Source organism: Zootoca vivipara, chromosome 2 (assembly GCF_965207765.1).
Source record: "Zootoca vivipara chromosome 2, rZooViv2.hap1.1, whole genome shotgun sequence".
NCBI classification, from domain to species: domain Eukaryota; kingdom Metazoa; phylum Chordata; class Lepidosauria; order Squamata; family Lacertidae; genus Zootoca; species Zootoca vivipara.
In genome coordinates this window covers 115,194,271-115,316,166 of record NC_142584.1, presented here as the reverse complement: position 1 = coordinate 115,316,166, position 121,896 = coordinate 115,194,271, and the positions used below count along the sequence as shown (strand labels likewise).

At 44.4% G+C, this 121,896-nt stretch overlaps 8 protein-coding genes across 8 annotated transcripts in view; 3 read left to right on the top strand and 5 right to left on the bottom strand.

Moving 5' to 3' along the window:
- Nucleotides 1-631: 631 nt before the first annotated feature.
- Nucleotides 632-22,591, bottom strand: LOC132591606 (vomeronasal type-2 receptor 26-like). The gene is made up of 9 exons (XM_060270897.2): nt 22,565-22,591; nt 19,367-19,612; nt 14,716-14,913; nt 13,679-13,765; nt 10,015-10,260; nt 6,799-7,620; nt 4,495-4,722; nt 2,934-3,060; nt 632-1,625 (listed from the first exon to the last, which is right to left on the bottom strand). The coding sequence occupies exons 1-9, from the start codon at nt 22,589-22,591 to the stop codon at nt 721-723; spliced, it is 2,886 nt and encodes a 961-aa protein (XP_060126880.2). The 3' UTR covers nt 632-720.
- A 19,097-nt stretch (nt 22,592-41,688) lies between these two features.
- LOC118080260 (vomeronasal type-2 receptor 26-like) lies at nt 41,689-50,460 on the top strand. Its single transcript, XM_088662511.1, has 7 exons — nt 41,689-41,695; nt 42,716-42,977; nt 44,461-44,752; nt 45,616-46,407; nt 46,828-47,058; nt 47,293-47,419; nt 48,758-50,460. Exons 1-7 carry the CDS (start codon nt 41,689-41,691, stop codon nt 49,654-49,656), a joined length of 2,610 nt encoding a protein of 869 aa, XP_088518637.1. The 3' UTR covers nt 49,657-50,460.
- A 1,374-nt stretch (nt 50,461-51,834) lies between these two features.
- Nucleotides 51,835-61,750, top strand: LOC148687133 (vomeronasal type-2 receptor 26-like). The gene is made up of 6 exons (XM_088663750.1): nt 51,835-52,075; nt 53,597-53,888; nt 54,162-54,977; nt 56,628-56,855; nt 58,063-58,189; nt 60,840-61,750. Exons 1-6 carry the CDS (start codon nt 51,849-51,851, stop codon nt 61,748-61,750), a joined length of 2,601 nt encoding a protein of 866 aa, XP_088519876.1. The 5' UTR covers nt 51,835-51,848.
- A 6,121-nt stretch (nt 61,751-67,871) lies between these two features.
- LOC118080261 (vomeronasal type-2 receptor 26-like) lies at nt 67,872-76,371 on the bottom strand. The gene is made up of 6 exons (XM_088663748.1): nt 76,133-76,371; nt 74,116-74,407; nt 72,880-73,698; nt 70,637-70,864; nt 69,717-69,843; nt 67,872-68,890 (listed from the first exon to the last, which is right to left on the bottom strand). The coding sequence occupies exons 1-6, from the start codon at nt 76,360-76,362 to the stop codon at nt 67,980-67,982; spliced, it is 2,607 nt and encodes an 868-aa protein (XP_088519874.1). The 5' UTR covers nt 76,363-76,371; the 3' UTR covers nt 67,872-67,979.
- Nucleotides 76,372-78,664: 2,293 nt separating this feature from the next.
- LOC118080262 (vomeronasal type-2 receptor 26-like) lies at nt 78,665-89,678 on the bottom strand. The gene is made up of 6 exons (XM_060270899.2): nt 89,464-89,678; nt 87,392-87,683; nt 86,164-86,973; nt 83,699-83,926; nt 81,822-81,948; nt 78,665-79,569 (listed from the first exon to the last, which is right to left on the bottom strand). The coding sequence occupies exons 1-6, from the start codon at nt 89,676-89,678 to the stop codon at nt 78,665-78,667; spliced, it is 2,577 nt and encodes an 858-aa protein (XP_060126882.2).
- Nucleotides 89,679-91,201: 1,523 nt separating this feature from the next.
- On the bottom strand, nt 91,202-102,826 carry LOC148687132 (vomeronasal type-2 receptor 26-like). The gene is made up of 6 exons (XM_088662510.1): nt 102,612-102,826; nt 100,019-100,310; nt 98,822-99,631; nt 97,112-97,339; nt 95,265-95,391; nt 91,202-92,106 (listed from the first exon to the last, which is right to left on the bottom strand). The coding sequence occupies exons 1-6, from the start codon at nt 102,824-102,826 to the stop codon at nt 91,202-91,204; spliced, it is 2,577 nt and encodes an 858-aa protein (XP_088518636.1).
- A 2,147-nt stretch (nt 102,827-104,973) lies between these two features.
- LOC118077701 (vomeronasal type-2 receptor 26-like) lies at nt 104,974-116,617 on the bottom strand. Its single transcript, XM_088662509.1, has 7 exons — nt 116,584-116,617; nt 114,428-114,770; nt 112,709-113,000; nt 110,520-111,314; nt 109,130-109,360; nt 107,806-107,932; nt 104,974-107,178 (listed from the first exon to the last, which is right to left on the bottom strand). Exons 1-7 carry the CDS (start codon nt 116,615-116,617, stop codon nt 106,265-106,267), a joined length of 2,736 nt encoding a protein of 911 aa, XP_088518635.1. The 3' UTR covers nt 104,974-106,264.
- Nucleotides 116,618-116,813: 196 nt separating this feature from the next.
- Nucleotides 116,814-121,896, top strand: part of LOC148687131 (uncharacterized) — a 6,422-nt gene continuing 1,339 nt past the window's right edge. The window contains exons 1-3 of the mRNA XM_088664209.1: nt 116,814-116,875; nt 120,996-121,091; nt 121,192-121,287. Coding sequence (XP_088520335.1) covers nt 121,023-121,091; nt 121,192-121,287 — 165 coding nt within the window. The 5' untranslated portion in view covers nt 116,814-116,875; nt 120,996-121,022. The remainder of the gene's footprint in view (nt 116,876-120,995; nt 121,092-121,191; nt 121,288-121,896) is intronic.

Sequence of the window (121,896 nt, the reverse complement as noted above, 5' to 3'; positions counted from 1 at the left end):
AAAGTTTAGTTAGCGGTGCTTATTGCGCATGCGTATTAAATATGAAATGAGGTAATGATGAATATTAAATATTAAAATGATGAAATGCTGTATGTGATTGGTTAAATCAAAATTCTTTGTTTGAAATGTTATAAATTCCTGCCCGACCTTTGGGCGGGGTTGCAGTTTTGCGAAAAGATTCGACTGTAACCTTATTGCTTTGCAATAAACATAATGGACTCCTAACTCCTCCTGTCTCTGAGTTTTATTGGCTAACTCAGAAGATAAGCCATTTTTGGGCTTACAACAATTTGTTTAAACTCTTAGTTCATCATCTTCTTTTCATATAACACAGACTTGTTAATACAGCTCCTGCATCCCTCTCTGACACTCTACTCCCCAACTGCCAACTGCCAACTGCCATTTTGAATGCTATCTAGCTCCGCCTCCCAGGGAACACCTGTCTATAATGGGAGTGATAGATTAACCCATGATGAACTGGAATCATCATCAGGCACTATTCCGCCACACAAGCAATATTTCAAAATTTTAAGAATTCACTCAACTTTCCAAATTAAAATAGCACAGTTAAAAATGAAATGTAAACATTCTTTAAGGTTTGAAAAGTAACCATCAGAAAAGGAGCCACAAACATGCCTTTAAATTTAAGAAGCTACATTTGCAAGGCAAGTAAGTCTTTCTCATCATTGTTGTACTGGAAATTTTGTAATATGTAGTAATTTAGGAGTCAGCTTTTGTTGTCAGATGCTCTTTTGTGTTCAGATCAGGCCTCAGTACAATAATGTAGCACTTGGGAATAAAGATGCAGCCCAGAAGCCCAGCACTGGAGGCCAAGATGGAGAAGATCTGTACAGCTACCATGTACTTCCCCTTTGTGCTCAAGTAGGTGGGTACAAACGAGACCCAAACGCTGCAGAAGACCAGCATGCTGAAGGTGATTAGCTTGGCTTCATTGAAATTTCCAGGCAGCTTCCTGGCTAAGAAAGCCACTGTGAAGCAGATGGCGGCCAGGAAGCCCATGTAGCTAAGGGAAGCATAAAACATGGCAATAGACCCTTCATTACATTGCAGGATGATCTCCCTAGGCTGGGAATGCATGTCAGACTCTGGGAAGGGTGGAGAGATTCCCAGCCAGATGATGCAGATGACAACTTGGACACTGGAACAGGAAATGACAATGGAGTTGGCCAGACTCTTTCCCAGCCATCTCCTCATAGTGTTTCCTGGCTTTGTGGCCAGAAAAGCCAGCACCACAGTGATGGTTTTTGACAACACAGAGGAGACAGCAACCGAAAAGATGATGCTGAAGGCCACTTGTCGGAGAAGGCAGGTCACTTTCCTTGGCCTTCCAATGAAGAGGAAGGAGGACAAAAAAGAAAGCAGGAGGGAGATGAGGAGGATATAGGAGAGGCTCCGGTTGTTGGCTTTGACTATGGGAGTTTCTTGGAATATAATGAATATTCCTAGCACAACACACGTGGTTAAGGATAAGAATAGGGCAAAGGAAGCTAGGAAGATCCCCAAAGGTTCTCCATAAGCCAGGAAGGTGACGATCTTGTAGAAACATTGATCTCTGTCCTTGTTTGGATGCTGATCTTCTGGACACCTGACGCAATGCTCTGCATCTGGAAAGAACACGAGGAATAACATCTTTACTGTACTGCTTTTCATTGACAAAAAGTAATACCAAAGTGATCTCCACTAAAAGAAATCATAACTATATTCAATAAAAATAATTGCATATAACCAGGGAGAGCATTTATTGGTATAAATATTAATATTACGGGACAGGGAAACCTGGGGCAACTGGTATGTCTTTGATTGGTGGTAAAAACAGTAGGGAGAGGATTCCACATATTAAGGGGACCACAATGCAGCGGCCCTCACTAATATTTCTGATAGGAATAAAACAACAGTAAGAAAAGATGTCAATGTTAGGATAAGGGTCCTGAGGCCAAAGGTTTCTACTATGACACTCAAAAGGGACCTTGTTGGACTCAACTATATGAAACATTGTGCATGACAATCATCTCGTAGTTGATAATAATAATAATAATAATAATAATAATAATAATAATAATAATTTATTATTTATACCCCGCCCATCTGGCCGGGTTCCCCCAGCCACTCTGGGCGGCTTCCAACAAAATATTAAAATACAGAATTCCATCAAACATTAAAAGCTTCCCTAAACAGGGCTGCCTTAAGATGCCTTCTAAAGGTCTGGTAATTGTTGTTCTTTTTGACCTCTGGTGGGAGGGCATTCCACAGGGTGGGTGCCAGTACTGAGAAGGCTCTCTGCCTGGTTCCCTGTAACTTGGCTTCTCGTAGCGAGGGAACCACCATAAGGCCCTCGGCGCTGGACCTCAGTGTCTGGGCAGAACGATGGGGGTGGAGTGCTTTTAGGTATAGTGCCTTTTGTGCCATGTTTGACAAACCGTCAAAGTACTGTCAAATTCCCACATCTCAGGATTTTCTCCCACTTTGTGTAGGCTTCCAATTGTCATTGAATGTGTCAACTTAGCACAGGGGTAGGCAACTTAAGGCCCGTGGGCCGGATGTGGCCCAATCGCCTTCTCAATCTGGCCCACAGATGGTCCGGGAATCAGCGTGTTTTTACATGAGTAGAATGTCTCCTTTTATTTAAAATGCATCTCTGGGTTATTTGTGGGGCATAGGAATTTGTTCTTTTTCTTCTTCTTCAAAATATAGTCCAGCCCACAACATGGACTGAGGGATGGTGGACCGGCCCACAGCTGAAAAAGGTTGCTGACCCCTGACTTAGCATGTATGAATATCCATGAGGAAACTGCCCAGTTGCGTTGTAGCAGGACATCAGTTCTAGAACTCCCCTTAAATGAACCCCGGACACTAGAAAGGTCCTTCCTTTGTCCTCTTCCCCCAGGGCAGGTCTTTCTGCTGGTGTCACCCACCTTCCTGAGTGGCAATGGTTCCTTCCGCACAGGGAACGCAGTCATAGCAGCAGAGCAGCATTCCTTCCTGAGATACCTTGAAGAATCCAGGCTGGCAACTTTCCACACACCTGGAAGCAGGCAGGGGCTAAGCATAAATTGGCATCAAGAAGAATGTATTAAGGCTGATGTGTTAAGGATGATAACAATGTATTACTTAATTAATTACCTTTAACCAAATTTATATACTGCTTGATTGCAGCAAAACCTCTCATGAGAATGTTTCCGTTTGATCAAAACCCTAGTTCTTTCCCATTCCCGTCCTCTTTTGTTCTGCTGTGTTTAAGTTTGGTTTGTTAAATCCTCAAAGATAGACCTCCCCTCTTGTACTTGATAGAGTGTCGTGATCACTGTGTAAACCAGAGGAAGCTAAAAAGTTCTTATTTGAGGGTCATAGTCACCCAAGTGGAACCTTCTGTTGGTTTGGCCCAAGTATCAAACAGGGGATGCCATCCAGTAGGTTTTCCAAGCAGCATTTTCCCATTACAGTCGTACCTTGGAACTCAAACAGAATCTGTTCCGGTAGTCTGTTCGAGTTCCGAAACATTCGGGTTCTGAGGTGCGGCTTCCGATTGGCTGCAGGAGCTTCCTACAGTCAATTGAAAGCCGTGGAAGCTGCTCCGGGCGTTCGGCTTCTGAAAATCTTTTGAGAACTGGAAGAATTATTTCCGGTTTTCGATCGTTCAGGAGCCAAAATGTTCGGCTTATGAGACTTTTGGTAGCCGAGGTACAACTGTATTCTAAATCATTTTTATATTTCATTTTAAGATTCAGTTTTGAAAAACATATTTCCACAAACATAAATGATCGCTGGGGGGGGGGGGGATCACAAAACCTTTTAGCCCCACAAAATTACAGCAGCAGACATACAGGAGCATAGTAAACCATTATCAGAAAATAATGCTTGTTTTTTAAATAAGGGGTGCTAGGTGCTACATAGAATTTGGGGGAGTGGGGTCCAGATATTAGCCACCCCTGGTAGAATTAACTGGTGAAGCGATTTCTCTCCCTGCAACCTGTGTTTGAAATGGAGCTGGGACAGTATTTTCTAACAATATTTTTTCAATCACTTAAAGGTTTGGAAGAGGAACTACCTGCAAATGTTGAGAGATGATCAAATTTCCTTGAAGGGTTCAAGTTAGGAGGCCATCTCTTTTTGCAAACAAATCTATTGCACCCTTTCCCCATAGAACATGGATTCATAGGAGCATTTCTGGAAATACTGCCAGCAATGAGGCTCTTAAAAGCCACTCTCTCCTACAGATTTAAGTTTTTTTGTGATTTAAATGTGACAGGGGAATGGGAAAACCATTGACCACCTCATCTAGTTACTAAAACAAGCAACCACCTTGAAATCACACACCCATAGCAGCTGAATCCTGTATATACAGTTTCCCAGGGACCGACTGTTAGATCTTCAAGAAATGCAGGAGGCATTTGAAGGCAGCATGGCACAAAACATGGTGGCATAATTTAAGCTTATCGGATGGGAAATCAAATAAAATGAAATTATTTCCCTCACCTGGTTGAGCCATATGGGGCACACAGTGGCATTCCGGTCGATGGTGCACTTTAGGTCGAGGGATCTCTGTCTATTGATGCTCCCAATCCTCTCCCTATGGCTGGACTTATTGGGAAACACCACCCAGCTCACAATGTCCAAGTCAGCTGCCAGTTCCCCGTTCTCATCCAAATACATGCCGTCCATTGAAGAATTGTAAAATTGGGCGTCTCCCAGGAAAGAGTGGAGCTAGAATGGCAGAGAAAAGGGCCGTATATAGAACAGGGAAAACACCACTGACTATTCATCTCTGCGCATTTCATTTGGGATTGGCTACGGAGTGTCAGGGACTGGTTGGGCAGTCTGAGGAATTGTGGGAAACACCAGCCAGGGGACCTTCAAGGGAACCCCCAGTTGAGGAAGGCTCAGAGCCAGGGCATTGGTGGTGGGACACTGAGGAGAGATCAGAGGAAGAAGATTGTGATGAGGGGCTGGATGCTGAAGAGGCAACAGGGTTTAGTGAGCATGGAGAGTCAGTGACAGGGAGCAGTTCAGACTCCAAGACTGAAGCAGAGGAAGAAAAAAAAAGAGTTTGGATTTGATATCCTGCTTTATCACTACCCAAAGGAGTCTCAAAGCGGCTAACAATCTCCTTTTCCCTTCCTCACCCACAACAAACACTCTGTGAGGTGAGTGGGGTTGAGAGACTTCAGAGAAGTGTAACTAGCCCAAGGTCGCCCAGCAGCTGCATGTGGAGGAGCGGAGACACGAACCCGGTTCCCCAGATTACGAGTCACTGGCTCCCAGTGTGGTCAAGGAGAGGGGTCAAGATAATGCTGGAGAATCCATGGACTTTCCCTCTCCTACTGAGACAGGCTTCCCTCCTCCCTGGTTTCAAAGAGCACACAGGAAAATGAGGAGGGCTGAACAGAGTCCAGATATGCACAAATGCAGTTTCAGATGCTTGGGAAACATCCAGGAGAGTGTTGGCGCCTTTGAAAGGGCGGAAGGCTGGGCCCTTCAGTTCTGGCAACCACTGGCAACTTTTGGAATTATAAAGACAGAACTACCTAAATTGTAGACAAATGTATTCATGTATGCGACCACAGCAGCAAGAATGCTACTCGTCTAAAAATGGAAAGCAGCAAAAGTCCCAGCAAAGGAAGAATGGATACAAAAACTAAAGGAATATGTAGAAATGGCAAAACTTACCAGAAGAATAAGGAATCAAGATAACAAACTTTTTAATATATAAAAGAATGGAAATGGTTTATTGAATATTTACTGATAAACTGCAAACAGATACAAACATTGGCAGGATTGTTGTAATAACCTGGAGTTTATATTTAAAGTATATATAGAGAGTATATATTTAAAGTATATGTAAGACGCTTAAGGACCAGCTGCTTTCAGAATTCCCTGATAACATCTAGGAACACTGGACCAAGCTAAAAACATCCATTATTGCAGCCTGTGAACAAACTACAGTGGAACCGTATTTTTCCGTGTCTAAGACACCCCCATATATAGGACACACCCTATTTTTGGGGACTCCAAATTATGAAAACACCCCTCAGCACTAACCGTGTATAAGACGAGCCCCAATTTTAAACCTAATTTTTTGGTGCCAGACAAACCTCCCAGGAGACAGCATTCTCCAAAGGGGGGCGGGGGGACTGCAGAAAAGGTGCATTCTCATGTTGCCACCCTCCAGACTTCTCATGAAGGAGGCACATGAAGATGGGCCTAAGATGATGATTACAGCTGTTATCTGCTCTGTATAAAAATATTCAAGATATTCTATATAAAATGGAAAATTTAGTTCAATGCATATTAATGGGATCAGAATATAAATACGCTAAAAATATGGCAAATGCCCATATATATTCAACTCTCTTGTAATGAGAAGATGAGTCACTCAGGCACTTAATACAGGCTCCAGCAAGACACACACCTTTGGACAAAGGATAGAGCTTCATGGAGCTCAGTAGGTGCCAAAATATCACCCTAAAGAGGAAGGAAGGCGGCTTAGGGAGAGAGAGCTTGTGCAATGCCATCTTCCCTGGCCAAGGGAATTCTTATGGAGGGGGTGGGGGTCAAGGCAAAGAAGAGTTTAAGCCAGTGGTAGGAACTGTTACCAAAGAGACTATCATCTGAGAGGAGATAAAAAGGATCCCATTCAGGGCACTTCACAAAGGGGTTTGCAAAATCTCCCCTCCCCACTACATTCCCTAAGTTCTCAGACAATATCCAAGATTACTATTCTGGAATTGTACAATTGATTGCCATGTTTGGCAGAGATGTCAGTGATGGGAAAGGAAATACCTGCCATGGCTGCAGCCTTTGAACTTCCAGACTGTCCTTCAACCTCCACTTTGATCTAGAGGAATACGCAGCATGTAAGGAACGCGCCACAGCATGGACAGTGTTATAAATCCTGTAGCTGTTTAGAGATAAGAGTCTTTCCAGGTGATCTTGGGGCAGCACCTCCAGTTCCTCTCTTTCTCGGCATCTTGTCCAGCTTTTCACGGACAATGTATTCTGTAAATAGGAACAATTAAAAGCTTCCTCCCGAAAGTGATGAATTGCAAAGTAAAAGGCATCAAAATCATCATATTTTGCCCATTTATTTGCCCCTATAGAGAAAGAAAGAAAACTGTGGAAGTGCTGTAAATCAAAACCCTGGTCGATGAAGCCGATGAAGTCTACACTGAAATCCCACATAGATGTTGTGATCAAGATTTTCCCTGCAGTGGGTGGGACCTGCTGGTCGAATATAATTATTACAAGTCGTATTCCCACCAAGAAATAAGTAGTTTCTACATAATAAAGGAATACATGGGCTTGTCCCCACTTTTCTAATGGAGCAATCTTGATCGTCATTACACCGTGACCTGTATTAAGTTGTGGAATGCTTAGTGAGACGGCAACACAAATGCCACTGTCTACGAGCCCAGGTGTCAATGTCTTCATGAACTTCTCTCCATTGTCGGTGTCTGGAGCAATGAGACCAATGAACGTCCATCTGAAGTGAAGGAGCAGCTTGACAATCGCTGGGTACAGGGCCTCTTCTTTGGGGACCGTCCGATAGAAAAAGGGGAACCGCCTCTTGTCATTCAGAACAAGGGAGCCAAAAGCATGGCTGACCTGGCAAGAAAAGAAGGACTGTAGCTTGCATTGTTTGGGATGGAAGCCGAAATAGTTCTTTGCCCAAATAACATATATCTGTTTTGTGAAGACATGTTGTTTCTTTGCCCAGATTTCTTGGGCACATAAGACTGGACCCCATTTTTATCTTTATGAATTACTCAGTTCCTGTTTTCAATTTACTGGTCTTCTTTCAACAATTTTGTTACTGTTTTACGTTGTGCAATGCTAAAAGATTTTTATTTATTGAATGGGTTATTAATGCTTTCAATCAATAAACAAAATATCACATTTTTAAGGTTATGGCAATGAATATGACAAAGGAGGAAAAGCAAGTTACAGCAAAAATATGGACTTGACGTGGCAAAAAAAGTACAATACCTGGGAATATGGATGACAGCAAAGAATATTAACCTATATAGTGACAACTATGAACCAGCATGGAGAGAAATAAAGAAAGATTTAGAAAGATGGACTAATATGAAAATGTCATTCTTGGGAAGAATAGCAGCAATAAAGATGAATGTGTTACCTAAGATGTTATTCCTATTTCAAACTATACCTATTGTGAAGGGTACAAGACAATTCCAAGAATGGCAGAAGATTTTGTCGAGATTTGTCTGGCAGGGGGAAAAGCCTAGAATAAAACATAAAATTTTGGTGGATAGAAAAGAAAGAGGCGGATTCTCCCTACCAGACTTGAGACTATATTATGAAGCGTCTTGTATGTGTTGGATAAAAGAGTGGATAACCTTAAAGAACACGGACTTGCTAGATTTGGAAGGTTTTAATAACAGATTTGGATGGCATGCATATTAATGGTATGATAAAAAAAAGTCTCATAAAGGGTTCACAAACCATGTGATAAGAAGATCTCTGTATGAGGTATGGGAAAGAAATAAAATGCTGTTAGAGACTAAAACACCATGGTGGGTATCTCCAGCAGAGGTATTAACAGTTAAGAAAGTGAACATGGAGGGGAGGAGGGCCACGTATGAGGAAATTTTGACAAAAACTGAGAAAGGCTGGAGACTGAAGCCTTATGAAGAAATTAAAGGGCTGCTAACAGGTTGGATACAATATCACCAAATAAATGATGTTCTTAGAGAAGATAGGAAAATAGGTTTTGAGGATAAAAGGTCCAAATTTCAAATAGAAGTGCTAGAAGGCAAAACAAAGCCTCTGTCAAAAATGTATGATTTGTTGTTAGAATGGTATACAAAAGATGAGTTGACAAAAGAGGTGATGATCAAATGGGCAAAGAATTTTGGGCATAATATTGAATATGACGTGTGGTTGAAATTATGGAATCAAACTTTAAGATTCTCAGCATGTACTGCATTGAAGGAAAATATATATAAGATGATGTATAGATGGTATTTAACACCAGCAAAATTAGCTAAAATGTATAGAATGAGTGATAAAGTATGCTGGAAGTGTAAAGAGAGAGATGGTGAATTTTATCATATGTGGTGGACATGTGATAAGGTAAAAAGATTTTGGGAGATGTTATATAACGAATTGAAAAAGATGTTTAAATATACCTTCCCAAAAAGACCGGAGGCATTCTTGTTAGGAATAATGGGAGGAGAGATTAGAATAATAATAATAATAATAATTTATTATTTATACCCCGCCCATCTGGCCGGGTTCCCCCAGCCACTCTGGGCGGCTTCCAAAAAAACAGAAATTCTAAAATACAGAAATCCAGAAAAGATGATCAAGTATTGTTTATATATGCGACAACCGCGGCTAGGACATTGTTAGCCCAAAAATGGAAGCTTCAGGAATTACCAACAATTGAAGAGTGGCAGATGAAAATGATGGATTATGCTGAACTAGCTAGACTGACTTGCAAGATCCGAGACCAAGGAGAGACGAGGTTTCAAAAGGACTGGAGTAAATATGTGGACTATATGGAGAAAAACTGTAGAAGTTTAAAAACACTTGCAGGATTGAAATAAATCCTACGAATTGACTAAAAAAAAGACAATAAGGAACTGCAAAAAATGGAGTTAACAAGAAACCCGCATGAAGGGGGGGGGGAAAGTACCAGCTCGGCAGAGCAAGGTGTAAGAGGAAAATATAAGATGTCTTGTATAAAAGATTGTTCTTTTTTATTTTATTTTATTCAATTGTTAATTGGAAAACTGAATAAAATTTATTTGAAAACAAAACAAAACAAAATATCACATTTTCATTCAGGGGGAACTTTTCTGCTTTATTCCATTTTTAGTGGCATGGCCACAAGTACGAGGGAAGTTCCCTTCCTTCCCATTTTATGCAAACACACACAGAGAGAGAAGAAGGCATTCTTCATTCTGAGTTGACACTACCCCAAAATTTTCATGCCTGAGAACCTTAGCCAGATAATCCCTCCATCTCCATTCCTACCTGTGGCATTTTATAGATCCCCAACATGCTTGAAATCTGGATGGAGTTTTGAGTGTCAGAGTCAGTTCCTTCAAGAACAGCAATCAAGTTATTCTGTCCTCCACAGTTGTAGTTTGGAACATTCACCTGTCTAGAAGAGAGCAGGTCTACCAAAGCTTCATACGTCACCCTTCCAAGAAAAAAGTTCTCATAGATATTGTAGCCCAGAGTGATGTTGGGCAAGAGCCGGGGATTCTGGTTGATATGCTGAATGGCAAAGAAGAAGGACAGGGGCAGCCAGTACCTTTCCGCTCCTTTCCTGCAAAAATGCACATATCACATCATATCCTCCAGGATTCAGTGAAGATATCACTTCCAACTCTTGCTTTTTCTGACAAGCTTCTTAGCATAATATAAAGTCCTGGATTCAATTTCTAGAATTTAGTCATGCTAATACTGATCCAGATTCAGAGGTTTGACAGCCGATCCCCAATTAATGATGGTGGGAAAGCCTTGTTCAATCAATACCCATTATCCCATGGAAAACAAAACTAAAACAGGGGGAATTTTCATGATGGAATTAGACGTGCAGAGACTTTCAAAGAACAATAGGAGACAAAAGGTTTTTAAAGGCTCATTAAATGACGTGGAACATCTCTCTCTCTCTCTCTCTCTCTCTCTCTCTCTCTCTCTCTCTCTCTCTCTCTCTGTCTCTCCCCAGCCTGTTATTTTTATTTGTTTGTTTTTAAAAAGAAGTGCAAACATTTTTAAAAAAGAATATAAAGAATTAAAAATTTATACCCCAAAGTATCACAGCCTGGAAGGTCTAAAGTACACAGATACACCACAGCTCCAAATGGATGATAAATAAAGATCAATATTGAACGAAGCAGCAATAACCAGATCACCATAAATGGACTTACATGATAAAGCTGATAGAGGGAGACTCATTGAAGTGCTGTGAATGAAATATCGCATCAGTGGCAGAGATGACTCCACTAATGAGGTGCTCTCCTGGCCTATAATAATTGAATGGCTCAATCCAGTCTCTCTCCAAAGTCGAGGGGCATTTTGCCTTCACTCCACAGTCTGCATGAGGCAGGAAGAGCAGGAGAAGCAGTACCATTATGTGCCTGCTTGGAAGAGCTTCCTTTCCTGTGACTGCTCCTCTGAACTAGACAATAATTAGATTATGTTGATGGAATCAAAGCAAGACTTCACACCCAGAAGGGATAGAAGTCAGCCTTGCACCCTTGTATTGCAACTCGCCTGTCCTAAATCTGACACCAAATTCTCAGCAGTACAGAAGGCATTTATGTACCAATCCTTCCCTGCTCTGATGAAATATCTTAATGACCTCATGTTGTTGTCAATTCTGAGATCTCCTTGAGTGGACTGAAAGGTGATCTCTGGAGCTTTGTTGAGAAGAAGATGAAAGAAAAACCCCTCTATGATTTTGATAATAATAAAGGGAACAAGCACGGCCTCCTAAATGCCCTGAACTCTTTACGTGGCTTCATGCGCAGGAGCAGGCTGGAGAAAAACATGTTTGCAAAAAAGGCCACATGTGCCTTTAGACTCTGAAATGAATAACAGAAGGGGCAGCTGAATATGTCCAACTTTAGTGAAAGCAGCGCGTTCCACACCCTCCAACATTCCTCTGATGTAAATCAGGATGCACATCTTTTGGTGCCGTGCTCTCATGGGAGCCTGCTGACTTGCTCGAGAGTGTGGCACCACTGCAAGCTGAGCAGGGTCATGTCTGGGATATGGAAAGCTGAAACTTGAGAAGGGCCTTGCAGGTCAAAAAGAGGCCGGCAAGACAGCGAGGTCTTCCCGGCTTGACTCCTTCAGCTTGAGAAGTTGCAGGAAATTGAGCTCCAGCCCTGCTTTCCCCCCTAGCTTCTCACTCTGGAGCCCTCCCCAACAAACAGAGACTGCGACATGGGGGTGAGCTCCTCCCCTGGGTCTGTCTGTCAACATGTAGGACTATTCTAGAGCAGGGTGTGAGAGGAAGAGAGCCAGGAGGACTGAGACTGTTCTGTTGCAGGACGGCAGGTGTACCCTCTGATTCCTCACTGTCTGTGTCTGTGCTCACATTGAGACACTCAGCCTCCAGCCTTGTCCTGGAAGGGGCTGCTTTTTCTGACCCCCCCTTGATTCCAGCACCTCCCAGCTCAACCCTCCCCCACTGTCCCACCACCAGGACCCAGGGTTTCAGTCCTCATCTTCCCTGTCTTCCTTGAGAAGAGCCACCTCTGCTATGTCTCCGGAGATTTAATCTTCCTCTTGATAATGATGGACGAGTGTCTCTTCAGAACTTCTGAGGCCTGCCTATCAATCTCTCACTGACCCTAGGAGATATTCTGACTGCCTTTTATCACTGAATAATTATCCATGCTGGCAGATGAACTAGCAATGGACTCTTTCCTGTTTGACATGCTCCACTGGGAGTCCAAATGAGCATCTCTTATGGTCCACTTGCAGGAGGGTGCCCAGGACAGTGTGACCTTGTTCTGACCCTTCACAATGCAGGTTGTCCCCCACCTGCTACCTATGAATTAAAAGTGTTTGTGTGTGTTTATTTTAACCGTTCTGCCCTGCCTCTTATGGGCCAAAGGGCCAGCTGGAGCTGATCTTGGGTCTATTCCCTTCCACTATGGCAAGTTCTGCCATATCTAAGAAGTCAGGAGACAGAACTTCAGCTACAGAGAATCTGAGGCATCCCAGATGAAGGGGGGAGAATCCCTCCACTAATCATGGGAGTGGAAAAGCAGCAGTAGCAGCAGCAGCAACAACTCCTGCCAGAGTAAAATAGGAGCTCATGCTGGAGATAGTCAAGCAATTTTTATTTCAAGGAGCTGACCGTGGCTTTGTGACTAGAGAGGCTGCACTTCCCATGTTGTTACCTCTGCTCAAAGAAGTTTTAGAATTTATGGAAAGCCTGAAAAATAGATGCAAAGCAGATGGGATGAGTGGATGTACCACGAGCAGTTATCTCAAGTCACTATCGAAGGGTCTCTGGAATAAATAATCTTCCTTTCTCCAGCCTCAAAGCTTGCCGAGATATTTCCCAAAGAAAAGAAGAAGAAAAAAACAGCACTCTTTCTCACTAGCTTGAGGCATCATAAAGAGGAACAAATTTATTAGGGTACAATTTTCTCAGTATGTTAAACATAATGTTTGTGAAGGAAAATACAGATATTAATTCTATCTACAATGAAGAACAAGCCATATCTCAAATTTTTAAGAAGTCACTCAACTTTCCAAATTAAAATAGCACAATTAAAAATAAAATGTAAACATTCTTTAAGGTTTGAAAAGTAACCATCAGAAAAGGAGCCTCAAACATGCCTTAAATCTAAGAAGCTACATTTGCAAGGCAAGTAAGTCTTTCTCATCATTATTGTACTGGAAATTTAGTAATATGTAGTAATTTAGGAGTCAGTTTTTGTTGTCAGATGCTCTTTTGTGTTCAGATCAGGCCTCAGTACAATAATGTAGCACTTGGGAATGAAGATGCAGCCCAGAAGCCCAGCACTGGAGGCCAAGATGGAGAAGACCTGTACAACTACCATGTACTTCCCCTTTGTGCTCAAGTAGGTGGGTACAAACGAGACCCAAACGCTGCAGAAGACCAGCATGCTGAAGGTGATCAGCTTGGCTTCATTGAAGGCCCAGGCACCTTCCTGGCTAGAAAAGCCACTGTGAAGCAGATGGAGGTCAGGAAGCCCATGTATCCAAGAACACCATAAAACATGGCAATATCACCCTAAAGAGGATGGAAGAAGGCTTAGGGAGAGAGAGCTTGTTCAATGTCATCTTCCCTGCCCAAGGGGATTCTTATGGATTGGGTGGGGGTCAAATGGGCTACTGCAAGGCAAAGAAGTATTTAAGCCACTGGTAGGAACTGTTACCAAAGAGACTATCATCTGAGAGGAGATAAAAAGGATCCCATTCAGGGCACTTCACAAAGGGGTTTGCAAAATCTCCCCTCTGCTCTACAATCCCCAAGTTCTCAGACAGTCTCCAAGACAACCATTCTGGAATTGTACAATTGATTGTCATGTTTGGCAGAGATGTCGGTGATGGGAAAGGAAATACCTGCCATGGCTGCAGCCTTTGAACTTCCAGACTGTCCTTCAGCCTCCACTTTGATCTAGAGGAATACGCAGCATTTAAGGAACGCGCCACAGCTTGGACAGTGTTGTAAATCCTGTAGCTGTTTAGAGATAAGAGTCTTTCCAGGTGATATTGGGGCAGCAACTCCAGTTGCTCTCTTTCTTGGCATCTGGTCCAGCTTTTCACTGAAAATGTATTCTGTAAATAGGAACAATTTAAAGCTTCCTCCCAAAACTGCTTGCTTGCAAAGACAAAGGCATCAAAATCATCGTATTTTGCCCATTTATTCGCCCCTATAGAGAAAGAAAGAATATTGTGGAAGTCCTGGAAATGTAAACCACCGTTCATTGAGCTGGATAAGTATACACTGGGATCCGACATAGATGTTGTGATCATGACTTTCCCTGCAGTGGGTTTGAACAGCATGTCAAGGAACATTTCTGCAAGTTGTATTCCCGCCAGGAAATAAGCATATTCTATGTAATAAAAAAATACATGGGCTTTTTGCCACATTTTAAATAGATAAACTTCGATGGGCACAACATATGTATTAAGTTTTGGAACGATTAGTAAGACGGCAACACAAATGCCACTCTCTACGAGCACAGGTGTCAATGTGTTAATGAACTTCTCTCCATTGTCGGTGTCTGGAGCAATGAGACCAATGAATGTCCATCTGAAGTGATGGAGCAGCTTGACAATTGCTGGGTACAGGGCCTCTTCTTTGGGGACCATCCGATAGAAAAAGGGGAACTGCCTCTTGTCATTCAGAACAAGGGAGCCAAAAGCATATTTGACCTGGCAAGAAAAGATCGACTGTTGGCTTGCATTGTTTGGGATCATAGCTGAAATATTTCTTACCCCAAATAACAGATATCGGCTTTGTAAAAACACATGTTGTTTTTTTGCCCAGACTTTCCTTGGCACATAAGACTGGACCCCATTTTTTATCTTTATGAATTCCCTCAGTTCCTGTTTTCAACATTTTAAATACGCTTTTATCCTTCTATATTACTGGTATTATAAAGTACATTAGTATTATACTGTACATTTCAACAATTTTGTTACTGTTTTATGTTGTGCACTCCTTAAATGCTTTTTTAAAAAATTATAATTTTTATTGATTCTACATATTAAAAATTATAATTTTTATTGATTCTACATATTAGATATTGCATATTACATTTTACATACACGTATTGTACAGTGGTACCTCGGTTTACAAACACAATTGGTTCCAGAAGTCTGTACTTAACCTGAAGCAAACTTTCCCATTGAAAGTAATGGAAAGTGGATTAATCCATTCCAGAGAGGTCCGCGGAGTACTTAAACTGAAAATACTCAAACTGAGGTGTACTTAAACCGAGGTATGACTGTACATAGTTACAGGTAGGTAGCTGTGTTGGTCTGCTGTAGTTGAAACAAAATAAAAATATTCCTTCCAACTTAGAGAGCAACTAAGTTTGTCATAGGTATCCATTGTATCCATTGTATACAGCCAGGCCCTACGTTACAGTCGCATCTGTTCCAACTCTACAGACAGAGACTCTCATCTAAGAGATCTACAGTTCCCAGAGAGAACTTGCTGCACAGCGCTGGCTCTAGGTAGAGTCCCGGTGGCATGGGGCGGCAGGGCGTGGGGCCGGTAGGTAGGGCACTGCGCGACAAAGCCGCGCGGAAGCCATGCTGAGCCCTGCGAGGGCGGGGGCGCCAGAGCGATCCCCGCCCCTCAGCGCCAGGGCGGCCGACCTGCTCAAGACTGCCCTGTTGCTGCAAGACAGACCCAAAAAAGAAAATAACAGAACACCACTAGTAATCACATACAGCTCCCAAGTTAAAATAGTACAGTGCATCATAGGAGATCTACAACCTCTCCTAGACAATGACAGTTCTCTTTTTCAAGCTCTGGGAGGAAGACCTTTCATTGCCTACAGACAGCCACCCAATCTTAAACAAAACTCCTCACCCACAATAATACAACCACCAGACTTAACATGGACACTGGTACCAGAGCCTGCCATAAACCCAGATGCCAACTTTGCTGCCACATACACCTGGACAACACCATCACTGGCCCCAACAACATCCAACATAGCATCTCAGGACTATTTAATTGCTCATCTTCTATCATTGTGTATGCCATCAAATGCCAACAGTGCCCTTCAGCTCTCTATATTGGACAAACAGGCCAAACCCTACACCAAAGGATAAATGGACATAAATCTGACATCAGGAATCACAAGACAGAGAAACCAATAGGAGAACACTTCAATCTCCCAGGCCATTCTATACAAGATCTCAAAGTAGCTGTCTTATTACAGAAAAATTTCAGAAACAGACTGGAAAGAGAAGTTGCTGAATTGCAACTCATTACCAAACTTAAAACCATGGAGAGACCTGGTCTTCTTATCTCATTATACATGATAAAGCTATTTTTAGCCATCTCACCCCTTGCTTTTTCCTGTAAGACCAATTGCAGTCGTTAACAGTCGTCAACAGGTTTACCACACCAATCAGCCAATCACCCATTCCCACTACCCTTCTGAGTAATACCTCTCCCCACCCTCTGACTATATATAAGGGTCTGGGGACTTCTGTTTCAGTGTATCTGAAGAAGTGTGCATGCATATGAAAGCTCAATACCAATGACCAATTGGTCTCTAAGGTGCTACTGGAAGGCATTTTTTATATTGTACATAAACATATTATACATACTTCATATACATATTATATATATCAACTTATATTTCATCTTCCTCCTGACTTCCCTTCTTTCTTCTTCTGCCTATTTTATTTAAATCCATTATGTTTCGCATTTTCTCTTCCATTTTTAGTGGAAGCTTTTTAAATTATTATTTTTTTTTTTAACATACTTTTTATTAATTTTACAAAATACAAAAAAACAAAAAAACGGTACATACTTAAACCCCTTTTCCACCTCCTTCCTACCCACCCACATGGGTCCTCCCCTGCCACAGAAGTATCCCATGTTTGTGAACAGTCAGAAATGGTCCATTTTATGCTTGGATTTCTGTCCTCCTCCCCCTCCCCTGACCCCAAAGCCCCCCCCTGCCACCAGGGAGCTCCAGCAAACCAGGGCAGTACGCAGGAGGACATCCATCCAACCATCTATTGTTATACCAAAAAAAGAGAAAAATAGAAATAGGAAAAAAAGGGGAAAAAGAAAGGGCGAAAAAAAAAGAAAAAGAAAAAAAACAATACAAAACAGAAAAATTTTTCTTGCATTCATAGTTGAAAAACCATATTTTATGGGCTTCCCCTCCCCCCCTTCCCCGGTTTTCATCCCTTTTTTATCATCTGCAACAGTTTCTTACTTTATAAAAATACACCTTTGTATCTTATACAACTTATAAATCAATTGTTAACATTTTCATCTAATATTCAAATCACTGAAAATTCAAACTCCCATTTTCTCTTCCCGTGCCTAATTTTTTTTTTCTCCCTCTATAAGCCTCCATATTTTCACATTTTCCAAAATCCATTCACTTTTAAAACTATAACTATTCTCAATTTAACCTTACATCCCCGATTACCGGCTCCACCCCCCCCAATCCAGCAAATTCCAAAATCAGCAGACCAGTTATAAACCTGTTAATCCATCCTTATAATCACAACATCACTTTCCCTTCACCCCACCCCCTGTTTACAGTCTCTTGCCATCCAGGCCACCATACAGGACCCCTGAATTTCTTCTCTTCTCTGCATATTTTTTCCTTCTTCCCTGTGGGCGTTCTGGAGTTCCAATAATACCAATCGTGCCCCCCTCAAAGGCAGGGCACTCCATCCAACTTTTTGTAGAGTAGAGTCATCATTTTTTTCATGGTGTGTTTCATTTTGTGTTGAATCATCACAGTCCTCATCTTCATCTTTTCCTTCCCCATCATTGTCATTCTCACATTCCTCTTTTTCAGTGTCAAAAGCTTCATCTCCTAGAAAATCATATTCCGCCATCACCTCCTGAAATTTCTGCTGTAACTCCTGTCGTCGTGTCTCCTCTTGACATAACTCTATTCTTGTTTCCCACATTAAGGTCAAAACAGACCGCTGGAACTCAGGGGAACACTTTTTTGTTGACATATTTCAGTCCTGCCAAGGTCAAAACTTATCACGTGGGGTGGAATATGATCACAGTTTATTTTCTCGACTCCATTTTAACAAGCTGGCTGCATTCTTCAAGTCTTGTTAACAATAAAGTTCGAACTCACATTTCACAAGCACTTAAGCCAAAAAAGAAATTCCACAAAGTCCAGAAATACAAAGTGAAGTAAAAATTGACTTATAAATCCTGATCAACTCACTGGATTGCCTGGGCTGCCGGCTCCCGAGGGAGAGAAAGGTTTTTCTTAGGCTTTACCTCATTGCTGCAGGGCAGTCATAAACCACAGTCTCTCTCCCCTTTTCACCCTGCATCAAAGGGGATATTCTCTTTGATGCCTTTGAGGGATCCTTTTGAATTACAAATCTTCTGTTTATGGCTTCGGGTTTCTATTTACTGTCTCTTTGTTGCCGTGGGGGGGGGGGTGGCTTCCTCTTTTCTCCCCTCTCTCCCAGACCAAATTGTTTTATAATCCAAATCGTGAGGTTACTTACAGTCTTTTCCAATCGTTTTATTTTCGGAAGAATCCAGCGCTCTCCGCCTTCGGCTTGAAGCTTCTCCCTGCTAGAATAACGTTGCCGCTCAAAATGGCCCCCGCGACTTCTACCCTCCTCGCTCCGGAGCTCTTATTAGAGCTAACCGAAGAGTTGGGGAGTCCGGATTGGGTCTGTGCCGAGCAAATTGCCCTCGGGACGCCCTTCCCGAGGTTCTAAGGGGCGCAGCGTTGCTCTCGCTGCCCTCCCCACTCCTAGCAGAGACGGGCCGTCTCGGAGACGAGACGAAACCCCGCCGATCGACGCTGGCGCTGAACCCGGAAGCCCGAAGCTTTTTAAATTATTGAGTGGGATATGAATGTTTTCGATTAATAAACAAGATTTCACAGTTTCACTCAGGGGAAACTTTCCTGCTTTATCCAATTTTTAGTGGCATGGGGACTAGTATGAGGGAAGTTCCCTTTCTTCCCGTTTAATCTGCACAGGCATACAAACACACAAACACAGAAATCTGATCATTCCTTATCTCCTTTTCTTCAATGCCTTGATGTCCTATGTCTTCCTCATTCTGAGTTGACACTACCCAAAATTTTCATGCCTGAGAAGGTCAGCCAGATAATCCCTCCATCTCCATTCCTACCTGTGGGATTTTATAGATACCCAACATGCTTGAAATCTGGGTGGAATTCTCAGCGTCAGAGTCGGTTCCTTCCAGAACAGCAATCAAGTTATTCTGTCCTCTGCAGTTGTAGTTTGGAACATTTGCCTGTCTAGAAGAGAGCAGGTCTACCAAAGCTTCATACGTCACCCTTTCATCAAAAAAGGTCTCATAGATATTGTAGCCCAGAGTGATGTTGGGCAAGAGCCGGGGATCCTGGTTGATATGCTGAATGGCAAAGAAGAAGGACAGGGGCAGCCAGTACCTTTTTCCTCCTTTCCTGCAAAAATGCACATATCACATCATATCCTCCAGGATTCAGTGAGTACATATATCAGTTTCAACACTTCCTTCTTTTTTTTGACAAGCTTCTAAGGGTAAGATAACGTCCTGGATTCAATTTCCAGAATTTAATCATGCTAATAGTGATCCAAATTCAGAAGTTTGACAGCCGATCCCCAATTAATGATGCCTGAGTGGTGGGAAAGGCTTGTTCAATCAATACTCATCCCTTGGAAAAGAAGAACTAAAGCAAAGTGAATTTCTCATGATGGAATTAGACATGCACAGACTTTCAAAGAACAATAGGAGATAAAAGGTTTTCAAAGGCTCATTAAATGAAATGGAACATCTATCGACCCTCTTCGTCCACCCCAGTCCCCTCCAATCCTGTTATTCTTATAATTTATTTTAATGATTTGTTTAAAAAAAGAAATGCAAACATTAAAAAGGAAAGAAAATGAAGGATTAAAATTTTAAATCTGAAAGCATCAAAGCCTGGAAGGGCCAAAGTACACAGATGCACCACAGCTCCAAAAGGACGATAAGTAAAAAATCGATATTGAATGGAGCAGCAGTAACCCCACCCCCATAAAGCGACTTACTGGTTAAAGCTGGTAGAGGGGGGCTCATTGAAGTGCTGTTGATTAAATAGAGAAAATGTGGCAGAGAGGACTCTACTAATGAGGTGGTCTCCTGGCCTGTAATAATTGAATGTCTCTGTCCAGTCTCTCTCCAAAGTCAAGGGGCATTTTGCCTTCACTCCGCAGTCTGCATGCGGCAGGAAGAGCAGGAGAAGCAGTACTAACCAAAGTTTATAGTCTTGTGGAGACATTGATCTCTGTCCTTGTTTGGATGTTGATCTTCCGGACACCTGGTGCAATGCTCTGCATCTGGAAAGAACAAGAGTAATACTAACTTTATATCCTTCTGTCTTGCTTTTCATTTGCAGACAGTGATATTAAAATAGTTCCCACTAGAGGAACATGTAACTCGATCCAGAAAAAATAATTGCATATGACCCAGGAAATTAGAAATCAGGAATCAGTATCAATACTGTAATATCAAGGATAATGGAGTTATAGGTAGGTAGCCGTGTTGGTCTGACATAGTCAAAACAAAATAAAAAAATTCCTTCCAGCAGCACCTTAGAGACCCACTAAGTTTGACCAACTAAGAATGAGCTTTTGTGTGCATGCACACTACTTGAAGCAGCAGGTATGCCATTCGTTGGTGGTGAAAACAATGGGGCGGAGCATGACTTATGGGTCATCTAGTTCCCCCCTTGCAATCTCAACTAAGGCATCCATGACAGGTGGCCGTCCAACCTCTGCTTAACAACCTCCAAGGAAGCAGAGTCCATCACATTCTGAGGGAGGCTGTTCCACTGTCAAACAGTTCTTACCATCAAAAAGTTCTTCCTGATGTTTAGTCAGAATCTCCTTTCTTGTAACTTGAAGACATTGCTTCAGGCCCTACTAACTGGAGCAAGAGAAAACAATGTGACGGCCCTTTAGATATTTGAAGATGGCTATAATATCTCCTTTCAGTTTCCTCTTATGCAGGTCGAACATACACGGCTCCTTCAACTATTGCTCATAAGGCTTCGTTTCAAGATCCTTTATGCTCTATATCAGGGGTGCCCAACCTTTTTCCAAAGAGGGCCATATTTAATGAAGTGAACATGCATGAGGGACGACCAAAGTTGTTGAACTGGCCGGGGGCGGGTGTGTGTGACAGGCCTGCTGTATATGCTTGGATTCATCAAAGCGTTAGTCACACCTAACCTCATCCTAGAATTTATATAGGTCAACAAAACTAAAATTAAAAGTTTAAAAAGCAAAAACGAAAAGAAAAGTCTCTTGTGCCGTGTCTGCTGTTTTCACAGCAGCCTTGTGTTTCTTAGCATTCATATTGTTGTTTAAGATGCACCCAAGTTTTTTTCACTGAAAGGAAGTTCCTGGAAGTTTGCAACATATTTGGGGGGTGGGGTGGGGCAAATGGTTTATTTATAAAGGCTTTGGTAGAAGCCTGGCAGCATTAGCATTCTGACTGCTGTTGCTGCTCCATCATTCGTTTTTGGAGGTAGGGCACCCAGGTCCTTCTGCACCCCCTTGAAATCCATCAGTTCTCTGACCGTTTCCTCAAATTATCCCCAGAAATACAACTTGCAGCTTCCTCATAGAAACCCTGATAGTGGCGGAGGAAATTGAGTGCTCATTCCCCTTCCGCAGGAGCCCATCCATGGACAGAGCTTTCCTTAGCAAAAGCAGCAGTGGTGGGTGAATCTGCCAGAGACATTTCTGTACTTTCTCAATTCTGGTGGATTGATATTTCTACTTCGTAGTGTCATAAATTTGGAGTGTTGCTTTGGAACATAACTCTAGGTTTCTTCCAAGACTGTGGTTTTGTATGTGAGAGATGAGAAGCTGTAATAGAAGGGAGTGCCCATAATTTAGGTAAAAGGTAAAGGTAAAGGGACCCCTGACCATTAGGTCCAGTCGTGACCGACTCTGGGGTTGCGCGCTCATCTCGCTTGATTGGTCGAGGGAGCCGGCGTATAGCTTCCAGGTCATGTGGCCAGCATGACAAAGCCGCTTCTGGCAAACCAGAGCAGCACACGGAAATGCCGTTTACCTTCCCGCTGTAGCGGTTCCTATTTATCTACTTGCATTTTGACGTGCTTTCAAACTGCTAGGTTGTCAGGAGCTGGGAAGGAGCAACGGGAGCTCACCCCGTCGTGGGGATTCGAACTGCTGACCTTCTGATCAGCAAGCCCTAGGCTCAGTGGTTTAACCCACAGCGCCACGTGGGTCCCTTAACTTTGTTATGTGCTATTAAATATCCATTTTAAATGCCTAAAGATGTAGTTATGCACAACCAGGTGATAATATGCCTTACCGTAGGAGAAGAATTGGCTGGGTACATACCGGTAGTTCCAAGAACTATGAGGGGAAATGCAATGGAAACTGCGGCATAACATTTGTTGGGTACAATGTCATACAAGTCAAAGAATGAGCATGAATGAATAGCTGGAAGGTTGCTGAAGTTCATAGCAGATTTGGTCACAATTTACTACAGAAAAGCTGCAATTGGAGAACATTTATTTATTTCATAAGCTGGCGTTTGTCCACAGACAGCTTTTCTGGGTCATGTGGCCAGCATGACTAAACTGCTTCTGGTGCAATGGGACACTGTAACGGAAGCCAGAGCATGTGGCAAAGTCATTTACCTTCCCGCCACAGCAGTTCCTATTTATCTACTTGCACTGGCATTCTTTTGAACTGCTAGGTTGGCAGAAGCTGGGGCAAACCCCATAGTCACCTTTGAGTGGACTTAACCACCCAGGGGTCCTTTACCTTTTAATAAGTAGGTGGGACAGGGGTTGGAGTGTGAGGAGCAGCAATACAGAAGGCGCCCTCGACTTTTCCAATTGCAAAACCAAGAACATATGGGAATGTTAGGGATGTGGATTAGGATATATTATTAGATAGATCCTATCCAAGCTTGTGTTAGCAAGCTTCCAATATCAGCAGAGTGACATTCCCCTTTTGTGCGCAGCAAAGCATGTGCGTTAGATTCGCTAGAATCTCTATAACAATATTACACTTTATAGTTCAATATTACACTTCCTGGCAAAGGTCCCCTTTGTCCCTCTTAAAAGAAATACACAACACAGTGTTTATAAAATAAGATAGAGTTTACTTACAGTTTCATCCTGAGTTACAGCATAATCTCAGAAAGGCAGGCTTGCTTAGAAAAGTTACAAGTATATATATATCTAGAGACTACTTAGTAAAGTAAGACTCCATTTGGTCTCACTCTTGGCTGCAGGCCTAGAGTGAGAACCATGCTGACTAGAGATTCTCTGAAGATGTGTTCCCATCGAAGGAGGAAGTAGCTAAGAGAGAGAGTGATTGCAGGCTAGGGCTTATCTAATCCAACTCATTTGCATGTCTGAGGGAACAGGAACTGACCTGTAGTCAGGTGTGCCTCCAGGTGAGTTCCTGTTAGTGGACACTCTAGGAACTGTTGTGACTTGTCTGCCCCAGTGTTCCATCCCACAAACCCCTTCTCAGGCAATTCACAACATTCATTACATACAAAACAAAACATAAGCAACTTTATTCAACCACCCAAGAGTCCCAGCTTGACACGCAGGTTCTGGAAACTCTGTCTTGGCAGGGGTTTCGTCAGGATGTCTGCTGTCATCTCCGATGTGCAGCAGTACGACAGTTCGACAAGTCCATCTTGTATCATCTGGCGAACGTAGTGGTACCTGACCCCAATGTGTTTTGAGCGTGCTAGGAACTTCTCATTCTGCGCCAGCTTTAGACAGCTTTGGTTGTCCTCCAGCAGGCTTATAGGTTCCTTTCTCTCCACGCCAAAGTCTGTTAGGAGTTGGTCCAGCCAGGAAATCTCTCTGCACGCTTCTGTAGCCGCAACATATTCCGATTCTGTAGACGATAAAGCTATACATTTCTGTTTATAACTGCCCCATGTGATAGCTCCGCCCCCATACATAAAGACATGCCCGCTTGTGGATTTATAATCAGAATTATCACCCGCCCAGTCAGCATCAGTGTACCCAATGAGCTTAGGGTCACTGACAGCTGGTAACTTTAATTTACAATCCATTGTACCCTTAAGATATCGAACCACCCTCTTCACACCAACCCAATCATGCTCAGTGGGACTACTCACTTTCCTGCTGAGAATCCCTACTGCATTGGCTAAATCAGGTCTGCATGTGGTAACTAAATACAAAAGTTTACCAATTGCTGAACGATACTCTGTGTTGTTTGGCAGCAGCTTCGAATCCTCTTGGTTCTTTAAGAAGTCTGTAGCCATCGGGGTGTCGACGGGTTTTGCATCCTGCAATTGCATACTCTCCAACAGTTCAATTATCTTTTGCTTCTGATTAAGTAGAAATGAACCATCCTGTTCTCTTTCCACTTGAATCCCAAGGTAATACTCAACTGGTCCTAATTCCTTCACTTGCACTTCCTTGTTGAGGTGCTGGACTACATTTTTATAATCCCTGTCATTTGACGTTGCGATTAAAAGGTCGTCAACGAAGGCAAGAATATAAGAAAATTGTCCATTACTCTGCTTAGTGTACAAACACTTGTCAGCTTCACCTTGCTTGTACCCAAGTTTCACCAGCATTCCATGCAATTTCAAGTTCCAGGCTCTGGCTGCTTGTTTTAAACCATACAGTCCCTTTTGAAGCTTGCAAACCAAATGTGCCTCATTTGGCTTTATAAAACCTTTAGGCTGCTTCATGTAAATTTCTTCAGAAATTTCCCCATGCAAAAACGCAGTAGCTATATCGATGTGTTTCACCTCCATCCCTTTTGATGCTGCGATGCTTAAAAGTAATCTTACGCTACTGTATCTTACTGTCGGAGCAAAGACTTGGTCATAGTCGTGGCCATATTGCTGTGAAAAACCTTGTGCCACTAGTCTTGCTTTATAACGTTGCACCTCCCCTTCTGAACCCCTTTTAACCTTGAACACCCATTTGCTCCCAATTGCTTTCTTACCAGCAGGTAATTCTGTGAGTGTCCAGGTCTTGTTCTTGTGCAGTGCGTCAATCTCCTCCTGCGCGGCTTTCCTCCAGAGACTGGCTTCGGTGGCTGGCATCTGCTCTACCTCTTCCCAAGTGGAAGGTTCTGGTGGAGACGCCGACCCTGCAAAGTAGGACAGTCGTAGTGGCGGAACGCCCTTGTTGGTTCTGGATGAGCATCTGACCTCTGGTTGTGCAACCGCATCAGCATCCTCATCCTCCTCCAACGCTGGCATGTCCACGTACAGCTCCTCCTCTTCGTCTCTGGTGCCGCCAGGGGTCTGGACCTCTGCGTCTTCTGGGGTGTCGCCTGTAGGGGGTGTTGTGACACTAGAAGGTATATTAGTTCCTTGTGCTAAAGGAAAACTTATAAACTCTTCATCTGGTGACTCTCTAGAACAGTCAATAACAGTGTTCTTTGTATCAAACTTTCCTAGTTCATCAAAATGAACCACATGGTATGGGTCTACTCTGCCACTCTTTGGATCTAGAACTCTATATCCCTTTCCTCCAGGAGCATATCCAACCAGGATACCTGCTTTTGCTCTGGAGTCAAGCTTGTGTCTGCGCTCTTTGGGCACGTGGTAATAACAGACACTTCCAAACATACGTATGTGCTGCAGACTTGGGACTCTCCCGTGCCAAAGTTCAAATGGTGTGCGTTCTGCACCCTTTGTAGGCAATCTGTTTTGCAAATAAATCGCCGTATTCGCCGCTTCACCCCATAGCTTCTGTGACAAGTTGGCCTCTTTTAACATGCACCTTGTCATCTCCATAATAGACCTAAACTTTCTCTCAGCAATGGAGTTCTGTTGAGGCGTGTAAGCAACTGTAGTTACATGTGCTATGCCTTCTTGTGCCATGATGGCCTTCATCTGCCGTGAGCAAAACTCTCCACCATTATCCGAAATTAAGGTGGAAGGAGCTCTCTGGAATTTGTTCTTCACCATGTTTAAGTACAGTTTGAACAATTCCGGTGTCTGACTCTTTTCCTCTAGAAAATATCCAACACAATATCTTGAGAAGTCATCTATAAATATCAGAATGTACTTATTGTTTCCTAGGGAAGGTACATTCAGCGGACCACATAGGTCAGTATGAACAGTGTCCATGACTTTTGTGCTTCTCTTCTCTGTACAACGTGGGAAGGAAGGCTTGACTGCCTTTTCAGTTATGCAAGTTGTACAGTTTGGCATTGGTGTACTGCAATTCTTTACCTGTAGACCTTTTACCAGATTTTCCTTCTGCATTTTCAGGATAAGGTTGGTATCCCTGTGTCCAAGCCTTTTGTGCCAGAGTTCCAGATCTGGTTGATCCTTTCTGCTGGGTTGTGCAACCCTTGCAGACTCATTCTCTGAAATATCAATCTCATACACATCATTGATTAGTTTGGCTTGAATAAACACTTCACCATCTTTTATCACATTGCATTGTCCATTTTTAAATATAATTTCAAAACCTTTCTTGTCCAAGCTAGACACACTTATTAGATTACAGTTCAGCTTTGGTGCATACTTAACATTACTCACTGTAGTATCAAAAGACTCATTGTTCACTTTGAAATTCAAGTTCAAAGATCCTGCACCTATTGACTTTATAACATTTCCATCAGCAATTTCAATCTCAGACTGTTTATTATTGTCTATTTCATTGAAATATTCCCTTTTATAACAGAAATGGCTGCTTGCTGCACTGTCCAGAAGCCATTTATTGCGCTTTCCTTCACAGCTCTGGAAAGCTACATTTCTTTCTTGCAATATCATTGCACGCCCACGACCCCCCTTCTTTTCGCCTTTTGGTGGAAAGGGGCGGGATTTATTCCTAGGTGCCCGGCATTCCTTCGCCATGTGCCCTTTTAAATTGCAGTTAAAGCAAATTATTTCCTTTGGCGTTTGTCTGGACCTTTGAAAATGCTTGGAAGCATAATTAGTGTCCTTTCTCCCTGTATTCCTTTCTAAAGAATCAAGGTAATCTCTGCATTCCTCTCTCAAATGATCAATCAGTTCTTCAAAAGTCAGGTCCTTTTTGTGATCCATGCAACTCTTGAATGAACTGAAGCTTGGTCCTAGAGATGCTATCAAAAATGAAACCTTTGTTTCTTCATCAAGGGCTTTAGGAGTAAGATCAATCCTCTGAACAATTTCACTAAATTTGCTGATATGGTCAGTGAATTCTTCTCTTGAATTCATCCTCAGCGCAGTTAATTTGCTCATCAAATTCCTGTAGGAGTTCTTAGTAGATGCTCCATACCTGCGCTCAATATCTTTTAAGATTTTAGCTGCATCATCTTTGCTATTAACTGATGTTAGATGCCTGTTGCGAAGTCCACTCAAAATTATGTATCTGGCCTCGCTGTTCATGCGTTTCCAAGTTGCTATCTTGGCTAAATCCTCTGCTGTTGTGCCAGTAGGCATAGGTTTTTCAATGGCATCCAAAACATTCCTTGCATCTAAAAATGCTATCAGGCGTTGTTTCCAAAATACATAATTGTCATCATCTAGAGCCATGAATCCTGGCTTAACTCCACTATCAAAATCTGCAAAAGCCATCTTGGAATCTCAAAATTCTAAAAATTTCTCAAAATTCAAAAATTTGCCAAAAATTCCAAAATTAAAATCTCTAAAAATATCTCAAAATGCAAAATAATCTTCACTGCCTCCGAGTTCTCAGTGCTGTAAACTCTGAGGGAGGGGAGGGGTAGCTAATCCCCTAGGCACACTGGAGAACAATAGACCATGTGCTTACCAGGAAGTTCTAACTGAAAAAATCCTACTCAGTTCAAAATCACAATCCAAAGCAATCCTTCAAAAATACACAAAAATACGCAGTCCTGGGCCGTAATAACCCTTTATGGGAATGTTAGGGATGTGGATTAGGATATATTATTAGATAGATCCTATCCAAGCTTGTGTTAGCAAGCTTCCAATATCAGCAGAGTGACATTCCCCTTTTGTGCGCAGCAAAGCATGTGCGTTAGATTCGCTAGAATCTCTATAACAATATTACACTTTATAGTTCAATATTACACTTCCTGGCAAAGGTCCCCTTTGTCCCTCTTAAAAGAAATACACAACACAGTGTTTATAAAATAAGATAGAGTTTACTTACAGTTTCATCCTGAGTTACAGCATAATCTCAGAAAGGCAGGCTTGCTTAGAAAAGTTACAAGTATATATATATCTAGAGACTACTTAGTAAAGTAAGACTCCATTTGGTCTCACTCTTGGCTGCAGGCCTAGAGTGAGAACCATGCTGACTAGAGATTCTCTGAAGATGTGTTCCCATCGAAGGAGGAAGTAGCTAAGAGAGAGAGTGATTGCAGGCTAGGGCTTATCTAATCCAACTCATTTGCATGTCTGAGGGAACAGGAACTGACCTGTAGTCAGGTGTGCCTCCAGGTGAGTTCCTGTTAGTGGACACTCTAGGAACTGTTGTGACTTGTCTGCCCCAGTGTTCCATCCCACAGAACAAACCCCTTTCACCACAAGCATGTGAGTTGTGGAGAATCTGGGTAACTGGGACTCATGAATTTGGTAGCTAAAGGAGCATCTGTAACCCCAAAAATGGACTTAATGGCGCAAGTTGGTAGAGGGGGACTTTTTGAAGGTGTGAGGCTTAAAAACAGCCCATGGGGTAGAGATGACCCCCACTAATGAGGTGGTCTCCTGGTCTGTAATAACTGAATGGGTCTGTCTCGTCTCTCTCCAGAGTCAAGGGACATTTCACCTTCACTCCACAATCCACATAAGGCAGACACATCAGTAGCAGCAGTGCCATTCTCTGTCTACTTTGAACAGCTCCCTTTGAACAGCTGCTCTCTACAGAACTATTAGAGGAAGCCAAACCCTTTTGCAACATTAAGGGACTTTCCTAATGTTGATGGAGCCCAGCCATGGCTTCACTTTTAAAGGGGATGGAAGTCAACCTCACACCTTCATTGTCCAACTCACCTGTCCAAAATTCCAACCCAAACTCTCATTGAAACAAGAGGCATTTATACACCAGATACACCAGTCTTTTCCACCTCAAATGCAAGATTCTCTCTTGGTTCTCATGCTTACATCAGAGCACTCAAATGCGATCTTTGGACAAGTCTCTGGAACTCTCTTGAGAAGATGCATGGAAATCACTGTGATTTTGATAATTACAAAGGGAAGAAACAGCAACTCTACAACATCTTCAAGAATTTATGGGTATTCATGTGCAGGTGTAATAGTGCGGGGGGGGGATGCTTGTGAAAACTCCCATATCTAGCTCCCAACTCTGAGATGCCCGACCCTCCGCACTTGAACTGCTAGTCATTTTGGGGCAGGCCAGGCCTAACTGCCTTACACATGACATTTTCTTGGAGGGAGGGCTGCCCTCTCACAGGGAAGCTGGAAAAAAATTCAATTCAGTATGTCTTCTGAGCAGACAAGACAATGCTCCCATTACTTCACTTCCTTATTCTCACTCAGCTGAGCAGCTCTCCTCCATGTAAATGCCACTTGAGAACCAGTTCCTCAAAGGCTTGGAGGAGAGAGGGGTTTGGCTGGTTAAAGGAACCCCCTTCAGGAGTGCTGAATTAATTTTGAATTCCAAACATGGCTGAAAGTGAAGCATTGCAAGGGGAATGTCACACTCCAAGTCTGCACTCTGGAAAGGGAATTTGGAAACCAATACAAACAACTTTTATTATTAACAAGGGAAGGAATAGCTCTTCTCCAGCGCAAGATTTGCATGTTTACTGCATTTCTCTACTACATCTCTGTCATGGCAACCATTATTAAAATGCTAAAAGAAATGATTGACAGAAGAACCAAAAGGACATTTCCAATGGCTTATCCATAGTAATATTTCCTCACTCGTTCTAGGCATGCTCCTGTCTTTAAAAGCTTTAAAGCAGGATGAGCCTGCATTGAATGGCTGCAGAAATTATCTAGTCACATTCTGAGATTCATGGTTGAGTGGATTCACACTGAATTGTGTATTGTGACCTGTCTACCCCACCATCAGATACCTCCCGACACCCCCAAAATGGTTTTGAGTCTCAAACTTCCATGCGGGGCCTTAAAGGGTGCAGGGGGAAAAATCCTTGAGATGCAAATCCTTGTGATGCAATGGTCACACGGAATGGTTACAACTGTAGGAATGTTATATATAATATAGCAGGGTTAAACCTTTCCTTATTGAATTTACACAGCAGCAAGCGGATTGCTGACTCGTTTGAGTCCTTCCTGCCTTCTTGGTTGTTAATCCCTTTTGTCCCTCTTAAAAGAAAAAATACACATGAATCGGAACGATAATAATATAAACTAGTTTACTGTCAGATTCATTGAGTACATACTTAGGTTACAATAGATATAAACTATATATAAGATATGAGCGAGTCCTAAAAAGACTCCATCAGAGCATTTACTTCTTAACACTTATATAAGAAGCAGCCTAACTGACCAACGGACCAAACTAACTGACACATAGTGGCAGTTGGTCCTCTCTTAGAATGTTGGATTTGACTGACATATCCCACAACAGCAAGCCCTAAAAACAGGGTGATTCAGCCCCTACATGGAAAGGGAAGTAGAAGGGGCCACACAGAAGGTCAGGGAAACTCTGAACTTTATGATCAAGGACGATGAGAGGGTGAGATAGAGGTATCACACAACCTACCCCAAATACAATCTTTGCATTCATTGGGATGTTAAACAAAAATAGGAGTTCAGGGGTCACATTTAATCCTTCAGTAGCACCTTAAAGACCAACTAAGTTTTTATTTTGGTATGAGCTTTCGTGTGCATGCACACTTCATCAGATACACTGGAACAGAAGTCACCAGACCCTTATGTATATTCAGAGGGTGGGGGTGATGGGAATGGGTGATGGGCTGATAGGAGTGTTAAACCTGTGGATGACTATTAATGACTGTTCTACTGAAGGATTCTTTTTATTTTGTTTCGACTCAGACCAACATGGCTACCTACCTGTAACTAGAATCTAATCCATTACTTAGGATTGTAGGGGGCTCATAGAATAATAGAATTATAGAATTGGAAGGGACTCCAAGTATCATCTAGTCCAGGTGTCGGCAAGGTTATCCGGCCATGGGCCGGTTCGTTCCCACAGACATCGTCCGTGGGCCCTATGGGCGCAGCGCGATGCCAGAATTGGCGTCTGCGCATGTCCATAGCTCTGGAAATCGCTTCTGCAGCTGCGCAGATGCCGAAAATCATGTCTGCGCAGAAGCGATTTTTGGCGTCTGGGCATGTGCAGACGTGATTTCTGGTGTATGTGCATGTCCAGATGCCACCATTTCCGGCGTCGCTCGGCGAGTCCCCACACTGCGCTGCACTGGTTTAGCGCAGCGCGCAGGGGACTCACCGAGCGAGCAGCTCGGTTCACGGGCAGCCCGTGGGCCAGATAAACGGCCTCCATGGGCTGTATCCGGCCCATGGGCCAGAGGTTGCCAACCTCTGATCTAGTCCAACCCCTGCAATGAAGGAATCTCAGCTAAAGCATCCACAAAAGATGGCCATGCAACCTCTGCTTAAAAACCTCCAAGGAAGGAGAGTCCACAACCTCCTGAGGGAGACCGTTTCAATTGCTTAGAGTGAAACTGTTGCTTAGAGTGGCCACAATCTGACCCCCCAAATGCTTGTTGTGAGACTCTAACATATTCAATTTGGGGGATCCTATAGCTAAACATGATCCAAAGTGTGGCCAGGGCTTCCAGTGAAAATGAAGACAGGAACCAATCACTTTTCATTTGTGGTGTAGGGTGTGTATTCTATGCTTCTTACCAGTTGAAACTGTTTGGGGCAATTTGGAAGAAAGGTCTTATGGGAATGGCCATGACTACTGTGCCACAGGGCCTGAAAGTTGGGCTTGTAGGAGAAGAAACTTAGATAAAGGCTCAAGGGGAATCAGAAGGAGAATAAAGAGAAGTCCTTGAAACAACAGCCTTTGTTATTGCATCAACAGCAAAGAGAGACCTGTTGATGCTCTAACAAAAGTTGGCTCACCCAGAAACAGCTGGAAAGGTATACTTAAAATTCCATGGCTGGACCTCAGGTGCTCTTATAATCTCATGATTAATCAGAGCCTTGAGGATTGGACAAGAAAAGCGGTCCATGGCACAGGGTATATTTTTTGCAAGAACCCATTCAGGCACAGTGTAATAAATTACCTCACTTTACTATTGATTCTGATGTTTGGCTGATTTGGCTGAATCCCTGGTGATTTGGCAAGAATAAGGATAATTATAAGGGGGAGATGCATCACCTGAGTCTCTGGGCGGCTCAAGGCGCAGGTGCAGCACTGGCGAGAAAAACATGATAACAACAATGTACAGAAATGCCTCTCTGGTTTTTACATGGGTCAGCTTCGGGGGGGGGGCAAAGGTTACCTTGACCTTTAAATGACAATATACTCTTTGAATGTTCCATAAATACCAGCAAAGTAGTGTGAACCTTGTTTTTTATATAATTATCAGAATCATAGTGATTTATTCTCCCCAAAATTCAAGCAGTATTTTTCGTAATTGTCCAAACCTATGAATAAATGGCAGCAGAGTGTCATTCATTGCATTGTGCTGGAGCCCTGGGGAGAGAAATCTGGTGCACAGAAGATCCTGTGTCAGAGAAATATTGAGTCAAGATTTAGAGGAACTGAAGTAGGCAGTAGTTTATTTCATTTTCATTTTCATTTTTTTAATAATCTTTATTAAATTTAAAATAAATATAAAACAAAACAACCATCTAAAATATAAGCCAAATCAGTACATAAATAAATGACCATACAATTTCAAACAAAACTTATTCTATCTTCTCAAATATTTTATCAGCTTATCTTAAAGGTAAAGGTAAAGGGACCCCTGACCATTAGGTCCAGTCGTGACCGACTCTGGGGTTGCGCGCTCATCTCACATTATTGGCCGAGGGAGCTGACGTATAGCTTCCAGGTCATGTGGCCAGCATGACAAAGCCACTTCTGACAAACCAGAGCAGCACATGGAAACGCCGTTTACCTTCCCACTATAGCGGTTCCTATTTATCTACTTGCATTTTGATGTGCTTTCGAACTGCTAGGTTGGCGGGAGCTGGGACCAAGCAATGGGAGCTCACCTCGTCACAGGGATTCGAACCGCCGACCTTCTGATCAGCAAGCCCTAGGCTCAGTGGTTTAGCCCACAGCGCCACCTGGGTCCCCTCAGCTTATCTTATACATCTTCAATTCTGTATTTGCATCCTCTTTTGTAAATCGACTTCCCCTTCTCTTCCATCCTGGCTTTAAAATTGCTTGCTTTCCTACTGCTTCCATTAACTTTCCTCCTGGGAATTCTACAAAATATTCACTTCAAACCCAAGTTCTTTTAAATATATTCCAAATTTTTCCCAATTATCATTAATTTTCATAGCAGCAGAGCGGCATTCCTTTCTGAGATACCTTGAAGAATCCAGGCTGGCAACTTTCCACACACCTGGTAGCAGGCAGGGGCTAAGCATGAACCACAAGCTTCGTGTTAGGAATCTTCATTAAATACAAGGAAACTCCTATAGTCAAAGCCAACAACACGGACCTCTCCTATATCCTCCTTGTCTCCCTTCTGCTGTCCTCTTTGTCCTCCTTCCTCTTCATTGGCCGTCCCACGAAAGTCACCTGCCTCCTTCGACAAACGGCCTTCAGCACCATCTTCTCGGTTGCTGTCTCTTCTTTGCCGTCAAAAACCATCATGGTGATGTTGGCCTTCCTGGCCACAAAGCCAGGGAACACAGTGAAGAAATGGTTGGGAAAGGGCTTCGCCTACTCCATTGTCATTTCCTGTTCCAGTGTCCAAATGGTCATTTGCATCATTTGGCTGGGGATGTCTCCCCCATTCCCAGACTCCGACAAGCATTCCCAGGCTGGAGAGATCACCCTGCAATGCAATGAAGGGTCTGTTGCTATGTTTTATGCTGCCCTCGGTTACATGGGCTTCCTGGCTGCCATCTGCTTCACAGTGGCTTTCCTGGCTAGGAAACTGCCTGGGGCCTTCAATGAAGCCAAGCTGATCACCTTCAGCATGCTGGTCTTCTGCAGTGTTTGGGTCTCCTTTGTGCCCTCCTACCTGAGCACAAAGGGGAAATACATGGTGGCCGTGCAGATCTTCTCTATCTTGGCCTCTAGTGCTGGGCTTCTGGGCTGCATCTTCATTCCCAAATGCTACATTATTGTCCTGAGGCCAGGACAAAAACTAAAGTTGCTGCCTGATTCTTAACATATTTATAACTGTTTTCCACTACAGTAGTAATGAAACACACATAGTTGCCATGATTGTATCTCCTTAGATATACTTTGGTCTTCATTTTTCATTCATCTTGAATGATGAAAGTGAATCATTGGATCACATGCCTAGAGTGTGTCTGGACTTACAACTTTTAGGGATAACCCTACCTGTAGAGTCACATGGAGTGCAGCCTCCCTCTTCACACATAATTATCCTTCTCTACCATATCCAGTTTGTCATTTGATATGACCCACCTTCCTTTCTTCCTGAGTTCACAACCTGAGCCTAAATAATAACTTAGTGTAACTTGAAATTCTGCTTCTAGTATTAAAAACAGCAACTGAAAAACGGAATCTCACTTGAGTGTATTAATGCTTGAGGGAACCTCCAGAAGGCCCTTGGAGCTGGACCTCAGTATCTGGTCTGGACAATGGGTGTGGAGACGCTCCTTTAGATATATAGGGCCGATGTCTTTTAGGGTTTTAAAGGTCAGCATCAACAAATGAATGTGTGCTGGGCCCAGGGATAACCTGAGCAGCACGGTCCAGATCTGGTCCAGAAGTCGAGGGTTCCGCAAAGAGCCAGTCCAACAGGGCTGAGCCAGGAAACCGGGTGAGGACAGGTATAGGATCACAGGCAGGATCTGGTGTACTGCAATGTTGCTCCCACAACCTGGGTGGGGTCCAACACCGTTTTATATTTGTCTGGGTAACGGCCGGTCCTGATCCCCCGGCAACTCACCTCCCTGTTTTGCCCGTAGGCAAGCACTCCTCCTGCGAGTACTCAGGTCTCTCCTTCTCTCAGCCCTTAGTCTCTGCAGCTCAGGAGACGCTGGTGGGTTACTAGACCCAGGGGCCGCCTCTGCCTCCCCTGACCAACCTGGTAGTGGAGCAGCTGTAAGTGATGGCCCAGCTGAAGGCATAGAGGTAATCCCTGCATCTGGAGCCAGGACAGGCTCAGGCCCCTGACTCGGCCCAGCTGGTGTTTGTTGCAGGGGAACCTGTGCAGACTGGAACTCTTCAGAATCAGACCCCAGGCTTGGTTCAGATGATGTCTGAGGCAAAAGATGTGGTGCGGACTGAGACTCCTCTGGTTCTGAGTCTGAGCCCGAGTCCCAGGCCATCACACCATTCCCAAGCCCCCCTTCGGCCGAGGGTCTGTGCCCGGCTTGCTGGGGCAAGCAGCGTAGAAGGCCCAGAGGCAGGCAGGTGCATGGACATTGTCCGCTGGTTCCCACGAATGGTCCTCGGCTCCATATACTTTCCAGTTGATGCGGTACTGGAACTTTCCCCTGTGGTACCGTGAATCGAGTATATGCTCCACCTCATATTCTGTTGTCCATGGAGTTTTCTTGGCAGGGATATTGGAGTGGCTTGCCAGTTCCTTCTCCAGGTGGATCACATTTAGTCAAAACTCTCCACTATGACCTGTCCATCTTGGGTGGCCCTGCATAGCATAGCTCATAGCTTCTCTGAGTTATTCAAGCCCCTTCGCCACAACAAGGCATTGATCCATGAAGGGAAGCGAAAAGGAAAGTCCGATGCTGTAAAGAAAAATATTGCATAGGAACCTGGAATGTAAGAACCATGAATGGAGGTAAGCTGGATGTGGTCAAAAATGAGATGACAAGAATAAATATCGACATCCTGGGCATCAGTGAACTAAAATGGAAGGGAATGGGCGAATTCAGTTCGGGTGACTATCATATCTACTACTGTGGGCAAGAATCCTGTAGAAGAAATGGAGTGGCCCTCATAGTCAACAAAAGAGTGGCAAAAGCTGTAATGGGATGCAATCTCAATAATGACAGAATGATCTCGATACGAATCCAAGGCAGACCTTTTAATATCACAGTAATCCAAGTTTATGCACCAACTACCGGTGCTGAAGAAAGTGAAATTGACCAATTCTATGAAGACCTACAACAACTTCTAGAAATGACACCAAAGAAGGATGTTCTTCTCATTACAGGGTTTTGGAATGCTAAAGTAGGGAATCAAGAGATAAAAGGAACAACTGGCAACTTTGGCCTTGGAGTTCAAAATGAAGCAGGGCAAAGGCTAATAGAGTTCTGTCAAGAGAACAAGCTGGTCATCACAAACACTCTCTTCCAACAACACAAGAGACGACTCTACACATGGATATCACCAAATGGGCAGCATCGAAATCAGATTGATTATATTCTCTGCAGCCAAAGATGGAGAAGCTCTATACAGTCAGCAAAAACAAGACCTGGAGCTGACTGTAACTCAGATCATCAGCTTCTTATAGCAAAATTCCAGCTTAAACTGAAGAAAGTAGGAAAAACCACTGGGCCAGTAAGATACAATCCGAATCAAATCCCTTATGAATGCACAGTGGAAGTGAGGAACAGGTTTAAGGATTTAGATTTGGTGGACAGAGTGCCTGAAGAACTATGGATGGAGGCTCGTAACATTATACAGGAGGCAGCAACGAAAACCATCCCAAGGAAAAGGAAATGCAAGAAAGCAAAATGGCTGTCCAACGAGGCCTTACAAATAGCGGAGGAGAGGAGGCAAGCAAAATGCAAGGGAGAAAGGGAAAGATACAGGAAACTGAATGCAGATTTCCAAAAAAACAGCAAGGAGAGACAAGAGGGTCTTCTTAAATGAGCAATGCAAAGAAATAGAGGAAAACAATAGAATGGGGAAAACCAGAGATCTGTTCAAGAAAATTGGAGATATGAAAGGAACATTTCGTACAAAGATTACCATAATAAAGGACAAAAGTGGTAAGGACCTAACAGAAGCAGAAGACATCAAGAAGAGGTGGCAAGAATACACAGAGGAATTATACCAGAAAGCTATGGAGGTCTCGTACACCCCAGGTAGTGTGGTTGCTGACCTTGAGCCAGACATCTTGGAGAGTGAAGTCAAATGGGCCTTAGAAAGCACTGCTAATAACAAGGCCAGTGGAAGTGATGATATTCCAGCTGAACTATTTAAAATTTTAAAAGATGATGCTGTTAAGGTGCTACACCCAATATGCCAGCAAGTTTGGAAAACTCAGCAATGGCCAGAGGATTGGAGAAGATCAGTCTACATCCCAATTCCAAAGAAGGGCAGTGCCAAAGAATGCTCCAACTACCGCACAATTGCGCTCATTTCACACGCTAGCAAGGTTATGCTTAAAATTCTACAAGGCAGGCTTAGGCAGTATGTGGACCGAGAACTCCCAGAAGTGCAAGCTGGATTTCGAAAGGGCAGAGGAACCAGAGACCAAATAGCAAACATGCACTGGATTATGGAGAAAGCTAGAGAGTTCCAGAAAAACGTCTACTTCTGCTTCATTGACTATGCAAAAGCCTTTGACTGTGTCAACCACAGCAACCTATGGCAAGTTCTTAAAGAAATGGGAGTGCCTGAGAAATCTCTATGTGGGACAAGAAGCTACAGTTAGAACTGGATATGGAACAACTGATTGGTTCAAAATTGGGAAAGGAGTACGACAAGGTTGTATATTGTCTCCCTGCTTATTTAACTTATATGCAGAATTCATCATGCGAAAGGCTGGACTAGATGAATCCCAAACCGGAATTAAGATTGCCGGAAGAAATATCAACAACCTCAGATATGCAGATGACACAACCTTGATGGCAGAAAGCGAGGAGGAATTAAAGAACCTTTTAATGAGGGTGAAAGAGGAGAGCGCAAAATATGGTCTGAAGCTCAACATCAAAAAAACCAAGATCATGGCCACTGGTCCCATCACCTCCTGGCAAATAGAAGGGGAAGAAATGGAGGCAGTGAGAGATTTTACTTTCTTGGGCTCCTTGATCACTGCAGATGGTGACAGCAGTCACGAAATTAAAAGACGCCTGCTTCTTGGGAGAAAAGCAATGACAAACCTAGACAGCATCTTAAAAAGCAGAGACATCACCTTGCTGACAAAGGTCCGTATAGTTAAAGCTATGGTTTTCCCAGTAGTGATGTATGGAAGTGAGAGCTGGACCATCAAGAAGGCTGATCGCCGAAGAATTGATGCTTTTGAATTATGGTGCTGGAGGAGACTCTTGAGAGTCCCATGGACTGCAAGAAGATCAAACCTATCCATTCTTAAGGAAATCAGCCCTGAGTGCTCCCTGGAAGGACAGATCGTGAAGCTGAGGCTCCAATACTTTGGCCACCTCATGAGAAGAGAAGAATCCTTGAAAAAGACCCTGATGTTGGGAAAGATTGAGGGCACTAGGAGAAGGGGACGACAGAGGACAAGATGGTTGGACAGTGTTCTCGAAGCTACAAACATGAGTTTGACCAAACTGCGGGAGGCAGTGGAAGACAGGAGTGCCTGGCGTGCTATGGTCCATGGGGTCATGAAGAGTCGGACACGACTAAACGACTAAACAACAACAACATATTCTGGCTCCCCCTGCACTGGCACTGGCCAAGGTCTCAGACGGTGCGGGTGAAACTCATCGGGAGGGGCAACCGGACGGAGCAGCGACCGCTGGAATACTGGGTGAACCTTGAGTGTTGGAGGAAACCCGGAGGCAGTACGCCACAGGTGACACCTGGGCAGTGATGGGGAACGGGCTGGTGAACCGGGCACCCAACTTCCATGAGGGCCAAGAGGGGTGCAGGTGATGGGTGGAGAACCACACCCGATCATGGTGGTGGACGGCCTGGATCATATAAGCATCCTTGGCCTAGGTCAGTTGCTCCATCAGAAATTGCTGCTGGGATTGGAGCTCCAGCAGCCAATCCGTCACTGCGGGAACTGAGGACGCCAGGAGCACGCTTGGGAACAAATGCAGGTGGTACCCATAGTTGGCCTGGAATGGGGTCTGTTGGGTGGAAGCGTTCACCGCATTGTTGTATGCAAACTCGGCCAGTGCCAGATGGTCAATCCAATCATCCTGGTGGAAACTGCAGTAGCACCGGAGGTATTGCTCCAATACCACGTTCGGCCGTTCGGTCTGTCCGTTGGTCTGCGGATGGTAGGCCACCAATAGCCAGAACTCTGTTCTGAGAGCCTGATGTAGGCCACGCCAGAAGCGGGAGGTGAACGGAGCGCCATGATCGGTAATCAAGCATTCCGGTAGGCCCTTGGCTGAGGGTACAGACGGGCACGGAGCGCAGTGCATCATCTTAGTGAAATGATCTGCGAATACCAGGAGGCAGGTACAATGACGAGACGGAGGTAAGTCCACCACAAAGTCCAACGAAACCATGTGCCATGGACGAGGTGGGACTGGCAGTGGCTGAAGCAGCCCAGCAGGTCTTCTGGTCGATCCCTTGGCCCCCGGCAGACGTCACAACCAGGGGCGGAGCAAGAGGGGGGTGGGGGCGGCAAGCCTCGGGTGAGGGCCCTGGGCAATGCCCTGGAGGGGTGTCAGTCGGGGCCGCTGGCCCACCCCTCAACTCCATCGAGAGAGCGCATTGGCCGAGGGAGGAAGCCGCGCCACAGGGAGAGCACACAGGGCATCAAACATGGCAGGCCAGTGACGGGCATCACGCCCACGTGTCATGATGTCACGATGCTGTGGCACAGCACCCCGCCCCCGGGGGTGCTGCTGCGTTTGATGCCCCGGGTGTCAAAGCGGCTAGCAACACCCCTGGTCACAACCCACAATGTACCACGCCACATTGGCCTTCAAGGCGGCCACCAGAATTCCCGGCTTACCAGGTGTGTGGTCTGATACCTCCCAAAGTGCCCCGCTGCCTGGGCGTCGTGAGCCATCCAGAGTACCTCGGCCCACAATGGTCCCAGTGGGATGTACAACCGACCTTGGTGCATCAGTAGGCCCTGGTGCAGAACCAGTTATGGAAAACGAGGGCATGTTCCACTGGTCAATTCCTGAATACGTCCCTGAGCCCATGCGTCCACTCGTTGCTGCTCCCGCACTCGATTAAGCAATGACTCAGTCTCCTGAGTAGCCAGGAACACTGCGGAAAGTACGATTGTCGTCAGCACCGCCTGCTGCACCATCTCTGCGACGACTTCTGGGTTTTGGGACAGGGCACCTGCCTTCTGGTTTGGGGAGCTCGGGAAGTAGCAGATCCGGAACTGGAACTGGGAGAAGAACAGCGCCCAACGGATCTGCCGCTGGTTCAACTTATGGGTGGTCTGAAGGTACTCCAAGTTCCGGTGGTCAGTTCTTACTTCCACCAGGTGTCGTGCACCTTCGAGGTGATGATGCCAAACCTCAAAAGCCACCTTAATGGCCAGCAGTTCCCGTTCTCAAATGGTGTAGTTACACTCCGCCGGAAGGAGCTGGCGAGAGTAGAAGGCACAGGGTAACAGTGGCGTGTCAGGATTGCACTGCTGGGACAATATGGTGCCGAGAGCCATACTGGACACGTCGGTCTCCACCACAAAAGGACGAAAGGGATCAGGATGCTACAGAATCGGCACCTTCTGGAAACAGGCCTTCAACCCCTGAAACGCCGCTTCGACCTCTTCGTCCCAAGTGAAGGGTGTCTTTGGGCGCAGCAGTCGGGTCGGCATAGCCTGTAATGAATGTCCGACAGTAATTTGTGAACCCAAGGAACTGCTGCAGATCCTTGCGATTCCGAGGGGCCACCCACTCTCGGACAGCGGACACCTTCCCAGGGTCCATCTGCACCCTGTCGGGGGAGAACCAGTGTCCGAGGAAGTCCACCGACTGCTGGTGAAATTCACACTTGCTGAGCTTGGCGTACAGGCGGGGCTCCCGCAAGTGTCCTTTTGTTTTTCAATCGTTACAGAGAGAAGCTATAGAACCCAGCCTCTTGGTTAATGGCATTGTCCTGAGTGAACCTCCACCCCCTGTCTCTCCCACTTCCTCATTTGTCATTCACATCGTCTCTTCTATGGATGCTGCTACGTGCCCTCTGTATTTGAGCTCTTTGCTGTCCTGCTTTCAAGGCTTGCCAGATTCTGGGAAATGGAGGGTGTGTAATGCTTTCTAATGACAACATGTCAGCTGGGGGGGGGGTTGTTCCAGCTGTCCCATGATTTCCCAGCTTTTCTCCTCATCTGCCTCTGAGCTGCTACCTCCCGCAAACCCCTGTTGTAAATCTATACTGCCTTCCTTTTCCTCCTCCCTGGAAGGGTCAGGATGGGGAGGCAGTCTCCACCATTCCTCCTCTGCACAGTCCCTGACAGCAGGTGTGCCAACAGGGCAACTAGGACTTTGTTGAACACTCTCAGTGCTGAAATGTGGGCAAAAGGCAACACTCCTTACTGCAGGTGGAGGTGTCTATAGCAGAACCTATGGACAGTAACTCCTCCCCAAGGAAGGATCCACATGTAACTCTACCTATCCAGTCAGAGGAGAGGAGCCATTCCAGCATAAGGGCTGTCATTCAGTAGCATCTGGGGAAACTTTCTGTTCATTTCTCGAGTGGGTCCTCCATTGCAAGGCATTCAAACTCATCTTTCTCCCTCCTTGATCCATGTCAGTCTATTCAGTAAACATGTTTTTCTCTTGCTCTGCACCTGCTCTTCTGAAGTTCCAAAGGAATCCTCTCTTCTTTTTGCACTTCTCTGAACCACCGTGATCTCTTCTGATCCCTATAAATAGAGTCCAAGGGATCCCCACACTTTCTACCCTCAAATATTGCATTTGGGAACAATGAGATAAACATCACAATTCAATTTTTTCACTGTATCTGAAGAAGTGTGCATGCACACGAAAGCTCATACCAAAATAAAAACTTAGTTGGTCTTTAAGGTGCTACTGAAGGAATTTTTTTATTTTACTTCGACCCAGACCAACACGGCTACCTACCTGTAATCACAATTCAGGGCAGCTGCTGGTTTATTGATTCCACTATGTCTGTTCCCTAGTCCCATGTGCCACAGATTCCTTGGGGCCAATATATAGGGCAGGGTGAAGAGGGGAGCTAAGTTTGTGTGAAGCTTAATCAGAACATAGGAAGCTGCCTTTTAGATCCTTACTGGCAGCAGCTTTCCAGGAAGGGGACATCCTCAGCCCTACCTGAAGAGCGGGTATCTGAAGAAGTGTGCATGCACATGAAAGCTCATACCAATGACAAACTTAGTTGGTCTCTAAGGTGCTACTGGAAGGAATTTTTTAAATTTTGTTTTGACTACCTGAAGAGGTGAGTCAGGATTGCACTTCACACCTCCTGGGTGCAAAACAGATGGTTGTCCACTGAATTTATGGCCCTTCTCCTCAATCCCCATTCAGCTCCGAGGCCAGAACCAGACACTTCCCTGTATTTGTAAAGCAGCTGCAGCTTCTGATTTGCAGGAATGTGGAGCTCCTTCTGAATAGCAGCTAGTGGGAGGAGGAACAGTCTCAAGCAAGGTGTAGCCGAGAGACCCAGAATGATAACACTGCTTCTATTGCTGCCTCTGGTAACTTACGGGATGCAGCAGAGGGTAAAGTGCCCACCGACTGGGATCACTGATATACTTTCTGCTGTGAATTATTACCGGCAAGCGGACCACCTCATTGGTGGAATCATATCTCCAAGATTCTTTGAAAATCCATATTCCTTCACCTTTTCCAGAAACCCCTTCATCAGAATTCATAGGTAAGTAATGATGTATTGATGTAAATTATTTCTACATCCTTCCTACTCTCCAATTCTCTTCAAGTACCTGGGTCACCCCTGTTTTCTGGTAGCCCTCATAAATCATTGGCTCCTCCTTTTTTTGTTGAGGAAGCATCTCATTCAGTGGGAGGCAATACAATTGGGAGATATGGGTAGGAATATAATGTTACACAAGAGCACCTTTTGCTTATAAACCTATAATATGTAACTAGTTGAAGTTGTCGTGGCTCTTTCCTCCAGCATGGCTGTTTCTATACTTTACTGTATTTTCAAAAATATTTTCGTATGCCTTTTTGCTTGGCGAAAAGCAGTGTTTCAAAGTATTTTATAATGCAATATAAGCAATTTGTAGTAGTTTTGATGTGTGCTGTTCTCCAAAGAACAACTTGTTCTCTGAAATGTAGGAAATGCTGTGGGATGTATTTGAGTTGCAGGTCTTCTGTAGTATGTGATGTTGGAACTGCACAATTATTTCACCCACACACAACAAAATCTATGCAGCTGCAAATTGTAAATGTCTACTGTGCTTAGTTGGGTGGCGCTGTGGGTTAAACCACAGAGCCTAGGGCTTGCTGATCAGAAGGTCGGTGGTTCGAATCCCTGCAACGGGGTGAGCTCCCGTTGCTCGGGCCCAGCTCCTGCCAACCTATCAGTTTGAAAGCACATCAAAGTGCAAGTAGATAAATAGGGACCGCTACATCAGGAAGGTGGACCCAGGTGGTGCTGTGGACCCAGGTGGCGCTGTGGTTAAACCACTGAGCCTAGGGCTTGCTGATGAGAAGGTCGGCGGTTCGAATCCCTGTGACGGGGTGAGCTCCCGTTGCTTGGTCCCAGCTCCTGCCAACCTAGCAGTTTGAAAGCACGTCAAAATGCAAGTAGATAAATAGGAACTGCTACAGCGGGAAGGTAAACGGCGTTTCCATGTGCTGCTCTGGTTTGCCAGAAGCGGCTTTGTCATGCTGACCACATAACCTGGAAGCTATACGCCGGCTCCCTCGGCCAATAATGTGAGATGAGCACCTCAACCCCAGAGTCGGTCACGTCTAGATCTAATGGTCAGGGGTCCCTTTACCTTTACCTTTTCTGTGCTTAGTTACATGGAAAGCAGCCTTTGGGCTCATTTTGGCTCCAGGACCTTTTTCTCTGGTGCCAAGCTCACAGCCCAACATGGCTAAGACTTCTTGGCTGCTCCTTCCATGCCCCAATTAGAAAGATGCAAACCATTATTTGGAAACCCGTTTTGTGAGACATTGCCTGGGAGGTCGTTTGATATAGTGATGGCTGCTAACCAGTGGACCGGGGGCTGGAGGGGCGGGGGGCGGCAGCCAAGATCAACAGAAAAGGGGCTGATTTGTGTTCTGGTTCCCCCCCTTTCTCCCCTTTGCTTTGATTATTACAAAAAAGAATGTGACTTTCATTTTCACAGAATTGAGGGTAACTGTGTGACACACTATTTTTGCAGCTGGGTGGATGGGAGGAGCACACATGTTCTTTCATCTGCCCTTGCTGTTCAGGAAATAAATGATGACCCCAGGCTCTTACCAAACACCACCCTCGGCTACAGCATTTATGATACCAGTTTTCAGGGAGGAATGACTTCCGATGCCCTGATAGACCTGCTTGCTGGTGGGGAAATCAATATTCCAAACTACAGGTGTGGAAGACAGAAAAAGCTGTTGGCTGTTCTTGAAGGGGGTGAATCCGACATCTCCACACACATTGCAAGCATGTTGGGCGTCTACAAGGTCCCACAGGTAAGAAGTGGGTTCAGGTCCTCCTCAGATGCCAACACTGCTACAACATACATTGTTGCCAGGTTCTTCATAGCAGCATTCAAAATTCGTTGGGTGATGACCTGTGCCATAAACTAGATTGAATGAACACCCATATTGGAGTGCTCTGTAAATTGATAGCCATAGCCAGTGCTTTTTTTCTGGGGGGATGCAGGGGTGCGCATACCCCTAAACATTTTGTGAATCTAAGTGTGGCCTCATTGAGGGGCAATATTTCAATATGAGTAGGAAAATGAGAGTACCCCTCAACATTTTTTTTATATATATAGCAAAAAAGCACTGGCCATAGCTGTTTTTATACTAACCTTTTATGCTCTTCCATGTCTGTTTAATACTCCTAACCGTTCTTTTACATTCTTTTAGCCTCTTTTAGATTCTTACAGTCTTTTTTTATATACCTTCTGTTTAAATAATTTTAGCTTTCCAAAACGTTTTACAGATTTTAAATGATGTTTCCCCACCCTACTTATGCTGGTCTATGACCGCAATAAAGATTGGATTGGGTTCACATCCAACACACCAGGCAACATATACCACCTAGTCAGACAGTATTGAAAACTTAGGGTGATGTAACTTATTTTATTGCTTAGTTTACATTGTATAGTGCTTTAAATCGTTGTCTTTCATGAAGTGAGGAACCATATTTAGAGACTGTTGCAATTAAGAGTTATAAAAATTGATTTATTTTTTAAAAAAATTATTTTATTTTTTTAAAAAAACCTGTGAAGTTTGCTCAAAGTAAATTTGCCCAACTCTTTCAGATAGAAGTATCCACTCTTAGTCCTGACAAAGTAACCACCAGTCTCTTTTCCTTTCCTCCCCAGCTCAGTCATGGCTTTGTTCTTAATGATAAAGCTCAGTTCCCTTTTGTCTACTGGATGACTCCAAAGCAAGAAACTCAGTACCAGGGGGTGGTCCAACTGCTCCTGCATTTCAGGTGGACGTGGGTCGGCCTCTTTGCTCCAGACAATGACAACGGAGAAAGGTCCCTGAGGACCTTGACGCCTCTGATGATCAAAAAGGAAATCTGTATTGCCTTCACCGAAAGAGTAGAACATAAAACTTGGCTCTGGATACCCCATGAACCTCCTGCCACGTGGAGAGAAGTCAATGTATTTGTTTACACTGCAGACTCTCAATATGGACTTTTTATCATCATAGAGGTGGAATCCTTACTTCAAAGGGTACAGAGCGGAGGGAAAGTCTGGATAACCACAGGTCTTCAGAACAAATTCTCCTTCTGTAATACTGGCTGCTTCCCGTATGTGCATGGCTCTTTGTCCTTTGTAATGAAGACCCAAAAAAAGACAAACAAGGATTACTATGGGCCAGTGACCTCACTTAATCTAAGGTGCTCAGAAAAAATATTTGATTGTTCATATTCAACGCAGGACTTGTCTATGAGGGGTTTGACAAAATGCAGGGAGCAGGAGAGTCTGAAGTTGCTGCCCCAAGAAGACATTGAGAGAATCCAGTCCCAAGACAGCTATGTCAATTACTTGAGTATCCAAACTATGGTTCGGGCCTTAAATGCAGCATATTTATCCAGATCCAAGCGGATTTTTATTGTGGGAGGAGGAGGCAGGTTGCAACGTCAAAGGATATGGTCATGGCAGGTATGTCCATTCAGTTTTACAGAATGCAGTTCATTGTCCCAGCTCTGGAATCACTATGCTAGGATCACAGGAACGGCCTTTCACTGAGCCAAACCATTGTTCTACCTAGCTTAGTATTGTCTGCTTTGACAGACCAGCAGTGGTTCTGCACAGTTTTTGGAAGGGAAACTTTCCCAGCTCTGTCTGGAGATGCAATTGGAGTTTGAATTTGGGACCTTCTGGGAGCAAAGCAGATAAGCCACCTTTCATCACATCAATGTGATCCCTGGGTGGTTTCCATAAAAATGCAATGAAGAGAAAATAGGAATGAAACATAAATTAATCCAATCACATTGTTTTCACCTGCTGGCAGAAATCCATCCCAGGTCCCAGTTGTGGTTTCATGTCCTCTCAATCCTGGAGTTTCCTCTGTCATTCCAGCTCCATCCTTTCTTGAAAGAAGTCCGCTTCTATACTAATACTTCAGCTGATGGACAGTACTTGGACGAGGATGGGGCAGTGGCCGCTGACTTCGAGATCGTGAATCTGGTGCTGTTTCCTAACAACTCTCTTGCTAGAGTGAAGATTGGGAGAATAGAGAGACAGGGGTCCTCAAATATGAAGTTCACCATTAACCCGGAATCAATTGTGTGGCCCAATCTATTTAAGGAGGTAGGAGAAATTATATTTGTCATTTGATTCACTATGACATTCATATGCTATGAATAAGAACATTTTGAATAGTACATATGAGGCTTGGACTGCAATCGTGTGGTCACTTCCCTGGAGCTAAGTCCCACTGAGATTAATGGAACCTGCTCTTGAGCAAACATGTATAAAAATTCCATCCAAAGTAACAACTTCTACTGACACTTTCTCCTTGGTGCTCAATCTCTTTATGTCTAGACAGTGCCTCATTCAAGATGCACAGAAAGCTGTCTCCCTGGATATGCCAAAAAGGTTCAGGAAGGGATGCCGCCATGCTGCTATGATTGTGCTCCCTGCGCAGAAGGGACCATCTCCACTCAGGAAGGTAGGTAGGGGAGGATCTCAGAGGAAAGGACCTTTGATAGGAGGATGGGGCTAATTTCTTTCTTCTTATAATAATAATATTTTTTATTAATTTTCTATTAAGAACATCCAATTAATAACAAATCAAATCACAATCCAATTCAAATAAAATAAAATACCAAACTACTATCTGAATGATTAATTATTAAATTTCACACCGTCTTCCCATATTCCGAACCTCTGAAGAACTAATCTCACATAAGTATGTTTCTGCCCTCTTCTTGGTGTTCTCATATTTTCCACATTCTGATCTTAAAATCTCAAAGTCCTCAGTCCCTCTCTAATCAATTCTCAATCATGTTAAACAATCATCTATTCTTTCATCTGTCAGGTATAGATTAATTTGTGTGTATTTTTTTTCCCCTTGTCAGTTTGCCAGCACAGCTTTTCCTGGCTCACTCTTATCTTCCAGTCCAGGCTGTTGTCCAAGCCTGCCATTTGAAGTTTTATGATGCAGTAAATTCCCAAGTTGTTGTGTTGTTAAGCATACTGTTCACAAATATATGTAGCAATTAAAGTGGAATGTATTCCACAGATACAAATCTGTGGGGCTAATTTCTGAGTCACTCCAAACATGATGCTAATAATGGCACCTCATGAATGAAATATCATCTTCAGGGTGTGTGTGGCTATCCTGTTGCCAACCTTCAATGTCCCTCCATCCAGCACCAGGAAATTGTATATGCCCATGTCCTCAAGCATGTAGAATTAATCTGTATTTAATGATGGTAAAGGTAAAGTAAAGGTACTCCTGACTGTTAGGTCCAGTTGCGGACGACTCTGAGGCTACAGTGCTCATCTCGCTCTATAGGCCGAGGGAGCCAGCATTTGTCATCAGGCAGCTTCTGGGTCATGTGGCCAGCATGACTAAGCTGCTTCTGGCAAACCAGAGCAGTGCAGGGAAACACCGTAGAACCTCTATAAAAATTTGATTTGTGGTTTTTATATTGTTCTTTTCTCATTTCTCATTTCGGCTTCTACTACATAACCCATACAGTTTTACAGATGAACAGGTGAAACATCTTTGAAATCCACCCCTTCATCAATAAAGATTAACTCATATGAAACCTCAAGGATATAAGAACTGCTCAATAAGATCAAAGCATCCTGTTCCGTGGGAATGAGTTGATTGATTGAGTCTTTTCAAGCAGTGAATGTTTCCCTCACTCCTTCCTAACAAAACAATGCTCTTTCCCAATTTCTCCCATATGCCCACTGTGCCTCAGAATTGAAACAGCATAAGACCATTGTAGGTGTGTGACTGATGTTAGGATACTGAAGTGTGTTTTCCTCTTTGCAGATGCCGATGAATGCACCAGTTGTCCAGAAGATCAGCATCCAAGTGAGGACCGAGATCGATGTGTCCCCAAAGTGATCACCTTCCTGTCCCATGAGGAATATTTGGGGAGCCTCCTAGCTTCCCTTTCTCTCTTCTTATCCTTAACCACAGGCTTTGTGTTAGGAATCTTCATTAAATACAAAGAAACTCCCATAGTCAAAGCCAACAACCGAGACCTCTCCTATATCCTCCTCATCTCCCTCCTGCTTTCCTTTTTCTCCTCCTTCCTCTTCATTGGAAGGCCAAGGAAAGCCACCTGCCTTCTTCGTCAAACAGCATTCAGCACCATCTTCTCAGTTGCTGTCTCTTCTTTGTTGGCAAAAACCATTATGGTGGTGCTGGCCTTTCTGGCCACAAAGCCAGGGAACAGGGTGAGGAGATGGCTGGGGAAGAGTTTGGCCAACTCCATTGTCATTTCCTGTTCCAGTGTCCAAGTTCTGATCTGCACTGTCTGGCTGGGGGCCTCTCCTCCATTCCCAGATTCTGACATGCATTCCCAGCTTGGAGAAATCATCCTGCAATGCAATGAAGGGTCTGTGTTCATGTTTTACGGCTCCCTCAGCTACATGGGCTTCCTGGCTGCCATCTGCTTCACAGTGGCTTTCCTAGCCAGGAAGCTGCCTGGAAATTTCAATGAAGCCAAGCTGATCACCTTCAGCATGCTGGTCTTCTGCAGTGTTTGGATCTCCTTTGTGCCCACTTACCTGAGCACAAAGGGGAAATACATGGTAGTCGTGCAGGTGTTCTCTATCTTGGCCTCCAGTGCTGGGCTTCTGGGCTGCACCTTCATTCCCAAGTGCTACATTATTATACTCAGGCCAGATCTGAACATGAGAAAGCACCTGACAAGAAAAAACTGAACATGGCATTTCATTCTTAGCTCTAAGGGTATCATAGAACTGTAGCATTTGAAGTTCCCACCAGAATATTGCCTGGAACCACAGCTTGTTGTTGGGATTAAGGATTGTTGTTGTTAAGGATGTAATAGAATCAAGGAAATAGTTTAAAAATCTCATGGGAATCTACACATTTATGAATAGTTTGTAGAAGAGAAATATTTTCCGCTAATGAGTCTTGATGACAAGACATGTAGCAAACCGCTAGAAGAGCAAACCATATCAAGTTAGTACAGTACATGGAAGGACATTTCTTGAAGTTTAGGTTTGGGACATTGATTTTTGGTAGTCAGGAAGGAGATGGGTGCTCTTCAGAGAAGTAAAGTTGTCAGACTCAGACAGGAAGAAAGGGGAACAGTTGGATACATGTGATGACCTCATGTAGGCAGGGGTTTTTTCCAGTTGGAACTCAGAGGAACTCAATTCCGGCACCTCTTAGGTGGGCGCCATTGCCATTCTAAAAGAAAGAAGGGTGAGTTCCAGCACCTCTCTTTCTAGAAAAATAGCACTGCATGTAGGCATGCCCTGGTATTTATGCTAACCAAAGGGAATGTGAACAATTTGACAACAGAAATGATCCTTGGCAAAAGCATATGGAAAGTATAGGAGCTGGTGTTTTTATGCCAAGAGGTTGTCTCCTCCTCAGAAATAGCTACAACTGGACAGAATCGACCTCTCTGGAATTGTATTTGCTGTTTTGCATGTGTCAGTTCATATTGATCTCTGTTGCTCTTACATTCTGATTTCTTGTCTGTATTAGCGATTCAGATTCCCAAAATAAAATCTCCTTTTATAACCTATTTCTGGTGCCTTCCTGTATGGTCCTAATAGCTGGCAAAATACGCACCAGTCTAGAACCAGTCTAGAATGTTTATAATCAGTGGAAGAAACTATCTGCAGTCAGACATCTCAGTCTGATGATCAGGGCCGTCTCTAGGCCTGGGCTGGGTGGTGCAATGCGCCAGGGCACCTGGCCACCAGGGGCGCTGCTGCGCCAGACAGCTGATGTTTTAGAAGGACCAGGGCCGTCTTAAGCATATCTGCCATGGAAAACGGAGAAGGTGGCTAGACCCAGCCTAGGGTGACTGGCAAGGCGGAGGAATAGCGGCGGCAAGAGATGACAAGCCATGGCCAAGACGGCAGGAGAAGGCGGCGGGGTTGTTTGGAAGCAAAGGGCTCCCCCTGTCCTTGGCTGGCCCAGCTGAGCCTGCCCCTTCCAGGGCCTCTCCCACCTTCCCCACCTGGCAAAGCGCAGCGGCCGCCAGCGGGCTAAAGTATCCTGGGAGGGACAGCAGAGTTATTTCCCTGCTCACCGCCTGCAGGTGCCAAAAACGCTCCGAGCCGGAGTTGTAGGGGGAGAGAAACTTTCCCGGCTCGATCTGGGTGCAGGTTTCGGTGCAAGTGGCACTGGAGAAACATAAGGGAGAGAGCGGGGCACCTCCATCCCCTCAAAGTGCATTTTATTAAGAGATTTTGTGAGGGACTGACTTTCCTCCCTTCCGGCGGGAAGTGATTGTGCGTGGGGCCCGCCTCCTGTGTCTGCAGGGGGGCGTGGTCGGCCCCCTGCACCAGCTGAGCAAATGTGCGCTGGCCGCAGGAAGGGAACACGGTAGTGCAAAGGGACAAAGGGCCCCTGGGAGCAGGGCGAGGAAAGGCTGGCGTGCGGGAGGGGCGCGGGAAGCCTCGCTGCCAGCCTCTCCGACGGGGCTTCCCCCTGCGTAGCCCCTGAACAGACCCATCCAAACCAGGCTTCCTTGGCAGGGCTCTCCTTAGGTTCTTGTGGGCAAAGGTCAGGCCAAACCTCCCATCCCTTGACTTTGGAAATGCATACAGAAAACATGTATGAGCCATGCAAAGACTCCAGGAAGTTGCAGAGACTAAACTTCTGCCACGTATAATTATCAAAATCATAGTGATTTATTCTCCAGGAAGCTCAAGAGATATTTCTGGAGATGACCTAAGCATCCGAATCAACAAGAGCAAGATGTTATTCACTGTACTCTGCCTGAAAAAACAATTTGGCGCAGATAATATTTCCTGTTTTAGAGTCAGACGGAGCCAAGATTCAGAGCAGGTAAAGGATTGGATGGGAGCAGGAGATGGCTGCATGACATTTAATTCTACCTTAGCTAAAAGATGTAGAAAACAGAGCCAGAATGAGATCCCTGTTGCTTCTGCTTCTGCTTCTGCTGCTAATGATGCCTCACGGAGTCTATGGGAACCTGAAAGCAAAATGCCCCTTGAATCTGATCAGGGATCAGAATAAAGCACGCAATTACTACCGGCCTGGAAACTTCCTTATTAGTGGGATCATACCTTCAAAATATATTCTTGAGCAACTTCCATATGTTTTTTCCCAGATCCCCTCCATCAAGATTGAGCAGTAAGTAATTAAATGCAGGTGGTTGTCATGTTTGTCCACCTCCACCCCAATAGCTCCTATTTATCAGGGCAATAGCCCCAGTTACAGGGGTTTGGAGCCTGTGGCAACACACTAGAATGGAAATGAAACCTAACCAGATATCCTACTGATGCATTAAATTATTTCATGTGTAGGAGGGAGGTGAGGATGTTGTGAGATCCAGGTGATTTCCAGGTGGCACTGTGGGTTAAACCACTGAGCCTAGGGCTTGCTGATCAGAAGGTCGGCGGTTCAAATCCCTGTGACGGGGTGAGCTCCCGTTGCTTGGTCCCAGCTCCTGCCACCCTAGCAGTTTGAAAGCACGTCAAAGTGCAAGTAGATAAATAGGAACCGCTACAGCGGGAAGATAAACACCGTTTCCATGTGCTGCTCTGGTTTGCCAGAAGCAGCTTAGTCATGCTGGCCACATGACCTGGAAGCTATACGCCGGCTCCCTTGGCCAATAATGCGAGATGAGCGCACAACCCCAGAGTCGGTCACGACTGAACCTAATGGTCAGGGGTCCATTTACCTTTATATATAGCTTAATTTAAATAACCTCTAAGGAATGCAGCAGTAAACCAACAGCGGCTTGTGTGGCTTCCTCCTTCAACCTAATCCACTTCCCTTTTGTGCCATATATTCTTGAATTATAAGCCTGAGGCTAGAGACTGTATTAAAAAAAGAAATGCTAAATTGCTCCGGGTGACTTTGGCTGAAGAGAAGTGGAGGGGAACACTTTAAATAAAATAAAACAGGTCAGAGGTCTTCCTGATTAGTGGATTCAGGTCTCCAAAATATTCCTATTTCTCTCTCTCTCTCTCTCTCTCTCTCTCTCTCTCTCACACACACACACACACACACACACACCCCTTCAACCCACCAGGGTTTTTTCGTAAGTGAAAATGATGCCAGTGGTCAGTCCTGGAGAAAGACTCTCCCACCTTGAACCCTGTATTGCCTTTTGAAAAAGAGTTGAACAATTTACACAGACCTTCCTTTGAAGCAAACCTTCTGAAGCTGCCATGACCACTGAAGGAACTCCAGCCTTTCCTGCAATTTCCCAACATTACACAAACTTTTCAGGGGAAATTGTTTTTACTTATACTTATTTGAAGATGAAATGCTTCTATACTCCTGCAATGGAGCATAAACCTTCCAGTATTTAAATACAATGGTACCTCTGGTTAAGAACTTAATTCGTTCTGGAGGTCCGTTCTTAACCTGAAACTGTTCTTAACCTGAGGTACCACTTTAGCTAATGGGGCCTCCTGCTGCCGCTGCGCCACCAGAGCACGATTTCTGTTCTCATCCTGAAGCAAAGTTCTTAACCTGGGGTACTTAGCAGAGTTTGTAACCTGAAGCGTTTGTAACCTGAAACGTTTGTAACCCAAGGTACCACTGTACATGTAATAATTTGTGGATCAAATAATGTTTTTGTTCATTTGTTAATAAATTGTGAATAGCAATTTAATTTTTTTTAATTGGCATATTTTTTTGCAGTGTCTCACCTATGTTCTACTGGCACATATTGTCCTACTTGTTCACCATCCAGGAGATAAACCAAGATCTCAGGCTCTTACCTAACATCACCCTGGGCTACAATATTTTTGAGAACCACTTTGATGCAATGTTGACTTCTGATGCCATGCTAGACCTTCTTGCAGGTGGGGGAAGCAATGTTCCAAACTATAACTGCAGGAAATGGAATAACCCGCCAGCTGTTCTTGAGCAAGCCAATTCTGTCATCTCAAAGGAGATTTCAGCTATGTCAAGAATCTACAAAATCCCACAGGTAGGAACGGTGGCTCCATGGAGGGACAGAGGAGAATTTCAGCCCCAGAGCAGTTGGGAAGGGGGAATAAAACATGAGAAAATCCTGAGCTATAATGGCTCCTTTTTCAAAGTTTAGCTTTAACCAACCTGTCACCCTCCCCTCGGACGTTTGAGACTGCAACTTCAATCAGCCACAGCCAGCACAAATATTGTTAGATATTTATCATTTCAGATTAATAAAAATCTGTTCCTGAGAGCAAAGCACACCACTTATATCTTTTTTCCTCAATAGGTCAGTTATGCCTTCATTGCCCAGGTTCCTGAAGATAAAATCCAGTTCCCTTTTGTCTATCGGATGGTCCCCAAAGAAGAATCTCAGCACCAGGGCATTCTCAAGTTGCTCCTGCATTTTGGATGGACGTGGATTGGCCTCCTTGTTCCAGACAATGACAGTGCAGAAAGATTTGTGAGTGCCTTGACACCCCTGCTGATCAGCAGTGGAATTTGCATTGCCTTGTCAAAAAGATTTCCAGAAAACGATGTACTTAAAATGAGCCTTTTGCCAAATGAGCCATATGGCACCTGGAGACAAGCCACAGTATTTGTTTGCTACATAACAACTCAAATAGGGTTTAGTATAATCTTTTCAGTACAAGAAGCATTTGAGAAACAAATTGGGCCAAAAATCTGGATCACAACGGCTTTTCAAGACATCAACTTTATCTTTTCTTTACATCCTTTTTTCTTCAAGTACATCCATGGTTCTTTGTCCTTTGTAATGAAGACCAAAATAAAGCGCACCAAACATATCTTCTATGAACCAAGGTCCCGTTTCCTTAACCACTTTTGGGAGGAAGCTTTTCATTGTTCCTATTCAAAGCATGTGTTGTCTATGAAAGGCCGGACAAGATGCAGAGAGGTGGAGAAACCGGAGCCTTTGCCCAGAGAAGAGCTGGAAAGAGTCCTGTCTCAAGACAGCTATGGCACTTACTTCAATGTCCAATCTGTGGCGCATGCCTTAAATGCTGCGTATTCATCTAGATCAAAGTGGATGATGATGGCAGGTGGAAAAAAGGAAGAGGAATTCCTGAGGCTGCAATCATGGCAGGTATTGTCTTTCCTTGCAAACTATCGACCCAGCTGTGGAATCCAATTTAGTAGCAAGACATGTTGTGGTGAATGTGAGCGTTCGTTCATTCAAGAACTAACTGTTTACTGGAACTTTGGCAGATGAACTATGTACAGTGGTTCCTTGGTACTCGAATGGCTTGGCTCCTGAACAAATCGGCTCCCAAACACCGCAAACCCGGAAGTGAGTTGTGGCGTTTCACCTCTAGAGGGCCAAGAAGGGGTTAAGTTGCCAGGAGGGAAACGACCAATGGGAGCTCTCCAGCCAGAAGCAGGGTGTATATAGGAAGAATGCAGGCAGGCAGGAGAGGGAGATGAGAGAGATGAGAGTTAGATGTGAGGGGAGAGAGAGATAGATGAGAGGAGCTGGTGTGAAGAATAGAGCTGGTTAATATTGTGGTGGCTGTTAAATAGTGAGATAGACAGGATATAGTGTTAGGAGTTTAGTGATAATTATTATTAGTATTATTTAGAGGTAATAGGCCGGTAAATCATATTTAGAGGTATTAGGCCGGTATAGGAACCCTCTGTGATTTTGAAACCGTTTAAGCTTTGTACAGTAACCAATACGCATAACCACATTCAATAAACCATCTTGTTTTATTTTACTATATCCTGGTCTGAAGTGTGTGAGTGATTGAGAGTATTTGTTTGTCGTTGGCACAACACCAATAGACCTTCAAACGTCCGGGGGTGTTGTGCAGGTCAGTGTGACCGCGACATGAGTGTCCTAGTTTGCGAATGTTTTTCGGAAGCCGAACGTCCAATGTGGCTTCTGCTTGAGTGCAGGAAGCTCCTGCAGCCAATCAGAAGCCACACCTTGGCTTTCGAATGGTTTCGGGAGTCGAATGGACTCCCAGAATAGATTAAGTTTGAGAACCAAGGTACCACTGTAAATGGAAACGGTTAAGCTTTTACAACCTGGCAGTAAAGCTGTCTGTCTGTACTTAATTGCCTCTGTGAGTTATTGCCTTCAGTGTCTGGGTCAGAGCTCCTGGATCGCTTTGAAGTTGAGTGTTGCTCTGCTGATTTACGGGCACTAAGGAAGCGTGCTGGGGCACCACAGAATGCACTCAAGAAGCTTGGCAAAGTGGTGTGTCCCAAACACATGCTGGTGTTCACTATGGATAGCCACGTGAAGGGCTTAACTGGATTGGCCTCCAGAATTGTAGAATAATCTTCACTAGAGATAGTGTGGATACATGTGGCAATGGTGTTCTGTCTGCTAGTTACAGTACAGCTATGCTTTAGATGAAATTCCTGCATTGTAGAGGGTTGGACTAGATGACCCTTGGGTCCCTTCCAACTCTAAGATTCTATTATTCTAAGGGCATTCCTGAGCACTGATTTTTAGGACTACCTTGGTTAAACACTTTGGATATCTATAGTCCTCGTGGGTTAAAAAATATATATTTTATTGTCTTTGTATTGATCTTATTCTGCTCATCTCATAGCTGTTTTATATGAAAGGTGGTCTATAAATGTTTCAATCAATAACATAGAATTCTCCAAGAGGGCTTATAGTCTACACAAGATGTTCACTGGCCGCAATTCATAAGAGCTCAACGGGAATAAGACTGAGATATCCAACATGGTTCCATGCTTCCTCCTGTTTCTCCTGTCATTCCAGCTTCACCCTTTCTTGAAAGAAATCCAATGCTTAAATACTTCTCTGGGCACACTGTGTTTGGATAAGAATGGAGAGCTGCCAACCGACATTCATATTGAGAACTGGGTGATGTTTCCTAATGAGTCTCGTGTTAGAGTGAAGATTGGGAGTCTAGAGAGAGAGGTGTCGACTGGCCTAAAGTTTAGCATTAACCCAGAAACCATTGAGTGGCCCAAGCCATTTAAGAAGGTAGGGGAATATAACAAAGGGTGGAGTCTAGGAGAGCCTGCTTACTCAACCTGAAACGTACGTAACCCGAGGTATGAGTGTAATTGGTTCCGAAAGTCTGTACTTAACCTGAAGCATACTTAACCTGAAGCAAAATTTCCCATTGAAAGTAATGGAAAGTGGATTAATCCGTTCCAGACGGGTCTGTAGAGTACTTAAATTGAAAATACTCAAACCAAGGCATACTTAAACCGAGGCATGAGTGTATCATGTTTTGGGGTGTCTGTGTGTGTTTGTGTGCCTGTGTGTGTGTGTCCCTGCTTTGCTGTTTCCAAGTGCTTCCCATAAAATAGAGAACTGAAAAAAATAGTTAAGTACTCCTTCAGGAAGGATCCAGAAATATTTTTTATTAGGAATGCTAAATGACGAAATCAAAGAAAAAGATAGGTGTATAAATGATGCACGCAACTGCAACCGCTAGACTCCTAATCGCGAAGAATTTGAAAACTGATAGAGTACCAAGTAAGGAAGATTGGCAAATCAAATTGATAATATATCAAAATTTGGCGGGAAAATTAAGGGGTTATCTGATCAAAAAATAGATAAAGATTGCAAAAGGTTTAAGGAATATTTAGCATATCTTGTAGAAAAAGTTGATCTTATAGCAGACATGTGAAGGAAAGGGAAAAAAATACGCATAGGTATGCACGAGAACTAAGATATATAAAGCACAATATAGAAAAGGCTGGAAGTCAACACAGGGTGGTAGCAGTGGGGAATTGGGACTTTTCCTTATATTTTGGTTTGTACTTATGTTCCCTTTTTTCTTTTTTGTAATGATTTTTGTAATTTGAAAGAAAAATAAAGTAGGGGGGGAAGAGAAGGTAGGGGATATAACAAAGGGTGGAGGCTAGGAGAGCCTGCTTAACACTTGCCCTTGTGAGAATGCTTCAAAACAGCAAGATCCTGAAACTAGAAACAATGTGTTTCTCAGACAACCCCCCCCCCCAGCTACTGCTACAGTTTTCTTATTGCTGTTATTATGTTTGTGGGGTGTTTTTGTGTGTGGGTGTGGGTGTGTCCCTGCTTTGCTGTTTCCAAGTGCTTCCCATAAAACAGTGGGTGGGATCAGCTGGACTAGGGATCCAGATTCTCTGAATGAATTCCATTGTCAAAAGTGCTACTAATACCCTCTCTCCTTAACGCACTTTCTTTTCTTAATGGTTAGGCTGTGCCTCGCTCCAAGTGCACCAAAAGCTGCCACCCTGGATATGCCAAAGTGGTTCAAGAAGGAAAGGTGGTTTGCTGCTATGTTTGCGCTCCCTGTGCAGAAGGGACAATCTCCACTCAGAGAGGTGGGTGACTCAAAGGGAGAAGAGATTCCTTGGGAGAATAAGGGCAGTGAGTTAATTTGGTTATGTTATAATGTGCTCTCAGTTATCAAAGAACAAGAACAATGCCTGTCAGGGGCTGGAGTTAGGAGGAATGGTGGGGACCGCCCCCCCTTCCCCCGAACCTTCCAGAGAAGAGGAGGACAGTATAGATTTAGAACGGTGGCTTGCAGAGGAGTCCTAGTAGACCACAAACTTGACATGAGTCAACAGTGTGATGCAACAGCTAAAAATGCCAATGCAATTCTGGGCTGCATCAATAGGAGTATAGCATCTAGATCAAGGGAGGTAATAGTTCCACTGTATTCCGCTCTGGTCAGACCTCACTTGGAATACTGTGTCCAGTTCTGGGTACCACAGTTCAAGAAGAATACTGACAAGCTGGAACGTGTCCCGAGGAGGGCAACCAAAATGGTCAAAGGCCTGGAAATGATGCCTTATGAGGAACGGCTTAGGGAACTGGGTATGTTTAGCCTGGAGAAGAGAAGGTTAAGGGGTGATATGATAGCCATGTTCAAATATATTAAAGGATGTCATTTGGGGGGGGGTGAAAGGTTGTTTTCTGCTGCTCCAGAGAAGCGGACACGGAGCAATGGATTCAAGCTACAAGAAAGAAGATTCCACCTAAACATTAGGAAGAACTTCCTGACAGTAAGAGCTGTTTGGCAGTGGAATTTGCTGCCAAGGAGTGTGGTGGAGTCTCCTTCTTTGGAGGTCTTTAAGCGGAGGCTTGGCAGCCATCTGTCAGGAATGCTTTGATGGTGTTTCCTGCTTGGCAGGGGGTTGGACTGGATGGCCCTTGTGGTCTCTTCCAACTCTATGATTCTATAGTTCAGAAGCTGCAGAGAGGAAAGCCTGGGAAATATTGGAAGAGGAACAGCAGGAAGAAGAAGCACTTGGAGGGAGACAGCTGACAGTCTCAGTGTCCTCGGAAAGCATTCATGACCCCCCACTAGGACCAGACATGCATTAAGGGTAGTAGAACAGAAAGCTCAGAGGCAGAAAGTTCAGATTAACCGACACAAGGGTGACATAGAATAGGAGAGACAGAAGGAGTGGAACTTTACTTGGAGCAACGTTATCCTAGATAGACTGCATCCCTTTGTCTCTCTCTGTGTGTAGTGCAGGGGTCTCCAAACTAAGGCCCAGGGGCTGGATGCGGCCCAATCATCTTCTCAATCCGGCCCCCGGACGGTCCAGGAACCAGCGTGTTTTTACATGAGTAGAATGTGTCCTTTTATTTAAAATGCATCTCTGGGTTATTTGTGGGGTCTGCCTGGTGTTTTAACATGAGTAGAATGTGTCTTTTTTTAGTTAAAATGCATCTCTGGGTTATTTGTGGGGCATAGGAGTTCGTTCATCCCCCCCCAAAATATAGTCTGGCCCCCCACAAGGTCTGAGGGACAGTGGACCGGCCCTCTGCTGAAAAAGTTTGCTGACCCTTGGCGTAGTGTATAAATTTCTTGGTAAGAACTGTTGTTGTTCTTTTGTGTGTGTTTATCTGCTTCTTTCCTGCCACCATGGGAGGGATTGAATTCCCTGGAGCCTGACAACGCCCAAAAGAAACAATCTTTTAAAATTTTAAAAAATGTTTAGAAAACCCTGAAAAATAGTGAGGAATAAAAATTTTTTTAAACACAATGAAAACACAGTATGAAATAAAGAATGGGAATAATGGGGAAATGATTACAATATAACATATGAATAATTTTTAGGGGAATAATATGAGCATTTCATGGAAGAAATTCGAAAGTATTTGGATTAGCTCTGAAAGGTATAACAAGAAATCATACATAAAAAGTGAAACATAAGAAGGCAATTACCTTTTTAACACTCTTCCACCGGTCCAGCTTACATCAAAGTTATCCAAGATGAAGGATAAATATATACCTCACAGGTTTGCTGTGAGGATGAAAAGGGATGCATGCCGTCTCCAGATCCTTGGCAGAAATGTGGGAGTGAAATGGAAGAAATAATCAATCAAATAAAAAACAAATTGTCAAAGGTCAAGTTGAAGAGAGGCATCTTCAGCATTAGCCCAAACTGGACAATGCAAGACGAAGATGCCAGAAATGCTTCTGTGGGGAGGTTGTTGCCCCTCAGCTTCAGAGGTCAGCAAACTTTTTCAGCAGGGGGCCAGTCCACTGTCCCTCAGACCTTGTGGGGGGCCGGACTATATTTTGATTTTTTTTTTTTACGAATTCCTATGCCCCACAAATAACCCAGAGATGCATTTTAAATAAAAGGACATATTCTACTCATGTAAAAACATGCTGATTCCTGGACCATCCGTGGGCCGGATTTAGAAGGTGATTGGGCCACATCCGGCCCCCGGGCCTTAGTTTGGGGACCCCTGCTCAGCTTTAACCTACAAGATTGTATTGGCAATAAAAAGTTGGGGGGGGGCATGTGTGCCACCTCCATCTCCTTGCAGGAAAGGCAGGATGCAAGTGTAAACATCAAATTAGCAAATGAAAAATTGTTTGCCTCTCTTTCCCTATTCCACATTCTTATTTCCTGACATCTCTCATGTTGCTATCTTTCTCCAAAACGCAACAGAGCAAAGGTGGCTGATGGAATTAAGTAGTGTTGAACTCTTTTTTCTCTTCCTCAGATGCAGAACGTTGCACCAAATGTCCAGAAGACCAATATCCAAACAAGAACCGAGATCACTGCATTCCCAAGATTATCACCTTCCTATCATATAAAAAACATTTGGGGATCCTCCTGGCTTCCCTTTCTCTCTTCTTATCCTTAACCACAAGCTTTGTGTTAGGAATCTTCATTAAATACAAAGAAACTCCCATAGTCAAAGCCAACAACAGGGACCTCTCCTACATCCTCCTCATCTCCCTCCTGCTTTCCTTTTTGTCCTCCTTCCTCTTCATTGGCCATCCCACGAAAGTCACCTGTCTCCTTCGACAAACAGCCTTCAGCACCATCTTCTCGGTTGCTGTCTCTTCTGTGTTGGCTAAAACCATCACGGTGGTGCTGGCCTTCCTGGCCACAAAGCCAGGAAACACGATGAGGAGATGGCTGGGGAAGAGTCTGGCCAACTCCATTGTCATTTCTTGTTCCAGTGTCCAAATGGTCATTTGCATTGCCTGGCTGGGGATCTCTCCCCCATTCCCAGACTCCAACAAGCATTCCCAGGCTGGAGAGATCACCCTGCAGTGCAATGAAGGGTCTGTTGGCATGTTTTATGGTTCCCTCAGCTACATGGGCTTCCTGGCTGCCATCTGCTTCACGGTGGCTTTCCTGGCAAGGAAGCTGCCTGGGGCCTTCAATGAAGCCAAGCTGATCACCTTCAGCATGCTGGTCTTCTGCAGCGTTTGGGTGTCCTTTGTGCCCACTTATCTGAGCACCAAAGGAAAATACATGGTAGCTGTGCAGATCTTCTCTATCTTAGCCTCCAGTGCTGGGCTTCTGGGATGCATCTTCATACCCAAGTGCTACATTATTGTGCTGAGGCCTGTTCTGAATACAAAGGAGAACCTGACAACAAAAACTAAAAATGGTATCTGATTCTTAAATTAATCAATGCTGACAATGTCCAGCACTGTAGAAATTAAACACACATAACTGTTTTGGGATTAAAGCTTCATAAACTCTGACTCTCTCTCTTCATCCTGCATAAATCTTGAATGATGGAAAGGAATGTTTGGACTTAATGTTTTATATTATTTCTTTATCACAGTCTGATTCCCACTAGAGACCTTCCAACCACTTTGGTCTTTACGCTGCTCATGTTCACCTGGCTCACCCTAGTTTTGCACAGTCTTGTTTTCTAAATAATATTGTGCATTGTTGGCATGTTTACGCCATCACTATTTCATCTTCCAGTTTTGCCGTGATTCCCACTTCAAAGCTTGCAAGCCGGGGCTCTTACTTGTAAGAACGAAATAGATCTTTATCCTGGCAGATGGTGGTACAGGCTCAACAGCAGAACCAACATTCAGGAGTCATGGCTTAGGAGCTCAAGAGCAGAGTAATAATAATAATAATAATAATAATAATAATAATAATAATAATTTATTATTTATACCCCGCCCATCTGGCTGGGTTTCCCCAGCCACTCTGGGCGGCTTCCAACAGAAAAATACAATACAATAATGGATTAAACATTAAAAGCCTCCCTAAACAGGGCTGCCTTCAGATGTCTTCTAAAAGTCTGGTAGTTGTTTTTCTCTTTGACATTTGATGGGAGGGCATTTGAGGTAATCGGGGTTCCCTGTTTCCGCTGTTCACTTCCCTCCTGGCTTGTATGCATTTTGCTCTGTGCCCCGTATTGCTTTGGGGCTCAGTTGTGACCTTTCATTGGGTAAGCTTCACTTTAATGCAATACTTTGGGAGAAGAAAAGCAGAGAGGGGGAAGAGAAGTGACTGGGGATTTAGCAGGGATGGGAGGAAGACTCCCCTGTGCTGTGGTGGCGCTGGGGGAAATGTTGTGGCACAGAAGGATGTTTCTATAATAATAATAATTTATTATTTGTACCCCACCCATCTGGCTGGGCGGCTTCCAAAAATTTTTTAAAATACATTAAAATGTCACACATTAAAAACTTACCTGAACAGGGCTGCCTTCGGATGTCTTCTAAATGTCAGGTAGTTGTTTTTCTCTTTGACATTTGATGGGAGGGCGTTCCACAGGGCGGGCGCCATTACCGAGAGGGCCCTCTGCCTAGTTCCCTGCAACTTGGCTTCTCGCAACGAGGGAACCGCCAGAAGGCCCTCGGTGCTGGACCTCAGTGTCCGGGCAAGTGAGAAGTTTGGAACTGTATAGAAACAATGAAGATGTCCCCACAAGTGCTTTCCCCTCCAAGCTTTCCAAGATGAGGCACTGAACATTCACTCAGTTGGAAACGGGAGATCACTCCTCTTGTAACTCTGGTTTCTAGCCTTGAGGCCCCCAAAATCAAAAATAAAATTAGATGGGCAAATAAAAATAATTAACTGAACAGCTTCCAATAATAAGCCCTAAATTGCCCGCTCCTAACGCTTTCAGCAGTCTAAACAAGTGGAAAGCTTAGTAAATTCCCTGCACCGTTAGTTAGGGAAAAACTAATGATTTATTGGTGTAGGAGAGATTTGCACCTCCCAGTCCATACAGGGTTCCAAGGAATTAGTTCCTGTGGATGAAGGGGGAAACCTGAGAAAGATGAATCCTTTATCCAAAAAGTTCCAAGCAAGAAGAAGAAGAAAAAGTGATGTAAAGATAGAGAGGAAATGTTCAAAATTGAAATAGCAAAGTCTGGGCTTCACAAGGGAATAAACAGAAATCAAGAAAATATATGTTACTCAGCATGGCCAAGGGCTTGCTGATCAGAACGTCAGCGGTTCGAATCCCCGTGACAGGGTGAGCTCCCATTGCTCGGTCCCAGCTCCTGCCAACCTAGCAGTTCGAAAGCACATCAAAGTGCAAGTAGATAAATAGGTACCACTTCAAGCGGGAAGGTAAACGGCATTTCCGTGTGCTGCTCTGGTTCGCCAGAAGCGGCTTTGTCATGCTGGCCACATGACCTGGAAGCTGTATGCCTGCTCCCTTGGCCAATAACACGAGATGAGCGCCGCAACGCCAGAGTTGGTCATGACTGGACCTAATGGTCAGGGGTCCCTTTACCTTTTTAAGTACCCTGTAACCAAACAAGAATGGGAGGTTTTGGAAGATCAATTAAGAATTTAGGAACTTTTGCGGAAATGCATACACACAGAAATGGTCAAATTTTAATTTTTATACACTAACTAGTTGGCCCTGCCACACGTTGCGGTGGCTCAGTTTGTTAAATGGAGCCTCAGAGTCCCACTTCAGACTCTCCTCACCTTCAGAGTCCCCCTGTTTTTCGTGTGTTATGTTTACATAGGCGCATCCCTGTGTCTTCCCCCACCCTGTTCTGTCCCTCCCCCCACCCCCTGGTTCATCCCTGTGATTGGGCCCACCCTGTCCCAACTTATGACCTATTTGCCCCCCCCATCCCACACCCAGGCAGGCCTCTACCTCCACATGGCCTAGTCTGGAAAGTGGCCTAGTCTGCAAAGCTGAGGCAAGATACTGTAGAGAGGGCAGGTTTCCTCCCTGTCTCCCTCCACCCTGTTCTGACCCATTACCTATCCCTGCCCCCTATTTGGCCCCCCCATGCCCCCAGACAGGCCCCTACCTCCACTTGGCCTAGTCTGGATAGTAGCCTATTCAGTCTGCTGGGCAATGTTGGGCCTTGTTGCTGCAAAAGGCCTGTTTTCAGTTGGTTGCTGTGGAATTTTGTGATGTCATCTGGTAGCGCGGCTTTGGAGGCAGCAGGGTGCGATCTGTCTTTCTATTGGATGCTGTTGGAGTTTTCAGACCTTCTGCTGGTGATGTATAATTTGGGCGCCACTTTTTGTGTTTAATCATTATTTTAGGTGTGAAAGGTGTGCTTTTTTGGGAAAAAATTACGTCAGATCCCTCCCTGTTGGGCAAGCTACGCTTTGTCCTAATTTGTTGGAATTCAGTTCAGCGGTTACGGTGAAAGGCTGGGACATCTGCGCATGCAGTGGGAATATATATATATATATATATATATATATATATATATATATATATATGCTTTACAAACACTCTCTAACCCACCCACCCCATCCAAGGATATGTTGCTCAATGTGTCAGTCAGGAACCGAAACTGAGGATACAAGAATGGGGCTAAATGCAGTCATGGCCAAACTTGTCCCTCCAGCTGTTTTGGGGCTACAATTCCCATCATCCCTGACCACTGGTCCTGTTAGCTAGGGATGATGGGAGTTGTAGTACAAAAACAGCTGGGGGGGGCAAGTTTGACCACCACTGGCTAGAGGGAGCTAGCTGGGGCAAGGAATACTATGAAGTTTGCCCAGTAACATACTTTTCTCCTCAGCCCATCACAAGGCTTCTAGGCTGTAACTTTCCAGAGTCTACTTTGAATGGTGGGTTTACCCTGACAACACATCTGAAAAACGCTACGACAATTAGTGGACTGGGAGGGTCCCGGCGCCTGCCTCCATGCGCTGCTGGAGCGGTTTGCCGCCATTGCCGCTGCGTAGTACACATGTATGGCGTCGCAGTGTTGCAAGCCAAAAAATGGCTTATCTTCTGAGTTAGGCCAATAAGACTCAGAGACAAGAGGAGTTAGGAGTCCATTATGTTTATTGCAAAGCAAAAAGGTTACAGTCGAATCTTTTCGCAAAACTGCAACCCCGCCCAAAGGTTGGGCAGGGGTATTTATAACATTTCAGACAAAGGATTTTTATTTAACCAATCACATAAATAATTACATCATTGCATATTTAATATTCATCATTACCTCATTTCATATTTAATACACATGCGCAATAAGCTTCGCTAACTAAACTTTGATTCTCTCCGTGATCTGTTACATATTGTTAGTTTACATGCATGGGAACCTGTGTTACGTGTGGATGTAACAATTTATGTTCTAGTTTATGAATTGCTTCTTTGTGATTGACATACAGTATTAGCTGACCTTCTATCCCAGTAGGGACAGCTTCTTGCTGAATCATCAGTTTCTTTAAAGCAACAGGTTACCATAACTCTTCTACTACAAGCGTATTCCCAGATTTATAAGGATTTACATTATCACCTTAATTGTGACCCTTTGGGCACCTGCTACAGCAGCACATGTGCTGTGAGGGATTCCCCGTTCCCACCCCTCACTGCTTTAAGAACAGAGGCTCTCCCTGTGCTTCTCTACAAACAGGAGTAAACCTCCAGTGTCCAAATTGGACTTGTCTCCAGGGTACCTCAGGGCTCTGCGTTCGAAACCTATTGCCACCAGTGGGGTCTCCCTCCCGTGGATCCCTACTGCTGCAATTTGCCTCTCCCTCAGGCAACTATGTGGGTCCTTTGGCTTCACTAACCAGCCCTTTGTATGACACGAGAAAAAGCCAACAGTTTCCTCTTCCACAGGAAAGCTTTGTTCTCACCTCTTAGTCACACCTCTGAAGGTACTGAGACACTGCCCGAGTCCACAAACGTTTAGGCACATTTAACTTTATTATTTAACTTGAAAACATGGATTTCTCTGGTTCTTAAAAGTGCGTATCTTCTTTTCGTATAACACAGACTTGTTAATACATCTCCTGCATCTTAATAATAACTGTTATAACCTTTCTTCCTATTCACCCAAACCTAACCTCCTGCTCCCTCTCTAACCCTCCACTCCCCAACTGCCAACCCCCAACTGCCTTTCAACGGTTGTTCCCCCTCCATTTAGAATGCTGTCTAGCCCCGCCTCCCAGGGAACACCTGCCTATCATGGGAGTGATAGGTTAACCCATGATGAACTGGAATCATCATCAGGCACTATTCCGCCACAGCAAGCCACTCCAGCGCCGTGCGGGGATGGTTCTGGGGCCCTCTGCTGCAGCTGCGAGCAGATGATCCTCCATTCATGGCTGCAGCAAGCTGCTCCAGCCCCAGCCCATTGATACACAATAACTAAGCAGGAAATAGGGAGATAAAACCAGGAGTGGGGGTGGGGAGGGTGGAATTCAGCCACCAGAGAAGTTCTACTGCATGGTGACAATCTCTTCTAGCCAATTTCTATTGTCAATATGACAATAATCTAGTATGGCTGGGGCAACCCAGTCAGATGGGCTGGGTGCAGATCTGTTGTTGTTGTTGTTGTTGTTGTTGTTGTTGTTGTTGTTGTTGTATCACTTTTGCCCAACTTAGTCTCGAGTTTTCAAACTCTACACATAGGGTGCCCCCATTTTTGTCCCCTGGGTCTGTTCTTCTCCAGCACATTGATACACAATAACTAAGCAGGAAATAGGGAGATAAAACCAGGGGGTGGGGGTGGAATTCAGCCACCAGAGAAGTTCTACTGCAGATTATTTGGAGGATGCGTCATTTTTTTAATCCCAACTACTGAACACAAGTGCATCATCTGGAAAATGATGAGGGTTTTACTACCATCCTGTTTTGTTCTGGTATAACTTCAGTTTAGCTTAAGTTACTAAAACATGCATTGTTTTGCACTATGTTTTTAGCTTAAACAAGTCACCCCCAAACTGCGGCCCTCCAGATGTTTTGGCCTACAACTCCCATGATCCCTAGCTAACAGGACCAGTGTTTGGGGAAGATGGGAATTGTAGTCCAAAACATCTGGAGGGCCGAAGTTTGGGGATGCCTGGCTTAAACTGTCAAATTTGTTTCCTCATTAATATTGCGATTTCTTCAATGCCTTAAACTTATGAGTAATATTGCGATTTCTTCTGGTTGTTTCTAATATGCGTTATTATTATTATTATTATTATTATTAGCCAATTGATATGTTGTGATCCACTCTGGGCGCAGTTTTATTGCAAGTTAGCCATATAAATAAACAGATGTGCCAAACCAGTCACAGTGACCCCCAGAGGACCATGAGGGTTATGAAGGCCAGAGGGTTGATCAAGAATCTGAGGGGAATCAGGGTGTGGTACAGCAAGGCATAGGAAATTATAATCCAGGCATGTCAAACCTGCGGCCCTCCAGATGTTTTGGCCTACAACTCCCTTGATCCCTAGCTAGCAGGACCAGTGGTTGGGGAAGATGGGAATTGTAGTCCAAAACATCTGGAGGGCCGCGGGTTTGACATGCCTGTTATAATCTCACAGGGCCTGTGGCCATTGCAGAGTCTTTAGGCATTCATTGTCATCACTCATAATTGATGCAAAATGAAAAGAGGTTTGTATCTAAGAAGATATTGCTGGGTATCAATTGTCAAAATTGAATATTTAAGGATCAGATGCCAGCTTTAGCTTTTGCAGTCAAATGTTCCTTTGTGTTCAGATCTGGCCTCAGCACAATAATGTAGCACTTGGGTATGAAGATGCAGCCCAGAAGCCCAGCACTGGAGGCTAAGATAGAGAAGATCTGCACAGCTACCATGTATTTTCCTTTGGTGCTCAGATAAGTGGGCACAAAGGAGACCCAAACACTGCAGAAGACCAGCATGCTGAAGGTGATCAGCTTGGCCTCATTGAAGGCCCCAGGCAGCTTCCTTGCCAGGAAAGCCACCGTGAAGCAGATGGCAGCCAGGAAGCCCATGTAGCTGAGGGAACCATAAAACATAGCAACAGACCCTTCATTGCACTGCAGGGTGATCTCTCCAGCCTGGGAATGCTTGTCGGAGTCTGGGAATGGGGGAGAGATCCCCAGCCAAATGATGCAAATGACCATTTGGACACTGGAACAGGAAATGACAATGGAGTTGGCCAGACTCTTCCCCAGCCATCTCCTCATCGTGTTCCCTGGCTTTGTGGCCAGGAAGGCCAGCACCACCGTGATGGTTTTAGCCAACACAGAGGAGACAGCAACCGAGAATATAATGCTAAAGGCTGCTTGTTGGAGAAGGCAGGTCACTTTCCCTGGCCGGCCGATGAAAAGGAAGGAGGACAAAAATGAAAGCAAGAGGGAGACGAGGAGGATATAGGAGAGGTCCCGGTTGTTGGCTTTGACTGTGGGAGTTTTCTTGTATTTAACGAAGATTCCTAAAATGAAGCTTGTGGTTAATGACAAGAAGAGGGCAAAGGAAACCAGAAGGATCCCCAAAGATTCTTCATAGGCCAGGAAGGTGATAATCTTGGGAATACATTGATCTTGGTCCTTGTTTGGATGGTGATCTTCTGGGCAATTAGTGCAATGGTCTGCATCTGAGGAGGAGGAAAAGTGTTTTCATCTCCATCACTTATATCTGTAACTCTCTGTGTCGTGCTGCATTTTGAGAGAAGATGATAATGTGGAGGAGGTAACAAAATCAGAATACAGTCGTACCTCCATTTACGACCACAATTCGTTCCAGGGAGCCAGTCGCTCCCCGAGCAGGTTGTAAACGGAGAGGCGCTTCTGCGCGTGCGTGAAGCACCGATAGAGCGCTTCTGCACATGCGCATGCTGCGCAGACTACTTCTGCGCATCCACACGCCACGGAACCCAGATGTAAACACTTCCAGGTCCGCGGTGGTCGCAAACTGATTGGTCAGAAACTGCAGCGGTCGCAATCCAAGGTATGACTGTATGCAACAAAGGAGGAAAATGTCAATTGATTTATTTAACCTTTACATGTGTATCCAAAAGAGACTGATGTGACACACAAGGCACTTTTCAATTTTTGTTTCCGAAATAACCTTGTGATGTAGGTAACATTGACAGGCAAAGACCTCCCCACAGAGGTGCATCTGGGGTCTTCATTGTACAGTTTTTGCTGTGCATGGAAGACACACCTGTTTACCTGGACTTTTGGATAATTGCTTTCAACTATTTTAGATATAATTGTTATATCCTAGGTAAAGTAAAGGTAAAGGGACCCCTGATCATTAGGTCCAGTCGTGACCGACTCTGGGGTTGCGGCGCTCATCTCGCATTATTAGCCGAGGGAGCCGGTTGGGTACAAATAATAAAGTATCATCACCATCATCATCATCATCAGTGGTTTAGACCACAGTGTCACCCTCATCACCCCGCCCTTGGAATCACCCACCTTCCTGAGTGGAGATTGTCCCTTCCGCACATGGCACACAAGAGTAGCAGCAAACTGGCTCTCCTTCTTGAACCACCTTGGCATATCCAGGGTGGCAGCTTTTGGTACACCTGGAGCGAGGCACAGTCTAATAACCAAGACAAGGTGTATCAAGCAGAAAGTGTTAGGAGCACCTGCACCTATGGAATTATTTCACAGAGTTTGCAAAGCATCCAGCAGGATCCCTAGTCCCCCTGACCCCGTCCATTTATTTCTGGGGAAGCACTTTTTTTTAAGAAAAGGGTATGGCAGGGGAAACCGTTTGGTGTGTTTGTTTCTTTGTCTCAATATTGTTATCTCTACCTTCTGTACAGAGGACTAAATATGACAAAAACAAATCCAGAATACTGTAACAGCGATAAGAAAATAGTGACAACAAACCACACTGATGCAATGCAGGAATTGTACATGCAATATCCTGAAGACAATAACGTTAAAAATGACTCCTGGATTATTATGTTTTAAAAGGTGCTTTGAGAACTGGCAATTTGGAGTCTGAAATGTGGATTTGCTAAATTTAAGGATTTGAGCCACCTGCCATGTTCCTAACTGCTGTGTGCAAAGTCCTGGGGATACAATTTGGGGTGTTAGAGAAAAGTGGGCTACTCTGTTCCCTGGGAGAAAGAAAGAGATAAATGCTGGTTTCCCTCCCCAAGTGAAGAGAGGGGAACCTGGCTAGGAAATGCTGCTTATCTTGTTTCAGGATCCCAGGGCTCCAGTATTTCCTTGAGCACCCCAGATTCCCCTCTGGTCTGTCTGGCAGCATTTACTGTGTTCTTAAGACATAGTTGGCCCACCTTACAAGGCTGTTGTGCAGCAGTTGCACTATGAAGAGTGTAATCCGTCTCTCCTAGCCTCATCCTTCTGTTATATCCTCATACCTTGTTAAACTGCTTGGGCCACTCAATGGCTTCTGGGTCAATGGCGAACTTTATGCCAGTAGAAGTCACTCTCTCCAGACTCCCAATTTTCACTCGAACACAGGACCCGTTAGGGAACATCACCCAATTATCAATATCAAAGTCGGCTGGCAGCTCCCCATTCTCATCCAAACATAGTCTGCCCATGGAAGTATTTGAACACTGGATTTCTCTTAGGAAAGGGTGAAGCTGGAATGACAGGGGGAACATCAGCCTCAAGAAAGCAATGTGGGAGACTGTGACGAGAAGATCTGTGTGCCCGCTCAGTCTGCATTCCAGGTGCTTAACTGTTGATGGGCAGCTTAAACACCCAGCGGACTGGGATATGAGATTTCACCCCCTTACCTTCCAAGTCCCGGACTGCAGAATCCGGGACCGGCAGCCGTGTGACACCGGATGTTGCGTTGACATAACTTCCGGTGTCGCTTTGTCCTTCTATGGGCACCAAAAATGGCCGCTGCCAACATGCGTAGATGTGACTTTTGAAGCCGGCAGCGGCCATTTTTTGTGCCCATAGAAGGGCAAATCAGAAAGGAAAAAAATGGCCACCGGCAGGAGAAAATAACAGATAAAAACGGGAGACGAAGGGATACGGGGGACCACCGGGAAAAGGTAAGTAAAAACGGGGGTTTCCCGGGGAAAAACGGGGTACTTGGCAGCTATGCACCCCTGATTAAGAAACCTGTATCTAACTCCATGTAGACTTGCTAAGATGTATAAGACCGAATCAGATAAGTGTTGGAGATGTAATGAGACTGGGGGTATGTTCTGTCATATGTGGTGGACCTGTAAAAGGGTAAAAGAGTATTGGGAAATAATTCATAATTAACTGGAAAAAAATGTTTAAAAGTACTTTTCTTAAATAAAAAAAAACCCACCAGAGTCCTTTTTGTTGGGGATAACTCAGGTGGAAATTCCCAGGTGTCAAAAAAGGTTATTTATGTATGCCACTATTGCGGACCGTGTTTTGTTAGCCCCCAAATGGAAAATGAGCGAGGTCTCAACTAAAGAAGACTGGCAACTTAAGTTGACAGAATATGCGCAGCTTGCAGAATTAACATATAGAATAAGAGAACAAGAAGAAACTTTAAAAAAGATTGGAAAATGTTCATTGAATATATGGAGGAAAATTGTGTATACAGTATTGGAAAACGTGGGCTGCATTAAGATAAATTCAGCAGTGTAAATAATTTTTGATGGATGTAATAATGGAATACCAAATGGTTTAGTTTATATAAAATATGCAGGGATTTATGTTGTGCAAAATGAACTTTGGAAAGAGAGGAGGGGAAGTCATTGATATTTTAAGGTTGTTTAAGTGGATTTTCTAAAATGTAAAACAGAAATTTAATAAAAATCATTATTAAAAAAGAAAAGAAATCTGTATCCCTCTAATGCAGGCATAGGCAAACTCTGGCCCTCCAGATGTTGGGACTACAATTCCCGTCATCCCTGACCACTGCTCCTGTTAGCTAGGGATGATGGGAATTGTAGTCCCAAACATCTGGAGGGCCGGAGTTTGCCTATGCCTGCTCTAATGGCACCAGAGAAGAACTACAGGATATGGAAGTGTCATCTGACATAAGCGTAGCTGCCAAGAACCTGATGGAGAAATCTGGGATCGGCAGCTGTGCGACACCGGAAGTTGTGTAGATGCAACGTCTGGTGTTGCTTTGCCCATCTATGGGCACCAGAAAATGGCCGGAGCCGGTGCTGGAAGTCGCGTCTACGCATGTCCGGAAGTGTGTAAACGCAACTTCCAGTGTCAGCGCCGGCTATTTTCATTGCCCCTAGACCCTAGATGGGCAAAGTGACACCGGATGTTTCGTCTACACACTTCCGGACATGCGTAGATGTGACTTCCTGCGCCAGCGCCGGCCATATTCTGGTGCCCATAGATGGGTAAAGCGGCACCAGAAAAATGGCCGCCAACAGGAACAAAAATAAGGGAAATTAACGGGAGAGGAGCTGGAACGGGAGACCTCCGGGAAACGGTAAGTAAAAACGGGGGTTTCCCGGGAAATATGGGGTACTTGGCTGCTATGCATAAGCAAAGCGAGCCAAAATGTTCACCTTAACCAGAACCCTTACAAATTGGATTTCCCTCAGAAACGGGCAAGGAAAAATCTCACTTCTAAATTTGATTCCATCATTGGGACAATTGATAGCTTGGAGGGTGGAGGGGGAGAGGTAGAAGGAAATACCTGCCATTGCCACAACCTTTGATGTTCCAATGTGTCTCCTCCTCCATTCACCATTAACATCCACCTGGATCTGGATGAATATGCTGCATTTAAGGCCTGAGCCACAGCTTGAATATTGAGGTAAGCGCTGTAGCTGTCTTGAGACAGGGCTCTTTGGAGCTCCTCTTGGGGCAGAGCCTGCAGTTTCTCCTCCTCTGCACATCTTGCCCAGCCTCTCACGGACAGCACATGTTTTGAATACGAACAATGAAAAGCTTCCTCCCAGAATTGCTGAAGAAGATGGGAGCCTGGTATGGAGTAACTAGCACTTCTGCTGCTCCTTATCTTGGTTTTCATTACAAAGGATAAAGAACCATGAAAGTGCTGGAAGATATCAGGAGGATAAGACAAATTCAAGTCGGTGTCCTGAAAAGCTGTCGTGATCCAGACTTTTGGCCCAATTAGTTTCCCACGCGCTGCTTGAATTGCAATAATGATATTTGATCCCATTTGAGTGGCTATGTAGCAAACACATACACCGACTTCTCTCCAGGTGCCATATGGTTCATTTGGGATGAACATTTTAAATAGATCCTTTTCTGGAAATCTTTTTGACAAGGCAATGCAGATCCCACTGCTCGTCAGCAGAGGTGTCAAGGCACTCACAAATCTTCCTCCAGCATCAGTGTCTGGAGCAAGAAGGCCAATCCACGTCCACCCAAAATGCTGGAGCAACTTCACAATGCCCCGATATTGAGCTTCTTCTTTGGGGACCATCCGGTAGACAAATGGGGACTGGCTTTTATCCTCAAGAACCTGGGCCATGAAGGCAAAACTGATCTAGTGAGAAGAGGAAGAATGAGAATAATAGAATTATAGATTTGGAAGGGACCCTGGGGGTCATCAAGTCCAACCCCCTGCGATGCAGGAATCATAATAGAAATTGATAGCAATTTGCTTTGCTTCCAGGAACATATCCTTATTAATCCCTGAAGGGATTAATATCTAAGAAAATTTGTACTGGCTGCGACTAGGATAGCTCAATAAATGAGACTCTTAATCTCAGGGCCGTGGGTTCGAGCTCCACGTTGGGCAAAAGATCCCTGCATTATAGGGGGTTGGGCTAAATTAGCTTTGTAGTACATTCCACCTCTCCAGTTTTCTCATTTTTAATGCCCTCTCTTGACTTCTCTGGAAAGAAAGGTGTCAAAAAAGTGGAATTTTATGCAGTTGGCATTCTCCTCGGTCCCTCCATACCTGTGGGATTTTGTAGATGCCTAACATGGATGAAATCTGCTTTGAGATTGCAGAATTTTCCCCTTCAAGAACAGCCAGCAGGTTATTCTGTTTTCCACAGTTATAGTTCGGAATATTGCTTTCCACACCTGCAAGCAGATCTATCGTGGCATCAGAAGTTATCCTTTCATCTAAATGGCTCTCATAGAGGTTGTAACCCAGGGTGATATTGGGTAAGATCCTGGGATCGCTGTTGATCTCCTGGATGGTGAACAAGAAGGACAAGATTCGCCAGTACCTGCTGGCAGACAAACTGCAATAAATCAATCAATTTTGAAGCGTTAAACTGCTATTCACCATTTAACAAAAACAAACATATTTGATCTGCAAATAATACGTTTGTACGTACGCACGCATTTTATTTCTTGAATTTACATCCCACATTTTTCTCCAAAGATCTCTGCATTCTCCAGTAATAATTGGGGGATATGTGCTCCATTGCAGGAGCTTAGAAGTGCACATTGTCTTCAAAGAACAAATCTGAGTAAAAATAAAGCCCCCAACTCAAAGTTTGTGAAAGACTGGGAAGTTGCAGCAAATGCTACTAGCATGGTTTGCGCTGTTTCAGAGAGTCTGCATAGATCCCCCAACTCTTTTTCAAAAGGCAACATAGGGGGCAAGACTCTTTGGAAAAGATCCTGATGTTGGGAAAGATTGAGGGCACTAGGAGAAGGGGGCGACAGAGGACGAGATGGTTGGACAGTGTTCTCGAAGCTGCGAACATGAGTTTGACCAAACTGCGGGAGGCAGTGGAAGACAGGAGTGCCTGGCGTGCTATGGTCATGAAGAGTCGGACATGACTAAACGACTAAACAACAACAACAAGTTGGGGACTAAGAAACAGGGTGTCTCCCTGGTCATTAGAAACCAAACACATTAACCAGTCTTTAGTTCTGAATGAAACCTGGTGGGTCGAAGGGGTGTGTGAGAAAAAGCTGAATAATTATTTTTTACGTTATTGTGTACGTTTCCGAGCACAATTCAAAGTGTTGGTGCTGACCTTTAAAGCCCTAAATGGCCTCGGTCCAGTATACCTGAAGGAGGGCCTTCTTGGTGGTGGTGCCTGCCCTGTGGAACGCCCTCCCAACAGATGTCAAAGAGGAAAACAACTACCAGACTTTCAGAAGACATCTGAAGGCAGCCCTGTTCAGGGAGGCTTTTAATGTTTAATAGATTACTGTGTTTTATTTTTCTGTTGGAAGCCACCCAGAGTGGCTGGGGAAACCCAGCCAGATGGGCGGGGTATAAATAATATATTATTATTATTATTATTATTATTATTATTATTATTATTATTATTATTATTATATTTTGGACATCCAACTCTCCTAATGAGGAAGTCTCCTGGTCTGTTTTCTGATATATATTTGTTTTTAAGCCTATTTCCCCTCCTCTTCAGCAAAAACAAAAACAAAAAACCGCCACCCAGAGTATTTTAATTCTTTTAAGACATTCTGTCATCAGGCTCATAGCTCATAATTCAAAAACATGACGCAAAAGGAAAAAGGCTGGGGGTGGAGAAGGGAAGCTAAGAAGAATTTTCACATGATCCACTGCAGGTCTGCTGTTGCACTCCTGGCAGATTATTGTAATTAAGTGGTAGATACAGTGTCAAAATAAAACAAACAAAAAATAAATAAATAGAAACTTTGCACTTTGGAAATTGCCTGAATTTTGTGCCATCCGCACCTATCCACTCCACTTGGGATAATGTTATGCATCCTTTCGATCCCTGATCATTCGCATTATGGTGTCACCAGAAGGGAAGCTGAAAATGGAATGGATGGGTAGGAATCTATTGCTAGACTCCAACTCCCATCAGCCCCAGCCAGCAAGGGATCATGGGAACTTTAATTCAACAGCGTCTGGAGGGTCACGGGATCTGGAGCCTTGAATAGGGGCTATTTCCCTGGTTTTAAAAGCAGCCGTTGGAGACATGGTGGAGAAATGCAACATTCGCCTGCATAGAATTACTTACCCCTTAGTCCTGGTTAAGGGAGTCTGGGAAAAATTGTATGGATGTTTCCCGTAAAAATATTTTGGAGATACAATCCCACTAATGAGGAAGTTTCCAAGCCGGTAGTAACTGAGTGCTTCATGCTGGTCCCTGATCAGATTCAAGGGGCATTTTGCTTTCAGGTTCCCATAGACTCCATGGGGCATCATTAGCAGCAGAAGCAGCAACAACAGAAGCAGCAGGGATCTCATTCTGGCCCTGCCTTCTACCTCTCTCATATCAGTGGCTCCTTTCCCCTCCAGTGAAAGCAGATCAGAAGAAGCAAGCAGCTCTTCCAAGACCATAGCTGCAGTGTCTTTACTGATTTGGGTGTTGTTCTGCTGTGACTTCAGAATAATGGAACACCATGCATGCCTATCCTCTGCCCCCTCCTCTTTCCTGCTGCAAATCTTCATTCAGTCTGTCTCTGACACAGGCAATAGGCTCTGCACCAACTTTGTTTTCCAAGGCACAGTGCAGTTAATAACATTGCTATTAATACTGTTGTTGATTCTGATGCCCAGGTCACCTCCAAAAAATATCTCCCTAGCTCTTACAAGAATAAATCACTATGATTTTGTTAATTATAAGTTGGAGAAGTTTCGCATCAACAACTTCCCGGAGTCTTATATGGCTTAAGGGGCAGGTGTAGAGCCGGAGAAAAGCATGTTTGTGATATCCATCTCCAAAATTTTGATATGAGTCAAGGAAAGGGGGTAGGGAAAGTTTGACCTGAATTTTGCTCACAAGTACCTAGGGAGAGCCCTGCAGCCAGATCAGACCAAAGGACCATCGTGTCCAGGATCAGACAACTCTGGGAAGCTCAAAAGCAGGGCAGGAGGGGGCTCGGTGTTCAACAGTATGTGGATGATACCCAGCTCTACCTCTCTTTTAAATCAGAACCAGTGAAGGCGGTGAATGTCCTTTGTGAGTGTCTGGAGGTGGTTGGCGGATGGATGGCAGATTGAGGTTCAATCCTGACAAGACAGAAGTACTATTTGGGGAGAGGGGACAGGGGGGAGACAGGTGTGGGGGACTCTCTGGTCCTGAATGGGGTAACTGTGCCCCTGAAGTACCAGGTGCGTAGCCTGGGAGTCATTTTGGACTCACAGCTGTCCATGGAGGCGCAGGTCAATTCTGTGTCCAGGGCAGCTGTCTATCAGCTCCATCTCGCACGCAGGCTGAGACCCTACCTGCCCGCGGACTGTCTCGCCAGAGTGGTGCATGATCTGGTTATCTCCCTCTTGGACTGCTACAATGCGCTCTATATGGGGCTACCTTTGACAGTGACCTGGAAACTACAACTAATGTGGCAGCTAGACCGGTGACTGGGAGTGGCCGCCGGGACCATATAACACTGGTCCTGAAGGATCTCCATTAGCTCCCAGTATGTTTCTGAGCACAATTCAATGTGTTGGTGCTGACCTTTAAAGCCCTAAATAGCCTCCGCCCAGTATACCTGAAGGAGCATCTCCACTCCCATCATTCAGTCTGGACACTGAGGTCCAGCAAAGTAAATCCTAATTTAAATGAATCTAGAAAATCAGTTTCCTGTGAGAGTGCCTGGATCTGGTCTGCAACCACCCGCTCAATAACCTTCCCCAATTACCAATATCAAAGTCAGCTAACCAATGCCTAAACTGTCAAAGTTGTGACAATTGCTATGAGGTGGCCGGGCTGGTGCAAAGATCAGCTGCCACCCCTGTCTCCATGCTTGGGCAACTCCAGGACATGGGCAGAAAATAGCAGCGTATCAATGCATGAAGTCCATCTCCCATGCACAGTTCCAAAGGAAAGAAATACTCACTCATGCAGCAGAATTCTTCAGCAATAGTTTACTGAGGTTTAAAAGTGTACAGGACTTACTGGATTCCCAGTAAGGTACAAATACCTTCGACTTCAAAGAGCACATCCAGTTACAGAAGCAAAAAATAGACAGGAAAACAGAAAGTAAGAAAGACTGAAGATAAACTGCCCAGCAGGCAGGAGAATATATTACCCACCCCGAGCAATGACCTTCAGTCTCACATGACTATTTAGATCAGGGGCCAATTAGCCAACTGGGAAATTCCAACCTGGCCCTGAATGCAGCAACAGACTATGCTCCTAGTGACCCAAAGCTTCTGGACACCCGTGAAGAACATGAAAGCTTCCCTGTTAGAAAAGTGTGTACTTTGTTAAGGGTACTGGGAACTGTAGCTCTGTGGCGGGTAAGCTACAGTTCCCAGTATTCATCAGGGGGGGTCACATGCTGTGTCTCAAACGTTTGATATGTATGCAGCCCACCGGCCCATCCAGCTAAGTATTTTCCCCTCTAACTGGCAGGATCTCAGGAGGAAAGCGGCTCTTTCCTGGTCCTGCTTCTTCATGCTTTAAACTGGAGATCTTGGGCATAGAACATGGGAGGAACTAGCTCTGCCTCTCATATACATCCCTCCCCCTCTGGAGACAAAACTGGTTCTGTTTCAGATTCTGCTGTAAGCAGAATCTGTCCCTATAGAATCTATGATTCTATCATTCTTTAGTTTTTATTGTCAGGTGTTCCTTTGTGTTCAGATCAGGCCTCAGGACAATAATGTAGCATTTGGGAATGAAGATGCAGCCCAGAAGCCCAGCACTAGAAGCCAAGATAGAGAAGACTTGAACGGCTACCATGTACTTCCCCTTGGTGCTCAGGTAGGTGGGCACAAAGGACACCCAAACACTGCAGAAGATCAGCATGCTGAAGGTGATCGGCTTGGTTTCATTGAAGGCCCCAGGCAGCTTCCTGGCCAGGAAAGCCACCATGAAGCAGATGGCAGCTAGGAAGCCCATGTAACCGAGGGCAGCATAAAACATAGCAACAGACCCTTCATTGCACTGCAGGGTGATCTCTCCAGCCTGGGAATGCTTGTCAGAGTCTGGGAATGGGGGAGAGATTCCCAGCCAAATGATGCAAATGACCATTTGGACACTGGAACAGGAAATGACAATGGAGTTGGATAGACTCTTCCCCAGCCATCTCCTCACCCTGTTCCCTGGCTTTGTGGCCAGGAAGGCCAGCACCACCATGATGGTTTTTGACAACAAAGAAGAGACAGCAACCGAGAAGATGGTGCTGAAGGCTGTTTGTCGAAGGAGGCAGGTGACTTTCGTGGGACGGCCAATGAAGAGGAAGGAGGACCAAAAGCACAGCAGGAGGGAGACAAGGAGGATATAGGAGAGGTCCCTGTTGTTGGCTTTGACTATGGGAGTTTCCTTGTATTTAATGAAGATTCCTAACACGAAGCTTGTGGTTAAGGACAGGAAGAGGGCCAAGAAAGCCAGGAGGATCCCCAAATATTTTTTATACGATAGGAAGGTGATAATCTTGGGAATGCAGAGATCTTGGTCCTTGTTTGAGTATTGTTCTTCTGGACATTTGGTGCAGCGCTCTGCATCTGAGAAGGAGAAAAAGAATGGTTTTGGCTTTGCTTACAGACACATTCTATTACCGTACATGTCGAGAAATGCACTCATATGGGAGATATCAGAAAATAAGGATGTATTGTAAGAAAGGGAAGCTTTTTTTGGTGCACTTCATTATCTAATGTTGTCACTGCGATCTTGTTATATTGATAAAGCTGAGAGTTAGAGACTTCCCCACAGAAGTGTGTGCTGTGTTCATGGTAAATGTTTTGTTCTGTGTTGGCACACCTCTCTACCTTGAACTTTAACCTTTTATTTCGTGGGAAGCAATAAAAAGTACAGGAAAAATAATTCCTTCTCTCGAGGTCCCTTCCGACTCTACAGTGCTTGAAGGACCTGGGCGTGTTTAGCCTGGAAAAGAAGAGACTGAGAGGAGAGATGAGAGCCATCTTCAAATATCTTAAGGGCTGTCACATGGAAGAGGGGGCAAGCTTGTTTTCTCCTGTTCCAGAGGATAGGAATGGAACCAATGGCTTCAGGTTACAAGGAAGGAGATTCCGGTAAACATCAGGAAAAACTTTCTGACAGTAAGAGCTGCTCGGCAGTGGAACAGACTCCCATAAGAGGTGGTGGACTCTCCTTCCTTGGAGGTTTCTAAGTAGAGGTTGGATGGCCATCTTCCAGGGATGCTTTAGCTGAGGTTCCTGCATTGCAGGGGGTTGGACGAGATTGTTAGTGCATCTACTATTGTGTTCCTTTGTTTGTCAAAGTGGAGTTTCCACAGAAAAGTCTTCCTGCATCATCACAGCGTCAGCAGCAGTCCACCTGTCCAGCCTTCTCTTGGTGAATTCTCATTACAGGAATCAACACCTTACCCATTCGGTTCCTTTCTTAATGTCTTTATTATTTACAAACTCTACACTGGTCAGCATAAAGAAAAACAAATAAAGAAACAAAACAGAATATTTTCTCTCCTCAGTCATCCAAATTACTCGCATACTGAACACTTATTAATACGCCAAAATAGATGGCTCTTGGGGTCCCTTCCAACTCTAAGATTCTATTATTTTAATATGTATACCGCCTTTCTGTATTGCTATACACAAGAAGGTTTACAAGCTAAAGAAACAACAAAATAGACAGCAAAGATCACAAACGTAATATACAAAAAACATCATAATAAAAACATAACTTTTGAATAAACATATCAAATAAAGCAATATTAAAAATATTTAATGATACTCAGACATAGTACACAGTAAAATTTAATATCAGCAAATAAAGACAGTTTACACTTATCACGTACAATAAAAATTAGTAATCTATAAACAATAAAAATAACGGCAAGTCACAAGGAATAAAATACTACAAAACATACAAACCCTGTAAAAGGATCAAATTGAGAACTTATGAAATTATTGTTTTTAATATCCATTAACTTCTCTCTTCGCAGCTGCTTTGGCTGTTCTCAAAGTTGTGGTCTGGGATATCCAATAACCTCTTGCTGAAATCCCATAATTTTCAATTGTTCCGGTTTATTTTTATCCTCTTTTACTGGCACTCTAGCCCCTCCAGATAGCAATGGTGGGTAATACCAGAGAAGCATTGCTGACCAAACTAAAGCAGAATAAAACCCCTACTTATGCATTTTATTATGTCAATAATATGCTGCAGAATGCATCCAAAACAAAATTCCCAACTAGAGGGTCCTCAGTCTACATCTTTTCATTTAGCTGAACTGGAGGAAAATTGTTAGATGGATAAATTGCTTTGTCATATTTCACCTTTAATGTGTGATCTCTTCTTATAATAGTTTTATATTTCTTCCATGTAATACTCAGAGTAGCCCTATTGTAATATTTCATCTACAATGTAATGTAATGTAATGTAATGTAATGTAATGTAATGTAATGTTTGCATTTTTAAAATTGTGCATCATGCTTTCTCTCTTTTAAATGGATATTTGCGATTTCCACTATTTCTTGTTTATTTAAAAAAAACATTTTTAATTCACTTTTGTGAGGGTGGTTCTGGTTCTCTGATCCTAGAAGGCATGGTATAAAATAGCCAAAGCTATGCCTTGTGGGCAGGGCAGGCTGAGCCCAATTTGCTTCCTACGAGTCATTTCTTTCAAATGACTTCCTGGAAGGTGAATAAAAATGCAGAAATCAAGAAAGGATCTGCATCCAAATATGTCTTTAGAATCTTCACAGAAAGTGTCTGGCTAATATGTTGCCCTATTCATATTCTCCCCACAAATTCCATCTCCCGTGGCGTCACCCACCTTCCTGTGTAGATATGGTCCCTTCCACACACACAATGCAAGCGTAGCAGCAAACCGGCTCTCCTTCTTGAACCACCTTGGCATATCCCGGGCGACAGCTTTTGGTACACCTGGAGTGAGGCACAGTCTAGCCATAAAGAAAAGACGGCACATTAAAGGGGAAGTGTCAGCAATATGTGTGCCCATGGAACTCACTCATAGAGTCTGGAAAGAACCCAGCAGGGTCTCCAGTCCCACAAGCAAGCACCCTTGATGTCAGGGGTGCCAACTTGAACAAAATATTGTGGAGACCAAGGTAAGCCGTGCCCCACATAAATAATCGATCACATGATGCAGTGTACACGCACAATTTGAATGGGAATGCCCATCAACTTTGTTGAAGACCGGCCCCCTCAAATATTTTATTGTGGGCCCAAATTCCCAACAGCTCCTAGAAGGTGGCTTCTATGCTTGACGCAGAATGGAAGCCTCCCTGCTGTGCTTGCTTTTTTCTCAGAAAAAGTAAAATAAATAGGTCTTTGAACAACTGGACCGAGGCACGGTCTGATAAAAAAACAAATGGTATGTTCGGGGCAAGTATTTGTGCCAGGAGTATTTGTGTCTATGGAGCTGATTCATAGAGTTTTGAAACAACCCAGCAGGTTCTCTAGGCAAAAGATACAGAAACAAAACAAAACAAAAAATCCAAGAACAGCAGCAATAAAACACTCTGATGAAGAGCAGTATTTAAACATAAAGTATGATCACATCTCAGTGGTGGCGTCCACCCTGTGGAATGCCCTCCCATCAGATGTCAAGGAAATAAACAACTATCTGACTTTTAGAAGACATATGAAAGCAGTCCTGTTTAGGGAAATTTCTAATGTTTGATATTCTATTATGTTTAATATTCTGTTGGAAGCTGCCAAGAGTGGCTGAGGAAATCCAGCCAGATGGGCGGGGTATGAATAATAAAATATTATAATATTATTATTATTATATTATGCAGGGGTTACATTCCAGGGAAGGAATAGTATGTGCAAAAATGCATATACTTGAATAAGCCCCTTGGAACGCCTCCTGACCATCCGTCTCCCCCCCCCCCATCATTCTGCCCGGACACTGAGATCCAGCACCGAGGGCCTTCTGGCGGTTCCCTCACTGTGAGAAGCCAAGTTACAGGGAACCAGGCAGAGGGCCTTCTCGGTAGTGGCGCCCGCCCTGTGGAACGCCCTCCCATCAGATGTCAAAGGGAATAACAACTACCAGACTTTTAGAAGACATCTGAAGGCGGGACATCTGTTTAGGGAAGCTTTTAATGTTTAATAGATTATTGTATTTTAATCTGTTGGAAGCCGCTCAGAGTGGCTGGGGAAGCCCAGCCAGATGGGTGGGGTATAAATTATTATTATTATTATTATTATTATTATTATTATTATTATTATTACTCCCCAAGCAATGCAGGGAGCTTCTAAGCTCTCTGTTTTGCTCACTAGGCTCCAGGATGCTCTTGCATGGGCTCTGCAATGTTCTCATGAAATCTCTCAGGACCGGGCTGGATTAACCATTAAGCAAAATAAGCACATGCTTAGGGCATCACGGGAAGGCGGGCACCACAGAATTTTTCTGTTGCCAGATTTACCATGGACCATAATGGGCAGCTCAATCAAGTTCCACAAAAAAGGCTCCCACAATAAATGAAAAAAATACATACATGCATACATGTGTGTGTGTATGCACATGAAGTGCAGTATATATATTTAATAGTTTAGTTGCTTAATTAATTATAATGAAGGCATCAGCCAAACCTCCAAAAGATTATACTTGAAATCCTCTTGGAAATATTCAGCAGATTGCTAGATCTTAACACATATCATGTGGAATAAAGGGTCTCTTACCTTGTTAAACTGCTTGGGCCACACAATAGCTTCTGGGTTAATGGCGAGCTTGAAGTCAGTGGATGCCTCTGTCTCTATACTCCCAATTTTCACTCTAACACAAGACTCATTTGGAAGCAACACCCAGTTCTCAATATCAAACATGATTGGCAGCTCCCAATTCTCACCCAAATACAGTCTGCCCATGGAAGTATTCAACAACCGGGTTTCTCTTAAGAAAGGGTGAAGCTGGAACGACAAGGAAAACACCAACATTTCAAAGCATTTTGGATATCTCATCCCAGCTCCTTTTGAGCTCTGAAGTCCTTGCATGGCACCACTTGGTCTCATTGGAGTATGCAGAGGACTGAAAACCAGAACTTAGAAAACATTTCAGATGCCTCAGCCCTGCTCCCTTGGAACTCTAAACTCCTGTCGTGCCACAACGTTTCCTACTGAGAAGACTAAACAGACACCCCACAGGTGGAGGGACACCTGCTTTTAACTTAGAATCATAGAGTTGGAAGAGACCACAAGGGACGTCCACTCCAACACCCTGCCAAGCAGGAAACACCACCAAAGCATTCCTGACAGATGCCTGTCAAGCCTTCACTTAAATACCTCCCAAGAAGGAGACTCTACCACACTCCTTGGCAGCAAATTCCACTGCCGAACAGCTCTTGCTGTCAGGAAGTTCTTCCTAATGTTTAGGTGGAATCTTCTTTCTTGTAGTTTGCAACCATTGCTCCGTGTCCACTTCTCTGGAGCATCCTTTTATATATTTGAACATGGCTATCCTGTCAACCCTTAACCTTCTCTTCTCCAGGCTAAACATACCCAGCTCCCTAAGCCATTCCTCATAAGGCATCGTTTCCAGGCCTTTGACCATTTTGGTTGTCCTCCTCTGGACACGTTCCAGCTTGTCGGTATCCTTCTTGAACTGTGGTGCCCAGAACTGGACACAGTATTCCAGGTGAGGTCTGACCAGAGCAGAATACAGTAGTACTATTACTTCCCTTGATCTAGATCCTATACTCCTATTGATGCAGCCCAGAATTGCATTGGCTTTTTTAGCTGCTGCATCGGACTGTTGACTCATGTCAAGTTTGTGGTCTACCAAGACTCCTAGATCCTTTTCACATGTATTGCTCTCAAGCCAGGTGTCACCCATCCTGTATTTGTGCCTTTCATTTTTTTTCCCCAAGTGTAGTACTTTACATTTCTCCCTGTTAAAATTCATCTTGTTTGCTTTGGCCCAGTTGTCTAATCTGTTAGGGTCATTTTGAAGTGTGATCCTGTCCTCTGAGGTATTAGCCACCCCTCCCAATTTGGTGTCGTCTGCAAACTTGATCAGGATGCCCTCAAGCCCATCATGCAAGTCGGGTATAAAGATGTTGAATAAGACTGGGCCCAAGACAGAACCCTGTGGCACCCCACTATTCACTTCTCTCCAGGATGAAGAGGAGCCATTGATGAGCACCCTTTGGAAGCCACTTGTTGTGGCTTCTTATGGTTTTATTTTATGAACTTATGTTTTTTATTGTGGTAGACCAATTTTGATACACAGACCATCTGGTATGCAGGCTGAGATCCTAACTGCCCACAAACTGTCTCTCCAGAGTGGTGCATGCTCTAGTTATCTCCCGCTTGGACTACTGCAATGCATTCTACATGGGGCTACCTTTGAAGGTGACCCAGAAACTACAACTAATCCAGAATGCGTCAGCTAGACTGGCGAATGGGAGTGGCTGCCGACACCACTTAACACTGTTGCTGAAAGACCTACATAGGCTCCCGGTATGTTTCCGAACACATTTCAAAGTGTTGGTGCTGACTTTTAAAACCCTAAGTGGCTTCAGCCCAGTATAACTGAAGGAGCGTCTCCAACCCCATCGTTCAGCCTTGACACTGAGGTCCAGTTCTGAGGGCCTTCTGGCAGTTCCCTCATCTCCAAGAAGTGAGGTTACAGGGAACCAGGCAGAGGGCCTTCTCACTAGTGGCGCCCGCCCTGTGGAACGCCCTCCTATCGGAGGTCAAGGAAATAAACACCTATTTGACTTTTAGAAGACATCTGAAGGCAGCCCTCATTAGGGAAGTTTTTAAATGTTTGATGTTTTATCACATTTTAAATATTCTGTTGGGAGCCACCCAGAGTGGCTGAGGAGGCCTGGCCAGATGGGCGGGGTATAAGTAATAAATTATTATTATTATTATTATTATTATTATTATTATTATTATTATTATTGACAATACAAACACCATGAATGCAGGGTTCTTCTGCATCTGCCAGCTGGAGCCTAACAAGAATTGCATCATAAGTGATGGGCTTCTTCAAGAGGAAGGGCTGGATCTAAATCTAAATCTAAATCTAAATAAATAAAAATATAACTTTTTCCTCACTGTTGCATTTGTGTCTAAATCGATGAGAATGATTGTTCCACAGTTGGTAGAAAGAACTGTGATTTCTAGAAAGGGAAAGGAAATACCTGCCATGGTTGCAGCCTTTGACATGCCAACAGGTCTCCTCCACCCGCCATCAACATCCCCTTTGATCTAGATGAACAGGCAACATTTAAAGCATGAGCCATGATTTGGACACTGAAATACGTTCTGTAGCTGTCTTGAGACATAACTCCCTGCAGCTCCTCTTCGGACGACACCTCCGGATTCTTCACATCTCTGCATCTTGTCCAACCTCTCACAGCGAGGACATGCTTAGAGTATGAACAACTAAATGCTTTTTGCCGAAGCAGATTAAGAGGATGGGACTCTGGTTTATAGCAGTCACATTTGCTCCTTATTTTGGTCTTCATCACAAAGGAGAATGAACCATGGATGTACTGCAAGGACTTGGGACCCAAAGACAAATTCATGTCAATGTCCTGAAAAGCTGTTGTGATCCATACTTTTGGCCCAATTTGTTTCTCAAGTTCTTGTTGTAGTCTCATGAGGAAACTCAGTGCCGTATGACTGTTTACATAGTAAAGGGATACATTGGTCTGCCTCCATAGGGTAACTGATTCACTTAGTCTGGACTGGTTCGGTTGACTCTTTTCTGCGATTCTTACTGAGAAGGCAACACAAATTCCATTGCTGAACATCAGAGATGTCAAGGCACTCAAGAACCTGTCTCCATTCTCATTGTCTGGAGCAAAGAGGCCGATCCACGTCCATCCAAAATGCTGGAGCAACTTGACAATCCCTGTGTACTGAACTTCTTCATTGGGGACCATACGGTAGACAAAAGGGACTTCGGTGTTCTCATCAAGAACCCCGGAGACAAAGCCATAACTGATCTGGAGTGGGGGAGGAAAAGTACAGTGTTTCATTTTCAGAGGAAAGGACAGGACTAGCCTGAAATATTTAATACCTAAAAAATATTTTCCTGGCTGGGGCTGATAGTTTTATTTTGAAACTTTGAGAGGCTGCAACCCTATCAAAGTCTCTGTGTTGAAGAATCATAGAATTGTAGAGTTGGAAGCCACCCTGAAGATCATCTTGTCCAACCCCCTGCAATGCAGCTGTCCCATACGGGGATCAAGTCTGCAACCTTGACGCTGGCAGCAACACACTCTAACCAACTGAGCTCTCTAGCTTAACATAGCTCAGGATTTTCTCCCTCTTTGATGCCTCTTTTTGACTCAGCTGACAATAAAGCAAATTTATTTTGCTGCTGAACCTCTTTTCTGTCCCTCCATGCCCTACCCTTCATACCTGTGGGATTTTGTAGATGCCTGACATGGATGAAATCACTTTGGAGATGATGGAATTGGCTCCTTCAAGAACAGCCAAGTGATTATTCCATTTTCCACAGCGATAGTTTGGAATATTGCTTCCCCCACCTGCAAGCAGGTCTAGCAAAGCATCGGAAGTGATCCTTGCATTGTAATAGTTCTCATAGAGGCTGTAGCCTAGGGTGATGTTGGGTAAGAGTCTGGGATTCCTGTTGATCTCTTGGATGGTGAACAAGAAGGACAAGATGTGCCAGTAGAACCTAAATGGCACTCTGTAAGAAATCCATCAATGAAAAAGTGCCAAACCATTCACCACTTAATGAAAATAAATAGTATTTGATTCCCTTAATCATGGTGTGCATTAGGGCTGCCATGCGGACATAGCAGGAATAAGGCAGTTGGAAACAGTGTCCGGGCCAAAATTGCTGAAATTTCCTTTAAAATAGGTCAAAAAATTCTCTCTCCCCCCCCCCAAAGGCTCCATAACTTTGCGGAGAAAAGCTCAACAATCCTGACCACTAGGTCCAGTCATGACCGACTCTGGTGTTCACTTTATTGGCCGAGGGAGCCGGCGTACAGCTTCCAGGTCATGTGGCCAGCATGACAAAGCCGCTTCTGGTGAACCAGAGCAGCACACGGAAACGCCGTTTACCTTCCTGCCGGAGCGGTACCTATTTGTCTACTTGCACTTTGACGTGCTTTCGAACTGCTAGGTTGGCAGGAGCTGGGACCGAGCAACCAACCAGTCTTTCAGTGAAACAAACCATCAGAAGCATGGGTTATTTTATCTTCAGTCTCTCCTGTGCAAGTGAAACCAGCAGTGAGGGGGAAATATTAGGAATGTTGATTGCTGCTGGGGGGGTGCAGAGAAAAAGTCCCTGGAGCCAAATTAATTCCTCAGAAGCACTGAACTTGGCTAAGTTTGCAATTCCCTGTCTTATTCTACATCAAGGGAGGCTTCTTCTGTAATTCCAGGTGGAGATAATGTCCACTTAAAACTAGTATTTCATCCAGAAGGATAGTTTCCTTGCCATTCATTTTTTTCCCCTGTGGGAGAAATGGCCTTTGACACTAATACTGCTGATATCTTCCGGGATGTTATTTCCGACAGGGGAAGGGATGGAATCAAATGCCCTCCCAAATATCAGCACAAAAGACTTTTGCTTTGTCTGTTTAAACATGTATTTTATTGGTTTTCAACAGTAACACCATAAACTTAACATGAACAGCAAACACAACCCACGAAGCATATATTATTGGAAGTAACATGAAGGTACATACCGTGTTTCTCATATTATAAGACATGTCTTATATTTATTTTTTCCTCAAAAAAACACACTATGGCTTATTTTCAAGGGATGTCTTATTTTTTTCCTCCTCCTCCTGCTGCGGCCGGCATTGCTGCTGCACCTATCACTATGTCTTATTTTCGGGGTATGGCTTATATTCCTTGAATGCTTAAAAATCCTGCTATGGCTTATTTTATGGGTATGTCTTAAAATATGAGAAACAGGGTACGTAATAGGCTCACTGCTTAATTCGTCTTCTGCATAGAGATACATGTGTTAAAGGGGGTTGCAATAACTGTGCTGGCTTATTAATGTGATCTGTAAAGGACAACCATGTGCTTAAAAATTTGGCTTTCTTTGCCTGTCCATTAAAAATTCTGATGCACAGGGTCAAGCATTCCAGGAACACAAAGTAGGGTTTTCTCCTGTGCCTTACTCATCTCACGCCTGCAGGTGTGATCATTCAATGCATCATTTTGATGCCTGGTTTGTTCATACTGTTGTGTCATATTCTTCAACAGGCAATACAGCGTGAAAATAGAGCATGTCTGGGAACATGCAACCCACTGTCTGCTGCAAAACTCCAGTTCCCTTCAGCCCCTGCCAGCATGGCCAATTATCGGGGATGATGGGAGCTGTAGTCCCACAACATCTGGAAGACCGCAAAGTCCTCACCCGTAAAATGGAGACTATTTCCCTAGTAAACAGGAGCCATTGGGGTGCAATAGAAAAACATGACGTCCTTCTGCAGAGGATTACTTACTCGTCCTCAAACTTGGTTGATGGGGGCTGGGAAAAGATGTATGGACTTTGTAGACCAAACAGATTTGGAGATATTATCCCGCTAATGAGGAAGTCGCCAGGCTGGAAATAATTCTGTGCTTTGTATCCTTCCCGGATTGGATTCAGGGGGCATTTTGCCTTCAGGATTCTACAGGTTTCGTGCAAAATTAGCAGCCTCAGCATCTGGGATCTCATTCTGACACTTGACTCCTACACCTCTCATGCGAGTGCTCCTCTCTTCCCCCATAGCCAGCTAAGTCAAGAGAAGCCAAAAACTCTTATTTAACCAATATGGGTGGTGGTGCAGCTATAGCTTCAGAACCATTAAACCTCACAGAGATGTATCCCACCCTTCTTACTCCCGCTCTCAATCTTGGCTAAATCTGTCTCTGACACAGGAGATCTTCTGTGCACCAACTTTTCCCCAAGGCACAAGGCAGCAGATAACCACATGCGGCCCTTGCTGCTGATGTTCATGCAAGCTATCTTGGGCTTTGGCAAGAATAAATCACAATGATTTTGATAATTATAAGGGGAAGGAAGATCATCTCTGCGACAACCTGAAGTCTCTGTGTGGCTTGAGGGGCAGGAGCTGAGTTGGTGGGGAATCAAAGTCGCTGCTCCAAAGTTTGACATGGGTCCTGCAGCTGGTTCAGTTCAAAGCTTAATCTAACCCAGTATCCTGTGGCACCCAGTGGCCAATCAGACATTTCTGGGATCCATCCAAACTAATGGCAATAGAGTTGATCCCAGCAAATGGCATTCAGAGATACTGTATGCAGCCTCTGATCCTGGCAGTCATGTGATTGCCTTTTAAAGCTGTCTCTTATAATTATACATCGGAACCTCAGGCAGGGGATAATCGCTTTTAAAAGGCTGTGAAAGACTGTGAAATAAGAACAATAAGATAATATTACTGAGAACAAGTGGGTGAAAGTGAGGAGAGGAGAGGATTTCCTCCCCCCCAAAAAGCCCACTTTCCAAAAAAAAACAAAAAACAGGACTTTCCTCCTTCCTAAAAAAACAACAACTTTGAGCTAACCCCCCAAAAAATGGGAGTAGATCACTGCCAATTTTTAATTCTGAAAGTAGATCACAGTCTCTTGAGAGTTGGCCACCCCTGATCTAGATAACCACAGCTACTAGCTTGTTCTTTTGAGAACTAGAAAGTTCAGGAAAGTTCAGGAACGTTTTACACCCATAAAACTCACAATCCCTGCCACGAGGGATTCACTCCGAGGATGGTGAAAACCAGAGGGCTGGAGCCAATTAGCCAACTGGGAAATTCCAACCTGGCCCTGAATGCAGCAACAGACTATGCTCCTAGTGACCCAAAGCTTCTGGACACCCGTGAAGAACATGAGAGCTTCCCTGTTAGAAAAGTGTGTACTTTGTTAAGGGTACTGGGAACTGTAGCTCTGTGGCGGGTAAGCTACAGTTCCCAGTATTCATCGGGGGGGTCACATGCTGTGCCTTAAACGTTTGATATGTATGCAGCCCACCGGCCCATCCAGCTAAGTATTTTCCCCTCTAACTGGCAGGATCTCAGGAGGTAAGTGGCTCTTTCCTGGTCCTGCTTCTTCATGCTTTAAACTGGAGATCTTGGGCATAGAACATGGGAGGAACTAGCTCTGCCTCTCATATACATCCCTCCCCCTCTGGAGACAAAACTGGTTCTGCTTACAGCAGAATCTGTCCCTATAGAATCTATGATTCTATCATTCTTTAGTTTTTATTGTCAGGTGTTCCTTTGTGTTCAGATCAGGCCTCAGGACAATAATGTAGCATTTGGGAATGAAGATGCAGCCCAGAAGCCCAGCACTAGAGGCCAAGATAGAGAAGACTTGAACGGCTACCATGTACTTCCCCTTGGTGCTCAGGTAGGTGGGCACAAAGGACACCCAAACACTGCAGAAGATCAGCATGCTGAAAGTGATCAGCTTAGCTTCATTGAAGGCCCCAGGCAGCTTCCTCGCCAGGAAAGCCACCGTGAAGCAGATGGCAGCTAGGAAGCCCATGTAACCGAGGGCAGCATAAAACATAGCAACAGACCCTTCATTGCATTGCAGGGTGATCTCTGCAGCCTGGGAATGCTTGTCAGAGTCTGGGAATGGGGGAGACATCCCCAGCCAAATGATGCAAATGACCATTTGGACACTGGAACAGGAAATGACAATGGAGTTGGATAGATTCTTCCCCAGCCATCTCCTCACCCTGTTCCCTGGCTTTGTGGCCAGGAAGGCCAGCACCACCATGATGGTTTTTGACAGCAAAGAAGAGACAGCAACCGAGAAGATGGTGCAGAAGGCTGTTTGTCGAAGGAGGCAGGTGACTTTCGTGGGACGGCCAATGAAGAGGAAGGAGGACCAAAAGCACAGCAGGAGGGAGACAAGGAGGATATAGGAGAGGTCCCTGTTGTTGGCTTTGACTATGGGAGTTTCCTTGTATTTAATGAAGATTCCTAACACGAAGCTTGTGGTTAAGGACAGGAAGAGGGCCAAGAAAGCCAGGAGGGTCCCCAAATATTTTTTATACGATAGGAAGGTGATAATCTTGGGAATGCAGAGATCTCGGTCCTTGTTTGAATTTTGTTCTTCTGGACATTTGGTGCAACGCTCTGCATCTGAGGAGGAGAAAAAGAATGGTTTTGACTTTGCTTACAGACACATTCTATTACATGTCGAGAAATGCACTCATATGGGAGATATCAGAAAATGAGGATGTATTGTAAGAAAGGGAAGCTTTTTTGGTGCACTTCATTATCTAATGTTGTCACTGCGATCTTGGCTTTCCTCCAAGGAGAAAGAGGTGGCAAACAAGATTTTTCTCACTTTTTACTTTTTTATATTGATAAAGCTGAGAGTTAGAGACTTCCCCACAGAAGTGTGTGCTGTGTTCATGGTAAATGTTTTGTTCTGTATGCTGAAGGCACACCTCTCTACCTTGAACTTTAACCTTTTATTTCGTGGGAAGCAATAAAAAGTACAGGGAAAATAATTGCTTCTCTCGTGGTCCCTTCCGACTCTACAATGCTTGAAGGACCTGGGCATGTTTAGCCTGGAAAAGAAGAGACTGAGTGGAGAGATGAGAGCCATCTTCCAATATCTTAAGGGCTGTCACATGGAAGGGGGAGCATGCTTGTTTTCTCCTGCTCCAGAGGATAGGAATGGAACCAATGGCTTCAGCTTACAAGGAAGGAGATTCCGATTAAACATCAGGAAAAACTTTCTGGCAGTAAGAGCTGCTCGACAGTGGAACAGACTCCCATAAGAGGTGGTGGACTCTCCTTCCTTGGAGGTTTCTAAGTAGAGGTTGGATGGCCATCTTCCAGGGATGCTCTAGCTGAGATTCCTGCATTGCAGGAGGTTGGACTAGAGCATCTACTCTTGGGTTCCTTTGTTTGTCAAAGTGGAGTTTCCACAGAAAAGTCTTCCTGCATCATCACAGCGTCAGCAGCAGTCCATCCGTCCAGCCTTCTCTTGGTGAATTCCCATTGCGCAGTCAGGCGGAGTCCCCCCCAGTCCCCAGGGCAGCCCCGAGGGAATAATGACACAGGACCACGTATTTATGGGATTAAAATTGGCCACAACTTTATTAAAATTCAGATGTAGGAAGACCTTGGCGCAGGCATTGGACGTATATCCCTCCCAGCCCCCAGCCGGGGGTGGGGTGATCTTCAGGGTTGTCCAGCATGAGTGGGGGGTTGGGCTAACTCTGGAGAACATATGTTCAATCAGATAGCCCACCCACCCCCCGATCGCCGTCGCTGGAAGGGGAGGGCAATAATCAGCCAAGTGGCATCGCCAAATGCCCCCCCCCCTTGAGGCCCGTTTACGGGAACCCTGTTATCGCTGCCGCAATAGGGTGGGGGGTCACCGCCCCCACGCCCCTCCCCTTTATGTAAATGACTAAAGGATTCCGCCCAAGGCCTGCATCTGCCAAAGTTGTGACGAATTGCTACGGGAAAGGCGAAACCTGCCAATGCAGGGAAAGTCCTTTCCAGCCCTTTAACAGTGACCGGTCGTAGCAGCGCCTGCATGCGTGTACGCCTGTGGAAGAAAGACCTGTAAAGCAAGAAGCCTGTGGGAGTAAATAACCTGTAAAGCAAGCATAAAGTTAGGGAGTGGAGGGTGGGAAAGCTCTGAATCCATCAGCTGCTTCCCAAGAATGGCTCCTCTTCTTTGTGTGCAGGTAAGCCTACCTGATCCTACCTGGCCGATCCCCCTGGCATGCCTCCCTTCGGCTGCCTGAGTGGGCAGTGACTCCAGCCTCCAGCCTCAGGTAGGCCGTGCCAGCCTCCAAACTTCCAGGTCTGCCTCAGGGATCCCAGGGGGGGCTGCATGCGACTGCGCAAAATGCGCCTCCCCTTTATGTTGGGGAAGCGGTCATTACAGGAATAAACACCTCACCCATTTGGTTCCTTTCTTAATGTCTTTATTATTTACAAACTCTACACTGGTCAGCATAAAGAAAAACAAATAAAGAAAGGGAACAGAATCTTTCCTCTCCTCAGTCATCTGAATCACTCACATACTGAACACATATTAATACGCCATAATAGATGGCTCTTGGGGTCCCTTCCAACTCTAAGATTCTATTATTTTCTTGTAAACCAAGAAGGTTTACAAGCTAAAGAAACAACAAAATAGACAGCAAAGATCACAAACGTAATATACAAAAAACATCATAATAAAAACATAACCTTTGAATAAACAACTTATATCAAATAAAACAATACTCAATAATATTTAATAGTGATATTCAGACATGGTACACAGTAAAATTTAATATCAGCAAATAATAAACAGTTTACACTTATCATGTACAATAAAAATTAGTAATCTATAAACAATAAAAATAACGGCAAGTCACAAGGAATAAAATACCATGAAACTTACAAACCATGTAAAAGGATCAAATTGAGAAACAAGAACACACAACTTATGAAATTATTGTTTTTAATATCCATTAACTTCTCTCTTCCCAGCTGCTTTGGCTGTTCTCAAAGTCATGGTCTGGGACATCCGATAACCTCTTGCTGAAATCCCATAATTTTTAATTGTTCTGGTTTATTTTTATCCTCTTTTACTGGCACTCTAGCCCCTCCAGATATGGTGGATAATACCAGAGAAGCATTGCTGATCAAACTAAAGTAGAATAAAACCCCTAAATATGCATTTTATTATGTCAAGAATATGCTGCAGAATGCATCCAGAACAAAATTCCCAACTAGAGGGTCCTCAGTCTACATCTTTTCGTTTAGCTGAACTGGAGGAAAATTGTTAGATGGATAAATTGCTTTGTCATATTTCACCTTTAATGTGTGATCTCTTCTTATAATTGTTTTATATTTCTTCCATGTAATACTCAGAGTAGCCCTATTGTAATATTTCATCTACAATGTAATGTAATGTAATGTAATGTAATGTAATGTAATGTTTGCATATTTATATTATTATTGTGCATCATGCTTTCTCTCTTTTAAATGGATATTTGCGATTTCCACTATTTCTTGCTGAGGGTGGTTCTGGTTCTCTGATCCTAGAAGGCATGGTATAAAATAGCCAAAGCTATGCCTTGTGGGCAGGGCAGGCTGAGCCCAATTTGCTTCCTACGAGTCATTTCTTTCAAATGACTTCCTGGAAGGTGAATAAAAATGCAGAAATCAAGAAAGGATCTGCATCCAAATATGTCTTTAGAATCTTCACAGAAAGTGTCTGGCTAATATGTTGCCCTATTCATATTCTCCCCACAAATTCCATCTCCCGTGGCGTCACCCACCTTCCTGTGTAGATATGGTCCCTTCCACACACGCAATGCAAGCGTAGCAGCAAACCGGCTCTCCTTCTTGAACCACCTTGGCATATCCCGGGCGACAGCTTTTGGTACACCTGGAGTGAGGCACAGTCTAGCCATAAAGAAAAGACGGCACATTAAAGGGGAAGTGTCAGCAATATGTGTGCCCATGGAACTCACTCATAGAGTCTGGAAAGAACCCAGCAGGGTCTCCAGTCCCACAAGCAAGCACCCTTGATGTCAGGGGTGCCAACTTGAACAAAATATTGTGGAGACCAAGGTAAGCCGTGCCCCACATAAATAATCGATCACATGATGCAGTGCACACACACAATTTGAATGGGAATGCCCATCAACTTTGTTGGAGACCGGCCCCCTCAAATATTTTATTGTGGGCCCAAATTCCCAACAGCTCCTAGAAGGTGGCTTCTATGCTTGACGCAGAATGGAAGCCTCCCTGCTGTGCTTGCTTTTTTCTCAGAAAAAGTAAAATAAATAGGTCTTTGAACAACTGGACCGAGGCACAGTCTGATAAAAAAACAAATGGTATGTTCAGGGCAAGTATTTGTGCCAGGAGTATTTGTGTCTATGGAGCTGATTCATAGAGTTTTGAAACAACCCAGCAGGTTCTCTAGGCAAAAGATACAGAAACAAAACAAAACAAAAAATCCAAGAACAGCAGCAATAAAACACTCTGATGAAGAGCAGTATTTAAACATAAAGTATGATCACATCTCAGTGGTGGCGTCCACCCTGTGGAATGCCCTCCCATCAGATGTCAAGGAAATAAACAACTATCTGACTTTTAGAAGACATATGAAAGCAGTCCTGTTTAGGGAAATTTCTAATGTTTGATATTCTATTATGTTTAATATTCTGTTGGAAGCTGCCAAGAGTGGCTGAGGAAACCCAGCCAGATGGGCGGGGTATGAATAATAAAATATTATTATATTATTATTATTATATTATGCAGGGGTTACATTCCAGGGAAGGAATAGTATGTGCAAAAATGCATATACTTGAATCAGCCCCTTGGAACGCCTCCTGACCTTCCGTCTCTCCCCCCCCCCCCATCATTCTGCCCGGACACTGAGATCCAGCACCGAGGGCCTTCTGGCGGTTCCCTCACTGTGAGAAGCCAAGTTACAGGGAACCAGGCAGAGGGCCTTCTCGGTAGTGGCGCCCGCCCTGTGGAACGCCCTCCCATCAGATGTCAAAGGGAATAACAACTACCAGACTTTTAGAAGACATCTGAAGGCGGGACATTTGTTTAGGGAAGCTTTTAATGTTTAATAGATTGTTGTATTTTAATCTGTTGGAAGCCGCCCAGAGTGGCTGGGGAAGCCCAGCCAGATGGGTGGGGTATAAATTATTATTATTATTATTATTATTACTCCCCAAGCAATGCAGGGAGCTTCTAAGCTCTCTGTTTTGCTCACTAGGCTCCAGGATGCTCTTGCATGGGCTCTGCAATGTTCTCATGAAATCTCGCAGGACCGGGCTGGATTATCCATCAAGCAAAATAAGCACATGCTTAGGGCATCACGGGAAGGCGGGCACCACAGAATTTTTCTGTTGCCAGATTTACCATGGACCATAATGGGCAGCTCAATCAAGTTCCACAAAAAAGGCTCCCACAATAAATGAAAAAAATACATGCATACATGTGTGTGTGTCTGCACATGAAGGGCAGTATATACATTTAATAGTTTAGTTGCTTAATTAATTATAATCAGCCAAACCTCCAAAAGATTATACTTGAAATCCTCTTGGAAATATTCAGCAGATTGCTAGATCTTAACACATATCATGTGGAATAAAGGGTCTCTTACCTTGTTAAACTGCTTGGGCCACACAATAGCTTCTGGGTTAATGGCGAGCTTGAAGTCAGTGGATGCCTCTGTCTCTATACTCCCAATTTTCACTCTAACACAAGACTCATTTGGAAGCAACACCCAGTTCTCAATATCAAACATGATTGGCAGCTCCCAATTCTCACCCAAATACAGTCTGCCCATGGAAGTATTCAACAACCGGGTTTCTCTTAAGAAAGGGTGAAGCTGGAACGACAAGGAAAACACCAACATTTCAAAGCATTTTGGACATCTCATCCCAGCTCCTTTTGAGCTCCGAAATCTTTGCATGGCACCACTTGGTCTCGTTGGAGTATGCAGAGGACTGAAAACCAGAACTTAGAAAACATTTCAGATGCCTCAGCCCTGCTCCCTTGGAACTCTAAACTCCTGTTGTGCCACAAAGTTTTCTACTGACAAGACTAAACAGACACCCCGCAGGTGGAGGGACACCTGCTTTTAACTTGTTGTGGCTTCTTGTGGTTTTATTTTATGGACTTACATTTTTTATTGCAGTAGACCAATTTTGATATGCAGACCATCTGGTACGCAGGCTGAGACCCTAACTGCCCACGGACTGTCTCACCAGAGTGGCGCATGCTCTGGTTATCTCCCACTTGGACTACTGCAATGCGCTCTACGTGGGGCTACCTTTGAAGGTGACCCTGAAACTACAACTAATCCAGAATGCGGCAGCTAGACTGGCGAATGGGAGCAGCCGCCGAGACTATATAACACTGGTCCTGAAAGACCTACATTGGCTCCCGGTATGTTTCTGAACACAATTCAAAGTGTTGGTGCTGACCTTTAAAGGCCCAGTATACCTGAAGGAGCGTCTCCACCCCCATCGTTCAGCCTTGACACTGAGGTCCAGCTCTGAGTGCCTTCTGGTGGTTCCCTCCCTGCGAGAATGAGGTTACAGGGAACCAGGCAGAGGGCCTTCTCGGTAGTGGCACCCACCCTATGGAACGCCCTCCCATAGATTCTGAATCGATCCCTATCTCAGGCGACTGTCCCATCCTACCTAAAGTCTTCCATTATTGTTCCGATACCTAGAGCAATTTTCCTAGATTGTAGCAATTTTGGCCTTAAATGGAAATTCTGGACTTTGAAGTCATTTTGTTTTTATTTTCATTTGTTTACTGTTCTGTATTGTATTGTGCTTATTAGTAATTTAATTCATGTGGAGTGTTTTAATTGAGTTGATACAGCAACCGAGAAATTTCGTTGTTCCCGCAATGGGACAATGACAATAAAAATCAATTCTAAATAAACAACTATCTGACTTTCAGAAGACATCTGAAGGCAGCCCTCTTTAGGGAGGTTTTTTAAACGTTTGATGTTTCATCACGTTTTAAATATTCTGTTGGGAACCACCCAGAGTGGCTTGGGGGGGGGCTGGCCAGATGAGCGGGGTATAAGTAATAAAATGTTGTTGTAGTAGTTGTTGTTGTTGACATACAAACACCATGAATGCAGGGTTATTCTGCATCTTCCAGCTGGAGCCTAACAAGAATTGCATCATAAGTGATGGGCCTCTTCAAGAGGAAGAGCTGGATCTAAATCTAAACCTAAATAAATAAAACAATAACTTTTTCCTCACTGTTGCATTTGTGTCTAAATCGATAAGAATGATTGTTCCAGAGTTGATAGAAAGAACTGTGATTTCTAGAAAGGGAAAGGAAATACCTGCCATGGCTGCAGACTTTGACATGCCAACAGGTCTCCTTCACCCGCCATCAACATCCCCTTTGATCTAGATGAACAGGCAACATTTAAAGCATGAGCCATGATTTGGACACTGAAGTACGTTCTGTAGCTGTCTTGAGACAGAACTCTCTGCAGCTCTTCTTCTGACGGCACCTCCGGATTCTCCACGTCTCTGCATCTTGTCCAACTTCTCACAGCGAGGACATGCTTAGAGTATGAACAACTAAATGCTTTTTGCCGAAGCAGATTAAGAGGATGGGACTCTGGTTTATAGCAGTCACATTTGCTCCTTATTTTGGTCTTCATCACAAAGGAGAATGAACCATGGATGTACTGCAAGGACTTGGGACCCAAAGACAAATTCATGTCAATGTCCTGAAAAGCTGTTGTGATCCATACTTTTGGCCCAATTTGTTTCTCAAGTTCTTGTTGTAGTCTCATGAGGAAACTCAGTGCCGTATGACTGTTTACATAGTAAAGGGATACATTGGTCTGCCTCCATGGGGCAACTGATTCTCTTGGTCTGAACTGGTTCAGTTGACTATTTTCTGGGATTCTTACTGAAAAGGCAACACAAATTCCATTGCTGAACATCAGAGGTGTCAAGGCACTCAAGAACCTGTCTCCATTCTCATTGTCTGGAGCAAAGAGGCCGATCCACGTCCATCCAAAATGCTGGAGCAACTTGACGATCCCCGTGTACTGAACTTCTTCATTGGGGACCATATGGTAGACAAAAGGGACTTCAGTGTTCTCATCAAGAACCCTAGAGACAAAGCCATAACTGATCTGGAGTGGGGGAGGAAAAGTACAGTGTTTCATTTTCAGAACAAAGAACAGGACTAGCCTGAAATATTTAATACCTAACAAATATTTTCCTGGCTGGGGCTGATAGTTTTATTTTGAAACTTTGGGAGGCTGCAACCCTATCAAAGTCTCTGTGTTGAAGAATCATAGAATTGTAGAGTTGGAAGCCACCCTGAGGATCGTCTTGTCCAACCCCCCTGCAATGCAGCTGTCCCATACGGGGATCAAGTCTGCAACCTTGACGCTGGCAGCAACACACTCTAACCAACTGAGGTCTCTAGCTTAACATAGCTCAGGACTTTCTCCCTCTTTGATTCCTCTTTTTGACTCTGCTGACAATAAAGCGAATTTATGCCCCACCCTTCATACCTGTGGGATTTTGTAGATGCCTGACATGGTTGAAATCACTTTGGAGATGATGGAATTGGCTCCTTCAAGAACAGCCAAGTGATTATTCCATTTTCCACAGCGATAGTTTGGAATATTGCTTCCCGCACCTGCAAGCAGGTCTAGCATAGCATCGGAAGTGATCCTTGCATTGTAATAGTTCTCATAGAGGCTGTAGCCTAGGGTGATGTTGGGTAAGAGCCTGGGATTCCGGTTGATCTCTTGGATGGTGAACAAGAAGGACAAGATGTGCCAGTAGAACCTAAATGGCAATCTGTAAGAAATCAATCAATGAAAAAGTGTCAAACCATTCACTACTTAATGAAAATAAATAGTATTTGATTCCCTAAATCTTGGTGTGCATTAGGGCTGCCATACGGACATAGCAGGAATAAGGCAGTTGGAAACAGTGTCCGGGCCAAAATTGCTGAAATTTCCTTAAAAATAGGTCAATTTTTTTTCTCTTCCCCCCCCCACCCCAAAAGGTTCCATAACTTTGCCAAGAAAAGCTCAACAATTTTTGTGTCTGGGTTTTCACTTTGTGCAATATGGGAAACCTAGTCTGCATGTTTTTTGTGAAGGGTGAGAAGGGACGTATCCTTCTTGCAAGATGAAAATTCATTTGCCGCTTAAGAATTAAAATACAAGGATTGCTCAAGAGGAGGAGCACTAAACTACAAAGAACAAAAATGAAGAAAACATTCTTTTATCTGAAGGTGTGTGAAATATGGGGATGTGGCTGCTAAGGCTAGTATTGGCAGCTTCAAAGGAGCTGCATAAAGAGCCAATTGCTGCAATGGAAAGCTAAGTGCATTTAAAAGCTATATTTGGTTAAAGGTAAAGGTAAAGGGACCCCTGACCACTAGGTTCAGTCATGATCGACTCTGGGGTTGCGGCGTGCATCTTGTGTTATTGGCCGAGGGAGCCGGTGTACAGCTTCCAGGTCATGTGGCCAGCATGACAAAGCCGCTTCTGGCGAACCAGAGCAGCACACGGAAATGCCGTTTACCTTCCCACTGGAGTGGTACCTATTTATCTACTTGCACTTTGACATGCTTTCGAACTGCTAGGTTGGCAGGAGCTGGGACCGAGCAGCCAACCAGTCTTTCACTGAAACAAACCATCAGAAACATGGGTTATTTTATCTTCAGTCTCTCCTGCGCAAGTGAAACCAGCTGTCCAGCACAGCAGTGAGGGGAAAATATTAGGGATGTTGATTGCTGCAGAGAAAAAGTCCCTGGAGCCAAATTATTCCTCAGAAGCACTGAACTTGGCTAAGTTTGCAATTCCCTGTCTTATTCTGCATCAGCCTGTTGTCTTTGTCCATGGAGTTTTCTTGGCAGGGATACTGGAGTGGCTTGCCAGTTCCTTCTCCAGGTGGATCATGTTTAGTCCTGAGTGCTCACTGGAAGGACAGATCGTGAAGCTGAGGCTCCAATACTTTGGCCACCTCATGAGAAGAGAAGACTCCCTGGAAAAGACCCTGATGTTGGGAAAGATTGAGGGCACTAGGAGAAGGGGACGACAGAGGACGAGGTAGTTTGACAGTGTTCTCGAAGCTACGAACATGAGTTTGACCAAACTGTGGGAGGCAGTGGAAGACAGGAGTGCCTGGCGTGCTCTGGTTCATGGGGTCACGAAGAGTCGGACACGACTAAACGACTAAACAACAAACAACAAATTCTGCATCAGGGGAGGCTTCTTGTGTAGTTCCAGGTTGAGATAATGTCCACTTAAGCTAGCATTTCATCCAGAAGGATAGTTTCCTTGTCATTCATTTTTTTTTCCTGTGGGAGAAATGGCATTCGCAGGCCTTTGACACTAATTCTGCTGATATCTTCCAGGATGTTATTTCAGACAGAGGAAGGGATGGAATCAAATGCCCTCCCAAATATCAGCACAAAAGATTTTTGTTTTGTGTGTTTAAACACATGTTTTATTGGTTTTCAACAGTAACACCATAAACTTAACATGAACAGCAAACACAACCCATGAAGCATATATTATTGGAAGTAACATTAAGGTACATACATAATAGGCTCACTGCTTAATTAGTCTTCTCCATAGAGATACATGTGTTACAGGGGGTTGCAATAACTGTGCTGGCTTATTAATGTGATCTGTAAAAAACAACCTCGTACTTAAAAATTTGGCTTTATTTGCCTGTCCATTAAAAACTCTGATGCATTGAGTCAAGCGTTCCAGGAACACAAAGTAGGATTTTCTCCTGTGCCTTACCCATCTCACACCTGCAAGTGTGATCATTCAATGCATCATTTTGATGCCTGGTTTGTTCATACTGTTGTGTCACATTCTTCAACAGGCAGGCACATTCTTCAACAGAAAAAATAGAGCATGTCTGGGAACATGCAACCCACTGTCTGCTGCAAAACTCCAGTTCCCTTCAGCCCCTGCCAGCATGGCCAATGATCGGGGCTGATGGGAGCTGTAGTCCCACAACATCTAGAAGACCGCAAAGTCCTCCCCTGTAAAATGGAGACTATTTCCCTAGTAAACAGGAGCCATTTGGGGTGCAGTAGAAAAACATGACGTTCTTCTGCAGAGGATTACTTACTCGCCCTCAAACCTGGTTGATGTGGGCTGGGAAAAGATGTATGGACTTTGTAGACCAAACAGATTTGGAGATATTATCCCGCTAATGAGGAAGTCGCCAGGCTGGAAATAATTCTGTGCTTTGTATCCTTCCCGGATCGGATTCAGGGGGCATTTTGCCTTCAGGATTCTACAGGATTCAAGCAAAATTAGCAGCCTCAGCATCTGGGATCTCATTCTGACACTGACTCCTACACCTCTCATGCAAGTGCTCCTCTCTTCCCCCATAGCCAGCTAAGTCAGGAGAAGCCAAAAACTCTTATTTAACCAATACGGGTGGTGGTTCAGCTATAGCTTCAGAACCATTAAACCTCACAGAGATGTATCCCACCCTTCTTACTCCCGCTCTCAATCTTGGCTAAATCTGTCTCTGACACAGGAGATCTTCTGTGCACCAACTTTTCCCCAAGGCACAAGGCAGCGGATAACCACATGCAGCCCTTGCTGCTGATGTTCATGCAAGCTATCTTGGGCTTTGGCAAGAATAAATCATGATGATTTTGATAATTATAAGGGGAAGGAAGATCATCTCTGCGACAACCTGAAGTCTCTGTGTGGCTTGAGGGGCAGGAGCTGAGTTGGAGATAAACATGGTTGTGGGGAATCAAAGTCGTTGCTCCAAAGTTTGGCATGGGTCCTGCAGCTGGTTCAGTTCAAAGCTTAATCTAACCCAGTATCCTGTGGCACCCAGTGGCCAATCAGACACTTCTGGGATCCATCCTAGCTGATGGAAATAGAGTTGATCCCAGCAACTGGCATTCAGAGATATGCAGCTTCTGATCCTGGCAGTCATGTGATTGCCTTTTAAAGCTGTCTCTAAGTTAGCAGCGATCACTATTTCCTGTGTATCTGAAAAAGTGTGCATGCACACGAAAGCTCATACCAATGACAAACTTAGTTGGTCTCTAAGGTGCAACTGGAAAGAATTTTTTTATTTTGTTTCCACTATTTCCTGCGTCAGTGAATTTCTCCATTGGGCTACAGTATCCAAAAACATGTTTCCTATTTTCTATCTAGATTCTCCAAGTGGATTCTTCAGTGGATGCCTCTTTGAGTAATAATTTTTCAGGAAAAGCCTCTCCTTTTTTGCTTTCTCCATGATTTTATGCATCTCTATCAAGTCTCACTTTTACAGTCTTTGCTCCTTAACCAGGGTCTACCAACCTTTTAAGACCCCTAAGAACAATTGGATATTTTATAGTCCTGTGGGTGCCACACATTCTGGTCACTCCCCCTGCGCCCACAAGACAACCACAATCCCAGAGGCAGAACGAGAGAAAGTATTGCAGACTCTCAGATAAACCAAGAGAATTAATGTGAGCCTCGAGAAACACATAAAGCTGTAAGAGGAAGTGGGAAAGAGCATCACTCTTCCAACTTCCTTCTTCAGTTCCATGTTATTTTCAGGGAATTAAAAGGTGACCGCCCTCACTACCTCATAACCAAGTGGGCAATGGGGAGGGGCTTAGAGGGTTCACAAAGATTCCAGGTGAATTCCTCAAGGACACAATTTGTGGAATGCTCTCCAGGGAGGTTTAGCTGGTACCTTCATTATATACCTTTAAGTGCAAAGCGAAAACGTTCCTCTTTAACCAGGCCTTTGGCTGATTGACATCTGATGCTCTTTTAAATGTATTCTGTGTGGAGGGATTATTGGTTTGTCTTTGTTCTTATTTTTATTATGTATTTTGTCTTTTTTGCATTGAATTTTTATGTTGTGAACCACCCTGACATCTATGGCGGATGGGCACTATATGCGTTATAACCCTGTGACACCAGATGGCGCTGTGGAGTCCCATCATTCGCCAACAGGATTCCCCTGTATGAAGTTTACAACAGATTTTGATGTGTCTTAGAATCATAGAATCATAGAGTTGGAAGAGACCACAAGGGCCATCCAGTCCAACCCCCTGCCAAGCAGGAAACACCATCAAAGCATTCTTGACATGTGCCTGTCAAGCCTCTGCTTAAAGACCTCCAAAGAAGGAGACTCCACCACACTCCCTGGTAGCAAATTCCACTGCCGAACAGTGCATCACACTGCTGACTCATGTCAAGTTTGTGGTCTACCAAGACTCCTAGATCCTTTTCACATGTACTGCTCTCAAGCCAGGTGTCTCCCATCCTGTATTTGTGCCTTTCAGTGTTTTTTTTTTTGCCCAAGTGTGGTACTTTACATTTCTCCTTGTTAAAATTCATCTTGTCTAGATCTAGTCATACAGATTCTATACTGATGAGGGGTTTGCCAGCTATTAAGACCATACAGGAAGACACCAGAGATAGGCAATAAAATGCTGTTTTATTTCAAGAATCAGAGTTGCTAATACAGTGGTGGGGGGGCAATAGGAAAGTAAGAGAAACAGAGATCGAAACATGCAAAGCAGGAAAAATGTTTCCAGAGAGACGTATTTTGTCCAGATTCAATTACTTCTGAAGAGGAGACAAGCTCTTGGTGTAAAAACACCTGGTACTACGGTATATTTTCAATTTGCTCTTGCCAAGCAAATGGACATTTCCGCTGTCAAACTGTTCACATTCCCTTTGGTTAACATAGATACCAGGACATACCTACATGAGGCCATTATCACATGCATCTTGCATTCTGTGGATGGCACAAAACCTTATATAATAATAATAATAATTTATTATTTATACCCCGCCCATCTGGCCAGGTTCCCCCAGTCACTCTGGGCGGCTTCCAACAAAACATTAAAATACAGAAATAAAACATTAAAAGCTTCCCTAAACAGGGCTGCCTTGAGATGCCTTCTGAAGGTCTGGTAATTGTTGTTCTCTTTGACCTCTGGTGGGAGGGCATTCCACAGGGTGGGTGCTACTACCGAGAAGGCCCTCTGCCTGGTTCCCTGTAACTTGGCTTCTCATAGCGAAGGAACCGCCAGAAGACCCTCATCGCTGGATCTCTGTGTCCGGGCAGAACGATGGGCGTGGAGACGCTCCTTCAGGTATACTGGACCGAGGCCTTAGCCAACTTCCGCTTTCTTTATGTCTGAGTGACAACTTTACTTCTCCAGAGACCACTTATCTCATTTCTGACTACCTAATATCAAGTTTCAGTCATGTACTAAGTTACCTCCTAGTCTTGCACTTTTGATCCTCATCAACACTCGCGTGCTGAAAATATTTCTCTTCCACAAACTGTGTGTATCACCGTTCCCATATGATCCTTTATCTATGTCCTTCATGTAACTCGTTTAATGTCCCTTTTCTTCTATTTTAGCCAAGTTCATTTTGCACTTTAACAATTCAGTTGTCAACTTCTTAAGCAGCTTAGGAAATTCAGCTATGAGTAATGTGCAGTCTAACTCAAGATAGAAGAGCCTGGTACAGGCAGGAATGATTTCAACCCACAACTCCACAGTTGCTATTAGTGAAGAATCGGGAATCAAACACTTTAAGAGGTCTACTGCAAATCATCTATCTTCTCCTCCCCATCACAAGTGAACTAAGGGATACATGCGAAAACACATATTTGTGGAGTTTACTGTAGCCTTCTTGAAAATCCTACCAACAAAAAGCTGTGGTTCCACTCAAGATTCAGATGGGGATTTCCAACTCTACAATTCTATGACTCTGTGATATCCTTAGAGCTAAGAATCAAATGTCCTGTTTAGGTTTTTTTCTTGTCAGGTGCTCTCTCATGTTCAGATCTGGCCTCAGTATAATAATGTAGCACTTTGGAATGAAGATGCAGCCCAGAAGCCCAGCACTGGAGGCCAAGATAGAGAAGACCTGCACAGCTACCATATATTTCCCCTTTGTGCTCAGGTAAGTGGGCACAAAGGAGACCCAAACACTGCAGAAGACCAGCATGCTGAAGGTGATCAGCTTGGCTTCATTGAAATTTCCAGGCAGCTTTCTGGCCAGAAAAGCCACCGTGAAGCAGATGGCAGCCAGGAAGCCCATGTAGCTGAGGGAACCATAAAACATGACCACAGACCCTTCATTGCATTGCAGGATGATTTCTCCAAGCTGGGAATACATGTCAGAATCTGGAAATGGAGGAGAGGCCCCCAGCCAGACAGTGCAGATGAGAACTTGGACACCGGAACAGGAAATGACAATGGAGTTGGCCAAACTCTTCCCCAGCCATCTCCTCACCCTGTTCCCTGGCTTTGTGGCCAGAAAGGCCAGCACCACCATAATGGTTTTAGCCAACACAGAAGAGACAGCAACTGAGAAGATGGTGCTGAATGCTGTTTGACGAAGAAGGCAGGTGGCTTTCCTTGGCCTTCCAATGAAGAGGAAGGAGGAGAAAAAGGAAAGCAGGAGGGAGATGAGGAGGATATAGGAGAGGTCTCGGTTGTTGGCTTTGACTATGGGAGTTTCTTTGTATTTAATGAAGATTCCTAACACAAAGCCTGTGGTTAAGGATAAGAAGAGAGAAAGGGAAGCTAGGAGGCTCCCCAAATATTCCTCATGGGACAGGAAGGTGATCACTTTGGGGACACATTGAACTTGGTCCTCACTTGGATGCTGATCTTCTGGACAACTGGTGCATTCATCGGCATCTGCATAGAGGAAAACACACTTCAGTATCCTAACATCAGTCACACACCTACAATGGTCTTATGCTGTTTCAATTCTGAGGCACAGTGGGCATATGGGAGAAATCGGGAAAGAACATTGTTTTGTTAGGAAGGAGAGAGGCAAACATTCACTGCTTGAAAAGACTCAATCCATTAACTCATTCCCACTGGCTTCTCTTAGAACAGGATGCTTTGATCTTATTGAGCAGTACTTATATCCTGAGGTTTCATATGAGTTAATTTTTACTGATGAAGGGGTGGATTTCAAGGATGTTCACCTGTCCATCTCAAAAATTATGTGGGCTATGTAGTAGAAGCCAAAATGAGAAATGAGAAAACAACAATATAAATACCACAAATCAAAATTCTGTAGAGAAGCTATCATCATTAAATACAGGATAATTCTACATGCTGGAGCACATGGGCGAATAAAATTTCCTGGGGATGGGGAGATGGGGGATGGGACATTGAAGGCTGGCAACAGGGGAAGCCCTCCCTGAAGAGGATATTTCATTCATGAGGTGCCATTACTAACATCATGTTTGGAGTGGCTCAGGAATTAGCCCCATCCTCCTATCAAAGGTTCTTTCCTCTGAGATCCTTCCCTACTTTCCTGAGTGGAGATGGTCCCTTCTGAGCAGGGAGCACAATCATAGCAGCATGGCGGCTTCCCTTCCTGAACCTTTTTGGCATATCCAGGGAGACAGCTTTCTGTGCATCTTGAACGAGGCACTGTCTAGACCAGGGGTCTGCAACCTGCAGCTCCGGAGCCGCATGTGGCTCTTTTACACCTTTGCTGCGGCTCCGGAGCGGATACGAGGGGAGGAGGCATCCGAGCCATGCGCCGCCTGAGCCATGTGCCGGCGCCCGCCAGACACTCGCGCGGTGCCCACTGCCGCCGGAGCACACTGATGCGGCGGCGCGCTGTGCGCCTGCGCCCCGCACGGCGCCCGCCGGAGTCCACAACTCCGCTGTGCGCGTGCGCTGTGCAAAAAGGACGCAAGGTGACGTTAGCAGCCCGGGGAGCGTGGTCGGCCCCATCCCTGCATCAGCCCCTCCCCACCACATTTCTGCAGCCAATAGGTTCACGGGGGCGGGGGTGGAGTTATTTATTTTTTTAAACGGGCGCGCTTCCCACCCAGCAGCAGAAAAGGCTTGCGGGCTCGGAGCGCGTGTTTGCTGCTGCTGCTCCTGCCTGCGGCCTGCCTGTGGCCTCCTGCCGGCCTGGTCAGGAGATTGAGGTAGATGTATTAATGGGTTGATTCAATATGAGGAAATTTTATAAGTTCACTTGATGGGAGCAACACACATGAAACCATACAGGTGTCCTAATAAGGGAGTCGGAGTTTTGCCCATTCCCAGTAATCAAGGCAGCCCAAACTCATAAGGCAGTGGTTGCTGGTGTCAATTCCCAATAATCAAGGCAGCCCAAACTCAAAGTTATTTTTATAATGACGAGGATGACATTGGGCCCTCATTATTAATTATTATTTACATCAGGCACTGATTATGATTTATGGTACACTGGGGCCCTGATTAATTTTCTATGGCATTTTGGGGCATTGATTATTGGGCATAGCAAATTTTGCTATGGGGCCCTCTGATTTCTAATTACGTCCCTGTTTTGCGGCTCCCAGTTTATTTTTTTTCTTCAGAAACGGGTCCAAGTGGCTCTTTTTGTCTTAAAGGTTGCAGACCCCTGGTCTAGACATAAAGAGATTGAGCACCGAGGAGAAAGTGAGTAGCAGTTGTTCCTTTGGATTAAATTTTTATACATATTTACTCAAGAGCAGGTCCCATTAATCTCAGTGGGACTTAGCTCCAGGGAAGTGAGCGCAATATTGCAGTCCAAGCCTCATATGTACTATTCAAAATGTTGTTATAGCATGGCAGATGACATAGTGAATCAAATGACAAATATAATTTTTCCTACCACCTTAAATAGATTGGGCCACACAATTGATTCCGGGTTAATGGTGAACTTCATATTTGAGGACCCCTGTCTCTCTATTCTCCCAATCTTCACTCTAGCAAGAGAGTTGTTAGGAAACAGCACCAGATTCACGATCTCGAAGTCAGCGGCCACTGCCCCATCCTCGTCCAAGTACTGTCCATCAGCTGAAGTATTAGTATAGAAGCGGACTTCTTTCAAGAAAGGATGGAGCTGGAATGACAGAGGAAACTCCTGCATCGAGAAAACGTGAACCCATGTTGGTTAAGCGACCACAAATTATTTTGCATCCTTATCTTCTTTCAATGAGGCGGATCTCTCATCTGGACTCATATTATTAGGCCCCCTCATTCTGCTTCTGCATTTTAGGGATGACCAAAGTCAACATTATTACATATAGGAAAGGTTGATTAAGATGTTGGGGAAAATATGGATAGAATGATGAAGGTGGCTTTATTAAGGGCAAAACACTAAGTTCTAAGAAGGATAAAGTCATCTTTCTGTTGCAGGATCCTCTCTTCCCTATAAATACCAGTCTAAAGGAAACTGTATAAAGAAGACTACCCAGTGGTATTGGTTGCTCTGATAGTCAAAGATTGTAAGGAAGGTTGGGATTCCCTCCATTTATTGTGGATGTGCAAAAGCTTGATAAACGTATTGCTTTCTGTTGATAGTCTGAAATGTTATTGTCTAGTCCTAGTATGCTTATTAAATTTTGTAAAAAGTCAGCTTCGATATTCATATCAAATCTAGAGTCTACATGTTTAGACCTTTCAAAACTGCACTGATTGGGGGACATCCAGTGAAGGAGGCTAGCTCTACACACACACCCTCTCTCTCTGCCTTCGAACTTGGTCTGTACGTTGCTGCTAGCAAATTATTGGCTGGTATGTCTATTTCTGATATGCCCCTCCTTTGAATCTGGAAGGATTCCCTTTCCTAATCCTATTTTATTTCCCTTTGCCTATTTTATGTTCATTACATTCTTATGTAAACCATGCTGGGATCCCACTTACAGTAAGTGATGAAGGGTGGCTTATAAATTTGTAGAAATAAATCAATACAAGGCATTGCTGCAATGTTTGACTCTGAATGCAGAATGATAGGGGGAAGAGGTGTGGCCCAGTTGGTAGAACATCTGCTTTGCACCAAGAAGGTCCCAAATTCAATCCCCAATTGCATCTCTGGGCAGAGCTGGGAAAGTTTCCCTTCCAAAAACTGTGCAGAACCACTGCTGGTCTGTCAAGGTAGACAGTACTAAGCCAGGTAGACCAATGGTATGGCTCAGTGCAAGGCAGATTCCTGTGATCCTAGCATGGTGATTCCAGAGCTGGGAGAATTAACTGCAGTTTGCAAAAGGGAACGGACATACCTGCCACGACCCTTGAAGTCCCAGCCTGCCTCCTCCTCCTCCTCTTCCCACAATCAAAATCTGATTTGATCTGGACGAATATGCTGCATTTAAGGCCTGAGCCAGAACTTGGATATTCAAGTAATTGACGTAGTTGTCTTGTGACTGGATTCTTTCCACCTCTTCCTGGGGCAGCAACTGTAGATTATTCTTCTCCCTGCATTTTGTTAAACCCCTCAGAGACAAGGCATGCTTTGAATATGAACAATCATATACATTTACTATGCAGCTTGAACTAGTTGGGGACATTGGCTCATAGTTGTCCTTTCTTGTCCTTTTCCTAGTCTTCATTATAAAGGACAAAGAGCCATGCACATACGGGAAGCAGTCGGTATTACATAAGGAGAATTTGTTCTGAAGACCTGTGGTTATCCAGACTTTGCCCCCACTTTGTACTCTTTGAAGTAAGGATTCCACCTCTATGATTATGTAAAGTCCATACTGAGAGTCTGCAGTGTAAACAAATACATTGACTTCTCTCCACGTGGCAGGTGGTTCATGGGGTATCCAGAGCCAAGTTTTATGTTCTACTCTTTCGGTGAAGGCAATACAGATTTCCTTTTTGATCATCAGAGGCGTCAAGGTCCTCAGGGACCTTTCTCCGTTGTCATTGTCTGGAGCAAAGAGGCCGACCCACGTCCACCTGAAATGCAGGAGCAGTTGGACCACCCCCTGGTACTGAGTTTCTTGCTTTGGAGTCATCCAGTAGAGAAAGGGGAACTGAGCTTTATCATTAAGAACAAAGCCATAACTGAGCTGGTGAGGAAAGGGAAAAAAGACTGGTGGTTTCTTTTTCAAGACTAAAAGTCGATACTTCTATGTGAAAGATGATGGTCTCACCATGTTTGGTGCACATATAATTATGCAGTCAGAGGTTATTACGGCTACTCCTGAGTAACAACTCTCCACAAACTTGTCTTTCAGAGTCTTTATTGGTGCACATTATTTACAGTGTGATGAGCTGTCGGTTTCATGACCGCTATTCCGTGTCAGAATCCGGCACTATCCCTTTCCACCCCTTGGACCAACATAAGAGCCTGGGGACAACGAATCTCCTCCCTTTCCTCCTCCTCCTTAATTTCGGTGCCGGGGGAAAGGGTCTACACTCCGTCTTTTCCCTCTCCCCCCTTTCCGTCTCGCTCTCTTCCCGCCTGTGGAGCAGGGGCTCTTCCATGCTGCTGGAGCCCTGGCTCTCCCTCTCTGCTTCCTGACTAGCTCCTTCAGACCCTGCGCTTCCATGGCTGCTTGGGGAGGAGCTGCTCCTGATGATAGGGGGAGGTTCTCTATACTCTCTCCTCCTTACATGCACTTTTTGAATTTTCAATAAAGATGGATGTTAAAAAGGGAGGGTCGCATGGCTCCTGTTGGATACAAACTCTGCATCTGAGCCATTGGGAACCACTAACAGTGACTCCCCCAAAGAGCTCAGTGAAAGTGCAGGTAGATAAATAGGGACCGCACCGGCGGAAAGGTAAACGGCGTTTCTGTGCGCTGCTCTGGTTCGCCAGAAGCAGCTTTGTCATGCTGGCCACATGACCCAGAAGCTGTCTGCGGACAAATGCCGGCTCCCTTGGCCTATAGAGCGAGATGAGCGCCGCAACCCCAGAGTCGGACACGACTGGACCTGATGGTCAGGGGCCCTTTACCTTTACCTTTTAACAGTGACTCCCCCAAAGAGCTCAGTGATCGAGCCACTAGAGCACACTTTAGAGCTGTGGGATTACATGCTGACCAGAGAGTGCATTGCAGTAATCGTGTCTTGAGGTCACCAATGCATGGATCACCATGTCCACACTGCATCAAACACAGAAGAGGACACTCAGTCAACCAGTTCCAAATCCCCCTAACAGTTACCACATCCAGCCCAAACTTTTCTGCAAGTTTCCAGCTGTGCTTCACAGTATACAATACAGAAACATTGTGCATTTCCCAATTCGATGCACATTAAACAATTGTACTTACCACGCAAAAGGTTCCAGGCTCAATTTATTCCTATATGGCTCTTCACTTCATGAAAGACAATGTTTCAAAGCAGTGTACAATGTAAAGTAAGCAATAAAACCAACCAGTTACATTATTTTAAGTTCCCCCCACTGTCTCACTAGGTGGCATATGTTGCCTGGTGCGTTGGACCTGAACCCAGTTCTTACCTGTGGGATCTTGTAGACGCCCAACATGCTTGCAATGTGTGTGGAGATGTCGGTTTCACCCGCTTCAAGAACAGCCAACAACTTTTTCTGTCTTCCACACCTGTAGTTTGGAATATTGATTCGCCCACCAGAAAACAGGTCTATCAGGGCATCGGAAGTCATTATTCCCTGAAAACTGGTATCGTACATGCTGTAGCCGAGGGTGATATTTGGTAAGAGCCTGGGGTTATCACTGATATCCTGAACAGCAAGGGAGAATGGAAGAACGTGTGAGCTCCTCACAGCCTCCCATCTGCAATAAATAGTGTGTCATACAGTTACCCTCAATTAAGTGAAAATGAAAGTCACATTCTTTTTTGTAATAATTAAAGCAAAGGGGAGAAAGGGGGGGCAGAACACAAATCAGCCCCTTTTCTGTTGATCTTGGCTGCCGCCCCCGGAGTGTGGTGGAGTCTCCTTCTTTGGAGGTCTTTAAGCAGAGGCTTGACAGGCATATGTCAAGAATGCTTTGATGGTGTTTCCTGCTTGGCAGGGGGTTGGACTGGATGGCCCTTGTGGTCTCTTCCAACTCTATGATTCTATGATTCTAAAGCAAATAGGAAATGAGGTCAGGTGGCAGAGGAAAGTAAGGGGGAGGTGTGCCAGTATCAGTCTGCAGTATCTTGGCAAGGAGGAGAAAAACAAACCAACCCATTTCTGGTGACTTCCTTGGATGCCGCCCCACCAAGTCCAGTGGTTACCACCCATCACTGTATAAACCAACCTCCCAGGCAATGTCTCACAAAACGGGTTCCCAAAATAATGGATTGCATATTTCTAATGGGGGCATGGGGAGGGCAGCCCCACAGAGCAGCCAAGAAGTCTTAGGTATGTTGGGCTGTGCTGGGTGCCAGAGAAAAAGGTCCTGGAGCCAAATTGAGCCCACAGGCTGCTTTGCTTTGCACGAGACTAAGCACAGTAGACATTTGCAATTTGCAGCTGCATAGATTTTGCTGTGCGTGAGTGAATTAATTGTGCAGTTCCAACGTCGCACACTACAGAAGAATTGCAAGTCAAATAATAATAAGAAGAGTTTGGATTTGATATCCCACTTTATCACTACCCGAAGGAGTCTCAAAGTGGCTAACATTCTCCTTTCCCTTCCTCCCCCACAACAAACACTCTGTGAGGTGAGTGGGGCTGAGAGACTTCAAAGAAGTGTGACTAGCCCAAGGTCACCCAGCAGCTGCATGTGGAGGAATGGAGATGAGAACCCAGGTCCCCAGATTACTAGTCTACCACTCTTAACCACTACACCACACTACACCACACACCCCAGAGCATTTCCTACATTTCAGAGAACAAGTTATTCTTCAGAGAGCAGCACACATCAAAGCTACTACCAATTACTTAAATTACATTATAAAATAATGTATGAACCATCATAAATAAATCTTTAAATAAATAAAGTAACAGGCATTCTTGTTTCGATCCCCAGGAAAGAACCACGACAGCTTCAAATAGTTACATATTATAGGTTTATAAGCAAATTTGTTGCTTTTTTGTGTATTCCTACCCAGATCTCCCAATTGTATTGCATCCCACTGAATGAGGTGTTTCCTCAACAAAAAAAAGAGGAGCCAGTGATTTATCAGGGTTACCAGAAAATAGGGGTAACACAAGGGAACTGGAGAGTAGTTAGGAAGCAGAAATACACCCCATCAATACATCATTACTTACATCTCAATTCTGTCAAAGGGGTTGCTGGAAAAGGTGAAGGAATGTTGATTTTCAAAGAATCTTGGAGATATGATTCCACCAATGAGGTGGTCTGCTGGCCGGTAATAATTCACAGGAGAATTTGTATCACCAATCAAACTCGGTGGACACTTTACCCTCTGCTGCATCCCATAGTATGTGAGAGACATCACCAGAAACAGTGTTATCATTCTGGGTCTCTCGGCTACACTTTGCTTGTGACTGCTCCTCCCCCCCACTAGCTGCTGTTTAGAATAAGCCCCACATTCTTTCAAATCAGAGGCTGCAGTGACTTGACAGATAAAGGGAAGCATCTGGCTGTAGCCTGAGGGTCAAAAGGGGATTGAGAGGGAGGGCCAAAGATTCAATGGACAACCATCTGCTTTGCACCCAGAAAGTGTGAAGTGCAATCCTGACTAACCTCTCCACATAGGGCTGAGGCTGTCCCCTTCCTGGAAAGCTGCTGTCAGCCAGAAGATAGTACAGATCTTAAAGGCAGCTTCCTATGTCCTGATTAAACTTTGCACAAACTTAGCTCCACCTGACCTATATCTTAGCCCCAAGGACTCTGTGGCACATGAGATATTTTATACACCAACCCCTTCAGGCACAGTGGAAGAAATAAACCTCCAGCTGCCCTTAATGGTGATGTTTATGTTATTGTTCCCATTTGACGGTGGGGTGTGAGGATCCCTTGGACTCTGTAAATAATAGGAATAAATCACTGTGGTTCAGATAATTGTAAAGGGAAGAGAGGTTTCCTCTGGAACTTCAGAAGAGCAGGTACAGAGCAAGAGAAAAACATGTTTACTGAATAGACTGTCATGGGTCAAGGAGACAGAAAGATGAGTTTGAATGATCTTTATTGGAATCTTAAGAGCCCTGGAGCCGATCAGGCCAAAGGCCTCTCCAGTCCAGCATCCTATAATCACAATGGCCAATGTGTCGCCCCAAAGGGAAGCCCACAAGCTGAAGATGAGTGCAGCAGAACTTTCCCTACATGTGATTTCCAAAACCCATCACACGGGGGGGTCTCCTAACTTCAGCAGGGGAGGGAGAACATAACCTTGAAGCCTTCAATAGGCTTTCCCCACTCCATAAATTTGTCTAAACATCTGTTACTACACAATTGTAAATAGACCTGCTCAGTGGATTACTAAATATCTCAATAAAGACCTAGACAGAGTGCGTTCCAGCAACCCAATCTTGAATTCAAAGATGTGCCCTTCCAACTGTGATGTGCCTGGTATAATGACAATTTGACTAAGCCCAATGATAGCCATGGAAACCATGAAGTCCCAAGTGGGCCCAGTGGCAAACTTTGAATGACTGTAGTTACAGGTAGGTACCATAGCTGTGTTGGTCTGACGTAGTTGAAACAAAATAAAAAAATTCCTTCCAGCAGCACCTTAGAGACCAACTAAGTTTGTCATTGGTATGAGCTTTCGTGTACATGCACAGAAGTGTGCATGCACACAAAAGCTCATACCAATGACAAACTTAGTTGGTCTCTAAGGTGCTGCTGGAAGGAATTTTTTTATTTTGTTCTGAATGACTGTGTTCCTCCAAAGCCATGCCAGAGACCATCTCTGCCAGCTCAGTCAGGGGAGTTGCTCCACCCCATTCAATCATTTTGGTTGCCCCTTTGTGAACCATGGGCTTGTGGGGTTGGAAGGGACCCAAAGGGTCATGTAATCCAACCCCCCCCCCCAATTCCTATTCCTTTCCACCACCCTTTCCCCACATTCCAAGCTGCAGTCGCCACGTGTGACAAATAGTCTCCTGCACAGGGTAAAATTTGCACTTCCTGATTTTTCTGATGGCGTATCCAAGCAAAGAGGTTTAAAACAAACATTAGGGGAAAGTGTGCATTGAATGCATAGAGTCACGAAAAGAACATGCAAAAGCATAATATAGGTGCAGATACACCTCTGTCCACCTCATCCTAAAAGGTTGATCATTAAGATGGTGGGAACGATGTCCCTCTGGAAGTCCAGAAATGGCTGGACTCCAACCCCCACCAGACCCCCATGACCAAGGCTTAGGGACAAAGAGGGCTGAAGATTCCCCTTTGCTGGGAAAAACAACCCCAAACTTTTCACCTGTTATGTTTTTCTTTTTCATGCTTAAATTCCTACCCAAAGCACAGCGGGTGTTGGTTGCAACCACCATTCTCCCTTGCCAATCCTAAAGGAATCCCCCTTCCTCAAACCGGAAGCTTTTGGAAGGAAATTGAGCAACCTCCTTCCAGGGGTTGGGAAGCTCCTTCCAGTTTGGGAATACAAGATCTTCTCGTTGGGTTTCTGTTCCAATGGGGCTCCTCTTCCGGGAACGACGTCACAACCAGCTGCTTTTTAAAAAAATTCCCGCTTCCGGGATCTCTCTCTTTTCCCCCAGCTGCTTCAGGATCCTCGCGCTGGAAGATCTTAGGTGAGTTCAAGAGGGGGTTTTTTTTGGGGGGGGGGGTAAGCTGCTCCAGAGAAAAGCAGAGGTGTGAGGGTTGTGTATCTTTTCTGTGATAAAGCCAGAGGCGTAAATCTGCATATTTTGTAAATGTTTATATTTATATTATAGATATTTTGGGAGACTCCGTGCAGCAACAGTTGCATGAGGGTCTCCTAACAGGCTATTCAAGGCTAGAGCTAATTGTATTGCTTTTTCGCCGAAAGGTGGGGTTTCTAAAGCAAAGGGCGCACCTCGCAGAAGAATCCTGGTCTCCCTTGCAGGTTTCCTTAACCAGTCGGTTTGGTGTCCCAACTTTTCCTAGCTTTTTTGGGCACGCGCACCGATTCCCCGGAAAGTTCAACCACGTTGCAAATGCGAGGCGGAGATTTAAAGCCTCAGCTACTGGAGAAAACACGTGCGCTTGAAAGATCCCGTTGGGGAATAGCTTCCCAGAGGCAGGTTCCTTGAAGCAAAGGCGCGCGCGTTGCAAGAGAAAATTGGGCATCGACGAAGTCAAGCGACAGTGCCAGGCGCCTCACTGCTTTTGTTTTAGAAGAAACCCTGGTCGGAAAAGTAGATCCCACTCTCAGTTGTGGATTTGGGTGCAAAATCCTTGCGTGGATTTTTTTTTTAATCCCTCTTCCTCACTTTTGCAGCGTGGTTGAAATGGCTGGAGATGAGCGGGGGGGGGGGTCTAATGAGTGTGGGTCCAAAGTGCCCCCTCACAAAACATTTGACAATTTTCTCAACTTGGCTTAGGGGGAGTTTCTCCCCCCCCCCAAATTGGCTTGGGGACCAGATTCCCCAAACAGTTTAAGGCACAGTTGCCCATTGAAAAGTGCTGGGGAATCTCCCGGAAACCGGAGAATCTTTGTCACCACAAAAGTGGTGGCAGCAGCGATAGTGATTATTTGTGTGCAGTCATAATCAAAGGGGATTTTTGCAACACACCTCTACGGTTTCCGGGAGCAAGCCCCTTTCTCAATTACAACACCGTCCCACTGCTTTGATTAGGTTTGAAACACTCACTTTTGCTGCACGGTTAAAATTTTCTGTTTCAAGAAGCGACGTGGAATCCTAAACTGTGGGTCCAGAGCACGACTCACACAAATGTTTGCAATTCCCGAAGCCCAGCATGGGTGTGTTACAAGAATTTTAAGGTTCATAACTGTATATATAAAGCCACATGTTTGAAACCCCACAGTTTAGGTCCTGAATGAATTGGCCTCAATTTTTCTCTGAAAGGTCAAAGTGGGAAATCTCCCCATTCTCTCTTTCCTCACAAAATCCTGTCCTCACGAATCCTGTCTTAAGGGCACATTCAAGATAAGAACAGGGTGTGTGCCTGTGACCTGTGACCTAGATTCAGGAATTTAGTAGTTATAATAACAAAAGAGTAGCCAAACCAGATAATGCAATCAGGTAACTTGCCAAAAAAACGCACTCAGATTTCTACTGGAGACTGCCTTTTCTGTGATGTATCTATGATGTTTCTGGGGGTGGTCTTGGACTCCAGGGCGGGAATTTAAATTGTCTATACAGTATAAGGGTTTGCACGCATGGCTCTGGGTCGTCGTCCCCTATTGTGTGTGTGGGCGGGACTACCCTGTTGCAACAGCTTTTAATAAAGATCAGGCTTAACTAGCTGCCTTGCTTTCCATTAGAACTCTGGTCTGGTCTCAGTTACTTTTGCGCCAGCATGGGTTTAAAATAACGTCTTGCTGGGGTTCAGGATTCCACCCGGAATCGTACCCTTTATCTAGATAATTCTCTTAAATTCTTACAACAGGTGCATCCCAAGGGCAAGGCAAAAATTAAAAAAAAAATGGCTCCACCTGCACTATACATTAAAAGCATATGGATTCCCCCAAATAATCCCGGGAGCTGTAATTTACGGGTCCAAGGACTGTAGCTCTGAGGGGTAAACTAGGAACGTAGTAAGCTGCCTCATATTGAGTCAAAGCATTGGTCCCATGAAGGCTCAGTGTTGTCTAGAAGGCACTGCCTCCAAAGTTTCAGGCAGGGAGCCTGTAAGCGCCATTAGGGATCAAGCCTGGGACCTTCTGCATGCAAAGCAGATGCTCTGTGACTGAGCTACAGCCCTTGCTCATGCAGTTCCCAGGATCCTTTGGGGGAATTGTCTGGTCCTCTCCCAAGGAAAGTAGCAACTGGGGGTGGGCATGAATGGAAGTGTACTATAAAACTATGCAGAGGAACCTATGGCCCTTGAGATGTTTCAGGACTCTCAAACTCCCATCAGCCCCAGCCAAAGAACCTGGATGATAAGGTATAAGGCAGGCTTTTGGGGGGGGCACAGGTTCCCCGCACCTGGTGTAGACTTAAATGGATCTCTCCACTTGCCTGCATTTTGTTACAATGGGGTTCAGGCTGAAAATTTCCCCAACTCTTTTGATACATCCATCTTATGGATTTTATGGTACTTATAAGGGGTTTTTAATTCTTTATTGACTTGCCTTTCATTTTGAGGTGAAACTAGGAAAATTAGAAAATCGTCGAAAAATGCATTTATTTCAGCAACGCAACTTAAAAGGTGAAACCAATATATGAGATAGATGCATGACATGCAAAGCAAGATATGTCAAGCCTTTATTTGTTGTAATTGTAATTGTTTGTCGTTAGGCAGGTCAATTATAAATGGAATGGAATTAATTAAATGTAATAGCAATGTTTATTTTTGTATTATTGTAACTATTTGTTTTATTACTGTGGAATTTCCAAAAGAAAGCATTTGTAAAAATTAAAAGAAAAATTAAAAATAAAAAGTTGCATTACTGAAATAAATGCACTTTTCGACGATATTCAAATTTTTCGAGTTTCACCTGTATATCCCATCTTGGTCCCCAAGGCACTCAAGGTGGCATGCATGGCCCCAGCCCCCAATTCTCACAACAACCCTGTGAGGTAGATTAGGCTGTGAGGCAGTCACTGACCCAACAGGTCACCCAGTCATGGCCAAGTGGGTATTTGAACCCTGGTCTCCAAAGATTGCAAGAGTTGGAAGGGCCCTCAAAAGGAACGCCGAGGAAAGATACAACCTTTGTGGCTTTTTAGATGAGAAAAGGGGCAAGGATGGAGAGAGAGGATGGGGACAGATGAGGGAAGAGACCTCTCATAGAATTGGTACACTTGCAAGTGACACAGAGGGTCATCTAGTCCAGGCATCCCCAAACTGCGGCCCTCCAGATGTTTTGACCTACAACTCCCATGATCCCTAGCTAAGAGGACCAGTGGTCAGGGATGATGGGAATTGTAGTCCAAAGCATCTGGAGGGCCGAAGTTTGGGGGTGCCTGATCTAGTCCAACCTCCTGCAGTGCAGGAATCCTGCCCACAGCAATCCTTGGATGGGTTAAAAGCCAAACCCACTGACCCATTGCACCACCTGAGAATGGGGCCCAATTGAGCTTTCCAGTAAAGCTGAATTTTGGGAGATTCCAGGCAGACAAAAGGAAAAACTTATAATTATATCAGCTTCATAAAGGGTTCAAAATACTTATTGATTTGTTGATTGCCCCCCCCCTTAATACAAGCATGTATATAAAACTGAAGGGGAACCAGGCAGGCATCTTCTCTATACTTTCAGCACTTGCTAAACCCATTTTTGTTTAAACAAGCTTCTCCAGGGATTGCTTGCCCTTGGTTTTAATTACCTTTTGAAGGTTTTAAATAGTTGTTTCAGGGGCTGGGGAAGAGGGCTGGGGAGGGGAGGTGATGGCCGCCAACTTGGTCCCTGTTGAAAATTGGAAGTTGGGTCTTTGGCCTGATCCTGCCTGGCTCTTCTTATGTCCCTAAGCTGCTAGTCATCATGGCTTTCTTCTGTTCGGAGGCAGCCTTGCCACAGAACGCCAATTGCTTGGAATCCCTAGAGGAGACGGTTGCTGTCGCCCTCAGCTCCTGCAACTGGTTGTCCCCCCTGGGCTAGAGGTCTCTTTTGGAGCCAAGCAGTTTGTATGTTAGTAAATAATGCTACGAGGCAGACTAAACAGGGCTCTTTGTTCACTATATAACGAGCTGTCCTAAGTTGAGCAAATATTGTTACGTCCTGACATCCAGTTTTAATCCCTCATTTCTTTTTGTTTCCCATAGTGCTGCACTGTTTGTCTAAGACACCCCATGGAGGATCAAAACCCCAGATTTCCCCACTCCAGGAAGTGGCTAGAAGAGACTCGTGATATCACCCAGGTGCCATCGGACAATAAGACTTCTTACAGTGGGGGTGGAGGGCTAGATGGGGACTGGCACTAATGCTCTGCCTTGAAACATCTCTTCTTCACTGTTGCAGGCGTTTGGGGAGACGGCCGTGAATTCCTCCAGGAGTTCCTTGCGTGGTGCCATGCAGAGTCCCTCAGCGTTTTCTAAAGATTTCTTACCCAGAAAAGTAAGCCCAGTTCAAAGCCCCCTGTTTTTCTTCAAGAAAAGACTTGATTTATAAACAAAAAAAACGGAAGAAACACATATATAAACTATACAAGCCAGTATCTTTCTGATTTGTTGTTATCATATAACTAGTTTCCAGTGACATTAGCTCTGATTCCTGCATTGAGGGGGGGGGTTGGACTAGATGACCGTTGGGGTGCCTTCCAACTCTGCAGTTCTACGATTCTGTGAAAATTGACAAAACAGTAGTGGGCCTTATTGCAGTGCCTGTTATAGATGAAATGCATTGTTCTCCTTGAAGTTGGAGCAATCAGGCATTCCCACCATAGTTGATGGGGAGACGTTGAAACCTGGCGATTTTTATATTTGCCCCCTCACTTCCTCCACATTCCTCTCAAAAAAGCATTTTTATCAGGGCTTCGAAACTCAGTTCCGGCACCTCTCAGGTAGGCACTGTTGCCCTTCTAAGAGAACGAGGGAGGTTTTTGTGGCGAGTTCCGGCACCTCTTTTTCTAGAAAAAAACACAATGTTTTTTATCAGTCTCCTGCAATTTCTCCTCCTCTTCTCATTTCTTACAAAACTCCCCTTTTCTTTCATCCCTCTTTCCTG

What these genes read in the sequence shown, in the direction of transcription:
- LOC132591606 (XM_060270897.2), bottom strand. Translation starts at nt 22,591, where the DNA reads ATGTACCCAGCCAATTCTTCTCCTACG. An exon ending in CAGCCAATTCTTCTCCTACG is followed by an intron (nt 19,613 to 22,564) that starts GTAAGGCATATT and finishes TTTGCCATTCAG; the next exon opens with CATATCAACCAGGATCCCCG. An exon ending in TGGCTTTTCTAGCCAGGAAG is followed by an intron (nt 10,261 to 13,678) that starts GTGCCTGGGCCT and finishes TTTGCCATTCAG; the next exon opens with CATATCAACCAGAATCCCCG.
- LOC118080260 (XM_088662511.1), top strand. An exon ending in AAAGGATATGGTCATGGCAG is followed by an intron (nt 46,408 to 46,827) that starts GTATGTCCATTC and finishes CTGTCATTCCAG; the next exon opens with CTCCATCCTTTCTTGAAAGA. An exon ending in GACCATCTCCACTCAGGAAG is followed by an intron (nt 47,420 to 48,757) that starts GTAGGTAGGGGA and finishes TCCTCTTTGCAG; the next exon opens with ATGCCGATGAATGCACCAGT.
- LOC148687133 (XM_088663750.1), top strand. Translation starts at nt 51,849, where the DNA reads ATGAGATCCCTGTTGCTTCTGCTTCTGCTTCTGCTGCTAATGATGCCT. An exon ending in CCCTCCATCAAGATTGAGCA is followed by an intron (nt 52,076 to 53,596) that starts GTAAGTAATTAA and finishes ATTTTTTTGCAG; the next exon opens with TGTCTCACCTATGTTCTACT. An exon ending in GACAATCTCCACTCAGAGAG is followed by an intron (nt 58,190 to 60,839) that starts GTGGGTGACTCA and finishes TCTCTTCCTCAG; the next exon opens with ATGCAGAACGTTGCACCAAA.
- LOC118080261 (XM_088663748.1), bottom strand. Translation starts at nt 76,362, where the DNA reads ATGAGATCCCTGCTGCTTCTGTTGTTGCTGCTTCTGCTGCTAATGATG. An exon ending in CCCTTAACCAGGACTAAGGG is followed by an intron (nt 74,408 to 76,132) that starts GTAAGTAATTCT and finishes GATTTATTGCAG; the next exon opens with TTTGTCTGCCAGCAGGTACT. An exon ending in GACAATCTCCACTCAGGAAG is followed by an intron (nt 68,891 to 69,716) that starts GTGGGTGATTCC and finishes CCTCCTCCTCAG; the next exon opens with ATGCAGACCATTGCACTAAT.
- LOC118080262 (XM_060270899.2), bottom strand. Translation starts at nt 89,678, where the DNA reads ATGAGATCCCAGATGCTGAGGCTGCTAATTTTGCACGAAACCTGTAGA. An exon ending in TCAACCAAGTTTGAGGACGA is followed by an intron (nt 87,684 to 89,463) that starts GTAAGTAATCCT and finishes GATTTCTTACAG; the next exon opens with AGTGCCATTTAGGTTCTACT. An exon ending in GCATCTACAAAATCCCACAG is followed by an intron (nt 86,974 to 87,391) that starts GTATGAAGGGTA and finishes CCCCCACTCCAG; the next exon opens with ATCAGTTATGGCTTTGTCTC.
- LOC148687132 (XM_088662510.1), bottom strand. Translation starts at nt 102,826, where the DNA reads ATGAGATCCCAGATGCTGAGGCTGCTAATTTTGCTTGAATCCTGTAGA. An exon ending in AAAGTCTGCAGCCATGGCAG is followed by an intron (nt 97,340 to 98,821) that starts GTATTTCCTTTC and finishes TTGTCGTTCCAG; the next exon opens with CTTCACCCTTTCTTAAGAGA. An exon ending in GACCATATCTACACAGGAAG is followed by an intron (nt 92,107 to 95,264) that starts GTGGGTGACGCC and finishes TCTCCTCCTCAG; the next exon opens with ATGCAGAGCGTTGCACCAAA.
- LOC118077701 (XM_088662509.1), bottom strand. Translation starts at nt 116,617, where the DNA reads ATGGTGGTTGCAACCAACACCCGCTGTGCTTTGG. An exon ending in GACTTCAAGGGTCGTGGCAG is followed by an intron (nt 109,361 to 110,519) that starts GTATGTCCGTTC and finishes CTGTCATTCCAG; the next exon opens with CTCCATCCTTTCTTGAAAGA. An exon ending in GGCCCAATCTATTTAAGGTG is followed by an intron (nt 107,933 to 109,129) that starts GTAGGAAAAATT and finishes CCCCTGGTCTAG; the next exon opens with ACAGTGCCTCGTTCAAGATG.